General features: G+C 43.6%; 1 protein-coding gene across 1 annotated transcript; it reads right to left on the bottom strand.

Moving 5' to 3' along the window:
- Positions 1 to 38199: 38199 nt before the first annotated feature.
- On the bottom strand, positions 38200 to 132977 carry LOC126199115 (myrosinase 1-like). Its single transcript, XM_049935870.1, has 6 exons — positions 132834 to 132977; positions 117396 to 117543; positions 104221 to 104336; positions 88110 to 88262; positions 87907 to 88013; positions 38200 to 38353 (listed from the first exon to the last, which is right to left on the bottom strand). Exons 1-6 carry the CDS (start codon positions 132975 to 132977, stop codon positions 38227 to 38229), a joined length of 795 nt encoding a protein of 264 aa, XP_049791827.1. The 3' UTR covers positions 38200 to 38226.
- Positions 132978 to 144179: the final 11202 nt, after the last annotated feature.

The following is a 144179-nucleotide window of genomic DNA, read 5'->3' as shown; positions in this document are numbered from 1 at the left end:
CTTGCTGTTGTATACTTGTTCCCATGTACAAGAATTGGTCTACACGAATCAGAAGACATGCAAGTACAATTTTGTCAAAAACTGACATTTTGAGCACCTGGCTGTGTACAAAATACAGGTTTACTCTTACACTCAAGATTACAGCAATCAGCCATTTTTTACAATGCTGTTTATTTATTTAAACAGCATGGTTTGTTTCGTAAATGCCTGTACTATATATTATCACACGTCAAACACCAACAGATACTGTCCTCAGCTGTATGCTTACAAGTAATACAGTTTTTAAACTCCTCTCTGCCCAACACGAGCATCTCGTCCTGCCTTTTTCTTGCCAGCTTGTAGGTAATGGGTTTCCTGCCGTATAACAACTGTTGTGTGGTATCGTCAGTTTTTGAGCTGTATTGCGATTTCAGGTCATCCTTGTGTAGTGCTACACATATAGTTGTATACTTTGAGCTGATCTTTGTGATTCATTATGTAAATGGGACCTATCTTTACTTCATTTTCCCAACCACAATAAATAAAGTACAGTAAACTAAGCTTCCTATTCTGCATCTGGACATTTCCATGTGTTTGGAGGTTTCTCTTGAGTGTTCCTTCCTGTAGAATGAGGGTTCGAAGGAAAGGGCACCGCCATTTTTAATTTCCCATCAATTGCAAGTGCCTCTGGAGGTATAACTGTGTTACAGGGGTGAACTTGCACTTACCATCCAGGAGGATCAGGGTTTGAGTCCCAAGTCGAAAATGCCAGCTTTAACTTCCCGCCAATTTCTGGTTGGGTGGTGGGGTTGGACGTCAGCACATACCTGGGACGAAGAAATGCCCACCAGAATTCGAAATTTCCGCCAATAGGTTAGGTTGTGGGGGGGGGGGGGTCTGGGGCCCACGTGAAGGCTGCTAAAAACACATGACGTCATCCAGGGGTGATGGTGGGTGAGATCGGATGAGTGCGTGGTCGGGGGTGAAAAAAATTAACACAAATTCAGTAAGATCAAAGCAGAGAATGTTGGAAGGTATATAGAAAAATTTAAAACTCAAAGGGCCACTCAATAAATAACGCAACACATTTTTCTTCTAAAAGCAAGTAGGTTATGTTCAAGATTCCAATGCATAATATTATTCCCCACCGTTCTGTTAACGAAACCCTACGTTTCAGTACAATATCCGTTCACTGGATCGGCATTTCGCCACATTACTTGGAGGACCTATATGCCCACTCAATACCACTCATCTACATCTACATGGATACTCTGCCAATTACATTTAAGGGCCTGGCAGAGGGTTCATCGAACCACCTTCACAATAATTCTCTATTATTATAATCTCGTATAGCGCGCGGAGAAAACGAACACCTATATCCCCGTGCGAGCTCTGATTTCTCGTATTTTATTATGATGATCGTTTCTCCGTGCGAAATATTTTCTCATTCTAAGGATAAAACTGGTGCTCCCCTTCTTTGAACTTTCTCTATGTACTCCGTCAATCCTATCTGGTAAGTGTTGCACTATTCTAAAAGAGGACGAACGACCATAAAGAAGGTAGTCTCTTTAGTAGATCTGTTACATTATCTGACTGTCCTGCCAATAAAACCCAGTCTTCGGTTAGCCTTCCCCATGACATTCTCTGTGTGTTCCTTCCAATTTAAGTTCTTCGTAAGTGTAATTCCTAGGTATTTAGTTTAATTTTCGGCCTTCAGATTTGACTGATTTATCGTGTAACCAAAGTTTAACGGATTCCTTGCAGCACTCGTCTGCATGATCTCACACTTTGTTATGTTATGTTAATAGCGGGCGAGTTTTTCGCTTCCGCTAATTTTTCATAAGTTAATATCGCCACGTAGTGGCGTCGTTGGCTGCATCGGCCGCTGCGATTGTTGAACTGTAAATTACTTGAATGCAGGTTAATTCAAGGAAGGCGGGCATGAAATCGGGATCACCTCTTACAAATTAATAGGGCACAATAATATTAAATCAATATATTATCTGCTTAATTCGTACAAATATGCTTACATTTGCCAGTACTCGCAAGATGTCCGTCTACACAGAACCAAGACAAGAGAAGAAGTGAAGACGACTAAAAAATTAACAAAAGAGCGTATCTTGTCGTCTCTTTAGATCATTTTGTTATATTTCTTTGCCCTCGAAACTTACATAGAGAAATTATTATAATATAGAGAAAAAAGTATGTTCGCCTGAGCGGCTAGTGTCCACTTATTATTCAAATTTTAAATGTCTCTCCTTTATAAACGCCGCTTTCTAAGTCTTTTCGTAATATAGCACTGGGGGCGCTATAGCTCTTAGAGCAAAATTAACGTCCATTTTGTAAGACGATGGCGAACATACTTGATGGTGGTACCGCCTCTAATATTGTTTAAATAAAGACTTATGTCCGGAGCTGAATGAGTGCATGTAATACACCGACAACCGATATATCAGCGTCTTGTTGCGGTAACACGACACTAATGCTGTAGGTAGGTAATAAATTTAAACAAATTTAAAGAAAATTTAAGCAATTTAAAGATTTTTGTAAAAAATATATTCGAATCGAATCAGCAGTCTCTAGTGGGGGCGACACCATACTAACTCGCCTCAGCTGCAGGTGTAAGCCCCTAGAGCAAAATTAATGTCTATTTTTTGCAAGAGGATGGCGGACGCACTTGATGGTGGTACTGCCAGAAATTCTTTAAATAAAGACTTATGTCCAGTTCCTATGGTCACCCGTGGTCTGGCGGTAGCATCTTTGATTCATAATCGAAACGTCTTTGGTCCCGGGTTCGATCTTTGATAAATAATCAGCATTGGCGGCCGAAGACTTACGGCTTAAGAAGTCAGCCTCATTCTACCAACGATCTTGTCAAAGAGGGCGGAGGAGCGGATAGAGGTTCAGGGCACTCTCTTGTCCTAGGGGTGGGAAATTGCCCCTAAAGGCGGAAGAATCAGTAATGATTAACGACTTGAGGATGCAGAAGGCAATGGAAACCACTGCATTAAAGACACGTAACGTGTATCCACAGGACATGTGGCCTGTATTTGAAGAAGTGTCATGATGATCTCTCCATTGGCAAAAGATTCCGGAATAGTCCCCCATTCGGATCTCCGGGAGGGGTCTGCCAAAGGGGAGGTTACCATGAGAAAAAGATTGAATAATCAACGAGAGGATAACGTTCTACGAGTCGGGGCGTGGAATGTCAGAAGCTTGAACGTGGTAGGGAAACTAGAAAATCTGAAAAGGGAAATGCAAAGGCTCAATGTAGATATAGTAGGGGTCAGTAAAGTGAAGTGGAAGGAAGACAAGGATTTCTGGTCAGATGAGTATCGGGTAATATCAACAGCAGCAGAAAATGGTATAACAGGTGTAGGATTCGTTATGAATAGGAAGGTAGGGCAGAGGGTGTGTTACTGTGAACAGTTCAGTGAACGGGTTGTTCTAATCAGAATCGACAGCAGACCAACACCGACAACGATATTTTAGGTATACATGCCGACGTCGCAAGCTGAAGATAAACAGATAGAGAAAGTGTATGAGGATATTGAAAGGGTAATGCAGTATATAAAGGGGGACGAAAATCTAATAGTCATAGGCGACTGGAATGCAGTTGTAGGGGAAGGAGTAGAAGAAAAGGTTACAGGAGAATATGGCCTTGGGACAGGGAATGAAAGAGGAGAAAGACTAATTCAGTTCTGTAACAAGTTTCAGCTAGTACTAGCGAATACCCTGTTCAAGAATCACAAGAGGAGGAGGTATACTTGGAAAAGGCCGGGAGATACGGGAAGATTTCATCATGGTCAGACAGAGATTCCGAAATCAGATACTGGATTGTAAGGCGTACCCAGGAGCAGATATAGACTCAGATCACAATATAGTAGTGTTGAAGAGTAGGCTGAAGTTCAAGACATTATTCAGGAAGAATCAATACGCAAAGAAGTGGGATACGGAAGTACTAAGGAATGACGAGATACGTTTGAAGTTCTCTAACGCTATAGATACAGCAATAAGGAATAGCGCAGTAGGCAGTACAGTTGAAGAGGAATGGACATCTCTAAAAAGGGCCATCACAGAAGTTGGGAAGGAAAACATAGGTACAAAGAACGTAGCTGCGAAGAAACCATGGGTAACAGAAGAAATACTTCAGTTGATTGATGAAAGGAGGAAGTACAAACATGTTCCGGGAAAATCAGGAATACAGAAATACAAGTCGCTGAGGAATGAAATAAATAGGAAGTGCAGGGAAGCTTAGACGAAATGGCTGCAGGAAAAATGTGAAGACATCGAAAAAGATATGATTGTCGGAAGGACAGACTCAGCATACAGGAAAGTAGAAACAACCTTTGGTGACATTAAAAGCAACGGTGGTAACATTAAGAGTGCAACGGGAATTCCACAGTTAAATTCAGAGGAGAGAGCAGATAGGTGGAAAGAATACATTGAAAGCCTCTATGAGGGTGAAGATTTGTCTGATGTGATAGAAGAAGAAACAGGAGTCGATTTAGAAGAGATAGGGGATCCAGTATTAGAATCGGAATTTAAAAGAGCTTTGGAGGACTTACGGTCAAATAAGGCAGAAGGGATAGATAACATTCCATCAGAATTTCTAAAATCATTGGGGGAAGTGACAACGAAACGACTATTCACGTTGGTGTGTAGAATACATGAGTCTGGCGATATACCATCTGACTTTCGGAAAAGCATCATCCACACAATTCCGAAGACGGCAAGAGCTGACAAGTGCGAGAATTATCGCACAATCAGCTTAATAGCTCATGCATCGAACCAGATTACAAGAATAATGTACAGAAGAATGGAAAAGAAAATTGAGAATGCGCTAGGTGACGATCAGTTTGGCTTTAGGAAAAGTAAAGGGACGAGAGAGGCAATTCTGACGTTACGGCTAATAATGGAAGCGAGGCTAAAGAAAAATCAAGACACTTTCATAGGATTTGTCGACCTAGAAAAAGCGTTCGACAATATAAAATGGTGCAAGCTGTTCGAGATTCTGAAAAAAGTAGGGGTAAGCTATAGGGAGAGACGGGTCATATACAATATGTACAAAAACCAAGAGGGAATAATAAGAGTGGACGATCAAGAACGAAGTGCTCGTATTAAGAGTGTAAGACAAGGCTGTAGCCTTTCGCCCCTACTCTTCAATCTGTACATCGAAGAAGCAATGATGGAAATAAAAGAAAGGTTCAGGAGTGGAATCAAAATACAAGGTGAAAGGATATCAATGATGCGATTCGCTGATGACATTGCTTTCCTGAGTGAAAGTGAAGAAGAATTAAATGATCTGCTGAACGGAATGAACAGTCTAATGTGTACACAGTATGGTTTGAGAGTAAATCGGAGAAAGACGAAGGTAATGAGAAGTAGTAGAAATGAGAACAGCGAGAAACTTAACATCAGGATTGATGGTCACGAAGTCAATGCTACCTAGGCATTCTGTTAGCAAAAAGGTGAATGGCCTTTCAGATCATGATGCACAAATTTTAAGTCTAAAAGATTTTTGTGCTGCAACACATGCTAAATATAGTTACCAACTTTTTAGGAAAGCTGATCCAGTTGCTGTACAGACTTTTTTAAACCTTATCAAGGAACAAGAGTGGCAAGATGTTTATAGTGCTGATACAGTAGACGATAAATATAATGCTTTCCTCAAGACTTTTCTCGTGCTCTTTGAAAGTTGCTTTCCGTTAGAACGTTCAAAACAGGGTACTAGCACAAACAGGCAGCTTGGGTGGCTGACTAGAGGGATAAGAATATCTTGTAGAACAAAGTGGCAATTATATCAAAACGTTAGAAACAGTCACAATCTAAATGCAGCAGCACATTACAAACAGTATTGTAAGGTGCTTAAAAAAGTTATTAGGAAGGCAAAAAGTATGTGGTATGCAGATAGAATAGCTAAGTCTCAGGATAAAATTAAAACCATATGGTCAGTCGTAAAGGAAGTGGCTGGTCTGCAGAGACAGGTCGAGAATATAGAATCAGTGCGTGGTGGGGATGACCGTGTTACTGATAAGTCGCATATATGTACAGTACTTAATTATCACTTTCTGAATATAGCAGGTGAACTAAATAGAAACCTAGCCCCAACAGGGAATCATATAGCACTCTTAGAAAAAAGTGTTCCGAGACTGTTACCTGAAATGCTCCTCCATGATACTGACAAGAGGGAGATTGAGTTAATAATTAAATCACTAAAGAACAAGAACTCTCATGGATATGACGGGGTATCTAGCAGAATACTGAAGTATTGCTCCACGTATGTTAGCTCAGTACTTAGCCATATCTGTAACTTTTCCTTTAGGAGTGGTCGGTTTCCTGACCGATTAAAGTACTCGGTAGTGAAGCCACTTTATAAAAAGGGAGACAGGGATAATGTTGACAATTATAGACCTATTTCTATGCCATCGGTGTTTGCTAAAGTTATCGAGAAGGTTGTATATACAAGGTTACTGCAGCATTTAAATTCACATAATTTGCTGTCAAATGTACAGTTTGGTTTTAGAAATGGCTTAACAACTGAAAATGCTATAGTCTCTTTTCTCTGTGAGGTTTTGGACGGATTTAATAAAAGGTTGCGAACGTTAGGTGTTTTATTTGATTTAACGAAGGCTTTTGACTGTGTTGACCACAAAATATTACTGCAGAAGTTGGAACATTATGGAGTAAGGGGATTAGCTTACAATTGGTTCGCCTCCTACTTTAAGAACAGAAAGCAGAAGGTAATCCTCCGCAATATTGAGAGTGGTAATGATGTTCAGTCCCAATGGGGCACTGTTAAATGGGGCGTTCCCCAAGGGTCGGTGCTGGGGCCACTGCTGTTTCTTATTTATATAAATGATATGCCTTCTAGTATTACAGGTGATTCAAAAATATTTCTGTTTGCTGATGACACCACCTTGGTAGTGAAGGATCTTGTGTGTAATATTGAAACATTATCAAATAATGTAGTTCATGATATAAGTTCGTGGCTTGTGGAAAATAATTTGATGCTAAATCACAGTAAGACTCAGTTTTTACAGTTTCTAACTCACAATTCAACAAGAACTGACATTTTAATCAGACAGAATGGGCATGTTATAAGCGAGACGGAACAGTTCAAGTTCCTAGGCGTATGGATAGATAGTAAGCTGTTGTGGAAAGCCCATGTTCAGGATCTTGTTCAGAAACTAAATGCCGCTTTATTTACCATTAGAACAGTATCTGAAATGACATTTCAACACGAAAAGTAGTCTACTTCGCATATTTTCATACGCTAATGTCATATGGTATTATTTTTTGGGGTAATTCTTCTGATTCAAAAAGGGTATTTTTGGCTCAAAAACGGGCTGTTCGAGCTATGTGTGGTGTAAGTTCGAAAACCTCTTGTCGACCCCTATTCAATAGTCTGGGAATTTTGACATTGCCCTCACAGTATGTATTTTCTTTAATGTCGTTTGTTGTTAGCAATATTAGCTTATTCCCAAGAGTTAGCAGCTTTCACTCAGTTAATACTAGGCAGAAATCAAATCTGCATGTGGAATGCACTTCCTTGACTCTTGTGCAGAAAGGAGTGCAGTATTCTGCTGCATCCATTTTCAATAAGCTACCACAAGAACTCAAAAACCTTAGCAGTAGCCCTAACACTTTTAAGTCTAAACTGAAGAGTTTCCTCATGGCTCACTCCTTCTATTCTGTCGAGGAGCTCCTGGAAGAGCTAAAAAATTAAGCAAATTCCAGTGCGCAGTTGAGCTATCTTCCCTCCAAAATTCAAACGTGCCACCAGGGGGGGGGGGGGGGGGCGGCGTGGCACTTTCTTAGTTTAGCAGAGGTAGCGCAATTGAACTATCTTCCCTCCAAAAGCCGCCATCAGCTGACGTCAATCGTATCATTAGTCGACGTCACGTGACGTCACGTACTTGCGTCACGGCCGCCATCTCGGATAATGGTACTTGGGGTGACCTACTTTGAAGTGAGGGCTGCCCTTGGGGTGACTGGCGCCATCTTGGATAATGGTGGCTCTGAGCACTATGGGACTTAACTTCTAAAGTCACCAGTCCCCTAGAACTTAGAACTACTTAAACCTAACTAACCTAAGGACATCACACATACCCATGCCCGAGGCAGGATTCGAACCTGCGACCGTAGCAGCAGCGCGATCCCAGACTGTAGCGCGTAGAACCGCTCAGCCACCACGGCCGGCTTGGATAATGGTACTTGGGGTGACGCTCTCCTTGTGCTACTACTCACGCACCGGTGCATCCGAAGGTGCTTTGCACATTCTAGACGCATATGGCAGTGGCAGTAGTGTAAATGAGGATTCTGATCCTTTTGACAGTGATGGTGGTGAGTCTTGGTGCCCATCAAGCAACAGTACTAGCTCAGAAGACGTTTCGGTAAGTATACAACATTATTTTTTGCTGGTGATCATTGTTCAGTGGCTAGTGACTTTGTCTCCCGTAACATGGCTCTCATAGTTGATTGTCGCCTTTTGTGTTAATGAGACACCTTTAGAGCTTAATTTTAATGACCACTGATTGTAATAATAGTATAGTTTTCACGGCTATAAACTTGTAAGAATATTTTTATTATCAGTGCCTCTTCAGCGGCATCTATGGATTTGTGTGGCTTGTGACTATATCTCACGGAAGTTCTGTGACTATTTTTCTATTCATATTGCAGCTTGAAATAAGTAGAGCAAATGAAGTATCAGTCCAGAAACCAAGCTCTTCAAGAAGAAGAAAGCGTACTATAGATCAGTGGAAAAAAATTAAGGTCAAACGTCGACATAAAGCGGGTCAGCAGTATGTGTCTTCTAAAACCAACAAGACTGTTGAGGCAGCATCTTTGGGAAGTCCCTGTAGTTGTTCAAATAAGTGCTATAGGAAACTAATCGGAGAAGAAAAAAATATTTTCCACTCGTTTTGGGACATAGGAAACCTTAACGCCCAGAATACTTACCCAATGTGTTCTATGAAAATGGTACCAAAAATGCGAAGGTTCGTTTCACTTTTTTTAAACACGAATGGACCAACTGTCACAAATTCAATTTACTTCGTTCGGCTTCACATTTCTTTCTTTCACAGCTATCCAAAAAAGGCTGCAAAACAAATTTCATCTAGAGCTGTGACATTTTCATACAATGTGAAAGTAAATGGAACGAATGTCATGATATGCAAGCAAGCTTTCCTCAGGGTTCATGCTTTACAAAACCACACAATATGAGTGAGGAATTTTTAACAACAAATGAAGCTTGGTCGCGCAATTCCAAAAGATGATGCAAGAGGATTTTATATTACATTTATTACAAGGTAACCATTATAACCAAAGAAATTAATGTTGAAGTATAATAATAACACGAAGTAATGTATCAACTCTTGCGCTCTTTTCAAGACGAAGCCGTGCAAGGTGTCAGAGACTTCCTCAATGCTATACCAAAATATAACAGCCACTATAGAGGGCAGCAGAATCCCAAAAAAGTATATTTTGGATGCGATCTCACAATTGCATCTTTATTTAGGGACAAATACTCCGAATACTGCGAGGAAAAGGGTGTCCCTACTGTCTCATAAAGCAAATTCAGGGCTTTTTTGTTTCAAAATTTAACATAGGCTTCAAATTGCCGAAAAGCGACACATGTTCAACATGTGGTGCCTTTCTAACAGCAATGAGTACTCCAGAACTTTGTACAGAAGAATTACACAAAGGAAAAAACAACATGAGTTGCATCTCAGAAAGTCTGATAGGGGGCAAAATATGATCGTGTCTTTAACTTCTCTGGCTAAAGAGAATGTGAAAGAGAAACACGTAATAGCAGTGGACATGCAACAAACGTTTCCCACGCCAAAACTAGCAGCTGGCCCAGCATTCCACAAGAGAAAAATATGGAAGTATAACTACGGTATCCACGATTGTGGGTCAAATAGTCAAATAAGAGATACATGTTTCTGTGGAGTGAGAAGGACGGAGGAAGGGGTTCAGATGAAGTTGGGAGCAGTTTATTAAAATACTTGGAGATAACTAACAATCAAGCCAAAAATCTCCACATAATCAGAGATAACTGTAAGGGCCAGGCAAAGAATTGGTCTCTTATTGCCCTGGAAAGGACTCTCGTTGCCACCAAACGATTTGAATCTGTGCAGCATTATTTTCCTGCGGTAGGTCATACTAGACTTCCTTGCGATCGTGATTTTGGTCGCATTGAAATTTATGCGAGAAACAGACGTCCAATAATGTAAACGCCAGATGAATGGGCAGAAGTAGTAAAATCTACTAGTCCAAAAAATTTTATTGTGACGAAAATGCACAGCCGAGACTTCAGAAGCTTGGGCGATCTGAAGTCATCAATCTCGATACCAGCTCTATTCAGATCTGTAGATCCCATTCGTTTTAGTGAAGCGACTCAATTTAAGTTTGAGTATAAAGATCTCTTCACGCTAAGTGTGAAAGCACTGCTACTCAGATATAGGAACTGTTGTGACTGTCAAGTCGCAAATTTTCACTAACACGGCTTTTATTGATGTAAGTTCACAAGGTTGATGACTGAACATACAAACGAAAGGTAACAATAACGAAAAAAAGTCTCCTAATAGATGCAAACAAAAGTTCACTTCTAATTTTCCACAAAGGTTCGTGGTAACACTCTCACACACTAGTAACAGTCCAATTCCGAGATGAAGACGTAGTCTTCAACGGTCGCAGTACACGAGGTCGGCATCCGGCGTGAAATGAACTTCAGGCCTGGTTCTAGCCCCTAAATAGCTGTCTCCAGCGAATCAGGTTTTGGCATAGCCTGCAGGCCGTGGCTCGAGCTCCCTGCATGAAGTAGTGCTCGGAATGTCTGTTTCCATTACCTTTTATGTAAATAGCCAGTGTTTATCATGGTGCTTTATCGTCTGTGGTGTTATTTGGGTTTCCAGCCCTCATGGGCTACCTTGGCTCTGGTATAACACCTCTCCCCGCTTGGAAAAGCTAGTGTGGCACAGGTGACAGCGGGGGAGAGAGTACCAATGTAGCCCGATGCCGTAGGCTGATCTGCAGCTAAGTCCTCCTGAAGGAGGCCGTGGAACCCGGCCATTGGAGAGTAGGGTGCCGCTTTCTGCATGAGGCGGCTGGAACGCCGCGCAGTGGCGGTTGCGAGGCGTCGTCGGGCTGGGCAAGTGGCATGGGGACGTCCGTGTCGTCCAACCGAGGCAGCGCCAAAGAGGGGCGGGGAAGTGGGTTCAGGGGAAGGTCCTGGAACTGTCCCGGGTCCGGAGTATGCAGTGGCATCTGGTGGCTATCTCCAGAAAGATCATCTACCAGCTGAGATGAGGGCATCAGATAGGCCCCAAGGAAGGGACCAGCGATGGGAGAGAGAGAGGAGCCGACGTTTGGGGCTGTGGCTGCTCGAGGAAATGAGGACGCAGTCGGTTTTGGATGACGCAAAAACACTCTGTCGTCCAGGCATACGTCGAACAGTTGTCGACCACGGGGCCGGATAACGACCCCTGGATGCGAGCCCACACCTTGGAGCAGGAGGAGGTGGCATAGGGTCCGAGGCTGGCAACCATGGAGCAGTTCGGCTGGACTCTTGTGACCCAATGGCGTGGCCCTGTAGGTACTGAGAAGAAACGTAAGAGCTTCTTCCGGGGTACAGTCCTCTGTTTACCTCTTCATCTGAGTTTTAAAAGTGCGAACAAGGTGCTCCGCCTCTCCATTGGATTGGGGATGGAAAGGAGGGGTAAAGACATGGTGGATACCATTATCGTGACAGAATTTGGCGAACTCTTGACTGCGAAATTGCGGGCCATTGTCTGATACCAAGGTGACGGGAAGGCCTTCAATGGAAAACATTTTTCCCAGGGCCATGATGGTATTCTCTGTGGTGATAAAGGAGCTTCAGGTAATAAAGGGAAGTGGGAGTAGGCATCCGTGACGAGTAACCAGTGAGCGCCAAGGAAGGGTCCCGCAAAATCCACATGGATGCGTTCCCATGGGAGGGGCTGGCCATGATTGGAAGGACGGGCACGGTGTGGGAAGGGCCTGGGTACACTGCTGACAACCCCAAACCATGTGCTCCACATCCGCTGTCATGCCTACCCAGAAGACATGGCGACTTGCGAGGATTTTCGTGGTCCCGGCGGAGGTTCGAGTCCACCCTCAGGCATGGGTGTTTGTCCTTAGGATAATTTAGGTTAAGTAGTGTGTAAGCTTAGGGACTGATGACTTTAGCAGTTAAGTCCCATAAGATTTCACACACATTTGAACATTTTTTTTTTGAGGATTTCGTCTGGGCAATACTCCAGTGACCTTGATATGTGGAGAACCTGGGACTAGAGGGAGTGGTGTCATTTTCCGCCACTGGAACCTCCTAATTTTTCAGATCAGTGATGACATACATGATGCGTTAGCTGCATTCCCAGTCACAGCGACGACCATCGATCCGCTCCTCCAACTGGTACGCCGCTATGGTCTCTGCCGCTGGCCAACGCTTCCTCCACGTCACGCCCAGGCTGACCTCCAATTCTTCTTCTCCATCCGCCATCAACTGCTGGCTGTCAATGGGGTGCCCCTCCGTGCGGAAAATGACGCCACTCCTGTAGTCATATACCATGCACATGTGGAAAAGTTTATGTCGGAATGACTGGACGATCCATCAACACCAGGATCAAAGAGCATAAGCGACATTGCAGGTTGGGGCAGGTGGAGAAATCGGCCGTGGCAGAGCACGCACTGAATGAGACCGACCACGTAATAAAATTCGCCGACACGGAAGTTCTGGCTGTAGAGAAGCACTATCACACGCGCTTGTTCAGAGAAGCTGTAGAAATACAAAAACACGCGAACAGTTTGAACAAGAAAGAGGAAAGCCTTAAGGTAAACGGATCCTGGCTTCCCGTACTGCAGCGAACGACCGTCGCAGGTAGCAAAAGGAGAACCGCACCGGAAATGACCGCGGAGAAGCCCTCAGACACTGGCGCGCCAGGTACATATAGTCTGCGCCCGCGAGCTCGGCTCCAGTTCACCACCGGCAATGGAGGGTGAAGCTTTGATAATGCCAGCCACTCGTGCTGGCGAAACGTCAGAAAAATCATCAGATGAATGTCGGCCGAAGAACCCGAGACAGAAGCCAATAGGCAGTTTGTCAATAAGTGGCCACGAAAGCCTTAACAATTTTTAATTACAAGCGTTAGTACATTGGGCATGATAGGAAGGGGTTGAAGAGAGGGGGAAACAGGAAAGTGAAACTCACAATTAAGAAATGTCAGCGAAAACAAAGTGGCGTGACCCATTGCAAAGCTAAAAGAGGAATAAACATAACTAAGAGGAACATAGGCTTTATTGTTTGACAGAGAGGCAAGTGGCCACTTACGTTAATTTTTGAGGAATCCCAATGAGGGTGAGAGAAGGAAGTGCATCAACTTCTCCTTAAAAGAAACACGGCATTAACTTGTGCGCTGAATACAGGATAGCTCCATCCAGAGGATGAAAGCAGCAACAGCGGAGGAATGTGCGAGTGTTTTTGTTATATGAACGGGCACAGTAGGACTTGTGTTTCAGTTATGATGCGACACAGCTCTTCAATCTCTTGCGTGAGGTGCGGGGCTAGGGTGTTTTTGCTCTGAGGAGCAGATGAAGTACACATAGCGAGTGGGAGCCACATAACTTGCCTGACCACAAGCACCGAAAGTCGGCGTATGAAGTACTGCCGTGTTCATACAGAGTGTAAGTAGGCTGTTTAGGATTTTTATATTGGTAACGCCACGTAGCGCTCTGTATGAAAATCACTGGCTGTGCTGTGTGCAGTCAGTGGCTGGTTGGCATTGTTGTAATACTCGCCATTGTAGTCTTGGGCAGCTGGATGTTAACAGCGCGTAGCGTTGCGCAGTTGGAGGTGAGCCGCCAGCAGTGGTGGATGTGGGGAGAGAGATGGCGGAGTTTTGAAATTTGTAAGACTGGATGTCATGAACTGCTATATACATTATGACTTTTGAACACTATTGAGGTAAATACATTGTTTGTTCTCTATCAAAATCTTTCATTTGCTAACTATGCCTATTAGTAGTTAGTGCCTTCAGTAGTTTGAATCTTTTATTTAGCTGGCAGTAGTGGCGGTCGCTGTATTGCTGTAGCTAGAGTAACGAAGATTTTTGTGAGGTAAGTGATTTGTGAAAGGGATAGGTTAATATTAGTCAGGGCCATTCTTTTGTAGGGATTTTTGAAAGTCAGATTGCGTTGCGCTAAAAATATTGTGTGTCAGTTTAAGCACAGTCTTATTTATTTTTTCTAAGGGGACGTTTCATATGTCGACCCTTAGCCGAGGATACCTCACTGGAATCTTCTGATTTCTTCTTGTAGTTTGTGTAATTAGTGTAGATTTTGTTTATTGCTAGCGCGTAATTGTAGAGAGTATCTCCTTTGTAGTTGCAGTCTTTCATTGTTGTACAGTCAAACAGGTGTGGCACACATGTAAATTTGCACCAATTATTTCGCAGCTGCGCTTGCAATTAACTAGATATTATTTTCAATGCTACGTTAATGTGTTTTCTTATTTTGCTCTTCAAATTGTGCTTTTCTGTGTTATCGTTTGAAATATTGTGACAATAATGGCGTGTGAAAAACGTAATACTAGGCTCCAAAGTAAACTGAGAAACGACAGTGAAGACGAAAGCAGTGTGTTAGCGCCACCGAGTAATGAATTAACTAATGTTCAAAGTAGTAATTTGGTAATCGTACATAAGGAAATGGAGCGGGCTGCAAACAATGGTGTAGACAGTGAAACAATTAGTGAACAGGGAAGCATTATCGATCGATCGGTCGGCAACAGCTTGCCTCAGGAATCCGAAATGACAGGACACAATCTTGCAAATACTGTAGATTCAGGTTTTGCGTCCTCACCGTTTTCTCAAATAAGTCAAGACACATTTTCTGCTTTTCAAACTGCGAATATTGCCGGTTCAAATGCATTGCCGAATAGCACTGAGTAACATGTTTCAGACACCAGTGCATTGTTATTGCAATTAATGCAACAAATGGGACAAAAGCTTCAAAAGTTGGACACAATGGAACAAAATCTTCAAAAGTTAGACACAATGGAACAAAATCAGAGACAAACACAGCAAAAGCTTCAAAAGTTAGACACCACACTTGAACAAACACGTGAAGATTTAACTACTGAGTTACATAACATTGAATCGAAATGTCAAAAAGTCTGTAATGACGTAAAAACACAGATTTGTGAGCATTTTCAACCTATTTTTTCGCAGCATGAAAATGCATTACAGAATCACGAAGCAGCCATAAAAGAACTGCAAACTATTGTTCATCAAAATCATGAGACCTTGCAAGCTAAAATTTACTGAGTTGCATCTACCGATTCGGTTACGCAAATTGCAAAAACTCAAGAAAACTTAAAGGACATAGTAGATACTCTGAAAATTGGTTCAGAAAGACACAAGGAGGAAATTAGTTCATTATCAGAGAAAGTAGTTGAACTTTCGGATCAGCTAAATAATTTATCTACGAAGGTAGATGATAATCTGAATGACACAAAACCGGTAGTCTTTAATGACACAGAAGAGTGCGAACAAATTAGGAAATTCAAACAAAATCAGAATCAAATTAATACGCAACACCAAAGAGAAATCCGGGAAGTACAAGATCAGCTGACACAGGTAATACAAGAATTACGTATTTCAGAGGACACTCGCGCTCCAATTCGGGAAGAGGGACATAGAAATACGGAACAGCCACAAAATAATAACACAGGGCACTTGGGAAATTATGAAAGAAATTGGCAAGGTACACCGAATTTTGAGATGGAATCGCCGAAACGACGTAATCATGACCGACATCCGACTCGCCAACATGATGATTTTGACTATAAGCTGTTCATTACTACACGTAAATTCAAAACATTTAAGAATTCTGGCAACGACATTCATCCACAAGCGTGGCTTCATCAATTCTCTCATTGTTTTCCTCCCTACTGGTCATTAGAACACAGATTAGAATTTATGTGTGGCTACTTAGAGAATGAACCAGCTGTATGAATGCGATCGGTCATTCACGATTGTCACAGTGAAGGAGAATTTTATCATGCCTTCCTCTCAGCATATTGGTCTCAAGCTACACAAGACCGAATAAAACATAGCATCATGATGATGAAACACTTTGAACAATCTGAATTTTCCAGTCTTGTCAAATATTTTGAAGACATGTTGCACAAGAATCAGTATCTTTCAAACCCATACAGCCCCTCAGAACTCATCCGTATTTGCTTAATCAAATTGCCTGAACACTTACGACATATTATTTTAGCAGGACGTTGCAAAGACGACATTGAAGCTTTTCAGGGACTGTTACAAGAACTGGAAATTGACACTGACAATCGCGGAACGCGAAAACAGGAACACAACAATTACAGGTCACATCCGTCGCAATTCCGCGATGACAGAAATAATACACGACAAGGCTATTCTTACAACGTAAATCGTGACCAAAACAGGCACTACCCGTATGACAACCTTTGGCAGAGTAGTAATAATTATAGGGAAAGATCACCTCTCCGCGGTAGTAACTATCACAGAGACAATCAGAGAAACAGACAATTTGGGAACCAAAATAATTATCAAGGGAGACAGAATAACTTCAGCTGCAACAGTTCAGAGCGCAGTTACGATTCAGGGAGACATTCTAGACCATGTGACCAACAAGAAGGAAATTACGGAATCTATCGTTATGACGACAGACGATATAATCGTAACAACAGACCAGAATTTAATCAGAACTGGCGGGTTTCAAACAGGGCAGGGCCCTCTCGACAAGGTGAATACGTAGAAGTTAGACCTCCAAATCCCAGTAACGACGCGCGGTAACAAAGAGACAGACAATGACTCGCACCGCAGGCAGACACGTGCGCCGGCTGGCTCCGAGAAAAATAACGTAGACGCTAACCTTGAGAAAAATTTTAGCATTCCTTACCGACGTATACCACATGATAACTGTGTTGAAGTTGAAACTCTGTGTACTAGGAAGAGTAAAGGTTTACACCACATTTCACATGTAAATCCGTTTATTGAGAGATAATCTGCTTTTTAACTTAGTCTTTGGTATAAAATTTTTCACTTCACGTTACTAGTACTCTTTTTCAATCTTAGAAACTGTTAACATGCAACGATGTTTTAAAGTTAACTATCCAGTCAAGAACCAAGAGAACTTATTTAAACAGAAATTACGACTGCATTGTTATTGTGAACAGACGACACAGTGTTAGTGTGTGTGTACATTTTCGCTTGTTAGTTGCACGATTACGTAACGACTATAAGGCTCACATACTTAGAACATGTACCGGTGCTGCTGTTGAGATTTTAATGCAACATTTTGGTTTACTTGAAAATACATTCTGGATTTAAAGTACTTTCAGTGAGATACCAGATGACATAGTGGTTAGTTTATGTGACAACTGCACGATTTTATCACGACGCTACTAATGAGTGACAATTTACAATGTTGCTTTTGCGGTGTATTTGTTTTATTTCTGCTCAGTTTTTCTGAATTCTTCTGGAAAGTAAAACATGTTTTAGTACTAACTTTTGTGGTATAGCTACAAGGAGACAGCCTATTCTGTAGCACAACAATACGTTACAGCACAGTACTTTCTTCATCACGGCAATAAGCGTAATAACTAAGATATCTATACGCAAAGCATTTCACTTTTGTTTATCATGAGGTAAGTACATTGACTTCTGCAGAACTTAGCTTTTGGAGGACGATAACTACGACACTTCCACAGAGATTATGTTCAACAAGACGCACAGTTTAGCGCTACAGTACACGTATTTGAGTGATTAATTTTATACTTAAAACATTTATTTTTAAAGGTTTTTGAATTACAAAGAAAGTTTTCCGTGATTCATTTCATTCCATTGCAATAATCTGTAACTCCTGAGGGTATAATTACATTAATCCTCAGGGGGGTACACGCTTACTTTGTGTATCATGTGTTTGGCAAGCACAAGGAGCCCTAGCTAATATGGTATTTGCTGATACAACTTTACACATCGGTACCATATTTCTCCAACACAGAATTACACAGCTACCTGATTATTTAACGGAGAAACAAACTTTTTTTTTACTACATCAGTGACACATGTTTACGCAATTACACAGTTGGGTAACTTCACACTTACGAAATTGTATTTTGTCTGTACTTTGTTGTACTTTGTTGAATTGTTCATATTTTTTCGGACCCATTGTGATATTATGAGAGCTTTGAATGATATATTTGGTATGGGATCACGATTTTTAAAGTACGTTTGAGGCAGCTGACACTTTTGACATGAGCAGAGAATTTTTTTTAGGTTTTGAAATTATTGGAGGAAGTTACGACGATTTTGAGAGTTGACTGAGGTGTTATGATGTTATTATTATGATGACTATGTGTATTATGCTGTTGCGGTATGTTTATGATCAATAAGCTGATGCTATATGAGTTCTTTGAGTATGCTACGTATCTGTTATGATGAAATATTGAAGAAGTGTCGACGAATAAGGTAAGGAATAATGAGTAGTGGTTAGGGACTCTGGTTTGTGAAAAAGGTCGTTGGAAACCAAGAATCGTACTTTAAGAGTTATGAAATGTATGTAAATGCGTGAATGTATTACAATGCCGACGAAAATTTTTTGGACTCTGTTATATCAATAGGATTTTGTTTCTACAGATTTGTAACGCAAATTCTTGACCTGAGAAATATTTTTATATGAGACTGTCACTGTAGCGGAAACTGCTGTCGTAAATTTTTCGGTAAGAAAGGTAAGTGACCATGACGTAATGCGTTGTGAGCGGCCAGGTGTGCCAGCCTCCTTGAGAAAAAGCCATTAGGTGGAGAAGAAAGAGGCCATTATCCTCGCCATTGACATTCCTTTGTAGAAAGCATCGCTAATACGACACGCTCAAACTTGAAAACATATGATTATACTGTGGAGCTCTTAATTTATGATATTTACTAAAATGCCTAATGAAACGATGAGAAACATTTCACGGCTATTGTCTTGCTAGTTGAGAGAAATGCCATATGGCTTGCTTTATGTATTTATTAACTCATTTTGTTTAATATCTAGTTTCTAGCTGCACTTCAGCGTTGGTTAAAATAAAATTTTATAGATGTACTAATATAAATATTTTCTGTCTACAGATCGAGTAAATAATAATTTTTTCCAAAAAAATGAGGGAGCACAAAAAGACATTTACCTTCACAGGAACTGCATTCATAATTTTCTTTTCAAGAACTTGGTAATTTATTTTGTAGAATAAGTTGTGGTGCACCACTTTAATGACATAGATATTAAGATGTGAATATACATTTCCCTTATCTGCATTGTTGTCTTTAGTGTACTATTTTTTCTGCTTGAGCTTTGTCATGCTTAGGTATAAGTTATAGCATTTACTGCTGCTGTTTGCCAGGCATAGTGCTACTAAATTTCACTTTGTATTACTCTGTTAAGCCAGTTTTACTATGGATTTATTTTTCTTGTTTGCTGCGCATTGCCTTATATTAGGTGTAATATTGCATTTTCTTTGCTAATTTATGCTGCTTCCTTTGCCTTTTGTATTTTTTATCATTGCTGTTTGTGTTAATTGTTTTGTGCTGCTGTATTGCCTCGTTCCTTAGTATATATATCTGAGCTCAGTAGATTTAAGTTAGCTTAAAATGGGGTAGGCTATATAAGAGAACGAGTTGTGATGAATTGGAAGAAATGCATTGAGAAGCTATAAGAATATGGTTTGGCCAAAAAAAAAATTTTGAAAGAGGATATGAACAAAAAAAAGTAGGGTTTAGAGACGACAAGTTAAGGTAGGATTTTCTTGGAAATAAATGATGTAAGATAATGGAAAATAAATAGTGAGGTAAGAAATATGTGAACATATAAATACAGAAAGCATGCTTGGATAGGATGTTTTGGTGAAAACAAATGTTGAAATAAGACGAAAGATCTATGGAACGAAGTTTTGGGTTGGACTGCAGTACCAAATGTTACACTGAAAACGAACCATGTCCTTTCCATTGTGTTATCCCCATATGTGTTTGTGTACTCTTGTATATTTGCGTTTTCCTGTCTTTATGTGTTTAGCTAATAAGATTTATGTTGTAAAATTTTTCTAATAATATGTTATTTACTTTGTAAAGATGTTTAGACATTATTTATCTGTTCTGTTTTGTTGCTCATGTGTGAAGTTGATGTTTCAAAAGTTATTCTGATCTTTTATGTATTTACTTATGTCATTATTTTTGGAACACTGATGTATATGTTTATTTCTGTTCTTTTGTAAAGCCCCTATTACTACAAATGTTATCTGTATTATTATGTTTTTAATGATGTATTTTGTACCGTTGTTATTGTATTCTTATGTTATAAAATTGTAATTGATACCAGTTCATAATATTATTAACTTGTAAGTTACATTTCACTGCACACATTTCTGTTGGTCATAGTATATGGACAATATGTGAGAAGTAGGGACTGTTAGTGTTTGCACGTGTGTTAATAATTCAGCAAAGGACTGGATAACAGCATTGCTGGTTCTAAGGACAATTCCAAAAACTTTGTGAGTGCACAAGTGGTGGTTATGGACTTGCTATATTATCCGCAAGCCTCTTCAATGGTGATTGTGCACCTGCACAGTCACAACAGATGGCTGCTGGTCATCTCTACAAGGACTACAGTGGGTCTGCATCTCTGATGACCCACCAATACCATTATTTCTACAAGGACTAAAGTGGGTCTACACCTTTGCTGACTCACCAGTACCATTATTTCTACAAGGACTGCAGTGGATCTTGTAACACTCCCTTATTATTTGGTGTATCCGCTCGTTCGCGGATCTGAATAGCAGCCCAATTAAGTATTAATTAATATGACCGTGTACCTAATGGGGCTGGCAATCGGATTGGACTGGTTGGGAGTTGTTACATTCCATTCTGTCCTTCTCAAATGCTGCAATAATGAAATGTCTGGTGGCAAGAAGAATAACAAACGCAGCTTCACTAATCAGACCTATATTCTTATCAAAAACACAAAGATAAGGAGACAGCCACTGCCTTCGTCATACACTGTTAATAACGGCTAATCTCAGCACAGGTTTCTTCGTTATTCATGATCGTCACACGCAAAATACAATCACTGTAATCCAACACTGCAATCCAAATAATGCCGGCGCGGTAGACGCGGACTCTCAATAACGGCACACAAATATCACTGATTACACTTGTAATTAAACTTCTTCACTTTCCCGTATAATACTAACACAAAGGGGTTAAACCGCGGCGATGGCCACTCCCTTTGTCGGTAATTTCTATCAATTTCTGGCTTCTGCACAGCTCTCTGCCCGCCTCGCGGGAACCTCCAACACACACACTACTCACTACTCTACTCTCGCTCTCGCGACCCGACACACTAATCGATAGTTGCCCTGTCGACCTGTGTGAGTGCAAACTTAGTAATAAGGGCCTGCGGACCCCTTACATCCCCGCCCTCGAAAACTTCTTTAGAGCCGCAGGCGAAAAAGAATCGGCAAGGGAATTAAACATTGCTACATTTGAACAAAACACACAGTGTAAATAATGAAAGAAATTACAATTCATCAAAACAGTCCCTCGACTCCGGTAGTGGGCTGCCTCCACAATAATTTTTACAAAAGGTTATTACATCACATAAATATGGTATTGTCCAAATTACAATTTTTTATCAAGCAGCAATAGTCCTCTCTAGTCCAAGATTGAATGAAACACACAACATACACTCAAAAAATTATTACCTAAACACATGACATGTGAATTACTATACTACAATTAGTTATTACAGGTTTTATACCTATTCTCAGATAATCTTCGATATGAAATATGCAATTCTAATTGTAATATATCACAAAACACAATGTAACTAAACATCTCCCCTTTTTAAATGTCCATTTTATAACTAAATGTCCTAAACATGTCCTACCCCACTACATCAAGGAGCTTGAACACTCTCAGTTCAGACATTGGCCCTAATCGAGTTCCTCTCCCTCATCTGGGTTATTTCTGCTCTCGTGTAAGTAGTACCTTTTTATGTTTTCCACATGCTCCTTACCATGCACTCTCTTTGTCCGCGCATATTCCAACTCTACAGTGTTAGGATGACCAATTTTTATAATCCTGTACGGTCCCTTATAACCGTGGTTAAACTTATGTATTTCAGAGTTTATTTTCTTGGATCTAGCATGAACCTTTACTAATACTAGGTCTCCCACTCGGTAAGTTATCGGTTTCACTAGCTTGTCGTGTCTTTCCTGTCTTTTTCTAGCCTTCTCCTTCATACTTAATTCCACCAGCTCCAATTTCCTTTCCCAGGTCAACGAACTTGGTAGACTACCAACTCACGAAAAATACTATCGGGTTCTTGATTGAGCAATACCTCACATGGTGCAAACCCGGTAGAATCATGTGGGAGGTGATTCCTAACCCGCTCAAATTCTTCAAGATATTCTTTCCATGAACCATGCTTCCTATGACAGTAGGTTCGGCATAAACGGTTCAATTCCTTCATTGTTCGTTCCGCTGGGTTAGAAGCTGGCCTATACCTGGAAATGGCAATTTGCTCTATTCCGTGCTCATTTAGCATCCCTGTCCATTCCTTTGACCTGAACTGTGACCCATTATCACTCAAAATTCGCTTAGGAATACACACCTTTTGAAAATAGTCTTTCTCAAAATGGTTAATGATGGCTCTACTAGTAGCTTTCTTCAATGGGTAAAATTTTATGTACTTGGACACCAGTTCTTCCACTACTAAGATTTGTGTGTAATTCCCTCGTGAGGCAGGAAGTGGCCGAAAGAGATCCACTGCAACTATGTCCTTAATTGCTGTTGGTACAACTGGATGCATATATCCTTTGTGCTGTACTGTAGTCGTTTTAGATTTCTGACAGGTGTCACATGTACTCAGTATTTTACGTATACGCCTTCCCATGTTGTTGAACGCACAATCTAACTTCAACTTTTCCAGACACTTCTTTGGTCCATAATGCGCATTACTATAGTGCGTATACCAAATTAATTTTTCTACCACATGCTCAGGCACACAGAGTTTCCAGTTCTCCTCACTCTCCCTGTTCCTTTTATAAAGTATCCCATTGTGAATATAATAAAATGTGCGAATTCTTTCCTCTCCTGCACACCTGTATTTATTTTTAATTGACTTTAATTTCTCGTCCTCGTTCTGTTCCCTACGCACATTCTTTAGGAACTTCCTTATGAATTCTTCATACTGTACTCCCCTCATCAGGTTAATTCTAACTCCTTCTCCTTCCGGCCTGTCCACCAACATTCCTCTTGAGTCAGCTGGTAATCTTGACAGAGCATCAGGTATTATATGTGTTGCTCCTGGTTCATAAAGTATCTCGAAGTCATAATCTTGAAATGCTAGGGCCCATCGCGTTAGTCTGCTATGCCTCAATTTGCTTGTAGTCAGAAATGTAAGGGCCTTATGGTCAGTCACGACTTTCACATGCCTCCCAGCCAAATAATATCGGAAACGCTTAAACCCCCACACAATTGCCAATGCTTCCCTTTCAGTAATCGAATATTTTCTCTCCCAAGCATTTAAACTTCTGCTACCGAACGCTATTGTTCTTACACTCTCACCATTTCCGCTCCTCTCTGTTTGGTACAAATGTATTCCTAGTCCATAGTCAGAGCTGTCTGCTCCTAAATAAAAATCCTTGGAAAAATCCGGGTGGTACAATATATCCGCACTATATAGTGCTTCCTTGATATTCTCAACCTCGGTTTGGCACTCTGCACTCCAATGCCACGGCATCCTCGACTTAGTCAATTCCCTCATACTCGGGGCGTTAAGTACAGATCCTTTGTCAAGTTTTCTATAAAACTCACAAACCCCAAAGAATGCTCGCAACTGCTTCTTACTATGGGGAGTCGGAAAATTCCTAATAGCCTCCATTTTACTAGGATCAGGATAGATACCCTCCTCGGATATTATATGGCCCAGAAATTTTATCTTTGATTTGCCAAATTCCGACTTGTCCAGGTTTACAGTTACCCCTGCGGTTTCAAAGGCTGCCAAGATTGCATCCAGTCTATTCAAATGTTCTTCCCATGATTCGCTTGCTATCAAGAGGTCATCCACGTAGACGGTGACCTTCTTAAGTAACTCCTCGCCTAGTATCTTATCCATCGCCCTTATAAATTCAGACACTGACACATTAAGCCCAAATGGCAACACTCTAAATTGATAGCACCTTCCTCCATAAGTAAATGCTGTATACTGGCGAGACTCTGTGGCCAATGGTATCTGCCAGTAACCAGCAGTCAAGTCGATACTACTAAGCACATTTGCTCCTTGGAATTTTTGAATCAGTTCTTCTTAGTCTCTGGTTTGTCCCTCTCCGGTTCGATGATTTTGTTCACTGTTCGTGCATCCAAAACTATCCTCACCTTTCCATCCTTCTTATTAACGACAAATAGGGGGTTGTTGTATTGACTATTGGCCCTTTCTATAACACCAAGGTCCATCATCCTCTGTATTTCTTCATCTACTGCTCTTCGTTTCGCCTGGGGAATGGAATACTGTTTTATATTGAACGGTTTATGGTTCTTTATCTTTAGCTTACACTCCACCCCTTTCATGATACCTGGCCGTTGAGAAAATACTTTACAACGCCTGTATAATACTGTGGCTAATTTCTTCTTAGTCCTCTCATCTAGGTGTGTCATCTCCCCCAACTTTTTTCTGATCTTATCCTCTTTATGTCTATCCTCTCGTGCTAGTCCCTCAAGGTATATCAACACTTCTTCTCCTAGTTCCTCTTCCCCGTATCCCGTGGTGGGTTCCTCTTCATGACACAAATTTATTCTTCTGAATTCTTCCTCTTCTTCGATTGCACTCCCCTCAGCAAACTTTAACCTCTTCTCCCTTTCTTCCTTTGACCTTGATAGTACCTTCATCAAAACTCACTACTGCATCAACTTCATTCAACCAATCTATCCCTAAAATAATTGATGTCTTCAATCCGGCCACCACCAAAAATGTTGCTTCGTATTCTTCTCCCTCTATCTCGAAGGTAATCAACACTTGTTCTTTAATAGGTTTACTCCTTGCACCCAACACGTTCACAATTCTCACTCCACTCACTGGGAAACTAGGCAAGCTAACATTCGCTTTTAGTATCTGTTCATATAAGCTTTTGGATATTGCACACGCTTCACTTCCTGTATCGACTAATGCCTCGATATTCAGTCCACATAACTTGATCCCTATCATGGGTTGCATGGGTTCTTTGGGAATCCCACTTCTTTCCTCCAGTAGATCTTCTCTTAGGTCTCCACCATTGTCGTGTCTTAGTAGGTTTACCCTGGTCCTCGTAGCCCTCACTCCCGATCGGACCTCATCTGGAGTGTCATTCAGTTTTCCGGTCTCTCCACCTCTTCTATATGCACCGTGTCATTCATTCGCCTATCCCATCTTCTCTCATGATCTCTTGGTTCTTCACTCCTTCTCCAATAATTTCTCCATTGACGTTCACCACCATGGTTCCCGTATCTATGACTGCCACCTCTTCCTCTATAATTAGACGAATTACCAAAATGATTCCTTGCATCATTACCTCCCCCTCGGTTTTGATCATTAGGTTGATTGTGTCCCTGTGATCGAACAGATTCCAACTGTTCCAGTATTTTCATCAAGGCCTCCCTATCTTCAATTAGGCTCCCGGATACAGTTTCTTGCATTCTCTGGCTCATTCTTCTTTTTATCGCTGATATCATTACGTCATCACTCAGGGGTTGTTCCAAGGTCTCGTTCAATTCCCACAAATGTTCGGCAAACTCTCTCAACGTTCCTCTCCATGTACTAAGTGACTTGTGGTGTAGTAGGTCCTCAATTGCTGCACATTGATGGCTTTTGGACCAGTATTTCTTCAAGAATTCCTCTTCAAACTGGTCATAACTAGTAGTCCCTTCCTTCTTCCTGACTCCCCAAGTGAAGGCCTCACCTTCCATTCTATCTATTGCAAATTGAATCTTGTCTGAGTCCTTAAGATGTGCTGGGAAAACTCCTTTTAGCCATTTCATAAATATCATTGGGTGCAACCCTCCTTTCGGTCTAAATTTCTGCCCTGTATTATTTTGGACGTACCGATTATCACTGCTCATCAAGGTAATGACCTTACCTTCCCCAACGGTTAAGGTGGCATTGCTAATTCGTTTATCGATTTCTTCTGTCTTGCTCTCCAATTGCTGCACTCTCTTGTTATCCTCTTCTCGTTGCATGGCTATAGCATTTCTCAGATTGACAGCCAGTTGGTTTTGCCTATCTCCTATCCCCTTAACAGCATCGTTGCATTGTTTCAGCATCTGCGTCACCTCGGCGATTCGATGATTGCAATTCGTTTCCACTTCGTTGATTCTTTCTCCCAATTCGGCTTTCGTTTCTTCAATATTGTCTTCTATCTTTCTTGTTAACTTTCCTTCCACCTTCTCCACGTCTCCCTGGACTTGGTCTATGCTCTTCTGTAGCTTCCTCTCTCTTTCGTCGATGTCCATCTTCAGTCGTTCTTGTAACTCCTGCATTTCCTTCTTCAAATTACATTCCATCTTCATCTGCGATGTTTTGATCTCTTGTGCTATAGTTTCTTGTAAATCTTCCTTTAACGATGCGTTATTTTCTTGTAAATCTCCCTTTAATGATTCTCTGAGCCTTTTCTCTAATGATGCGTTATTTTCTTGTATACTTTTTTCTACTGATTCTCTCGTTTCTTGTGAACTCTTCTTTATCAAGTCTACCAACATCGACCACCTATCGGCATCCTCTGAAACTGGCCTAGCTCTCGTCGTTTGTCCCGGTGTCTCGGGATAATTAGTTGAATGTGCTGATGGGCTTCCTAATGACAATCCACAATCACTGATTCCTGAATCATCTCTGTCTTCCTGTCCTATCCCTTTCCTTTCAACTACTGCCTCACAGACCTGCTTATCTTCAGTAGACATGTTTGGTTTATTTTTAATACACAGCCAAGTAATACAAAATAACCTCTAGTCACCCAAAACACTCCTAATTACCATGAAACTAATCAAACAGTATCTGCAGTCTTTTCAGTTAATCCCAAAATTGATACAACATGTATGAGTACCGAACATCACAACTCTCAAAAACCTATTAATTTCCAATAACAATTTCCACATACACAGTGTATGTAAAAATGTTCCAAACAAGATAAATCACATCACTCACAAAATCTATAAATGTAAAATCCCCAAAAACAATGAGCATATCTGTATAATTACTATTTAGACAGTGCAGTGTGCATAAATAAGTATGCTATATTTCAGAGTATATTTCGCAAACTTTTCGGAAATTACCGCAATTTGGCACTCTTCCTAATGTAAATATCAGTTAAAAACTGTTTATTTATCGCGAATACTGCACACCGCAATTTAATGTTATGTCAACCAGTCGTCTTCACTCACCAACTGACGTTACCGCGAGTCGCGATGTTTTGACGTTTGAGGTGGGCGTGGCGCTGTACTGCCGCTGGAGCTGCGTGAAGTTGCGCTGGCGAGTCGTCGTAGTTCTCCGTCGGCCGCTCCGTGGCGCTGCAGGCGGGCGTAGTTTGTAGTTCGGCTGCTAGATGCCGGTACTGCGCCCCGTGTCTCGAAGTCGCGTCGCTCAGCCGGCCGCTCCGTGGTAGGGTGTCGTGTGAAATCACCTCGTGGATCGAAGCTCTTTGGTGCAACTGCTACACAGGTCTGCGTGACGTCACTCAATAATTGCGTCGCCACAATACATTGTCGTCCGCATAACAGTTTATGGGTCCACACGAAGCTGTCCGAGTTTCACTGTTCAAAAAGCAATTTCAGTCAAAATATTACCGCTAAACACCTTTTTAACAACTTTCGTGACGAAATCTTAGCTCGTTTTGCTATTTTACTGTTCACACGTGTCTTTCTTTAGTGTTCACTTTTCACAGTTTTTTCGCGCGAATTTACGCATTTGCCCTTTACAACACAGTTTATTGACACTATTGTTCTATTTAATATGGCAGGAAAAACAGTTTAGTCACAATCGTAAGATATTATCGTATTGTTCAAAAATGCACTGTTCCTTGTCGCGATTTTAACGTTCATGCACTGTCCCGATTCCACATTGAAAAATATTTTCTTGCGTTATACAAGGTAAATTATCTATTGTTCTTTACTATTCGTCCGAAAATTGTACTTGTCCTTTCACGGTAAGCCAAGGGTGTAACACTTGCTTATTATTTGGTGTATCCACTCGTTCGCGGATCTGAATAGCAGCCCAAATAAGTATTAATTAATATGACCGTGTACCTAATGGGGCTGGCAATCGGATTGGACTGGTTGGGAGTTGTTACATTCCATTCTGTCCTTCTCAAATGCTGCAATAATGAAATGTCTGGTGGCAAGAAGAATAACAAACGCAGCTTCACTAATCAGACCTATATTCTTATCAAAAACACAAAGATAAGGAGACAGCCACTGCCTTCGTCATACACTGTTAATAACGGCTAATCTCAGCACAGGTTTCTTCGTTATTCATGATCGTCACACGCAAAATACAATCACTGTAATCCAACACTGCAATCCAAATAATGCCGGCGCGGTAGACGCGGACTCTCAATAACGGCACACAAATATCACTGATTACACTTGTAATTAAACTTCTTCACTTTCCCGTATAATACTAACACAAAGGGGTTAAACCGCGGCGATGGCCACTCCCTTTGTCGGTAATTTCTATCAATTTCTGGCTTCTGCACAGCTCTCTGCCCGCCTCGCGGGAACCTCCAACACACACACTACTCACTACTCTACTCTCGCTCTCGCGACCCGACACACTAATCGATAGTTGCCCTGTCGACCTGTGTGAGTGCAAACTTAGTAATAAGGGCCTGCGGACCCCTTACAATCTGCACCTCTGGTGGCCCACCAATACCGTAATCTCTACCAGGACTACAGTGGGTCTGCGCTGTGATGACCTACCTACCAATACTCTTCAAAATTTCGACTGACTCTGCTGTGGGTTTGCTCTGTTGTGGACCAATACCTGTCTGCATGTCAAGAGTCAGCACTGTCTTTCCGTTGGAAGGACAACACTACTTCTTCAAGATTTCATGGAAATCCACTACTTCCGCGTGCATTTTCATTTACTGCTCAGACTTTGAGAAAAAAACACTGCAATTTTACTGTGATGGATGATCAGAACTGTCTTTATGGACAGTGAGAAAATTTTAGCTTTTGACCAACATTGTATCAATAAGTGTGTGCATTTGATTTCTTCGTTATTGTAAATGTGAAAAAATTTTAAGAAATAGGTAGTGGCCAGTGCCCAAAACAATTTGTAAAATTTTTTTGTGGGGAGCATGGGGGCTATGTAAGTAGGCTGTTTAGGATTTTTATATTGGTAACGCCACGTAGCGCTCTGTATGAAAATCACTGGCTGTGCTGTGTGCAGTCAGTGGCTGGTTGGCATTGTTCTAATACTCATCATTGTAGTCTTGGGCAGCTGGTGTTAACAGCGCTTAGCGTTCCGCAGTTAGAGGTAAGCCGCCAGCAGTGGTGGATGTGGGGAGACAGATGACGAAGTTTTGAAATTTGTAAGACTGGATGTCATGAACTGCTATATTCATTATGACTTTTGAACACTATTGAGGTAAATACATTGTTTGTTCTCTATCAAAATCTTTCATTTGCTAACTATGCATATCAGTAGTTAGTGCCTTCGGTAGTTTGCATCTTTTATTTAGCTGGCAGTAGTGACGCTCGCTGTATTGCTGTAGCTAGAGTAACGAAGATTTTTGTGAGGTAAGTGATTTGTGAAAGGGATGGGTTAATATTAGTCAGGGCTATTCTTTTGTAGGGATTTTTGAAAGTCAGACTGCGTTGCGCTAAAAATATTGTGTGTCAGTTTAAGCACAGTCTTAATTAATTTTTCTAAGGGGACGTATCAAGAGGAATGTTGGAGGTGTGACACAGATGAAGCATTCACAGTTAATTCCAACCGTCTAGCGTTTCCGCTACTGATGCCACGACGAATTACATCTGACAAGCACTTGTCGAAGTCATAGGACATAGAATCGCTACTGTATTGAGTGTTTTTGTGTGTGTGTGTGTTTGTAGAACTACATGCAGCGTGAAAATATAACTACATGATGAAGTCTACGTACTTACTTAACAGACACATCTGCTGTACCAAAAATCCCAATTTTAAAGAGAGGCTTCAAGGAGGTAAAATACATTCGGACTTTATTTTATACACTGATCAGCCATAATAGTATGACCGCCAACCTACTGTCGATATAAACACGTCCAGGCGATAGCAGCGTCGTCTGGCGAGGAATGACTGCTAGTCAGACATACGCACTTTGCATGTAGTATCAGCGAGCGTGCTGTCCGTGTGTAGAATAGGGAAGGGGGGCGATCGATCTCAGTATGGCCGAGAGCAGTTTGGTGGCCTGGAGGTTAGGCACGAGCGTTTCGGAAACTGCGCGACATGTTGGGTGTTCGAGGAGTGCCTGTGGTTCAAATTCAAATTACTCCGAGCACTTTGCGACTTAACTTCTGAGGTCATCAGTCGCCTAGAACTAATTAAACCTAACTAACCTAAGGATATCACACACATCCATACCTGAGGCACGATTCGAACCTGTCACCGTAGCGGTCGCTCGGCTCGCCAGAACCGCACGGTCACTCCGGCCTGTGGTGAGTGCCTTCAACACGTAATGAAATAAAAGTGAAACCACATCCAAACGCTGTCGAACTGGGCGTTCACCCCTTGGACGTCGTAGGCTAGGCTACGTAATTGGCCGAGAGGCCCCTTGCGGGGCAGGTTCGGCCACCTTTGTGCAGGTCTTATTACATTGGACGCCACATGGGGCGACCTGCGCGCCGGATGGGGATGAAATGATGATGAAGACACCACAACACCCAGTCCCTGACTGGAGAAAATCCGCGACCCAGCCGGGAATCGAACCCTGGCCCGTAGGACGGCAATCCGTCATGCTCACCACTCAGCTATAGGGGCGGACTGGCAGACTGGTGAAATAGTACAGGTGGCAAACAGTGGCGGAACTAACATCAGACTTTAATGTCGGAAAGACTGAAGATGAGTGAACACACACGCCGGCCGGAGTGGCCGAGCGGTTCTAGGCGCTACAGTCTGGAGCCGCGCGACCGCTACGGTCGCAGGTTCGAATCACATGAGAGGAAGCTGAAAGGCACGCATTAAGCTCACGCAGGCTGGCGTGAGGTCTGGAACAGGACACGGAAATGAGACTAGTAAAAAAGGTACGTAGCTTCTGGAATACTTAACTTTAATACATAATTGGTGAACATCGGTCTGACGGTACATGCATCACAAGATAAATAGCAAATGATAATGGCGCCTTGCTAGGTCGTAGCAAATGACGTAGCTGAAGGTTACACTAACTATCGTCTCAGCAATTGAGAGCGTAATTTGTCAGTGACCCATCGCTAGCAAAATCGGCTGTACAATTGGGGCGAGTGCTAGGAAGTCTCTTTAGACCTGCCGTGTGGCGGCGCTCGGTCTGCAATCACTGATAGTGGCGACACGCGGGTCCGACGTATACTAACGGACCACGGCCGATTTAAAGGCTACTACCTAGCAAGTGTGGTGTCTGGCGGTGACACCACATACAACTCATTTTGCTTCTGATTTTTCTAATATTTACGTTGTTGGAATATCTATTTTGAAATAAAAGAGAGCAAAATTATGCATTTGGAAGCACTATATTTAGCCTGAAAAAAGACATCTGTAGATTGTAAACTTACATAAACGAAATCAATGTGTTCTTGATTCTCTTTATGAAGCTTTTTGCTGCATATTAACTTATACCTTTTTAATTAATTGCAAAAAATCTACGTTTTTGATCTGACGCAGATATACAGTACCGTCTGTGATGCACACGTGGAAAGGTTGAAGGTGAATCAGATCCTGAATCAGATCGTCCCACTACACTCTTTGGTTATGCAACGAAGTCGACAGTGAGAAAAATCCATTTGGACAAGAAACGCAAAGAAAGAGAACATACACGAGTAGTTTTCATAAATTACGCGCTCTGGCCAATCCACAACAGTTGACGACGAGGATTTTGCGTTCTTATCGATATTGCCCTGATTTACTTGTGTCATGGCTTCGCCACAATCTCCAGATGTACTGTCCGAATTTTATCGCTTGCAGAATCAGCAGACGCAGGCCTTATTGGATGCCCTTGGACAGCTCGTCCAGGTTCAACGTGCAATGCAAAACGATGCGGCAGCCGCCGCTCCACCTCTACCGCAGCCACAACACGCAGTTGCACCACCTTTTCGTCCTTTTGATGCTGCACTGGAAAGCTGGACGGAGTGGTCACGCCAATTTGGATTCCATCTCGCCGCCTACAGAATTCAAGGTAATGAACGGCAGCCTTTTCTCCTTTCTTGCGTCGGAGTGGCCACGTACCATGTGGTATAAAATTATTTCCCCGACGCGACGTAGCAACTCTGTCCTACGACGAAAACTTGTCGGCATTAGATGCATATTTTAAAGAATCAGTCAATGTAGTTGCAAAACCGTATACCTTCTTTCGTACAAAACGTACGGCAGGTCAGACTAATAGGGAGTGGGTTGCAACTTTGCAAGGCCTTACTAGGGATTGTGCTTTGGAGTGTCAATGTGGACTCCCTTATTCAGATACTATGGTATGTGATGCAATTGCACAGAACGTTTCTGATGTTCGTATAAGGGAACAGATTTTGAAACTAGTCAATCCCTCCCTTCAACAAGTGATAGACATATTGAATTGGCAGGACACACTTGACTTTGCTCAGGAATCATTTGCAACTTCGCCACCCGTGTGTCAGGTTAACCGGCCCGCCGGGCGAGCTGCACGGAACAGTAAACAGTCCACGCGCCCGGCCGCGCCAAAGCCGCCTGGCTCTCAACCACGTGTACCGCGCCAGCAGGCAAATGCAGTGCTAAAATCATGCCCGTGGTGTGCTACTAGACATTCGCGTGAGAATTGCCCGTCACGCCAGGCTATTTGCTTTTTCTGTAATAAAAAAGGCCATGTTCAAAGTGTTTGCCAGAAAAAGCTCAGAACAGCCACTCACAACCATTCCAGGCCCTTTTCTTCACGCCGGAATCGGAATCGAACCAAGAATACTCAGGCTCGTGAACCTTTGCCCATGGAAATTCATACAGTTCATTCCACTCCGCCCAGTGCCACTCTCTCTAACAGTGACTGTGTTCGTCCCACAAATAGTGTGCGTCGACATCGCCGGAAATCCCGTCAAGTCGCAAGTGATTCTGTACCAGTGTTACTTCATGGTGCACGAGACAGTCGCTCTCGTCGTCAGCAGGACAATAAACTTTTTGTCGACTTGGACATTCACGGCAAACTGATACCATTCCAGCTCGATACCGAAGCTGCAGTTTCACTGATCAATCACGACACGTACAAACAGCTGGGCACACCTCCGTTGCGTGCCGCAAATGTTAAGTTAAGTAGTTATTCAGGACAAGCGATCCCTGTGTTTGGACAGTGCAGCCTTCTTGCAACATACAAGGGACAAACAAAACTTGTATCATTGTACGTCCTTCGTTCATCTTCTGCAGTGAACTTGTTTGGTTTCGATTTATTTCAGTTGTTTAACTTGTCTATAGTCAATCAGGACCTATCAGTGGACCAGACTGTGCCTTCAGACAGTGTTTCTCGTCTATGTGAAGAATTTGCAGACATTTTTGTACCGGGCCTTGATTGCGCTAAGAACTATGAAGCACATTTGGAACCGAAAGTCAACGCGCAACCGAAATTTTTCAGAGCGCGCAATGTTCCCCATGCATTGCGTGATGAGGTCGCAAGAACATTACACGATTTGGAATCACAAGGTGTAACTGAACGTGTGCAGGCTTCTCTCTGGGCAACACCCTTAGTAATTTTGCCAAAACCTTCCGGAAAATTGAGACTTTGTGTGGACTTCAAGGCAACGGTGAATCCACAACTAGTGATAGCCACTTTTCCTTTACCCCGCCCAGAAGATCTTTTTGACAAACTGTGCCCGGGTAAATATTTTTCGAAGTTGGACCTAGCAGATGCGTACTTGCAAATACCGGTGGACGAAGAATCCCAGCGCGTTTCGGTGGTTAACACGCATCTTGGTTTGTATCAATTCAAACGACTGCCATTCAGGTGTGCATCCGCCACTGCATTGTTTCAGCAATATCTGCAAACTGTTTGTGCCTCGGTCCCTACTGCAGCAAACTATCTGGATGATATTGTGGTCTCCGGAAAGACGGAAGAAGAACATTTAGCCAATCTCAGAACATTATTTCAGGTCTTGCGACACAATGGTCTTCGCTTGCGGAAGGACAAATGTGTGTTTTTTTCTCGTGACTTACCCTACCTGGGACATGTACTCAATGCCCAAGGCATACATCCTAGTCCCGAGCACCTCCATGCCATACAAGACGCCTTCGCCGCAAAATTTGAAGCAGCTACAGAGTGTGCTGGGAAAAATTAATTATTATCATCGCTATGTGCGCCACGCCTCTTCCATTTCAGCTCCGCTTCATCGCTTACGCCGTAAAGGTGTTCCGTTCGTCTGGACGACGGAATGCGAACGCGCCTTTCGCCAGTTGAAATCGGCGTTGCTTTCCAATACTTGCCTTACGCCATTCGATCCACAGAAACCCCTTTTGTTGATGGTAGATGCATCGGATTTCGGGATCGGTGCTGTGCTTGCGCACAAAGATGGATCGCACGATCTCCCTATTGCCTTTGCGTCCAAATTGCTCTCGTCTGCGCAAAGAAATTGTTCACAGATTGAGAAAGAAGCATTGGCTCTCGTATTTGGTGTTACAAAGTTTCATGATTTCTTGTATGGTCGTCACTTTACTATCATCACAGACCACAAACCTTTGACATCGCTTTTTCATCCGAACAAGCCTGTGCCTCCACGTACAGCGCAGAAATTCATTCGCTGGTCTATTTTCCTCTCGCAGTACCGCTACGATATCTTGTATCGGTCCACTGCTAAGCACGGAAACGCCGATGCGTTGTCCCGTTTGCCTATTGCTGAGGATAGAGCATTCGATTCTTCCGAACTTGCTTGCATGTTCATTGATTCGGAAACCGATGACGTGGTAGAATCGTTTCCGATTGATTTTCGTCGTGTAGCTACAGCCACAGCTGCTGACCCTGTCCTTGCTACCGTTTTGCGTTTTGTTGCTACGCAACGGGGATCCGTTGGTTCACCGATTTTTTGCTCACAAGGAGAGACTTTTTGTACGACGTGGTGTTTTGCTGTTGCGTTCTGATAATGATCAGTCCAGGGTCGTGGTCCCACGTTCGTTACAGTCCTCTGTCTTACGGCTTCTCCACCAAGGACATTGGGGTATAGTGCGAAGGAAACAACTTGCTCGTCAGCACTGTACTTGGTTCGGAATCGATGCTGCGATTACGAATATGTGCTCTTCTTGCATGGCGTGTGCCGAACAACAATCTGCACCACTGCGGAACTTCTTTGCATGGCCAAAAGCCACTTCCCCTTGGCAACGCTTACACATCGATTTTGCTGGTCCATTCTGGAATGCTCGATGGTTGGTTGTGGTAGATTCATTCAGTAATTTTCCTTTTGTTGTCCGGATGACTTCCACGACGTCATCTGCCACCATCCAAGCGTTATCTGCTATCTTTTGCATTGAAGGTCTTCCACAGACTATTGTTTCCGACAATGGCCCACAATTCATGTCTGCAGAATTTCAGTCATTCTGCACGGCCAATGGTATTCAACATCTGATGTCCGCGCCTTTTTCGCCACAGTCAAATGGTGCCGCTGAACGATTGGTCAAGACTTTCAAGTCCCAGATGTTGAAGTTGGAAGAGTCGCATTCTCGAGAGGACGCGTTATTGTTCTTTTTGTCCTCGTATCGCTCTTAGCCCCGAGATGGTCGCTCGCTGGCTGAGTTGCTCCATGGTCGTCCTCATCGAACCTTGATGTCTTTGCTCCATCCGCCGCATCAGGTTCCTGTGCAGCGGCAGACGCCTGCTTTTGCTCCAGGCGACGTTGTCTACTATCGTCACTATCGAGGTTAACGGCGTTGGCTCGAAGGGCGCATTCTTCGCTGCCTCGGCCGCGCTATGTATCTAGTTTTGGGGGCCTCTGGTGAGGTGCGTCGGCATCTCAATCAGCTGCGCCTCTGTCGTCGCACGGGTTCTGCCGCTCCCCGTCTGCTTTCAGCGACGGTGCCGTCCGGTCAGCGCCCTGGGGACCCATCTACTGGCTTGCCTCAGCCCCAGGTGTTACCGACGCTGCCTTCCATTTTGCCCCATGGCGACGCGCCGCCGCCGCCGCCTGTTCTCCCGCCGGCGACGCCCGAAGTGGACGCGTCGCTGCAACCGCCAAGCGCCTCCCTGGGTCACGCGCCGCCGATCGCTTCCCGTGACCAGCTGTCCTCCGCCATGGACCTCTTGCCCGCTCCGGACCACATGGTGCCCCGACCCGATGGAGGTCGACCCTTCGGCCCCTCCTGTCTCTCTACGGGCGCATACACCGCATGTTGGCGTGCACCCTGGGGTAGATTTTCAGGCGTTTCCTAGCTCCCCTCGGACCGAATGGCAGGGTGCGGGTGGAACAGCCTCGCCTGTTGTTAGGCTCCCCACCTCGTCGCATACGTCAACATGGGGTCCTCCCCACGGCGGGCGGAAGCCTTATACCACAATCGTACGCCGATTTGCGGGGGAGGAATGTGGTGTCACCGCCAGACACCACACTTGCTTGGTGGTAGCCTTTAAATCGGCCGTGGTCCGTTAGTATACGTCGGACCCGCGTGTCGCCACTATCAGTGATTGCAGACCGAGCGTCGCCACACGGCAGGTCTAGAGAGACTTCCTAGCACTCGCCCCAGTTGTACAGCCGACTTTGCTAGCGATGGTTCACTGACAAATTACGCTCTCAATTGCCGAGACGATAGTTAGCATAGCCTTCAGGTACGTCATTTGCTACGACCTATCAAGGCGCCATTATCATTTGCTATTTATCTTGTGATGCATGTACCGTCAGGCCGATGTTCACCAATTATGGATTAAAGTTAAGTATTCCAGAAACTACGGACCTTTTCTACTAGCCTCATTTCCGTGTCCTGTTCCAGACCTCACGCCAGCCTGCGTGAGCTTAAAGCGTGCCTTTCGGCTTCCTCTCATTGTGGGTTGCCGCTCTGGCCAATCGACAACATTGTATTCACAAGAACAGGCAAAATGTCAGTTACGTCATATCATTAAAGAATAAGTACTGTTACTCTTCAACATCTCATCGTAATGAGACTTCCTGAAGAACTGTAAGTGAGATACTCTCTAGAACGTACCACTTCTTGTTGAAGGTGTTGCTCAGGTAACTGATGTAATAAAAGAAAAAAAGCACAGTGTGGTAGCAGCATAACGACTTTGCCGCAGTGGTGTCACCAGTTCCCGTCAGATCACCGAAGTGAAGCGCTATTGGACTGGGCTAGCACTTGGATGGGTGACAATCCGGTCTGCCGAGCGCTGTTGCGGGGTGCACTCAGTCCTTTTTAAGCAAACTGAAGACCTACTTGATTGAGAATTAGCGGCTCCGGGGAGCGGTGTGCTGACTTCGTGCCCCTCCATATCCGCATCCAGTGACGCCTGGGGGGCTGAGGATGACACGGCGGCCGGTCGGTCCCGTTGGACCTCCGTGGCCTGTTCGGCCGGAGATTAGTTTGTTTTTGTGTTTCAGGACTGCACTGTATTTCTGCTTCAGATCAAAAACATGTTATTGTTTTCCATTCATTAAATAGGTGTAAGTTAATAAGCAGAAACACTTCATAAAGAAAATCATGGACACATTAATTTCGTTTATCTAATTTTAGAATTTGCAGATGTCTTTAATCAAAACACATAGCAGGTACAGCCTAGAAGCAGATGTATTAAAAACAGCGCATAAAAATGATGTCATAAGAACAAATTGCGAATTTATCGGTAGCTATTGATTGTGACACACATATAAGAAATGCATTAACTGATTTGTGGAGTACGTCGTAATAATAACATCAATAATGAATACCAAAAGATGCGTGACGGGTAATAAACTAGGACGTGTTACACATTAAAAGAAAAGTTTAGGTACTAGTGTTTTATTTTACTGAAGTACATGGAGTGATACTGTCTCAGCATCTCTAGCGAAAGTACTCTTCTGGAACTCGTCTGGTCCCATAGATTGTGGACATGAAATGTGCAGACTCCTTTGGTGTTCTCGTTCGATCTGGACTATCGAAATCCACTTGGTACAAGCCATATTTCATCCTGCAAATTATAAAATGTAGGTACGTAAATTATACTTGTATATTGCTTCTACATAAGTGAACATTAAAAGTTTATGATTGTCAGTAATGGGATAGCAATGAAATAATGTCGTCGTACGAAATACACTCCTGGAAATGGAAAAAAGAACACATTGACACCGGTGTGTCAGACCCACCATACTTGCTCCGGACACTGCGAGAGGGCTGTACAAGCAACGATCACACGCACGGCACAGCGGACACACCAGGAACCGCGGTGTTGGCCGTCGAATGGCGCTAGCTGCGCAGCATTTGTGCACCGCCGCCGTCAGTGTCAGCCAGTTTGCCGTGGCATACGGAGCTCCATCGCAGTCTTTAACACTGGTAGCATGCCGCGACAGCGTGGACGTGAACCGTATGTGCAGTTGACGGACTTTGAGCGAGAGCGTATAGTGGGCATGCGGGAGGCCGGGTGGACGTACCGCCGAATTGCTCAACACGTGGGGCGTGAGGTCTCCACAGTACATCGATGTTGTCGCCAGTGGTCGGCGGAAGGTGCACGTGCCCGTCGACCTGGGACCGGACCGTAGCGACGCACGGATGCACGCCAAGACCGTAGGATCCTACGCAGTGCCGTAGGGGACCGCACCGCCACTTCCCAGCAAATTAGGGACACTGTTGCTCCTGGGGTATCGGCGAGGACCATTCGCAACCGTCTCCATGAAGCTGGGCTACGGTCCCGCACACAATTAGGCCGTCTTCCGCTCACGCCCCAACATCGTGCAGCCCGCCTCCAGTGGTGTCGCGACAGGCGTGAATGGAGGGACGAATGGAGACGTGTCGTCTTCAGCGATGAGAGTCGCTTCTGCCTTGGTGCCAATGATGGTCGTATGCGTGTTTGGCGCCGTGCAGGTGAGCGCCACAATCAGGACTGCATACGACCGAGGCACACAGGGCCAACACCCGGCATCATGGTGTGGGGAGCGATCTCCTACACTGGCCGTACACCACTGGTGATCGTCGAGGGGACACTGAATAGTGCACGGTACATCCAAACCGTCATCGAACCCATCGTTCTACCATTCCTAGACCGGCAAGGGAACTTGCTGTTCCAACAGGACAATTCACGTCCGCATGTATCCCGTGCCACCCAACGTGCTCTAGAAGGTGTAAGTCAACTACCCTGGCCAGCAGGATCTCCGGATCTGTCCCCCATTGAGCATGTTTCGGACTGGATGAAGCGTCGTCTCACGCGGTCTGCACGTCCAGCACGAACGCTGGTCCAACTGAGGCGCCAGGTGGAAATGGCATGGCAAGCCGTTCCACAGGACTACATCCAGCATCTCTACGATCGTCTCCATGGGAGAATAGCAGCCTGCATTGCTGCGAAAGGTGGATATACACTGTACTAGTGCCGACATTGTGCATGCTCTGTTGCCTGTGTCTATGTGCCTGTGGTTCTGTCAGTGTGATCATGTGATGTATCTGACCCCAGGAATGTGTCAATAAAGTTTGCCCTTCCTGGGACAATGAATTCACGGTGTTCTTATTTCAATTTCCAGGAGTGTAGAAAGCAAATAATGACTAATACAGACTGTAGCTATCAAAACACTTATTAAGCATAATCTAAAAGATTTGATAAATTCACATATGTTTGTAAGCCGTATCTGAGTATCCTGGATTTAGCTTGTGGCAGTGTTATGAACTTTCAGTTTGCTCTGTCACATTACTTTGTAAGAAGAATCAGACTCTTCTCTTTGTTTGGCGTCAATAACACTTTATCAGTCCGCAACTCTAGGCGACTGATGACCATAGATGTTAAGTCCCATAGTGCTCAGAGGCATTTGAACCATATTTGAACCAATTCGTTAACTCTGTGCACATTGTCTGGAGTGTGTGCAGTACGAGGCCTGCCGCTGCGAGGACAATCCTTAATATTGCCGTGCCCGCTTTCGTCACGTAACCTGCCTGCCCACCGACTAACTGTACTGCGATCGACAGCAGTAGCTCCATACACCTTTTTCCACCTCTTGTGGATGTTTCCCACTGACTCGTTTTCACAGCACAGGAATTCTATGACTGCACGTTGCTTCTGACGAACGTCAAGTGTAGCAGCCATCTTGAAGACATGCTGTGACGGTCCCACCCACGGGAACAGGTTGAACTAAGTTTGAAAACAAGCGGGAAGGATGTATCTACACACTGTAAAACTTTCACACATGCACAATGAAAACGGTATTTTTACAAAAATAGTGTGCATTTCTTTTGGAGTGATCCTCGTATTTAGAATAGGAACCCATGTCGGACACGTTATCCAACTACGCTACGGAGCGTCAAATTTATAAGCACCGGCGCCTGTAAACGTATGTATATAAAGGGTGATTCCGTGATGATGTTAAAACTTTCAAGGATGATGTAGACATGAATGAATCAATTTGAGTTATGGATCCCTGTAACGAAAACGAATGAGTCGACAATTATAAGCGAAAACCGTACTGATACCTCTCACAGTGTAATATATGTACCGGTGTTGTTGTTAGTAAGACTGTAGGGTAGGCAACTTCCAGAGGTGGTAGTATGGACCAAAACCGATAACAAGGGCTCTAAGATGCACAGCTAAGATGCCATGAGCACTTGTTCATCTTCGCTAGAGCGTAACACACATCTCCTCTATAGAACAAATGCTTATAGCTTTCAACGAATGCATTTCAGAGCCCATGTTTACTGCACATTTTTTCTTGTTTTGGTCCATACTGCCACCTCTGGAAGTTGCCTACCCTACAATCTTAGCAACAACAACATCGGTACATATATTCCACTGTCAGGGGTATCAGTACGGTTTTCGCTTATAGTTGTCGACTCATTCGTTTTCGATATAGGGACTCATAACTCAAAGTGATACATTTATTCTCCTCCTTCATACTACAAAGTTTGTAATATCATCACGGAATTACCCCTTGTACATATACATACATTTCAGGCGCCGGCGCGCAAAACACAGACGCTCTGTAGCGTCGCTGGATGACGTTTCCGGTCAATGGTTCCTATCAAAAATACTATGTACTCACTTCCTTCCAAACGTTTGTGAGGGAAATTTCCGCACACCGTGAACACAGAAGCCCTAGAAACACAGGGCATAACGGAATACGTGTAGATATTTTTATATGTGCTACCTTAATATGTACACACATTATTTTGCTGGTTATTTTTTCTCTGCACCGGACAGTCTTCCCACAAACACGTCACAAACTCTACGACCTGATCTTTTCTGCACTGTCGAAATCGCATCACTAAATGGACGACACCTGTGCATCCACGCGTCCGGACGTCAATATCTCTCCTGCTGCCAGGGGAAAATATGCATTGTCGAATTGTGTGTCAAATCTTATGGGACTTAACTGCTAAGGTCATCAGTCCCTAAGCTTACCCACTACTTAACCTAAATTAGCCTAAAGACAAACACACACACCCATGCCCGCGGGAGGACTCGAACCTCCCCCGAGAGCAGTCAAAATATGCATTAATGGCTTCCTCTTGCCACATATACTTGGAGGTACAAACCAACCTAAAACATACTACTCCTAATAGCTATAATTATTAGTCTGGGAATAAAGTAAATACTGATGTAAGGTTTTTCAAAATAGTGTGCTCAGTGAGGAATAAAAAATCTGCACTTACATCCATTACACCCTGTATATAAACATGGCGACAACTCAGATTTCACAGAAAAGAAGAAGCCATGAAACTTAGTGATGTATGGACAGCGGATCTCCAGTATCTATTGATAAGTTTTATCTTTGTCAGTCCAAAGTTCGATAATTAAGTTTTATGTTCGACTAGGATTATCTTCACCTATCATGTGTAAATCTTTACCACAGCTCCTTCGCGTGATATTCGTATAGCTCTCCATCGTCCGACCGGCCAGTGGCCAAGACTCTAGAGAACCAGGAGTACCTATGATGATGTTCACGTAGCTCTGTACAAAAAGTGTGGAGCGAAAAAGTTTCATGGACGAGATCAACAACCCATAAGACAGCACCACCAACAAAGACAACCGCTCTTGAAAGCTTTCATTGTACGGTGTTGATAAATCCAACAGGTTTCACACCGAGCGGTTCACTAGTAGAGGCTGATGACCGTGGTGAAATGGAGCGGCTGTTATTAATATATGGAAACGTTTAGAGTGTGAGTCAAATGGCCGGTGATGATGATGGTGTGGGGGTGCTTGTAGTGAGGCTATGAGCACTACGTACACGAGCTCTTGTCTGATGTCACACCTGTGGAAAAATTTGAAGCATCCAGTGGCCTTTCCGATAAAGCCAGACGAAGAAAGTGTAGGCAGTGTAAAGCTTTAGTTCTGGAGGGGGACAGATATCACCCTCATTGGATAACAGAGATGGAGAAGCAACGAGACATCCCTTCATGTAAATTCCGAATGGTTCCCTGATGAACGTTACAGCATTCTTATTAGAATCACGGGCCAAAATCATCAAGTAGGTCTATACACACTGAAGCGCCAAAGAAACTGGTATAGGCATGAGTATTCAAATACAGAGATATGTAAACAGCCAGAATACGGCACTGCGGTCAGCAACGTCTATATAAGACGATAAGTGTCTGCCGCAATTGTTAGATCGGTTACTGCTGCTACAATGGCAGAATATCAGCATTTAAGTGAGTTTGAACATGGTGTTATAGTCGGCGCTCGAGCGATGGGACACAAGATCTCCGAGGTAGCGATGAAGTGGGGATTTTCCCATACGACCATTTTGCGAGTGAACCGTATCAGCAATGCGCGAAAACGTCAAATCCCCGACATCACTGCGACTGGAAAAAGATCCAGCCAGAACGGGACCAACGACGCCTGAAGAGAGTCGTTCAACGTGACAGGAGTACAACCCACAAATTGCTGCAGATTTCAGTGCTGCGCCATCAACAAGTGTCAGCGTGCCAACCATTCAACGAAACATCATCCATATTGGCTTTCGGAACCGAAGAACCCTTCTTGCTCCTTTGATGACTGCACGACACACAACTTTACGCCTCGCTTGGGCCTGTCAACACAGCCATTGGACTGTTAATGACTGGAATCATGTTGCCTGGTCTGACGAGTCTCGTTACAAATTTGATAGAGCGGATGGACGTGTGTGGGTATAGAGCCAACCTCATGAATCCATGTGCCCTGAATGTCGGACTATTCAAGCGGGTGGTTAGCAGAATTTCTATAATTACAGAGTGCACATGTAGCTTGTTCTGCCCTCAAGTTTCATCGTTAACCCTCGTCACCGTATTGTCACACCGAATTAGTTTGCACCTGCAAATAGGCTACCTAGTTACTAGATTCGCAAAGCGGTCTGTCCTTGTGCCTTGCCGGACGCATCGTCTCAACAGCTTACACCCACGATTTGACGCTTTCCATATCACAAACGAAATGCATACTGAGCACCTTTAGCGTGAGTTACAATCTTGGAGAAATGCTCTGTCCTCTGATGTGTGTCTCTTCTCGGAATGTCTTGTAGTTTTTGTATAGTCTTCGTCTGAAATCTTGGAGGTATTTATGAACAATGGTGTATGTCATAACCCTCTCCCCCCGTCAACCCCGCCCTTAAACCCCTTGGAAAACGAAACGGTGGGAAATGTTCTGTTCGTATTGTTACTTCTGACTAAGACATTAATTAAAATAACGATACATTAAGTTTTTTGAAAAAAATTGTAATCAAAGAGATAACACGATGATGGATGCCTAATAGTTGTGACATAATTTGAAGTGGAAAAACAGTGATGGGGATATCTCTAGTTTAGCCGCGCTTGGGCATATTATCTGGTTGATTACTTTTAACGTTCCTCTGTGGATACCTGTTTCATTAAAAGGACGTATGGTGTCACGGGAATGAGGAAGAGAAATTTCACACTGCGCATTCTGTGATGTTTTCTACATTCGAATAACTGGTTTGCAAACACGGTTGCTTGTGGTGTCCTATTCTTGAAAAACATTTTTCAGATAAATTATGTTAAATGTGCCTTCATTTTCTCGTGTTCCAGTACTATCCTTCGGGATTCCGCGACTTACTGAACTGGCTCGTTAAAGAATACCCTGGTTATCCAATATTTGTGACAGAAAACGGCTGGTCAAATACTGGTGGTCTTAATGACACCGACAGAATCGAGTACTTTACGGTGAGTTACGATTATTACCTTCGGAAACAGCAAACATTAGTAGTTTACCTCCTTAAAATGAACTCCTTAATGGTTTTAAATATTCATTACAGTCGTACCTGGCGGCTCTTCTACAAGCTATCCACGTTGACGGTGTTCCTGTGATTGGCTACACCTGCTGGAGTCTCATGGACGACCTCGAGTGGGTCGACGGATTCACGTAAGTCCTTGTGCACGTTCAAGTTTCTTTTCGTTTCCTCTTGATCAAGACTGAAAAATCGAAAAGCCATTAATTGATCTTGACAATGTGTTCTGAAGCTGTAAGTATTGATGACACGGACATACAAATTATTAAAACCGTCGTCGAAATTATTATGCCATTTCTTAAAGAGAACTTCAGTTTCGTTTTCGTTAGCCATAATAATTCGTTCTGACTGGAAGCAAAACCTAATTCAACGTAAGCAGAATAATAATAACCGGAAATTATTATCCTAATTACTGGTAGTTTTGGATCATATTGCTCATTTACCTCAACTGGAATATCTGAAGATTTATCACATCCACGACAAATGTCAATCAGGCTTTTAGAAAGCTATTAGGATAGCAGATAAATTGATCAAAGTGACTCATGAGGTCAGACATCCCGCAGATTGACGGGAGAGAGCAATTTCTCTCCTTGATTTCAGTGAGGTATCTGGCACCGATGATTTTATTATCCTAATCTTGAAAACGACATAAATGAGTTTCTCAAACACTGACTTCGGAGGTACAACCAGAAGAGCAGAAAGAAACATAAAAAAATCGTTTGAGGATTGTCAAAGTAGGAATGTGGTCTAAGGGGTGTCTTTGGGTACATTCCTCGCCTCGTTTATTTTCTCTCTTTATGCAAAAGCTATGTGGTCTTTGTTATTACCACTTGCTTCCCGTCTTCGTTGGACAGTCCGCTCTCAGGAGTACCCTAGAGTTCAGGATTTTCTCCGTTTATTTTGTCTTTGTGAATCAATGATCTTACATGTTCTAATATGACTCTCCTCCAGCTGATATCCAGTATTATCGAACTACCAATAATAAATCACCTAATAAGTCACGTTTGACTTATCGCGCATGAATGGTACACTGTGTTCACCATCAATACACCTACAACGCATGGGTCTCAAATTAAACCAGCTCCGTGTAACAGTGAATGCTTACCACAAACATGTAATTTCCAGTCACTTTAGTCCATCTTATGAATAATTATCGTGGATGCAATCGGAAAAGTGACGTGAATTTTCACAAGCACTCTTTATTTTTTTCATTCAAGCTTCGTAGTCACTGGACTCTCCCTCACTTGTAGTCGCGTATCAAATACCTACAATCATTACGTAATTCCAGCATAAGAACTGGTACTTCCAGCATCTGCCTTGAACGTAGGTATAGTTCCAAATCTTTCTCCATTTCCCTCTCACATTACCAAAAGAATATATCTCTACCACAAAAATGGAAATAACTCTGATATGTAGTTTCATTACACCGCCTATCATTAACTAGGAATAACACGCGTGTCTTTCCTTACAGATGCGCTTGTTCTGGTTAGTGGACAACTCGTGGCAGCTGTTTGCAGGGATCCACACCCCACATCATCCCATTTTCTTCTTTTCAGTGAAAATGGCCTATACACTTTATCGGTTTTCTTGCCCGCGCTGTTTTCTCGTCGAAACTGGCTGCATATGACTAGCAAATAACGCTAATCCTTCTGACACAGAGCGTTCACAAGACTGCTGTCTGTATGCTAAACTACAGTACAGTGGCATGCACTTGGCCATAAGCTCTCTGCAGACTGCACGTGTGCTTTAATCTGACGTCATCAATATTGATACAGTGACGTCTGGGGTTCATGGGAGATGGACCACTGACTCAGTACATTGATAAAGGTGTATGTTTAATTTACTAAACAGCCGTTACAATACATCAGCTGGAAAGCACACAATATTGATATTGTAAATAACGCTTTTCAGTTCAGAAGGAGCAATGATGAACATAATTACAATATTAGAAGGAAATACTACATTCATTATTCCACATTAAGCCCAAAAAAGGGTGCACAACGCAAAATTCTTCACTGATTTAAAATGTCTGACAGACTGCAAAGTTAAATTCGAGAACAAAGTGAAACAGTTTCTCCTTGGAAACTCTGTTTCGTAGAAGACTTTCTATTTACATAATATGTAAGGTGTCACTGAGTAGAAACTACTAATTTCCATCTTTATTGAAACAGAACAAAGTGTAAATGGTCAGCATGTAGCCACTATTACATGTGAATGTATAATGTGAATGTAAAGTGACACATCATTACTTTTAACCATACAAATGTTGTATGGAACATGAAAGTAACTAATCGAGTCCTAGACCTTAACAACATTATGCAATACCTTCAGGTTTACCCGCTCGTGCGTCACATACATACAAACAGCGTGATAATGTAAACAATCAGCCTCGATTCGCTGCTTGTGTAGCCTTGTCAGTTGAACCATGGGTACCGTTTTTATGGAAACAAGTCAAGATCCAAATCTCTAAGCTATGCTCTTCGCGAGCAGCACCCAGCCACGGAAATCAGAAAGTTTTCATCCACAACGACCTTAAAACTTGTTCGCATGTGATGCTAAGGATAGATGTAGTGCGCCCACCGTTACGACCGCCATAATTTAGACCTTTCTTAAATGCGATGAACATATTGTGCAAATAATGTGCAACGACAAACTACTAACGGTATCGCTGGAAGCCAACACCAGACGGGAAACCTGGGACTCCACATCAACGATTTCAAACCAACCCTCCAGTTGGGCTGGTCACGCAGAAATACTCGTACAGTGTGGTCAAGAGGGGGGGGGGGGAGGAGGAGGGGGGGCTAGGGCTACATGGGAAACATCGACTTTGGATAATAAAGTGCCGCGACGTTACATTTTCTCTTTGTACTTTTTGACAGTTCTTTGTTTACTTACGTTACGAGCGTATTACTGAGTTATTACCGCATGTTTTACACAGGAATCTTATAAGATCTTGTATTTCTTCTACTAGTGCATATACAGGTGCGTGATGCTCAGTACATCAGTTCTTATGTCAAGGTGATCCGTATCATACTTCTTTACGAACTTTTTCAAACTATTTGGGTTGTGTAAGTTTTTCGTTAAAATGGTTACGCTCATACGTACTACCGTTTGGAACAAGATTTCATTTCTTCATTCCAGTGGAACCTCTTAAAATTGGTCAATTGTATCTGTTATTAATACCACAGACGTGCTAATAGCATTGAAATGAGGGTTCCTCATCATCCGGCTACTACCAACTTATTCTGTTTTTCTTTTTTTTTCGTTGTGTTGATTGCTTGGTGGTTCTTGACCAACTGCGTCTGCGTTGTGTGCACAAGCGCCTACACTTTACCATTCGTTCTTTCCCTTTGGCGCGTCTGCGCCTCTCTAACACAGAGCGACTTTCTCTCTGCTATCCTCGATTTATTGGTACATCATTTTCAGTATACAGGAAACCTAAGCATGGACCCGTCATTTTCTATTCGTAATACAACCCTATCCACGTAACTCCCAGCACTTATTAAAAAATCGCATTTACACTGTCATTTAGAAATTTCAGTATACACAAAAGCATCGAGAAAATTATCTTATGTAAAAGTAATCTGTCACCATAAGTAGTGCGAGAATCAGTACACTTGTCTGTCAAAGCCTTACCAGTTTTAAACGTTTGCAGCAAGAAATTTGGGCTGTACGAGGTGGATTTCGACAGCCCGAACAGAACCAGGACGCCAAGGGCCTCTGCAGCTTTCATGTCGGAGATCTTCGAGACTAAGGAGCTGCCTCAGGAATACTTCCGCTACAGTCTCCCCTGAACTACAACTTATCTTGGTCTGCTCTTTATATGACTTTATGTACTGCAAAATAAAGAACTTTGGCTAAGTCTTAATCATTGACGTTCTTTCCTTGTGTGGTAGCGAATGCAATCCGCAGAATCACAGCAGTTCGTTATTGAGACCTTCACCTGGCTTTGGCATTTCTGTTTTAAGACAATCTGAGTTCTGATCCCATGTTGCTTATCTGCACATAGTTCTTAAAATTTCACTACATGAAGTGCTTTAAGATAACGCAATTAGACTCCATGGGAAACGGACAGCATTGGATTACGCCTGTCAAGAAATTAAAATCGAAAGTACTAAATTTTCCGTACGTTTACATTAAAAAAATTCCTTAGTAAGCATGAAAAGAAGGTAACACATGTAGTAGTAACTGTAAGAAGCTGAACTCCCACATTAATCGTATATACCGTTCTATGCAATGACCTGATACAGGGACAGATGAAGCCTGACATATTATTCCACTAAGGAATAAAACGTAAAACATATTAAACACGAATGGTACGCCACAGATTTAACCAAGAAAGTACGCTGAGAGCGTAAGATAAACTTTTACATTACATTCGTTGTACAAAAATGTTCAGATGTGTGAATTTCTAAGGGACCAAACTGCTGAGGTCATCGGTCCCTAGACTTACACATTACTTAAACTAACTTATGCGAAGAACAACACACACACCCATGCCCGAGGGAGGACTCGAACCTCCGGCGGGAGGGGCCGCGCAGTCCGTGACATGGCGCCTCTAACCGCGTTCATTGTACACTGATTGCACATGCATTTCAATATAATTCCATTTGCAGAGTTTGTAAAATCCACGTAAACATAAGAAACTACACTGAATTGCAAGATTTCACTAAACTTAGCACTTCGGGGTAATATTCGGAACAACGCTAATGTTCAACAAACGGACAGTGCAGATAAAGACAAGTGAAGCACGAGGATAGAAAAAAGCTTGACTAAGCGAGAAACACATGAAAAGTCGTCACTCAGTATCTAGAAATCAGCTGCAGCTTTAAACCCGGCGTCATAGCTTTGAAGTAACATATTATGAAAAACGGTGCGTAACGAAAGTAATACAGCAATCACATGTGCAATGAAGTGGCGTGAGTAGAAGTCGCACATATGTCTCGTCTGCAATGGAAATTCCTTCCAAACAGATTTTACAGCCGACAAAACATTACATTACAAGTAAATAATGTGGAAGAGAGGAAGAAAAAAAAAGGAAGCTACTTAGCAAGTTGAAACTACATCAGTAGTTTAGTAATCAGGTGCTCATGGAAGGTGAGACCACTTTGAACGTCACAGTCTACAAATCTCACCGGGTGTGTTCTGTAGGCACCAGCAGTTCAGAGTAGCTTTCAAGGAACGGTGAAGTTAGAATACTTCACGCACAAAGCACGATAACAGCGATAGTCGTGTCATGTGCTAGAAAGTAAGTCTTAGGAGCAACTGGGTACTAAACACAGAACCATTTGTATCTACCACTGACCCACACTCGCACCGAACTACTCGGCCTGAAATAAGTAGCAGAGGATCTCAGATAAAGTATAACGGCTGCAGAAGAATCACAAGGTCAGAGCAGGTAGAAGGCAGCAGCAAATCCTTTTGGAGCTGAAGCCATTATCGACATAATATCAGTGATGAGCAAGCGAAAGTGTGTGATTTACCCTAAAATTCCCGGTATAACGTATCTTGTACCAAGAATCACTGTCGCCGGATAAATTAACCCAAGCGAGCTCTTCGAAATGAACAGGAATAGCTCAAAAACTTTAAATTCTTGTTCACACCTAATTCCGTTAAACGCCATTTTTCTCATTCTTACTGGTTAGTGTGTGTTGATTGCCTTCACAGATAAATGTAAGCAAATTAAATCAACCACACAAGAAATACTGCAGTTTCATTACTAAAGGTAATAAACTTCGCTGCCTCCCCCCCTCCCCCCCCCCCCGAACTATTGACCTTAACGAATTGGGAAGCCTTTCGTGCTTCAACGATACAGACAGTCGTACCGTAAGTGAAACCACAACAGATGGGTGTCTGTGGGGAGGTTAGACTAACCCATCGTTTCTGAAGATGAGTAGCAGTCTTTTCAATAGTTGCAGGGGACATACTCAGGATGATTGACTGATCTGGCCTTGAACATCTGCCATCTGGCCTTGCTGTGTTGGTACTACGAATGACTGGAAGCAAGGCAAACTACAGCATTTCTTTTTTTACTGAAGGCATGTAGCTCTACCGTATGGCTTAATGATGATGTCTTCCTTTAGGGTTAAATATTTCGAAGGGAAAATAACGCCTCATTTGCATCTCTGGACGGGAACTACTCACGAGAATGTCATCGCGTTAAAACAAAACCGATATTCTACAGGTCGGAGCGTGTGATGTTAGAGCCCCCAACTCAATAGGTACGTTAAAAAATTTAAAAGGGGAGGAGGATAGGTTAGACCTAGTGGGAACTAGTGAAGTGCTGTGGCATGGAGAACAAAACTTCTGGTCCGGTCAGTACAGAGTTGTCCAAAGAAAATTGGTGGTATTGCAGGAGTACCCGTAATAATGCGTAAGAGAATAGGAATTCGGGAAAGCTACCATGCATAGCATAGTGAACGCAATATCGTAACCAAGATAGATAATAAGCCAAGAAGCCAAGAAGGAATATCGGTTAATGACAGAACTAGTTCCACAAATGATAAAGAGACTGAAAGAACATATGATTAGATGAAGCAAATTATTAAATAGTTAAGGGAGACGAAAATTTAATCGTGATGGGGGACTGGAAAACGGTAGCAGGAAAAGGAAGAGAAGGAAACATAGAGGGATAATGTGGACTGTATAAAAGGAATGACAGGGGAACCTGCCAACTAGAATTTTACACAGAGTATAACTTAATTATCGCTTACACTTGGTTTAGGAGTCATGAAAAAAGGTTGTACGCGTGGAAGAGACCTGAAGACACCGGAAGGTTTCTGACGTATTGTATAATGCTAAAATACATTTTGAAACCAGATTTTAAACTGGAAGTTCCAGGGGCAGATGTGGACTCTGACGATAAGTCACTGATTACGAACGGCAGATTAAAAGCAAAGAAATTGCATAAAGAGACAGTAGCTTTAAGAGGAATTAGGAAGGCAACAGAAGACCACACGTTAAATAAGCACTGTGTACTGGAAATCCCTGTGTAATACAGGAAATATTGAATTTAACTGACGAAAGGAGGAAATACAAAAATGCAGCAAATGAAACAGGCAAAAGGGGAATACAGACGTCTAAAAATAAAACTGGTAAATGGCGCAAAATGGCTAAGCAAGAATGTCTGGAGATAAATACAAGGTTGTAGAAGTATGTATAAGTAGGGGAAAGGTAGATGCCACCAACATGAGAATAAAAAAGACCTTTGAAGGATGGAGAAACGACAGCTGTACGAATACGAAAAGTTCAGGTAGCAAGCTAGTAGTAAGCAAAGAAAGGAAAGCGAAAAGTTGGATGCAGCGTATATAGGGCCTATATAAGGAAAAAAAAACTGGAGGACAATGTTATAGATGGAGAAGAGGAAGTAGCTGAATGTGAGATGGGTGATATGACACTGCGAGGACAATTTGACAGAGCACTGAAAGACCTAATTATAAGCAGGGACCAAGTAATAGACAATCCTTCAGAATTAGTAAGATCCATGTGAGAGAAAGTTGTGACAACATTATTCAATCCTGTGTGCAAGATATACGAGATCTGGGGAATACCCTCAGACTCCAGGAAGAATGTTATAATTTCAGTTTCAAAGAAGGCACGTTCTCGCAAGTGTGAATACCACCGAACCATCCGTTTAACAAGTCATGGCTGCAAACTATTAACATCAATTATTTACAGAAGAATGGAAAACTGAAAGAAGCCGGCCTCAGGGAAGATCAATTTCAGTTCCAGATAAATAGTATCTCAAGACGAAAAATAAAACGGACCAGTCATCGCCAATCTAGCCCGGCGCCATAGACCGTGTGTGTAGTGTACCGAGTGTATTGTGTACGTGAAGAGCCAGCCAGCCGGGAAGCTGTGGTTCACGACAGCCTTCTTAAGGCTGTACTTCCGGCCGCCCCTACTGCTGACCATAGCACATTGCAGTGAGACTCGTTACAACTGTAGCTCCACCCCTGACATAGACTCCTCAGTTTAAAAAATCCTGACTGGGGATGTTCTTCTGACAATACACCTTGAAACAATCAAAGGTATAATACAGGAGACAGCTGAAACTGTACTGGATAGAAAGAAGCAATTGAGAACCCAGGTCTGGGTTGATGAAGATTGTAGGAGGAAGACAGAAGAAAGTAATGAGGCAAGAAAAAAAATGCTGCAGAGGAGAACAAGAATAACTGCAGGAGAATGCCAGGAGAAGAGAAAGGAAGCTGATAAGGAAAGTAAGAGGATAAAGAGAGAATTTGAAAAATGGTGGATTGATGCATTTAGAGAAGAGACAGACTGCTCAGGAAACAAGGAAATTATATTTGTGGGCGAAACATACGAAGAAAGGATGCCAATCCAGAGCAGTTTTCTGTAAAGATTCTAGGAAAAGATCACATTTAAACAGATGTGTGGAGTATTTTAGTGAACTATTGAATACAGAAACGGAGAAGAAGGTGAAGTGGATGCTATTATGGTAGAAGAAGTAGAGCAGGAAGTAAACAGAGAACAAGAGAATCAGGAAAGCCTCGAGAAACCTTCACTGGAGGAAGTTAAAGCAAGTATCAAGACTCTTAAAAACAATAAAGTTCCTGCCACACCCCCCTGGCAGGAAGTTCAAATCCCATCAGGAAAATGCAACCTCTACTAACCTAAGAAAATGGTGGGAAGATAGGTCATTGGGGCTACCTCCACTAACCTAAGTCACCCTCCTCTTCCTAGGGATTGGCAGGGAAGGACTCAACCTGTGCTGGACATAAGTCGTTATTTTGCATGCACCAGTCTTTATCTAGCGTTTTCACCATGAGGTCTGGACTTCAACTGACCTAGTACACAGTACTGCCACCAGAGGGCACTGTCGTCCTTTCTGTGATGTAATCCTAGATGGCAGGGAAAATGGTGGGAAACGGTGTGATTACCATTGGCTCTGGAGTCCAACTGACCTAGTACACAGTGGAGCCACCAGAGAGTGCTGTCGTCTCTTCCATGACGTAATCCAAGGTGGCGGTCTCGAGGTGGAGAGGAAAGGTCTCAACAGGAAATTCAAGGGTACATTGTTTATTTATAAAAAAATCAGTTTGTGGGGGTTGGATTTCTCTTGAACATTCTCTGCTGTCTGGCAACATGTAGGTCTTGTAAGAAGGAATTACATGGAGCAAACATGTTGCATAACCTACCGTTCAGCGCTGTACTCTGGGTGTCTTAACCTAATGTTCTGTTAAGTGGTTTTCCATATCACCCCCATTTCCTTAAACTATTGTACAGCCTTTCATACCAAATTAAGTAATTAGTTATGTCCTCCCACCATTTTCTGGTACACTTTTCGAATTTCACATGCTTTTGAACGCCATTTCTGTCGCATTCTTCTTTGTCACCCACCCCCTTATACTGTTGTACTGCATTTACACAAAAATTATGCAAATTAACCTATTGTTCTGCACTTAACCTGCTATTCTGCTCATATTGGTTGGTGAAATCGATGGAATACAGTTTAAAAAAAGACGCTAGTAAAAAACACATCCCGCCACTCGACGCCCGACGTCGCGCTCCCCCCCCCCCCCCCCCCCCACCGCCGCAGCCGCGGCCTCCACAACAGCCTCGCTCTGGCGTCTATTGACCGCCCTCCCTCAAGCTAGCCGGTTAGGGCTGCAGCAACCAGGCTGCTCGCAGTGACCCGATTCTGCAGCATCTCCTCCTCTGCCGTCATGTCCTCGCCAAACACGTGAGGTGCAGCACACATCCCTGTCCACCTTGACACAGAACTCCAAGGCACGCTCACACCGATCCCATACGCGAAACGCCTCCAGGCAGTTCGTGTGTTTACCGTTGCTGACGCTATACCTATGGATACTGACGTCAGAGACGGCGCTATAGAAACCTGTTCCAGGATAGCACAGGCTGCTTTCTACCTAGCAATCCTAACGGAACATACTGACACCTCGCTGCGAAACGTTCGCGTGATGTCTCACCATCTAAATGGTGCTGAATGTTATTCTGACGTCACATGGCTATGTAAAAAATAACAACCGAGTCGACCTCCCGAAAATTGTAAAGTGTCCCAGAAATAATTAACGCTCGCTTTCTTGATGTCTCGGCTTGTATGCACGGAAATTCTTGCCCCAACACAACCTGTTTACGAAAATAGCGCGGAATAACGCCGAATGCACTCTTCCTCGCGGTCCTAACGTGGCACCCCGTCCATCACGTTGTAACCTCCCAAGAGTTAATTTCCGTAACCTCGGAATAAAAATGGTGACTAACTTCTCAATAAAACTGTGACTCATAAAACCTTTCAATAGTTAACTGACTGTGAATCTAAACTGGTAAGTCTGGACGTCAGCAATGCTGCGTCATGGCCCTGAAAAGTCAGCCTGAATAAACTGAAAATTCTTACCTCAGTTATGTCGCCGGATGATCTGCTCCTATACGAAATTTTTCTAGCACAGCCCAGTGCAATGCTGGCCACTAGATTTTGTTATATATATATATATAAAAAAACTGATTTTTCTTTACGATAATTGACATGACTGTGGATATGAAATTAGTAAAAACTTTAAAGTCAGATGAATGACTGTCAAAAGTTATCTTTATAAGAAAGATTATTATTGAAAAATTATTGAAAAATATTTACATGTGACTTTGATATAACAATAGTACAACATGAATTGTTGCAAATTTTTGCTTTTACCTTATAGTACATTACTCAGGCACCGCCATCGTTCTTCACGACTGGCCTTGGTAATTCCATACAGGACACAAGTGCTCTCTGTGAGCTATACAACTCGACAACTGCTCTCTGACACAACCGCCCGACTGCGAGCTACTACTCCTACTGCTGCCGACACTGCTCTCTGGTCTGCGATTCTATTGTAGCTTAAATATCGCAGGCAGCGCGTGAGAAATCCACTGCAATTACATCTTTTCGAGTGCACTAGCAATAAATTCCTTAGTCATGGGCCTCTTACAACGTGTTACCCTTCCTGCTTTCAACATACGCTAACGTTCTCACTGCTAAAAGCCAGTGCACACTCTCTAAAACACCATTACTCATAAAAGCATTCTTGTTGTTTGGACAGAGAGCACTTTCTAAGCACAGACGAGGGCGATTCAGAACAATTAAGCAAACAGAATTCGAAACCCTGTCATACAGAATAGAAAAAAAATGGCCGGAATTTTCGGTATCCTGCAGCTGCAGGTCTGCAGATGTCTTAATGCCACAGTGGCGGATGAGTGACGGCATCCCTGCCAAAGATGGATGGTCTGCTTCATCCTGTCTTTGAACACTTGCTTTCTCAGAACTTTCCATACGTACTTTGCCCCCCCCCTCCCCGCATCTTGTTCGAATCAGTATGTACATGCCCCTACATCCCGATACAAAGGATGTCTTGTGAATGAATAGAGCATTATGATTGTATTTTGTACAGATCACCATATTGCACATGCTATTAAACCCTGAAATGTGCCCCACATATAGTCAAATACGGAAAGACTCTCACTCAATTACACTGCTCGCCCACTGAGGGCAGGAGCTTGAATATTAGAGTGTGAAACCAATTTTCAGACCAGCAATATATCACCACGTACCGTCTCGATGTAGTAAACATACAAAATCGCCCCTTTTACATCATTCATACATATACCACGAAGACAGACAGCATCGTGTACACTCCTCGCAGCATTAGATATCCCCCTGCGAGTTCGGTGGTCATCCATACCGGGTGGGTGACCAGAGCGCCCTCAGCGGACCGAGTCACTCTCAGAACTGTTCTACAAATTCTGGCTCGTCCCCCCCCCCCCACCCTCCCAGCACAAACGCGTTACCGCGTTACTCTTTCTGGTCCGGACATGATTCCCTGCTTGCTTGCTTTTCTACACCCATCTCGAGACTCTCGGATTACAAGAACAAATATATTTTCGTATGGTTCGCACACAGCTGTATCCTACCGATCACTCGCACAACATAATTCCAAGATATAGACTGGAAATTATTTGTGTTCAAACCTGAAACTTAAGCGAGGTGTAGCGTGCTCTAGACCACTGACTAACTAGAAACTTGTCCCTCCTGCGAAAACCTTTACGTGATAGCTCGAAACAAACAGAGGAAACTGATATTTCCACTCGCGAATACCGACGTTGGTGATATAGCAGATTCAAAATCATCCCTATTAGCAAGGTCAGCTAAGGTGTTTCTCATGTCTAGATAACCAGCCAACGTGTTTTTCACCTGCTAGATGCACACACCACAATCGATCTTCTCTCAACTAAATAAAGGCGCGAAATGTACAGAAGCAGTCAACCAAACAATCTGTATGGGAGGGAATAATGTCCTGTGTAAATGCACCTCAGTATTCAATCTTCTCAAATTTCCACGCGATAACAAAAGCCATCCAACACATACTAAGTATTAGTTCGCCATTCGGTCGTCTAGAGGACAACATGGTTAAGTCGTCTACATTCCTACACTCCAACAGCCCTCTCCAGTCTGACAGCCCCTACCGTTATTGAGAAACATGAATGAGTCACGCACAGGTCACCTACACTGCGCGCATAGGCACAATCATCATCCTAAGAAACCACTCTCATATATAATGCCTTTACTTACAACTAAATGTTAGGATTGCGGTCTCAATTGAATGACATTCGACAATGAGCGAAGTGTCGGAAATACACCCTACTGAGGGCAGTGGCTCTGGAAATGGAAATATCCGTACCATCGTTATCACTTTAGATACTCTTCCCTCTGCCATCACAGTATTACAGAGTCATCTCCTTTGCACATGTCGGAACACAAACACATACTTTATAAGCCTGATACTCAAGGTGAACCTATCACGCATCCCCTACAACTACCAAGTATAGTACTTGACCAGTAAATGATTCCAGACGATACAAAATAATACTGAGAGAAAATCAGCTATGGGTGGACATGTCTCATAAGTTTTTCTTGCGAGTGTTACCACTGTGTCTTAGAAAGAAAGGCGTAATCGGCCAGATGTTAAAAAACCCGATCGCAACAACTACTGTATGTTACTGTCACAAGCGGTCTTCGTTCTACAGGTGCACACAAGTATCCATGTTAAAAGCTATACTGGCTTTATAAATCGAGGTATGGCATTACCTCCGAATGAATTGGTTTTCCCGGACAAATACTGAGACGGTGATCGTAGGAGCGTGTATTATAACAGCAGTGTGTTTATACATAGCCCACGATGCACCCTCGTAATAAAATTATCAAATTTTGAAAGTGATTTGGCTAAGGAGCCTGGTATGGAACAGGTATTTGCAATCCCCTCACGCCGCCGTCACTAGATATTTCTCCAGTATTTGTAACGCATTCTGTCCCTATCACCTTTCTCGAACCTATCTGTTACAGTAAAATTCCAACGTGATTTTAGTCAGTCCTTACGCATCGTGCAACTGCTCCCATTCCTGCAGCTTTGCGCACGTGATCGAACTCTACATTTGAACTCATCTGTCATAGTCATGCAATAGCTGATGACTCTATGCTCCGTTTCGACTGATTCATCAAATTGCAGTCATGTACGCGATCACTGTTTCGGTGCTATCCACCCCAGAAAGTGTTGTCCATCCACCAAAACTCTTTCTCCGACTCAAACAAGCGATGCTGGTCAATCATTATGTGGTAACCAAGAGCGTGCCAGTGCACGGATCGGATGGAAAAGACACCATCGATGTACTCTAATAATAAGCATCACAGTTGATAGTGCGAACAATTTTAGCAATTTTACAGTAATTTCAACACCGGCCAATGATGGGACAGCATGTTTCCCAATTTCAGTATCATAGCTAAACCACCCCTTCTCCACTTTGAATCATTGCAAACGTGGATAGATGACTGTGCAGTACATCCATTCATTGTTAATTCTCGAACACATGCACCATCAAAGTGTATCAGGCAGCGCTCTACATATTTATAACACCTCGAGCATAGTGCTTAATTTACGATCTATCTCTCTGCGTATGGGAGTCACAGAGCATTCTCGCTGTCTTAGGGTAAAATTAGAGAGTGAAAGACCCTCCTCACACTGTCATTGACCAACCCGCCCTGCAGCACCGTTACCGATTTAATCTGCAACCGACCAGAAGTAGGCCGCTACATCCCACGTCACGTGAATGAATGGAGCTAGCCGAGTCCTCACCCATCCAAGTACACAAGATTTATCAAGATGAACCCATGTCGAGGAGGTTAGCACCCCTTATAGGTGTATAGTAACAGATTTGAAAGTGTCGTGATGTAATAGGAGACGGTTAAGAAGAACAAGAATCGGATTGTTTTTATGCGCGATGGAGCTCCAGATGGATGGAGTTCTACGCATTTTTACGTAAATCAACCAAGCTATCAACTCTAAAGTATTGTTCCAGAGTCTAGGATCAGTACCTGGGAGGCATTGGTAAGAGAGCACATAAACACACGCACTCCTAAGGGTACAACTTTCTGCACTCACAACGGGCTATAATGTTACATCGCTTGCGTTTCCAACCTATCAATCGTATGGAATGTAGCGCTGTTAATATCCAAATATAAGAAATATATTTCAAGCGGATGACATACATCCTTCTTGTAGGTTTCTCTACGATAAACTATGGTAACAAACTGTAAAACGAAAATACTACTTCCTTAAAACAGTGGCTCTGTGTGATACATGAATATAGTTTTCCAGAGATGTACAGCGTCCACTGCCCACATCCGATCACGGTTCAGAAATTACGCTATGCCCACATCGGTCCTATATAAAATGATCCTTAGTAACGGAGAATACCTCTTACAAGGAAACAGATAAACGCGTAGCAGCGGCGTCCGACATGTGAAATTACAAGTAATACCGCCACCAACTCTGTAAACAGCGTTATCTGTCAAGTAGATGTATACACAGGGGATTGCAGTGTCTCATAAACACCTATCGCTAACTTAGTTATGAAACTGAAGTCTCGAGTTTACACCCAAGATGTGACAGGGGCATGGAGAACATCGCATAAATCAAAGTTCGTTTAGAGGAATGTACCACGTTTCATCATACATGAGATGGAAGTCCTTTGATGACCAACAAGTTTGCCATTAACGATCGAAAATAGACAGTGCTTTAAATCACATACAGAACACGTGACTGTATACGAGTCGAACGCAGGCTATGTCATGTGACTGATGCTTGCTGACAGAACAGTGGAAAAATTGACCTTCAGCAACCTCCCCCTCTCTAGAATGCATCATCAGTCTACCATTAAATCGTACCTCGTTACAGCTCCATCTCACTCGATCAGCCCGTCCACTCTCTGTTATACTTTAACGCAGATTCAAGTAAGTTTAGAGGTGAATGGTTCTCTGTCTTCCTGAAAATACAGTAGTCAACTCGCGTGCCTCACTGGTACCTCAATAGACATACAATGCTGCCTCAATCGACAAAAACTGACTGCTTTCCCTCATTCCCTTCGCTTCCATGTCGACGTTTTCTCGGATTCCTCTTGCTGCAGCATACTTGCTCCCATGTACATATTGTTCTGCACCAACCAGAAGATAAGCAAGTACTTGCTCAATTTCGTTGAATTTATATTAAGTCAATTTATACCTACCCCCCACCCCCATCATTTTTTGCAATTCTACATATTTTATGGCAGTTCTATCCATGTGATCGTGTAATAACCTCTCGTTATGTTTTCTAAATATAGTACAGCCACCAACACGTAGCCCAAATGCACTGATCGGAGGGTGTGGAGGGGGGGGGGGGGGCTTAGTATAGCACAGTACTCGATTTATCCAGTCAGCCACACATTTGGAGAGCGTTTGCCCTGTTTTCTGTATGTCTGTGTATGTGCATGTGTCGTGGAAGGTCCCCAGGACCCGCAATAGAGCCGTGTTAGTGTTCGAGTGTGGACCTGCTGCGTGTTGTATCCGGATCGATGTTGGGGTGCGGATCCAGAATATGGGTTTGAAGGTGGCTCCGAGATATTTCTATTTCCAGAGCCTTCAGCAGGGTGTATTTCGGTGTAAATTGTTTGGTCGAGTCTTTTTCGCATTTGACTTCTTTATTTAGTTGAGAGGATGAGAGGAGATCGATTGTGGTGTGTGTATCTAGCCAGCAGGTGGAAGACACGATTGCCGGTTGTCTAGATTATGGTACTTGGGGTGACCTACTTTGAAGTGAGGGCTGCCCTTGGGGTGACAGCCGCCATCTTGGGTAATGGTACTTGGGGTGACGCCCTCCTTGCCCTACTACTCACGTACCGGTACATCTGAAGGTGCTTTGCACATTCTAGACGCATATGGCAGTGACAGTAGTGTAAATGAGGATTCTGATCTTTTTGACAGTGATGGTGGTGAGTCTTGGTGCCCATCAAGCAACAGTACTAGCTCAGAAGATGTTTCGGTAAGTATACAAAATTATTTTTCACTGGTGATCATTGTTCAGTGGCTTGTGACTTTGTTTCCCGTAACATTGCTCTCATAGTTGATTGTCGCCTTTTGTGCTAATGAGACACCTTTAGAGCTTAATTTAAATGACCACTGATTGTAATAATAGTATAGTTTTCAAGGCTACAAACTTGTAAGAATATTTTTATTATCATTGCCTCTTTAGCGGCATCTATGGATTTGTGTGGCTTGTGACTATATCTCACCGAAGTTCTGTGACTATTTTTCTATTCATATTGCAGCTTGAAATAAGTAGAGCAAATGAAGTATCAGCCCAGAAACCAAGCTCTTCAAGAAGAAGAAAGCGTAATATTGATCAGTGGAAAAAAAATTAAGGCCAAACGTCGACGTAGCGCGGGTCAGCAGTATGTGTCTTCTAAAACCAATGAGACTGTAGAGGCAGCATCTTTGGGAAGTCCCTGTAGTTGTTCAAATAAGTGCAATAGGAAACTAATCGAAGAAGAAAAAAATATTTTCCACTCGTTTTCGGACATAGGAAACTTTAACGCCCAGAATACTTACCTAATGTGTTCTATGAAAATGGTGCCAAAAATGCGAAGGTTCGTTTCACTTTTTTTAAACACGAATGGACCAACTGTCACAAATTCACTTTACCTTGTTCTGCTTCACATTTCTTTATTTCACAGCTATCCAAAAAAGGCTGCAAAGTAAATTTCATCTAGAGCTGTGACATTTTCATACAATGTGAAAATAAATGGAACGGATGTCATGATATGCAAGCAAGCTTTCCTCAGGGTTCATGCTTTACAGAACCACACAATAAGAGTGAGGAATTTGCACCAACAAATGAAGCTGGGTCGCGCAATTCCAAAATAAGATGCAAGAGGTTTTTATATTACATTTATTACAAGGTACCCATTATAACCAAATAAAATGATGTTGAAGTATAATAATAACATGAAGTAATGTATCAGCTCTTGCACTCTTTTCAAGACGAAGCCGTGCAAGGTGTCAGAACTTCCTCAATGCTATACCACAATATAAAAGCCACTATAGCAGGCAGCAGAATCCCAAAAAAGTATATTTTGGATGCGATCTCACAATTGCATCTTTATTTACGGACAAATACTCCGAATACTGCAAGGAAAAGGGTATCCCTACTGTCTCACAAAGCAAATTCAGGGCAATTTTTGTGTCAAAATTTAACATAGGCTTCAAATTGCCGAAAAGCGACACATGTTCAACATGTGATGCCTTTCTAACAGCAACGAGTAATCCAGCCTCGCGTACAGAAGAATTACACGAAGGAGAAAACAACCTGAGTTGCATCTAAGAAAGGCTGATAGCGGGCAAAATATGATCGTGTCTTTAACTTCTCTGACTAAAGAGAATGTGAAAGAGAAACACGTAATAGCAATGGACATGCAACAAACGTTTCCCAAGCCAAAACTAACAGCTGGCCCAGCATTCTACAAGAGAAAAATATGGACGTATAACTACGGTATCCACGATTGTGGGTCAAATAAGGGATATGTGTTTCTGTGGAGTGAGAAGGTCGGAGGAATGGGTTCAGATGAAGTTGGGAGATGTTTATTAAAATACTTGGAGATAACTAACACTGAAGCCAAAAATCTCCACATAATCAGAGATAACTGTAAGGGCCAGGCAAAGAATTGGTCTCTTATTGCCCTGGAAAGGACTCTCGTTGCCACCAAACGATTTGAATCTGTGCAGCATTATTTTCCTGTGGTAGGTCATACTAGACTTTCTTGCGATCATGATTTTGGTCGCACTGAAATTTATGCAAGAAACAGACGTCCAGTAGTATACACGCCAGATGAATGGGCAGAAGTAGTCAAATCTGCTAGTCCAAAAAATTTCACTGTGATGAAAATGCACAGACAAGACTCAGAAGCCTGGGCGACCTGAAGTCATTAATCTCGATACCAGCTCTATTCAGATCTGGAGATCCCATTCGTTTTAGTGAAGCAACTCAATTTAAGTTTGAGTATAAAGATCCCTTCACGCTAAGTGTGAAAGCACTGCTACTCAGATGTAGGAACTGTTGTGACTGATAATTCGCAAATTTTCATAAACACAACTTGTATTGATGTAAGGTCACAAGGTTGATGACTGAACATACAAACGAAAGGTAACAATAACGAAAAAAGTCTCCTAATTGAGGGAAACAAAAGTTCACTTCTAGTTTTCCACAAAGGTTCGTGGTAACACTCTCACACACTAGTAACAGTCCCATTCAGAGATGACGTAGTCTTCAGCGGTTGCAGTACACGAGTTCGGCATCCGGCGTGAACTGAACTTCAGGCCTGTTTCTAGCCCGTAAATAGCTATCTACAGCGAATCAGGTTTTGGCTTAGTGATACTTCCTGCAGGCCGTGGCTCGAGCTCCCTGCATGAAGTAGTGCTCGGAATGTCTGTTTCCATTACCTTGTATGTAAATAGCCGGTGTTTACCATGGTGCTTTGGGTACACCTTGGCCATAGACAGTCTTATCCTCTGTGGTGTTATATGGGTTTCCAGCTCTCAGGGGCTACCTTGTCTCCGGTATAACACCTCTCCCCCCTTGGGAAAGCTGGTGTGACACAGGTGACAGCGGGGGAGAGAGTACCAATATAGCCCGATGCCGTAGGCTGATCTGCAGCTACGTCCTCCTGAAGGAGGCGGTGGAACCCGGCCGCTGGGGAGTAGGGTGTCGCTTTCTGCATGAGGTGGCTGGAACGCCGCAGCAGTGGTGGTTGCGAGGCGACGTCGGGCTGGGCAAGTGGCATGGGGACGTCCGTGTCATCCAACTGAGGCAGTGCCGAAGAGGGGCCGGGAAGTGGGTTCAGGAGAAGGCCCTGGAGCTGTCCCGGGTCCGGAGTATGCGGTGGCATCTGGTGGCTATCTCCAGAAAGATCATCTACCAACTGAGAAGAGGGCATCAGATAGGCCCCAAGGAAGGGGCCAGCGATGGGAGGGAGAGAGAGGAGCCGGCGTATGGGGCTGCGGCTAGGCGAGGAAACGAGGACGCAGTCGGTTGTGGATGACGAGAAAACACTCTGTCGTCCAGGCATATGTTGAACAGTTGTCGACCACGGGGCCATGTAACGATCCCTGGAAGCCAGCTGGGCCGGGGCCCGAAACTGCGAGCCCACAGCTTGGAGCCGGATGAATAAGGAGGAGCACCTGGCAGGGCATGAGGCTTGACCTGCAGCAGGAGGAGGTGGAGTAGGGTCCGAGGCTGGCGACCATGGAGCAGTCTGCCTGTTGTCACCCAATGGCGTGGCCCTGTAGGTACTGAGAAAAAACGTAAGAGCTCCGGGGTACGGTCCTCTGTGTACTTCTTCATCTGAGTTTTAAAAGTGCGAACAAAGTGCTCTGCCTCTCCATTGGATTGGGGATGGAAAGGAGGGGGTAAAGACATGCTGGATACCATTATCGTCACAGAATTTGGCGAAACTCTTCGAAATTGCGGGCCATTGTCTGATACCAAGGTGATGGGAAGGCCTTCAATGGAAAATATTTTTGACATGGCCATGATGGTATTCTCTGTGGTGATAAAGGAGCATCAGATAATGAAAGGGAAGTGGTAGTAGGCATCCGTGACGAGTAACCGGTAAGCGCCGAGGAAGGGTCCCGCAAAATCCACATGGATGCGTTCCCATGATGCTGGTCATGATTGGAAGGATTGGCGCGATGCGGGAAGGGCCTGGGTACACTGCTGATAACCCCGAACCATGTGCTCCACATCCGCTGTCATGCCTACCCCGAAGACATGGCGACGTGCGAGGATTTTCGTCGTCCTGGCGGAGGTTCGAGTCCTCCCTCAGGCATGGGTATGTTTGTCCTTAGGACAATTTAGGTTAAGTAGTGTGTAAGCTTAGGGACTGATGACCTTAGCAGTTAAGTCCCATAAGATTTCACACACATTTGAACATTTTTTTTGAGGATTTTCGTCTGGGCAATACCCCAGTGACCATGATGTAATACGTGGAGAATCTGGGACTGCAGGGAAGTTGGTAAGATGACTAGTGGAGTGGTGTCATTTTCCGCAAGGAGGAGCACCCCATTGACAGCCACTAGTTGATGGCGGATGGAGAAGAAGAATCGGAGGTCAGCCTGGGCGCGAGGTGGAGGAAGCGTCGGCCAGCCGCAGAGAACATAGCGGCGCACCAGTTGGAGGAGCGGATCGGCGGGCGTCGCTGTGGCCACTCATCTGTGACTGGGACTGCAGCTAACGCATCATGTATGTCATCATTGACCTGAAAAATTAGGCGGTACTATGAACCGAATGCCGATTCCTGGCTCGAGGGGAGCCGCGACGAGGTATCAACGTTGGCATGCTGAGAGGTGGGCCGGAAATGGATGGTGTACCGAAAACGTGAAAGTAATAGGGACCATCGCTGCAGGTGGTGGGAAGTCTTCATGGGTAACTGGGCTGATGGAGAAAATAAGACCACGAGGCGCTTACGGTCAGTGACTAAGCGAAAAGACCTATCATAAAAGTACGAGAGGAATTTGGTACAGGCAAACATGATGGCTAGGGCCTCCTTCTCAGTTTGAGAATATTTGCATTGGGCTTCAGTAAGGGATTTAGATATGTACACCACTGGGCATTCTGATCCATCAGTTAGACGGTGAAAAAGGACAGCTCCAACACTGTAGTCTGAGGCGGCCGTAGCAAAGAGGAGAGGAAGAGAGGGGTTGTACGGCATGAGACACTCCGCAGAGTGCAACCTCCACTTTAAAGTTTGGATAGCTGATTCACAACCTGGGGACCAATGAAAAGGCACGTTCTTTCGGCATAGGTGATGGAGGAGCGCCGCAATGTGAGCGGCAGAGGGAATCAACTTTCGATTATAAGCAATTTTACCCAGGAAAGACTGCAATTGGTGGACGTCGGGCGGACGAGGAAGGGCCATTATAGCGGCGATGTGGGAGGAGGTAGGTCATATGCCATCGTGGGAAATGATGCGACCCAGGTAGTAGATAGCAGGTTGAAAAAAAGGAGCATTTAGCAAGGTTGCATTTTAGGCCCGCAGTCTGCAGGCACAGGAGCAATTGTCGCAGGTGACTGAGATGTTCATCCATGATTTTATTTATTTATTTATTTATTTATTGCCAAATTATAGACCTGTTACCTGATGTTTAAAACAGGTCGTACATCTTACAATTTTCGTTTTTCATCTTTTTACAGTTTTCTTTCCTTTTGTTTTATCTACAACATTTAGAAAGAATGATTCAAATGGTTCAAATGGCTCTGAGCACTATGGGACTCAACTGCTGTGGTCATAAGTCCCCTAGAACTTAGAACTACTTAAACCTAACTAACCTAAGGACAGCACATAACACCCAGCCATCACGAGGCAGAGAAAATCCCTGACCCCGCCGGGAATCGAACCCGGGAACCCGGGCGTGGGAAGCGAGAACGCTACCGCACGACCACGAGATGCGGGCAAAGAATGATTCAAAATAACAATAATTTGAGGTTGAAATATAAATAAAATTTTGTTGTTTTTAAGATGGTGGTTAGTGTTTAACGTCCCGTCGACAACGAGGTCATTAGAGAGGGAGCGCAAGCTCGGGTTGGGGAAGGATTGGGAAGGAAATCGGCCGTGCCCTTTCAAAGGAACCATCTCGGCATTCGCCTGAAACGATTTAGGGAAATCACGGAAAACCTAAATCAGGATGGCCGGAGACGGGATTGAACCGTCGTCCTCCCGAATGCGAGTCCAGTGTGCTAACCACTGCGCCACCTCGCTCGGTGTTTTTAAGAAGAATATAAAAAGAAGATAGGATAGATGAGAGATATGTTAGTACCATCACCGAGTGTGATTGACGGTGAATACCTCGGAATGGTTTCATCGAGCCGTTGACCGCCAGTCACACACACACACACACAAATGGTTATTAGTAGAGAAATAATGTTTCTTATCCTATTTGTTACTAATCCTATGTATTAACTACATTAGGTGCGCATCCATGTACAGCATTTGGTGTTTTCTTGGCTAGATTGCCAGCAATTTGCTTATTTACTGTCACATCTCAGCTTCCTCCTCCTGTTCCTCCTCATTGTCACTATTTTCGCTGTCACTGTGGGTATCGCTGTCCATCCTCTGGAGATTTCTGTTACGCTGCACATAGGCATGTCTGTGATGTCGTGTCCGCATATACTCTTCATATTTTGTTTTTGAAATACTGTTTGTCAGTGCGTTTAATTGTGCCCATTGTTCTTCGTCTCTTATTGCTGTGTATATATCTATGTCTGTATCTGTGTAATCTAAGTGTAGTGTATGTCTATTGTTCGTGTATTGCCCGCAGAAAAAGACAGTGTGTTCTGGGGAACCTTCTTCCCCGCATGTGCATGTAGGTGTCTGCCTCAGACTCACGCGGTTCAAGTGCGTGGGATAAGGTCCGTGCCCGGCTAAGAAATGTACCATACCGCGGCTGGGATCGATATGCCTCATTCTCAACCGCTCCCTTATGTCAGGGAGGAAGTCGTGCAGTCTACGTCCCTTATCGCATACATCCCACTCACCTTGCCATGTATCCAAACGCCAACTTTTAAGGTGACGTATCGTCTCTATGGGCACACCGGTTATTGTGTGTACCTTATCTAGTCTCCCCACCTTTAACCAATACCTTGCAGCTCTGTATTTGATGGTGATATCTATGGGGCATATTCCGAGCACCACACACAGTGCATCCGCTGAGGTGGTACCGAAGGCTCCAGATAGCCTAAGTAGGACACTTCTCTGCCCTCGTCTGACGGATGCTTTGTTGGTGACCACGTTCAGTCTATGTGCCCACGTGCTAGCTGCAAAGCTGAGTACTGATTCGAAGAGCGCACAGTGGTATGTACGTATGACTGGCAGAGGTAGTCTGTACTGTTTTGAATTTAGCCTCACCAGTTTGTGGAGTATTTTTTCTGCTTTGTCTGTTGTCAGCCTTATGTGTTCGTGGAAATTCAATTTTTCATCTATGTGTACCCCAAGATAGCGCGTAATGCGTGCTCGTTTGATGTTTGTGTCCCCAATTTTAACCGAAGGATTCCTTTGGAGTGATCCTTTCAGTAAAGTGTATGTTGTTTTGTTTTCGGCTATCCTGAGTTTGTTGTTGTGACACCACTGAGTAATTGTTTGTAGTAATTAACTGGCTTTCTCTTCTAACTGTGCTCTGATGTTTGCAGTGACTACAACTAATAGGTCATCTGTGTAGGCGACAATTCCGTCTGACCTGTCATCCCCATCCAGAAGTTGTAGGAGGGGTTCGATTGTTATGTCCCAGAAGATGGGGCCGCAGATCGATCCTTCAGGACAGCCTTTGGTAATTCTTTTAATTACTTTCCGGCTGTCCATCTGCCATTCGACTACTCGGTCTTAACAGTAGTCCAGAAAACTGTTGTACAGTGATTGCGGTACCTCCAGATGTCTTAGCCTCTGAAACAGTGCTGGTCACCAAAGATTATCAAATGCTCCGGCAATGTCAGTCATTATTGCCCTGGCGTATTTCTGTTTTGTGGTGTTAACTATGTGCAGGGCCTGGTTGATGGCATCATCTATTGATCTGCCAGATCTGAAACCGAACTGGTGTTGGCTCATACCCCTGAGAGCTCTGTGTGTTTGCAGGCGCTTACACAGTAGCTTCTCCTGAATCTTTGCTAGGGTGTTTATTAGGCATATTGGCCTGTAAGTCTTTGGATCTGAAGGATCCCTGTCCGCTGATTTCTTAATAATGACTGCTTTGGAGGTTTTCCATACTGTAGGTACCCTGCCCAGCCCTAAGGCATCGTTCAGTAACGTTGTTAGGAACGGGGTGATCTGCGGTGTTAGTTTTTTCAGTGTTTCCGAGTGGATACCATCTGGTCCAGGTGCTTTTTTGTTTTTGAGCTCTGAGATTGCTAGCGCAACCTCTTCTTGCGCAAAAGGACAGGTGACAGTTGCAGTGTTGTATGGTGTGCGTAGGTTTTCTCTTAGTGTTGCATGATATTGTGTGTCTGTATCGATAACGTCGTCAGGGAGCAGTTTATACAACAGAAACTCCGCTGTATTCCTCCATCCCCTCGTCATCGTGCCGTCATCCTGCCTTAGCGTTCCCAGAACTAGTGGGGTTTTTATCTTCTCTGTCAGTATTTTGTATGGTTCCCCCCATATATTTTGCTCTGTTTGTGTTGTTACAAATAGCTCCCATTGTTGTCTACGCGTGTTGTATAGGGTCTGTCTGTATAAGTTTTGTGCATGCCTATATGCTTCAAGTCTTATTCGTCGGTCCCTATCGGCTATCGCCCTTTGATATAATTTTCGTTTGCGTCTTGCGTCTTGTTTGAGTCTCGTAAGTTCGTTGGTCCATGGTACTGGTGAGCAATTTGTGTTCTTTGCTGTCGGTATTGATGTGTTTTGTGCATGTTGTATCACCTGTGTTAACTTGTGTGCTCTATAATCGATACTTCCATTGATGTTTTCTAGATCGTGTCGTTGGATAATTTCCGTTAATTTGTTCCAGTCTGCTTTGTGCAACAGCAAGTGTCTGGTGTGTGATTCGGTCATTGTGTTCTGAGTGTGAGTTAGTGTGTATGTTATGACATTATGATCACTACTGGTTATGTTGTCGTGCACAGTCCAGTTTGTTACGTATGCCATTGCTGCATTATTTGCTAGCGTGAAGTCGATATTACTGTGCGTAACATCGAACCCTGCATATGTTGGTATAGGTCCTTCCGTATTTATTACATGTAATTGTTTTTATTGTATTAGATCGGTGATTATGCGTCATCTGTCATCTGTTCTGTCTGAGTTCCAGAGGGTCGATCTGGAATTAATGTCAGCACTTATCACTAATTTTTTGCCTCTGGCATACATTACTAGGTCTCTGATGTAGTCTGCATATGGCTGTATTTGATGGCTGTATCGGGCGTACATGGATGCAATAACCCATGTGACGTTCCTGTTAGTTATCTCATCCATGATACGGCCGGTGACGATGATGTCATTGAGGTAGTTTATACAACCTGGAACATCCAGCCAGAGCTGCTCCAAGTAACGGTGAAAGATGGCCAGTGCACTAGTAATGCCATAGATGAGGCAGTTCAACCGGAACACCCCAAACGGGGTGTTGGCAATGGCCAAGTAAGTAGAAGGATCATCTAAAATTATTTGGAGGTAGGCCTCGGCAAGATGAATCTTCGAAAAAAATGGTCCCCTTGCAAGCTTGGAGAACAGGTCCTTGGGATGCGGAAGGGGATAGTCTTCAACCTGTGGCTGAGGGTTAAGCATAGCCTTGAAGTCGCCACAAACTGGAAGACGCCCATCTGGTCTCTTGAGGATGACCAAGGGTGTCGCCCACGAACTGTAACGGGCTGGAGTGACGACTTCCTTCATGGTGATATGGTCCATTTCTTGTTGAAGAGGCTGATGGAGGGCGGGAGAGGGCAGACCGACGGTTTCAGCTGGAGGGACGCATGAAAATCTTGAGCACAGCCGACGCCCGGCGAGACGAGGTCCTGGAATCCCGTGTACAAGGTATTGACTGCCGGGAACAGAACCTGGGAAGACACCAGATGAACAATGTCGTCGATGGGGAAGCCAAAGGCCCAGAAGGCATCCAACCCGAACAGATCCGCCGTGGCCGCATTGTTGACAACAAGGAAGGTAGCTTCCCAGCGAACAGATTTGTACATGACGGAAGCCATGAACTAACCCAAGTGGGTGATCGCTTGCATATTATAAGTAAGGAGGCGCCGAGGTGTGGGCGTCAGGGGTGCCACTCCAATCTTTGCATAAGAGGAATAGTTGATCAGTGAGACCGCTGCTCCCGTACCCACTGGCATTTACAGGGGCCGACCGTGGACCTGAACGTCGATCATCAGCTTGGAAGATTCTGAAGACTGCATCTGGTTGATATCCGTGGGTATAGGCCCCCGACAGTCATTGGCCATATGAGGAGGGGGTAAACCGAGCTGACATGTCCGGTATGGGTACACACTGCACAATACGCCCACCTGTCCGGGCAGTCTTCCCGTGCACGGTTCTTATAGCATCCCGGCAGGACGGAAGCTGGAGGGGATGGCGGCACTGGCGAGAGCGCGGGGGCGTCCGTGCACTGACAGTCCGCGCCTGACCCGCAGAGCCATCCGAGGGCGCGGATTCCTGGACAGGGCGGCTGTGCAGAACAGGATGGCCCGCGCCGGTCATCGGAACGGATGGCGGCAACGTCTTCGACCACCGCCAGTGATGCGACGGGCTCCAAGGCGTCGTGGACTCGGAGGGCCGCCACTTCCGCCTATGATTCCAAACGCTTGTCGGCCGCCGTAGAGACTTCGTACTTGAATGCTAGATCAATGATCTGGTCCAGAGTAGGATCGTCGAGTCCGAGGGCGTCGCGCTGGAAATCCGTCTCAGGGGTGGCCTGGATGATGTCGTAGCGGACCATCTAGTCCACGTAGGATTCTTTGGAGACTCGTGTGCTGAAGTGACATTTCCGGCTGAGACCTTGCAGTTCCGCTGCCCACTGGCGATAGGAATGGCTAGCCTTCTTGCGACACCGGTAAAATTCGACACGGGCAGCCAACACGTGGAACCATCGTCGGTAGTAAGCTGCGAGAACCTCACAAATCTGGGAGAAAGTCAAAGAATCCGGAGGTCGAGGTAGGATTTTCGTCAAGAGACCATACAACTTGGACTGGTTCCAGGACAAAAAGTAGGAACGACGGGCAGCATCCTGGACAGCCTCGTGGATTTGAAAATGCTGCTGGAGCCGCTTCTCATATGTTTCCCACTCTTCAGCATCCACGTTGAAAGCGGAAAACGGCGGTGGCGGCGAAACCGGGCGGTTTTGCAGGAGTTCCGTAAATAAACGTTCCTGTGTATCCTGAGAGTTCTTGCAAGACTGTTGAAAACCTTGTAGTAAGTGATGCACACTTTGGACCAGCTGCTGAAGGACAACTTCCGCCATGAGGACGACACATGCAGGCACCAACTCGTCTCCACTTGTGTTGTGACTGACAATTCGCAATTTTTCACAAACACAACTTTTATTGATGTAAGTTCACAAGGTTGATGACAATAACGAAAAACGTCTCCTAATTGAGGCAAACAAAAGTTCACTTCTAGTTTTCCACAAAGGTTCGTGGTAACTCTCTCACACAGTAGGAAGACGTAATCTTCAACGGTCGCAGTACACGAGGTCGGCATCTGGCATGAACTGAACTTCAGGCCTCGTTCTAGCCCGTAAATAGCTGTCTCCAGCCAATCAGGTTTTGGCATAGTGATACTTCCTGCAGGCCGTGGCTCGAGCTCCCCTTGCAGGAAGTAGTGCTCGGAATGTCTGTTTGCATTACCTTGTATGTAAATAGCCGGTGTTTACCATGGTTCTTTTTGTACGCCTTGGGCATAGACAATCTCGTCCTCTGTGGTGTTATATGGGTTGCCGACCCTCAGGGGCTACCTTGGCTCCTGTATAACAGGAGAACAGTGGATCTACCCAGCAAGCGGAAAGGAAGACCTGCTGAATCAGATCCATTTGAGATGCCAATAAAACATAGAAAGCCACTTCAAATTAATCAGAAAAAGATTGATGACGTACTGCCTCCTATGGCTTACATACCTGTAGCATGTCAAAGCTTTATCCGGTCATGTGCTGGAAATAATGTGAACGATGATGAAGTAGAAGAACTTCCTTGTTTTCACATTTACAGTTTTCACATTTACAGCGTATAATAAAGTATTAGACTGACTTATCTATTACGTATATGTGTATGTGAAAGTGCAAAAATTGTTTATAATTACTGGTTGTTACATAATTTCAAAATAAAACCTTTAATACGTATTTTGTGTTCTAAATTATTTTCATGGAGACAGTCATAAGCCATTTTCGACCACATCATAATTAAAATGACTCTCAAATTAATGTTACATAACAGAAAGAAGATCATGTATTTCACACAAGGCTTGCAATGTACGACAGTATTATTAAAAGCAAGATGGAAGTGTCTGTTTTGTCTTCAACATTTTTAACTTCCATGAAACTTTAAATTCGCTATATCTCAAAACTAGTTGAATGTGGCTTATGACTATATCTCTCCGACCCCTTCAATTGCGAAATTAACGCATGCAAATTGCTTTAACTTCGAACTGTGTAAACCCTAGCGAAATAGGTAAGTTTATTTAATACGATAATGGGTTACTTATTCTGAGTAATGAAAAATAACTTACCACAGCCCGCAAAAGCATTGCTAACTAATGATGAAAGCACATTGTAAAAGTTAAATGAACTTGAATTTTCTTCCGTAATACACTTTTGACTTCAAAAGCTTACAAATAGTTCTTCTTCTGGAAAACATGTTGACTACAGAACAGCAAAGGCTTGAATGATGAAACTAACAGATGTTTGATACGTTCCATGCAGCACAATGATGGATGAACACTGCTGTTACAGTACTGCAGGAGTTACGTTGACAAAGTGAGTGTAAGGCTGTTCCGCATTTTGGGCACACATCTAAAAATGCACGGCCTTCGTTTACTGACAAAGGACAAACCTGCAGTAAGCTGTTATGTCTTTTAACGTCGCAGTACTGCAAAGGGAGCCAAAATGACGCAATACGCAACTGTAACATTAAATTTTAAAGTGAATGTATCGATATGCTACACACTATTTCCAGAACGGTTGAAGACAGGAGTTGCGCTGTGTTTGCATTCAGTTGGCTGGTTTTACAAGATGACGGTGAAGCCAATATGTCAAAATTTTGTAGATATGTCGTTATGACTATAAACCCCAGAATTGTTGGCCAATTGTCCACGAGACCAATCTCCATATTGTCTGTAGCACCCATTCTTTTCTCTCTGTGCTGATCAGTCAGTATTTTTGATACCTTCCCCGTAGATACTTTTGTGATAACCAGACTGTGCAGTGACAATCCTGTAAAGTAAATTTCCAGCGACATTTCGAAATTCATTAGCCAGACCACCAACCGTCAATCGCCGATCACTTCGCAGTTTCTGGTTCACCCGATCAACGATGTCGTCAGTACGAATACTGGGCCTGCTACTGCGCAGCTCATCGTGAACATTTGTGCTGCCATTTTCAGACTCTCGACACCATTTTCGAACTTGTTTGTCACTCTTTATTTCACGTCCATACACTAGACAAAACTTACAGTTTTTTTCAGGAGCTGAAGATTCTTTTGCCAGCAAAAATCTAATCACACCGCGCAATGCACAACTGTACCACTGTCTCGCCCACTACGATCAGCCCTCAACGACTGGAAAACGACCACTGAATGAAACCGACACAACAGTAGCTTCCTAAAGAGACGGGAGAGTGAGTCGCATATGTGACACTTCATTATGGCATGCCGTCAGTTAGATATTGGTCTCAGGACAGGACTTCATTTTTAGAATATGCCTCGTAGATGATAAATGTATATACTGTATGACACACACACACACACACACACACACACACACACACACACACACACACACACAAACACAGGCAGCGGATTGAGCCCTACGTCAGAATACTTTAAGCGCATCTACGATGCGGGATACTAATTGCAAGTACACAAAGACATTAATGGGTTATAATTATAATCTGTAGAAACTGATTTTACTAACCTTTTCGCTTAGGTATGACACATATGAAATGCCCCACTGTTGTGCTGTCTGTATTAACAAACAGATGTACCACCTGTTTGATCAATGTATTTAATCGATAGGACAATATTTTAAACAGTCAGTCTGAATGCGGTTAACTACTTCTTGATGTCATAGCAGTTAATTCGCTCGCAAGTTCCCGTTTCATTCTCTTTTCAAAACTGGTCCTTTTCTGCATCCTGTATTTATGCATCCTGTATCTATAATTATCAATAGACGTGTTGCCTGCTTCTGATCTTTACAGTATAACCACTAGAATTGCTGCAAAAACTGAATCGCATCTGATGAATAAGTTTCTCAGTTTTCTGTATGCCTCAAGAAGAAAACAAAAATATTTGCAATGTTGTTGATTTTCGATGTTTGGTTTGTAGTGGATGTTTCTAAGTATACATAGTAACTACACTCTAGACTCTAAATCTAATTACACCATGGGGAGCAAACTCACTGGATTTTACTTTTGGTGTTATGGCACAGACGTCTTTATTTATTTAGACATTTTACCTGAGAATAATGCGATCATCCAGCCGTCTCTAGCACCTAGCCAGGCATTCTTCATATTTTACATTACATAGACTGTGGTAAGCATCTTGTACCACATTTAGAAATTAAAAATTACAATAGTGCATATACGAAAACACACACACACAGTTTATATTTGTTAATGACACGTACTACAATAAATAGAAATTAAGAGAAGGTAGGTCTTAATTATAAGCGTTAGTACATTGGGCATGACAGGAAGGGGTTGAAGAGAGGGGGAAACAGGAACCTGAAACTCATAATTAAGAAATGTCAGCGAAAACAAAGTGGCGAAGCTAAAAGAGAAACAAACATTACTGGGAGGAACGTAGGCTTTATTGTTTGACAGAGAGGCAACTGGACACTTACGTTAATTTTTGAGGAATCCTAATGAGGGTGAGAGAAGGAAGTCCATCAACTTCTCCTTAAAAGAAACACGGCATTGAATTGTGCGCTGAATGCAGGGTAGCTCCATCCAGAGGATGAAAGCAGCAACAGCGGAGGAATGTGCGAATGTTTTTGTTTTATGAACGGGCACGGTAGGACTTGTGTTTCAGTTATGATGAGACACAGCTGTTCAATCTCTTGCGTGAGGTGCTGGGCTGGGGTGTTTTTGCTCTGAGCAGCAGATGAAGTGCACACAGCGAGTGGGAGCCACATAACGTGCCTGACCACAAGCACCCAAAGTCGGCGTATGAAGTACTGCCGCGTTCATACAGAGGAATGTTGGAGGTGTGACACAGATAAAGCATTCACAGTTAGTTCCAACCGTCTAGCGTTTCCGCTACTGATGCCACGACGAATTACGTCCGACAAGCACTTGTCGAAGTCATAGAACGTAGAATCGCTACTGTATTGAGTGTTTGTGAGTGTGAGTTTGTAGAACTACGTGCAGCGTGAAAATATAACTACATGATGAAGTTTACGTACTTACTTAACAGACACATCTTCTGTAACAAAAATCCCAATTTTAAAGAGAGGTAAAATACATTCGGACGTTATTTTATACACTGATCAGCCATAATAGTATGACCTCCAACCCACTGTCGATATAAACACGTCCAGGCGATAGCAGCGTCGTCTGGCGAGGAATGACTGCTTGTCAGACACATGCACTTTGCATGTAGTATCAGCGAGCGTGCTGTCCGTGTGTAGAATAGGGAAGGGGGGCGATCGCTCAGTTTGGACGAGAGCAGTTTGGTGGCCTGGAGGTTCGGCACGAGCGTTTCGGAAACTGCGCGACTTGTTGGGTGTTCGAGGAGTGCCTGTGGTTCAAATTCAAATGGTTCCGAGCACTTTGCGACTTAACTTCTGAGGTCATCAGTCGCCTAGAACTAATTAAACCTAACTAACCTAAGGATATCACACACATCCATGCTCGAGGCAGGATTCGAACCTGTCACCGTAGCGGTCTCTCGGCTCCAGACTGTATCGCCTAGAACCGCACGGCCACTCCGGCCTGTGGTGAGTGCCTTCAACACGTGACGAAATCAAAGTGAAACCACATCCAAACGCTGTGGAACTGGGCGTTCACCCCTCGGACGTCGTAGGCTAGGCTACGTAATTGGCCGAGAGGCCCCTTGCGGGGCAGGTCCGGTCACCTTTGTGCAGGTCTTATTACATTCGACGCCACATGGGGCGACCTGCGCGCCTGATGGGGATGAAATGATGATGAAGACACCACAACACCCAATCCCTCAGCGGAGAAAATCCCCGACCCTGCCGGGAATCGAACCCGGGCCCGTAGGACGGCAATCCGTCACGCTCACCACTCAGCTATAGGGGCGGACTGGCAGACTGGTGAAATAGTACAGGTGGCAAACAGTGGCGGAACTAACATCAGACTTTAATGTCGGAAAGACTGTAGATGTGTGAACACACACGCCGGCCGGAGTGGCCGAGCGGTTCTAGGCGCTACAGTCTGGAGCCGCGCGACAGCTACGGTCGCAGGTTCGAATCCTGCCTCGGGCATGGATGTGCGTGATGTCCTTAGGTTAGTTCCGTTTGTTAGTTTAAGTAGTTCTAAGTTCTAGGGGACTGATGACCTCAGCAGTTAAGTCCCATAGTGCTCAGAGCCATTTGAACCATTTTTGTGAACACATACTATTTCCAAAATTCCTAACGATGGGCCTCCGCAGCTGACGAACCATCCCTGTGTCAATGTTGACACAACGACATCGGCAACTAGGGGCGACTGAAATGGGCGTGTGACCATCGGCACTGGATGTTGGCGCAGTGGCAGAGTGTTGTATGAAAGGGGAATCATCAAGATATGACCATGCTGATGGGAGGGCGCGAATCCGTCGCCTTCCAGGGGACACCTCCTTGACACCTCTACTGCGGGAAAAAGACAAGACGGCGGCGGATCCATTATGCTCTGGGAAGCATTCACGCGGGCGTCCATACGTCCAGTGGAGCTCGTGCAAGGCACCATCACGGCCAAGGTGTATCAACACTGGTTGCTGACTACGTGCACCCCTTCGTGCGATCATGTTTCCCCAAGGCAGTGGCATTTTTCAACAAGCTAATGCGCCATGTCACAAGGCTAGGAGTGTGGTGGAACGGTTCGAGACATACAGTGGTGAATTGCAACTGATGTGCTGAGCCCCCAACTCACGAGATCTGAACTCGATCGAAAACATGTGGGATGTGACTGAATGTGGCGTCAGAGCTCATCGCCCCTCTCCCCAGAATTTGCGGGCGTTAGATGACTTACGTGTGCAGATGTGGTGCCAGCTCCCTCCAGGGAACTACCAAGGCCTCATTCCTTCTATGCTACGGCGCGTCGCCACTGCTATACGTGCCAGAAGTGGACATTCCGACTAATAGGTAGGTGGTCATAATGTTCTACCTGAGCAGTGTATTTTTTATAGGTACAATGAAGATATTTCTTGTGTAGCGTAATTTATGAAAACTACTCTATGTTCTCTTTCTTTCCGTTTCCAGTCCAAATGGATTTTTCTCACTGTCAACTTCGTTGCATAACCAAAGAGTGGAGTGGGACGATCTGATTCAGGATCTGATTCACCTTCAACCTTTCCACGTGTGCATCACAGACGGTACTGTATATCTGCGTCAAATCAAAAACGTAGATTTTTTGCAATTCATTAAACTGGTATAAGTTAATATGCAGCAAAAAGCTTGATAAAGAGAATCAAGGACACATTGATTTCATTTATGTAAGTTTACAATTTACAGATGTCTTTTTTCGGGCTAAATATAGTGCTTGCAAATGCATAGTTTTGCTCTCTTTTATTTCAAAAGAGATATTCCAACAACGTAAATATTAGAAAAATCAAAATCAAAATGAGTTTTATTCACAAGAACAGGCAAAATGTCAGTTACGTCATATCATTAAAGAATAAGTACTGTTACTCTTCAACATACTTCTCATCGTAATGAGACTTCCTGAAGAACTGTAAGTGAGATACTCTCTAGAACGTACCACTTCTTGTTGAAGGTGTTGCTCAGGTAACTGAAGTAATAAAAGAAAAAAAGCACAGTGTGGTAGCAGCATAACGGCTTTGCCGCAGTGGTGTCACCAGTTCCCGTCAGATCACCGAAGTGAAGCGCTATTGGACTGTGCTAGCACTTGGATAGGTGACCATCCGGTCTGCCGAGCGCTGTTGCGGGGTGCACTCAGTCCTTTTTTAGCAAACTGAAGAGCTATTTGATTGAGAAGTAGCGGCTCCGGGGAGCGGTGTGCTGACTTCATGCCCCTCCATATCCGCATCCAGTGACGCCTGGGGGGCTGAGGATGACGCGGCGGCCGGTCGGTCCCGTTGGACCTCCGTGGCCTGTTCGGCCGGAGATTAGTTTGTTTTTGTGTTTCAGGACTGCACTGTATTTCTACTTCAGATGAAAAACATGTAATTGTTTTCCATTCATTAAATAGGTGTAAGTTAATAAGCAAAAACACTTCATAAAGAAAATCATGGACACATTAATTTCGTTTATCTAATTTTAGAATTTTCAGATGTCTTTAATCAAAACACATAGCAGGTACAGCCTAGAAGCAGATGTATTAAAAACAGCGCATAAAAATGATGTCATAAGAACAAATTGCGAATTTATCGGTAGCTATTGATTGTGACACACATATAAGAAATGCATTAACTGATTTGTGGAGTACGTCGTAATAATAACATCAATAATGAATACCAAAAGATGCGTGACGGGTAATAAACTAGGACGTGTTACACATTAAAAGAAAAGTTTAGGTACTAGTGTTTTATTTTACTGAAGTACATGGAGTGATACTGTCTCAGCATCTCTAGCGAAAGTACTCTTCTGGAACTCGTCTGGTCCCATAGATTGTGGACATGAAATGTGCAGACTCCTTTGGTGTTCTCGTTCGATCTGGACTATCGAAATCCACTTGGTACAAGCCATATTTCATCCTGAAAATTATAAAATGTAGGTTCGTAAATTATACTTGAATATTGCTTCTACATTAAAAGTTTATGATTGTCAGTAATGGGATAGCAATGAAATAATGTCGTCGTACGAAATAGAAAGCAAATAATGACTAATACAGACTGTAGCTATCAAAACACTTATTAAGCATTAATCTAAAAGATTTGATAAATTTACATATGTTTGTAAGCTGTATCTGAGTATCCTGGATTTAGCTTGTGGCAGTGTTATGAACTTTCAGTTTGCTCTGTCACATTACTTTGTAACAAACTTACACGGATCAGACTCTTCTCTTTGTAACACTTTATCAGTCGGCAACTCGCGGTCTCGCGGTACCGTTCTTGCCTCCCGAGCACGGGGTCCCAGGTTCGATTCTCGGCGGGGTCAGGGATTTTCACCTGACCCGAGATGACTGGGTCTCGTGTCGTCTTCATCATCATTCATCCCCATTACGGTCGGAGGAAGGCAACGGCAAACCACCTCCATTAGGACCTTGCCTAGTACGGCTGTGCGGGTCTCCCGCATCGTTCCTCTATGCTCTGTCAAGAAGCATGGGACTTCATTTCCCTTACCAACACTTCATCAGATAGTATTATTTGAATCATATGGAGCCTAGGGACTGTCACTTTCTCCGTTATTGTAACTCAGAACTAAACGGACTGATAAAAAACAACACTCATGGAATTGTGGAACTGCGAAGAATTTCGCAGTAGCGCCTTGTCTGGTCTTGTCGTGATTGCTAAGATGAATTGATCCTATTTGTTATTTAATGGAATTTTGAAACTGAATTTCGACCATATTTTTAATTGAGGAGTACCAGCAAAATGGTGCCTTGCGCGGTCACGTCACGCCAAACCTCACTGTGCAAATAGCCAGGGATGCGGCAACGGCATCAGTCACGAACACGATCCAAGAGACGACCGGATTACATCTGAAATCTGAGGAAGTCTTTGGCTGAATACGGTAAAATGTCTGGTGATAGAAAGAGCAGACTGTCCACGGTCACCAGCGAATTAGAGCAGTACCACAGAGGTAGCAGGTTCTTACTCGACAGCGATGTTAATGAGCTATTGGCTACTGGTGTAGTACAAAGGAATAGCAATAATTTTGTATCCTGCTTGGTAGGCGGCACGTGGGTCTCCTTCTATAAACTGAAGGATTGGCCGAATGTAGGAAGCGAGTAGGGGCAGTAAAAGGTGAAGTACTGCGGTATTGCGTATAAGTTAAAATTCTTTTACTGGTGTATGAACGTGTACAAATTATAATATTACTTTCCCTGAGATGAGGACGTACGTGCGAAGCGTACAGGTATCAACGCTAAGAGCTACTAGCAGTGAGACAAACTATCACTGAAGTAACTGAAGTAACAAAGTCTGTAACGACTAGCCCCCTATGAAGTAAAAGCCAAGTTGCTAGGTCGTCTCCTCGGAATCAAATGGGTTGAATCTGGAGCGGCGCTCGTGGAGCTGCACAGCGCCGGCTAGAGGGCGCTGTCGTCGGTGTCGTAGTGCCAACCTAGCAGAGCGCACCTCCGTTGTGACTTCATAGCTATCGATACCACAAACAAGAGACTAACTAAATGGAATGACATATTTAGAAAGGAGAAACAATATTTGCAGAAAGTATACAAGGAAAATTCGAAGACTGAACGACAATCAGGAAACGGCGCAATATGATGAATCCACAAGTACGGAAGAGGAGGTTGGATAAGCGTTGAAAGAAACTGTTGGTATAAGAGATCCGGGGATTGATGGTTTCTAACTCGAATAATCAAAAATGGAGGAAATGAAGCAATTTAGTTAGTAACGGTATAACACCAAAACATTTCACCCACATGTATTTGGTCTACAGAATGGAAAAAGCCATTTCCATTATAATCCTAACAAAAGAGAACCAAAAATGAGTGAAAATTACAGTACAGTAAGAACAGTAGCTCTGGTACCAAATGCTTGCAAAACATAAACATGAGAATTATCGACAAGACTAATTTATGTCCTTCATATACTACAGCAAAACATTTGACTGTGTAAACCACTCAAAAATGTGGGACGCTCTATTCTTTATGGGAATACCATATCACATTACTCAACTAGTTAGAAATCTGTACTACATAAAGAAGCGAAAAGAAAGTGAAAAACTTAGCCTACGGCTAAATTTGAAAAAAAAAGTTACTACAGATGGAAAAATCATTCTGCAAGTCGATACATACGTATATATTTTTCGGATCTACGATAGCGAAAAGTAGCTCCTGTAATGAGGAAATAAGAGAAATTGTACATCTTGAAAAAGCTGCTGCAATTAAGTTGCAAAAGGAAAGGAAAGGAAACTGTTACAACTGGCCAATTAAAAATGGCTAAAACTTTAATCTTTCCAGTTGTTTTGCACGGATGTGATTTCAGGACAATGAAATATTATGATTCGCAAGAAAATCGATTTCTTTAAATGTGGGTTTGGAGAAGGATTCTGAAAACTGCATGGACTGAAAATTGAAAAAAGAAAGACAAAAAAGAAATTCTTTGGAGGCCAGAATAGTGCAGATGAAATTAAGATGCTTTGGGCATATCATTATTGCAGGCCGGCCGGTGTGGCCGAGCGGTTGTAGGCTTTTCAGTCTGGAGCCGCGCGACCGCTACGGTCGCAAGTTCGAATCCTGCCTGGGGCATGGATGTGTGTGATGTCCTTAGGTTAGTTAGGTTTAAGCAGTTCTAATTTCTACGGAACAGACGACCTCAGATGTTAAGTCCCATAGTGCTCAGAGCCATTTTGAACAAACTGAGTTTTTTTTTTTTTTTTTTTTTTTTTTTTTTTTTTTTTTTTTTTTTTGGGAAACTGTAATTCTGTAATATTGATGTGCACAACGTGAACGTATATGCGGTACAACTGGACCGTAACGTGATTTTTCTTAAAAACAAAGTTACAGAGAACTACAGTTACGTTACACATTTTTACATAATGTTTATTTACTTTGCATTTAGTACATAATGCATTACAACATGCATGTTACACGTATTCAGTTGAAAAAGACGTACTACGTCTTTTACAAACAGCTTTGACACTTATCGTACAGATGTTGTACAGTTCACAGTCCAATATCCCACCATGAACGTCAATGGACTTTTGCGCTCTAGCAATAACTTGTTGTGTTGCTTGTTCAGTTGCCTGTGGATGGTTGCTAATCAATTCAGCAGCGTCCACGATGCGACGAAGCAGTTCATCTCGTGTAAATACACCTTCACTTTGTACACCTCTGATTTCATCCAACCCCATAAACAGAAATCTAAAGGTTTAAGGTCAGGTGATCTTAGGGGCCAGTTAATAGCACCGCCATGGCCAATCCAGCGATTAGGGTAGGTACGGTTGAGATGGTCCCTCACAGGTAAGGTAACATGTGGAGGGGCACCGTCATGTTGAATGTACATTCCAGTTCGCTTGGCTAAAGGAACGTCTTCCAATAGTTCCACAAATGAATTTTCCAAAACATGCAGGTATCTCTCTCCCGTCAGTCGCTGATTGATAGCAAATTGACTCATCAAAAGATTACCGCTCATGCCGCACCAAACATTCATGGCAAAACGAACTTGGAAATTGCTAACCACTGAAGCGTATTTTCCCGTGACCATCGATAATTATTCCATATCGTGAAAACGACTTCGTCAGTGAATAGTAAGTGTGGAAGCAAATGACTATTGTTAGTTATCCAGTGACAGAATTGAAGTCGATGGGCATTGTCGCCAACGTGGAGATTTTGGACACGGTGTATGTGAAAGGGATACAGGTTTTTCGCATGTAATGTTTCCCATACACGCGTCTGTGGGAGATTCATACGCAGGGACATTCTTTGTATGCTTACACTGGGTCTTCGCTCAACACTTGCGACAATTTCTCCCCGTTCTTACAAAGTTTGTTGACGTGCAAGCTCGGACGAAAAATGTCTACTTGTGAGAGAGCCTGTTGCACGCAAAGTGATAAACACTTTGGTTATCACCCTGCGATCAGGTAATCGTCGAGTCGGAAAGCGCCTGTGGTATTATTCTCTTGCAGCGGTAGCACTACCGTCGCAGAAGCCATAAACACACCATGTCTGCGTATTCCTCATTACTGTACACGTGTGGCATTGTTAGCAGCGCTTGTACGAACACAGTTAACACCATACACTACACAGCTCACCGATCCGTTGGCGCTACACTACGCAATGCGGCTTACACGGCACAACTGCGCAAGCAACGGGTGATTGTACTACGTACGTAACATCATCATAATACGTGGTAGACTGCATTGCGTAAACATGGCATGCACCCGTGCATTGTTTGCAAGAAAATCACGTTACGGTCCGTTCTAGGCGCTTCAGTCTGGAACCGCGCGACCGCAGCGGTCGCAGGTTTGAATCCTGCCTCGGGCATGGATGTGTGTGGTGTCCTTAGGTTGGTTAGGTTTAAATAGTTCTAAGTTCTAGGGGACTGATGACCTCAGATATTAAGCCCCATAGTGGTCAGAGCTATTTGTACCATTTGAACCACGTTACGGTCCAGTTGTATTGTGTATACGTTCATGTTGTGCACATCAATTTTGCAGAATTAAAGTTCCTTTCAATACCCATACCTCCCTAAACAAGCATTTGCGGACCTACGTTCATGTAACAGTTTTTGTTCTGTATTACTTATACTATCACTGTTTAAAATATTGACCTTTCCTCCCCAAACACCCTGTATATTTTGTTTCTATCGTAAATTACGTGAGAAGTGAAGTAACAATTTTCTTACATGTTCCAGAGCTACTGAAGTTCGTTATGTTTATTCCTGACCTCAAAAGTTGATAGATACGTGTGTTTGATTGAAAAAGAGATTAAAATACAATATATCAACTCTAATGAACTCTAATGATTCGTTGAATGATCGGACCCTGAGGTGTGACACTCAGATCGTTAGAGTGAAACAGTCTCCTTAAATCACCAGTAGTGTGAACTTTTAGCTTCAGGTTTTTTACCTGTGTCTCCCATGACAATCAAATGCTCTTACTATGTGACTTGAGTGCGGGCTAGGATGACAGTACCACTGCGCCGATTTTGGGTGATTTACAGTTTACTCCGATTAAAAATTTCTGATTAGGCACATTTATTTGCAGAAGCAGGAAGTCTGCTTCTCTCATATCTTTACCATCTGAAGTACTCAACATCCTAAGGCTCAGATCAGAGCGGTCACATGCACCCACAAAGTACCCAGTATTAGCTTCGCCAACAAACCACGGCAGCGTGTTACCAGTGATTCGTACAGAGTCCGAAAAGGTGCAGTGTGAAGTTAGCAGCCAATCTTTTCTTCACTTAAGACTTTGGGACTGACACTCCGTGACTGATGTATAAAACTATTCACCGACGTTTTACCCCCATCTGTTGGAGTATCTTCAGACTCAAACTGGGAATTGTATATAAAGCTGTAGTGCATCCTGAAATCGTAAGTGCATTATGAGCCGTATACATGGAACTACTGTTTGTCACATGATGATGATTGTGTTACAATTTCTGACTGGTCACATAGTTCTTGATTAGAAGTAATCGGTCGTTATTCTCCTGGCGCAAAGCTGGCGTTCATGTTTTATTCACTTCACCTCCAAAGTTTTTTCTCTTGTAATTATAATGGTGCTTAACAATTTCCTTAGGCTGTCTATACGATCAATTGCTTTTAATTGAGAACAGTATGACTAGCCAGAAATAATCAACCCAGTAGCATCACGTGACGGATACTGGTGTCATTTATACAGCTCGTAATGCAGATAGATCCTTTAGAGCTTTCCAAGTGGCTACAATTTATCTCCGAATATCTCTCCCGCCAATGGAGAAGAAACGTCAGTTAATAGTTTCATATACTGATGTCCCACTTCACATTACGAGACTGAATAACGTCTGGTGCCATTGCAGGCGCGCGACGGGATGAGGGAAGTATGTAAGCGGTGCCGAGGTGGGTCACAACTGGGGAAACCCATTGATATCGCGTGGTCTGAATCAAGGGAAACACGTCTAGGACGCTATCGGGGTTAGCTACGCGCCCACAGACCACCGGCTCGTAATTTACGGGAATTGCGCTGCCTGTGAGCAGACATCCGGTGCTATGCACTTCCTGAAACCTACCGAGGACTTCTCGAATCCATGTCACGCAGAATCGCTGTTGTATCGTGTTCCGATTCGTCATTCATCAGGTGGTCTAATTTCGTATTTATTTGCACTGAGCAAAGGACTTTCAAGTAAAATGTCTCCCATGTACGAACATATACAGTAGATAATAGATGTACGAGTGCAGGCTGTAGACACGTGATTGACACGTGGGTTGTGCCGTGAGTTGTGCTCGGATAGTCCAACGATAAGGTAACCGCCTGGGATAACCGGCAAATACAGGTTCGAGTCTCGGTCCGGTACAGTTTCATTGTCCTTATTCCATTATATAGCTGAAGGGTTTTTCGTATTCGCAACTACGAATACATTTCGTGCATGTAACTAATTGTTACAGGAGGCACGAATATAGACCTGAAGCTACAAATCTCAATCTACTCACAATTTTTGAGGGCTGTTCCACTCTAGCGATATAAGTTTTATTACTCTGGACGCTATGCATCATTGGTCACAAAGTCACACTTAATAGATATATGGCAATGAAGAAGACAGACAAAGTCAGTAAGGTAATCTGGCACGACTCATTACAGCGTATACATTATATTTTACACAATTTTATAGCCATCCGGATGCATGTATTAACTTTAAAGGTCAGAAATACAAAGTCTGTAAACATTAGCTTTGGAATGTGTGACATAATTGCAGCTTCACTTAAGATGTGCTTTCCGATAGAAAAATAACAATATAAACCAACACACTAGTAGGTAACATGATGAATGTCACTCTGCGTCATTGTATCAGTGAACATAAAACTGATTCTTCTACAGGTATAAAGGCGAAAAAAGAGGTATAAATCGCAGAACAAAAGACAGTTGCACCATTCAAAATGCAATCAGTAAAAATGTTATACTGCCGAAGATAAATAAATGTTTCTCCACATGGGTAAAAGCGCACAACGTGTCAATACAAAAAGCGAATGGCTACTGCATGTCTTCAGAACTATCTTTACCAAATGATCGAGAGTACTGACAGCAATGAATTGCACTATTTTTACCGCCATGATAACAGGATTTTTCACTTTGTGAGAACAAGTGAGAACGCTAATTCACACAGAGCAGTTACATTAATGTGAGCACCTGTCGAGAGCCTGAATAACCACCTTTTTCAGTGTGGACGTGCAGAAAGACAGTGAGGTTCTAGAAGGTACGGACAAGGATGCGTTGCCATATCGATTCCAGCACCGTGGCCACCTATGCTAGGTTTATTAGTTGAGGATCCCTGCTGCAGACAGTGCAATTGAGGTGCTCCGATAGATTTTCGATTCGGTTTAAATTCGGGAAGATTGCTGGCCAAGGTAGTGCAGTGAACTCGTGCTGGTCCTCTTCGAGCCATCCGTGTACTCTGCGAATCGTGTGACACGATGTAGTGTCCTGCGGGTAGACGGCATCGTACCAACGAAAAAGAAACTGCATGTAGGGGTGGACACGGTCCCCAAGGATAGATGCATACTTGTGTTGATCCATTGCGCCCTCCAGAATGAGGAGATCAGTCAGGAAATGCCACGAAATCACTCCCCACACCATAACACTCCTTCCTTCGGCCTGGAGCCTTCCAACGATTGATGCAGGGCCGCACACGCCAACAGCCATGCGTCCGAAGGAGTATAAAACATAATTTAGCGGACGTCCAGTTGCGACGTTGCCGTGCAAATTCCAGCCTTTGTCACCTAAGAATAGCAGTCAGTGTGGCTGCATGAACCAGATACGTGCTGCTGAGGCCCATGTGCACCAACGTTCACTGAACCGTCGTCATTGAGATACTGCTGGTAGTCCCTTATTCATTTGGGTGGCCAGTTGCTCAACAATTGCACGTCTTTCACCCCTGTCATCTATTGATCCACGCTGCATCGAAGTTGCCTCGGCAGTAGTTTTGTATAACTTCATTTGCCATATAAGATATGCTTTAACCACGGTGGCACCCAAACAGTTTACAGCCTTAACCGTTTCGGAAATGCTTCCACCCGTGGCCCGAAGGCCGATGACCATGCCCTCTTGCACGTCAGGTGAATCGCTCCATTTCCATAACGGCGACATTGCACGCTTTTCCGCGTCACCCTTTCTCGCTTTATATACTCTCCACCGCTAGTGCTGCCACCTACCATATGTGACTGGTTTTTGCGCGTCGACGTCGAATGGCGGTGGTGGTCAGATTAATGTGACTGCACTGTGTATTAATTTATCGCAACAATCATTAAGCTAAATCATAGCTCGGATAACTCACGAGTATCCCAGTTGCCACTCCAGAGTATCCATGAGACTCCAGCACGTGTAGCCGACCACGGGAACGTTGTCTAGGTTCACAGCTTGCAAAAGGGCAGGAAGGAAAGCCTGGAAGAGACAACAATTTACGTAGGCTATTAGCGGCTCTTTAAAATAAGTGATACAATAATTGGACGCAGATCCCGTTAGCAATCGTGTACTCACCGCAAAATACTCTACTCTGTCCGTGTCGTTCAGACCGACGCTACCGTCGTTGCCTAGGCCATTTTCCGACACGAAAATGGGGTATCCAGGGTATTCGGCAGCCACCCAGTTCAATATCTTTCTGAACCCTGCGGCTGACTGATCGAGTGGAATCTGAAGCAAGAGAAATACGTGTCTGAGTCATGCATATGAGATATATTGACAAGTAAGTAGACTTTGTATATACATCCAGTGTCATTCATAGTATGCTTTTGTCAGCAATAATTACGAACATTTCTGCATCTTGTTGGGCGTATCTGTCAGAAAAGAACTGCGTAAGGAGAGCCTACTGAACCACTCACCTATTGCGCGAGACAGTGTAAGGAACGTCACATGCACTAAATAACAATGACGTGCGTTGGGAACTTAGATGAGTTGGAGAAGACGCAGTGTTAATACCAATATTCGGCGACGTTATTTCTTTATTTTTCTTAATCATTGTGGAAATCATAGCGTCGAGTGAAAAACTTTAGGGAACCCAACAGCCATTTGTAGTATGGCTGTGAACCTGCCCGTGTACTTTAGGAGTACTTTTCGAATTACCGCGAGGAGTTGATTGAGGCGAGCCATAGCGTCCAGAGGGAGAGAACTAGTGGCAGAAGTTGAGCTGTGAGGGCAGGCCATGCATGGGCGCACGTCATGTAGTGTGATGGCTTTTTCGCTGGCTGTCGTGTTGCGAGTCGCCCGTTCAAACCCTACCGCCTGCTAGTATTCACTATTTAGTCCACGTTTGGACGTCGTTGCGAGCGGAAGTGCGCTGCGGCCGTGCTAGAGCTTAGCGTTACTCCAAAGTAGGCGAGCAATCGGCAGCCTAGAATCAGTACAAGGTAAGGCGACCGCTCCAGGAGAGCCACGTGCGTCAGCACAGGACTGCGGACTGGCTGTGGGGGAGGTCCCGAAGCTGGGGAATTTGGGCGGCTGTTACCCGCATGTCCTTTGTGTAGGAGATCGTCCAGGAAATGGCGGAGTGTCAGAAAATCTTAAAGGTGGCTATGTTACAGCTCTCTGAGATTCCACAATAACTAACAGATATTAGCGCAAATCTGAATACATCTGCGATTTCCGAGAAATGAGCAACATCCAAAGACCCAATAATACCCCAATATCTTTAAAACAACGAAGTTAATCTCTAACAGAGAATAAACTTTTTCGCAACGAACCTCTGAATTAACAACTTTCAATCGCTTCATGCGATTTTAACAAACGGTTTCTTAGGTGACAGCATTGCACTCGTGGTAGCTGTCATCCCTGAGAGCTACCTCGGCCCGGGTGGCCGAGCGGTTCTAGGCGCTTCAGTCTGGAACCGCGAGGCCGTTGCCGTCGCAGGTTCGAATCCTGCCTCGGGCATGGATGTGTGTGATGTCCTTAGGTTAGTTAGGTTTAAGTAGGTCTAAGTTGTAGGAGACTGATGACCTTAGAAGTTAAGTCCCATAGTGCTCAGAGCCATTTGTACCATTTTTTGAAAGCTACCTATTTTATTTATTGAGTTATGACGCTTCTTAGATCTTTTTCATTATGCAAATGTTTGTCAGAACATCGTATTCTCCACATTTACAAAGCAAATGAAATACTTTGCTATACTTGTGTTTTTATGTAATTTGCCACTAACTTTATTTAAATGTTGATTGCAAGTGCTATTAATAATTCTGCTAATTTAAAAGCTGTCATTGTGTTAGCCGACTCCGCTACTGTAAAGAGTGCCAGAAGACATTCCTGTCAAGCTCGTATAAATTATTGTTTAAACATTACATAGCGATAATCTGCAGTTATTTAACGTGAGCGCACTTGTCCAAGAGCGTCGGCTTATTTATTTATGAACCAGTTATCACTAATAGTTATTGTATGTGACCCGAGAGTAACAGAAATTTTATGAAATTTCTTTATTTAAGTATTCTTGCACTTTATTAGTTTAGTCAGCGACGTTTTCAGCCTGAATCACATAATGTCTGTAGACCTTGAGAACGATGTACTATTGGTGGGGATGGCCTCCATCCGATGACAGTTGGACAGTGGCAAAACACTGCTCGATTGAAGTGGTGACTGTGACTGTTCGAGTGAAAGCGGAGTGATTCGAGGGCTATATCGAGTGCTGGAAGAAGGCAGACTTACCTATGGTAACGTACGTGATTCAGTCATAAAGATGATTGATTCTGGGTGGTGAACGGCCGCTACAATACTTCAAGTTTTGAAGGGACTTTAAATTTAGAGAGGTGAATGGCAGGACACTGAGCGTAACATTTGCTAAAGCTGGGTGAAAGTATGATCACAGGCAGCCCACCACCAGAAGAGAACATTGTTCTTCTGTAACTGGTTTAGTGGGTCCGTAATGAGTGGTCTTTGCAGGAGGAACTTAGAATAATGATTCACCTTACCCAAAAAACCTTACAGCTGCTGTAGGTTTTGGAAATGCGCGAGGGAGTCAACAGCTGAGACGATGCAGGTGGCAATTGAGTCCTGCATCACACAACACAGTAAAGATGGTGCAGAGGTTGCGCAGGTGCTCCTGAAACTATTAGTTATCTAGGTAACTGGTAAACCCAAGAATGGACATAGTAACTTTTCTAGGTATCTCTGGAAGACTGCCAGAGTGGAAGAGACCCCACAGGGCAAAAAAGCCAAAGGGTGTACTGATGATCGTTACGCATTGTGATTCTTCGTCCAGTGGGATCTGCGAATGAGCACAGGTCCTCCAGACGTAGCATCGGGTAGGTATCCACATGTTCCTGGCCACTGATTGTCGACACAAAATCTCCACAGAGCCGGAAGGAGCCATTTGGTTCCTTAATCATTACCAGAAGTGTGGGCCAGGCACTAGTTTAATTACCCAGCTCCGCAAGGCGATCGAGTTCCAGCATAACCACCGCCCATGGAGAAACCGGAAGCGGATGTTCCCTACAGAAACGGGGCACTGCATCTGGATGTAGAGAAGTAAGTGACTCGAAATTGGTGGTGCACCCCAGACCATGTTCGAACTGAGACGTGAAAGACGCACAAACATCGTCAATTTCTTGGAAGGGAACCGTGTCCGAGTCGATTTGAACTTCCTCCATGAAGGAAAACTCAAATGACGAGAAGGTATCCAGGCTGAAATTGTTGGCAGCTGAGTGACTATAGACAACAAATAGCGTTATCGGCCGTGTGATCAAGTTGCTTGCTGCCGCAGTTGTGAATTGACCTCTGAGAGGAATGGAGCTGTCACCATATGCAAACAGCTTGCAGGGCGGGGCCAACGCTTGGTTCAAATGGCTCTGAGCACTATGGGACTCAACTGCTGAGGTCATTAGTCCCCTAGAACTTAGAACTAGTTAAACCTAACTAACCTAAGGACATCACAAACATCCATGCCCGAGGCAGGATTCGAACCTGCGACCGTAGCAGTCTTGCGGTTCCAGACTGCAGCGCCTTTAACCGCACGGCCACTTCGGCCGGCCCAACGCTTGGTAGTCCAGACAAACATACATTGGCAGGTTCACCAGGGAAACCGTCGCTCCCGTGTCCACCTGGAAACGCACGTCCCGATGTGCAGTCGTGAGATCAATAAACATCTTGGTAGCTGGAGGACTGCACTGGAGGACAATGGCTTGGAGTTCATGCACTGTCCATTCATGCAAGTCTGGAGTCCTCAGGACGAACTGTCCTGATTCCTGATGGCACACAGTTCGGAGATGCCCGTTCTCTCCACAACGAGTGCAGTGCACCCGGCAATCTGAACAGTCTCCGAATTGGTGCGTCGTGAGACGGTTAAGCAAGATGGGAGACTCCGCCGCTTATGCTGACGTGGTGCGACTGGCTACTCAGCGGCCACTGACACATCCGAAAGCGACGAATCACGACGCTGTCGTCGGGAAAAAGACATACGATGATTTCGACGCCTTGGTGGTGAGTGAACCGTTGCTACCTGGAGACGAGCTATAAGGCGTTGATCTGCTGCCTGCGCGATCTCGAATTGTGCGGGATTTTTTAGATATCGTCCAAGGAAGTATTATCCAGTTTGAAGGGTGCAGTGCGTACATCTGGACCGTCGTCTCGAACTAAGGAATCCGCACTTGATGTTTTCCAAGACGGGTTTGCACGAGTGAAATCACAATTTCGACTCAGTCCTCGCAAAATCGTCACCCACGAGCTATATTACAGACCTAGATGCTTAGTAGTCTTGATGGAAGTGGCGCGACGCGAACTCATGGAATCGTAGCGAATAATAGTTCATCAGCAACGAACACATCTCCTCTAATGTGAGGGCAACTGGGTTGGATAGGGCAGCCAACTTGTTAAGAAAAATGTCTCCGAGAAAGCCGAAGGAAGGAAGAGCGAGCGTTGGAGAGAGCGACTACATCCTGAACGGGTTGTGAACCCCGCACCTGCAAGCATTCTGACAAAAGCTGAATTTTCTTAAAACTCAGTTTAGCTGCAAGAGCAGCTGCTGCTGTTGCTCTTGCTGTTTCACGAGCAGTACGAGTTTTTGATCAGTGAGACACCGTCAACGTTTTATCTCGTCGCGAAATATGGTAACCAGAACTGTGGCACGGCCAGGAGACGCTGACACTGACCAAGGGCATCGACTGCGAATCGCCGAAAGCCACAAAGACAGCAACAGCGATGGACGATCAACAAGACAACACGACAGAACGACAAGGCCGGACCAGAAACCAAACTGGGAACCTTAGACGTAGCACTATCAAAAACCAAACAACGCTGTGTGCACTGAACAGACGAGGGCGAAGCCGCAGCATTACAGAGGTTCCACCGAGCGAGGTGGCGCAGTGGTTAGACACTGGACTCGCATTCGGGAGGACGACGGTTCAATCCCGCGTCCGGCCACCCTGATTTAGGTTTTCCGTGATTTCCCTAAATCGCTCCAGGCAAATGCCGGGATGGTTCCTTTCAAAGGGCACGGCCGACTTCCTTCCCTAATCCGATGAGACCGATGACCTCGCTGTCTGGTCTCCTTCCCCAAACAAACCAACCAACCAACCAAACAGAGGTTCGGCCGCCCGCGCTGCTTGCTCTAAACTCTGTAGCGCGGCCGCGGGCGCCGGTAGCGCGGCGCTTCGGGCGTGGCTAGAGAACCTGAGTAGGGAGAGAGTGGCCATAGGTGAAGCTGGCCGTGATTGGTTGATTAGCTTTGGCGCCAGTTTTCTGCCAGACGTCTCTCGCGCTTCCTATGTTCGCCGTGCTTTTGAGTTGAACTTCAGAGGACTTTTGGAAACGATTAAAAGGTATTTGAATAATTGAGAGACTTGTTATGCGTTGTGCATGCATGTTCGATTTAGTTGTATATCGTTTTTAGTACGTAATTAGCGTTTGCGTGCATACTGGTAGCACCATAAGCTCATTCGACTTTATAGCGTCAAACTTTATTTCGTTCCGAATCAGAACACTAGGCATTATTTTGGTTTCAGTATTATTGCCTGACTGTTGACGCAGGCGAGTTGTAGGCACATTTTCCGCAGTTGTCGTGCTTGCTGAAACATTATTCGTAGTAAATAATTGTAGGTACTCTTGAAGACAGTTTTTAATAGGCCTACTTACTGTGGGGTAGAACGGATACGGTAGTTTTCTTGTTATATTTGGTCGTTATTACAGTAGCCTACATTACATTACCTGATTTTTGTAATCTTTTTCGTTTGTTATCTACGAGAGGTACTCCAGTTGTTTACTTGTGACACGCAAAAAATTTGAAGACGCGACAAGAAGTACTAATACGCCTCACACTTTTTGGATGTCACAAGTAAGCAACTGCTTACGACTTTCATTCATCTGGAGTAATACAGGTACGTTAAATCTTTAGCGTTATGCACTTCCGATACATAACAAACGCTATACACTATATTTTTTAATTTACGTTACATTCATTGCAATATGTCCGGTAAACGAACTTTAAAGAAGGTAAATGCGAGTAACGAATAATTTTTACAGCTACTGTATCAAATTTTCCTGTGCTGTACGTAGTAGGCTACTATGAGCATATTATAGCTGTAAAGAAAGGCATTTAAAGAATGATTTCGCCATATTGTCTTGTGCTTTTGATTCAGTGAGTTTGTACTCCACTACTCCACTACTGGCCATTCAAAAGTCCCGCCCCCAGTTTGGCAGAAAAATGGCCGCCGTATCGTCCTGTTGGCCACTCTCTCCTCCCTATACAGGCTCTCTAGGCGTGGCCCGCTGCTAGCGCTGAGGCGGCGACGGCAGCGATCGCAAACACTGGGAGCGCCGCGTGGCGGGTGTCGTCTAGGCGCACGTCTTATGGCTGGCGTTAGAACTCGTCTGGCGGCCTTTCGAATCAGAGGGTCTGCCAGCGCGGTATCAATAAAATAGGCAGGTCCTGCCTTGCGATCTCTGAGAGTCTCTAAGCTAACGTCAGAAGTGCCGATCGAAAAGACTGGAGGAATGTTTCGTTTGTACGTTGTAGTCAACCGAGTGAGAGAAAAGTGCAGTGGGAAAATTTTTGGCATCGTAAAGCTCAATGACAGACATATAGCCGAAGCAGAATTACAAAAGCATACATCCTCTTATACAGGCTGTTACAAAAAGGTACTGCCAAACTTGCAGGAAACATTCCTCACACACAAATAAAGAAAAGATGTTATGTGGACATGTTAGAGCTCATTTTAGTTTCGTCAGTATGTACTGTACTTCCTCGATTCACCGCCAGTTGGCCCAATTGAAGGAAGGTAATGTTGACTTCGGTGCTTGTGTTGACAAGCGACTCATTGCTCTACAGTACTAGCATCAAGATTTTCTGTGAACGCTTGGGCAGGCATTGTTGGTGATGTCTTGATTGGGCCCCATGTTCTTCCACCTACGCTCAATGGAGCACGTTATCATGATTTCATACGGGATACTCTACCTGTGCTGCTAGAACACGTGCCTTTACAAGTACGACACAACATGTGGTTCATGCACGATGGAGCTCCTGCACTTTTCAATCGAAGTGTTCCTACGCTTCTCAACAACAGATTCGGTTACCGATGGATTGGTAGAGGCAGACCAATTCCATGGCCTCCACGCTCTCCTGACCTCAACCCTCTTGACTTTCATTTATGGGGGCATTTGAAAGCTCTTGTCTACGCAACCCCGGTACCAAATGTAGAGATTCTTCGTGCTCGTATTGTGGACGGCTGTGATACAATACGGCATTCTCCAGGGCTGCATCAGCGCATCAGGGATTCCATGCGACGGAAGGTGGATGCATGTATCCTCGCTAACGAAGGACATCTTGAACATTTCCTGTAACAAAGTGTTTGAAGTCACGCTGGTACGTTCTGTTGCTGTGTGTTTCCATTCCATGATTAATTTTATTTGAAGAGAAGTAATAAAATGAGCTCTAACATATAAAGTAAGCGTTTCCGGACACATGTCCACATAACATATTTTCTTTCTTTGCGTGTGAGGAATGTTTCCTGAAAGTTTGGCCGTACCTTTTTGTAACACCCTGTATGTCAGCAGCGGTCATAGGGCGTATGTTGTGTCCTGACAACCATATCTGCACATGCTCCATAAGCATTTCAACTGAACCTCTGTAGGTAGATTATGACCGTAGTTGCCCTGCACAAATGCGTACTGAAAAAGTTAACCAGGAGCAATGGCACGCGTCATGCCAGAATGAACCCATTTCGGATACATCAGGGCCTGGATGTTGGAGAAATGTAAGTCGCGGAATCCGACAGGCAGCACAACCGAATGGGAAGTAATGTGACAAAGAAAGTAAATAAACCGACAAGGATGCCATCAGCGTGATCGATAACGCACGTGATGATGATCACCGTAGTGTGGCCATGTGAGGGGAAAGCGTGTGCAAACGGGAGCAAGATTTAGCGAAACTACCACCGCAGTGCAAGCGAAGGAAATGCAGAGCATGACAGCAAAGAACCAAAGTAGATCAACCGGCGATGCTAGTGTCATCATCTCTGCCAACGTGCAGGAACTTCAGAACTCGCCTATGGGAGTGGAAGAGAATGTGGAGGTGGCAGCAAGCTTCAGTGAACGCAAAGAGCTGTTCATAAACAATGGGAATAGCTATTCTGAATAAGCAGAAAACAAATGTGGCGGTGAACGTACATGACCGACGAAGGCGCCATGCTGCTACAATGTGAGGAAAGTGGGCGATATAACAAAACATCTTCTGCACTGCGACAGTCTTCAAAATCTTCATTGTGAAAGTACAAGGCAACAATAGTACCTTGTTTGTATCAGATGAGGCAGGCAGCGAAGAAACTGACAAGGGAAGTACAATGTAGTATCGAATATCGAGAAACACGAAAGGGAAAAGAAGGAATCGCGCCAATCTCTGCGTTGCATGTCAAAGAGCTTCATAATCCACAAGAAAAGGCTGCGGAGAAAAACACTGCATCGTGGGCACATGACCCACCGAATGAAGAAATAGGAAATAATGATTATCCGACACAGAATGATATAGTAAATGCAGAAATTCGTGTAGCGGAAACAATCGCTAAGATAGCTGGAACTACACGCAAAGTTTTCCTGGACTGCCTGCCGAAGGGAAAACGGAAACTATTGAAATTTCGAAACTAGTAACAAAAAGTAAACCATACATATACGCAGTCTTACAGAACCAAGAACAGAGAAATATTAGTGGTACTCCTAAAAATTCTAAGAGAAACTTATTTCAGTTAATCTCTTAAGTGTGATAGTTGCATCTAATCACGAAGGCAATTTTGATTAACAACTTAAAAACATAAATGGAGCTAACTGAGATTTATACTTCGTTATAAAACCCAGTTTTCATTTGCAGTTTCCATTCTTCAAAGATCTTAGTCAGTTGCACCAAGTTTCTAACAGAAAGTTGAGCTATGAGACTCAGCTTGTCAAGAGTGTGTTACTTTCACATTTACTTTCCTTTCGAATTTTTTCCTACTTTAGAAGATATTATTTGCGTTAATAGGAGAGAAAAATATTGTAATTTATTCGCTGTGAAGCAAAAAGTTGTAAGTCTAACAAGAAGAAGGATTGTAACTTTATCAGGCTACGTTACATTTAATTTACTTCATGAAGAAGTACCGTACTCCTTTTCTTTAATATTCCTATTTATTTAGCTCGGTGTTGCATACACTTTAATCTGCCAGAGAGTGGCAAATTGCAAATCAATTACAGTTTTGAAACCAAGGCGGTAGCAGTTTAACTATTCATACTGTGACGCGGCAGGGTTCGGTTCTCTTCGTCTTGTTATTACATTCACACAGTTCAATCCACGTACCTTCACTCTGTAGTAACAATTGCAATCTAGCAAAGCAGCTTTAAAGAAATAGCCGCCTAAAACCTTCCAGATCGAGGCTGCAAAATTATAGTTAAAAATCAGTTCCTGGAAGTTCATGATAAATACCGGGCTTCTTGTAACAAGATGTTTAAAGTTTTTTGACTATTTATTACCACTAAGACTCATGAAATGGTTATGAAGTCCATATTTACTTATGCACTAGTATTACCTCTGGAACTGAGACAATCTTACATCAGACTTCAAATCACCCACACTCACAGAAACAATCATCACTCAGATAGATGCATCATAGACTCAACACCGCACCACTCAGCACAGAAAATTACCAGTAGGAACTAGACATCATCACACAAATAGTAACAAACAATGGGTACAATATGGATCTAGTAACCAAACTAAACAAAAAAATTAAAAAACAAATGAAGTCAGTGAACACAGTACATAAACACCCACAAACAACAGTACAACAAAACACTACACAGTGTCAGAACAATAACGACACAAAGAATACAGGAAAACAAGAAAGAAGATTCAAGATGGTACACAATGACATACTAGCACAAACTCACACATAAAATAACAAACATTTTCAAAAGACAAGGGATAAACGTAGCATTCAAAACAGACAATTCAATCCAAAGGCACATTACAAAAATAACAAAAAACACAGATATCTACCAAAAATCAGGAATATACCAACTACAGTGCAACACATGTGATGGAAGGTATATAGGACAAACCAGCAAACATTGACACCTGGTACAATGAACATATCGCAGCATGGAAATATGGAACGAGCCACTCAACTTTTGCTGAACATTTGAGAGAAAATAACTACAAACCTGCTATGAGAGAAAATGATATGAAAATAATTAGAATAAATAATGAAAGACATCTCCTAACATTACAGGAAAATGATCATATATACAAAACAAAATCTGAAAAGAAACAACTACTAAACAACCAAGTAAATATAACTACCAACTCACTGTTTACACTGATTGATCATATAATAGACAGAAATCCCAACAAATGATTACACATCTGATTCCTCTCATAAGTATATACAGGAAAATATAATAATAATAATTATTATTATTTTTAAGCATAAATAAATGAATTTTTTTGTAATGAAAGTAAAATAAATAATTTTTATGTTATTAAAAAAAGAAATCTCTCTCCCTCTCCAATACACACACACGCTTTCACAAAACAGTTGAATGCAGAAAGCTGAGAATGTTGGCATCACTTAGAAAAACAAATGAATCTCTGTATTAAAAAGATGGCAGTTCCAGTGATGTGTAACGTAAACAGTGAACTGAAAGTAAACTGTAAGAGGTCCACCTGTTTGCCAGATGAGAAAAATCAGTTTGCTTAGATCCAATCAATTACAAGTTACCTGTAAGTACCTTTCCATTTCATAAAAAACGTTAAGCAACTGTTTTAAATCTATAACCTAGGTGTGAAACCATAACCGATGTGTAAAAATGGACAAATCATGTAATATTTCAGGACACCCACTGAAGATGCCTTGTAAAAAAGGCGAAACGCGTCTGGGTCATAACTAAAAATAAAAATTTCGAAGTGCAGCATGCAAAAAAGGCATTTTGTTTGAAACAACTGCAATTGCCTCTGGAAGTTTACAGTTATAAAGATCGTTGGTCTGAGTGACCAGTCAGGACATACTTTGTGGGTGAGTCTCGCGGCAAAATCCTCTCTTATCCAATCACAATTCACAAAGTACTTTTACGTAAGCAAAACTTCAATTTATTACATTAGATTTAATTATAGCTCAAATACAGTGTGAAATAATTCCAAAATTAAATGACAAGCTTATTACGTTCCTAGCTTTTATGGCTGCGTTTCACGTAAGAATGCTCACTCAGACATTTGTCACATGACTCGTGGTTTTCCCAGGAATTTTTCCCATAGTTTGAATTTCACAAAGTTCTTCATAAAGTAAAAGATTTCGAATTTTCATACGACTCTCTTTCACTCTGTGAATGACTACCACACACTCGCATAATGAACTATAACTGAACATTAAGTTTAAAAGGTTCCAATATTATGTGTAATAAAAATTACAAACGTTAAGAAGTGAAGGATTCCAGTTAACTGGTTTTTAGGAGTTGAATTTTTCATATCAGCTGCATATGAAGTTGACAGCTAATCTACTGCCGTTACTAGATCAGTTTTGAAATACAAGAATTTTTTTATGTCTTTTAGGTAAAATTTTCTATCTTCAAAACTTCATACATGTTTCAGCACTTTTGTGCTATCGTCAGTGGGTTCTATTTTTATTTTTAACTGTAAATTTGTTGTTAACATATTAACATTTGCGTGGTTTACAACATTATGTAAAAGTTGCATTTATAACTTAATTGGGGAAATCATAAGTAACATACCTTACATGCTGTTATCGTCCACTTGTTTCGGTAGCTGTTCTGCTACACAATATACAACTTGTCATCTGCAAACAGCAAAACGTAATTTATTTTCTGTTTCTTATGCATTTACGAACGGAAATAAGACTATCACGTTTTCTTTCAGTAACTTACAGTTTTGAAGTTGTGGTACGTTTTCCTGTGTTGTTGGCGAAGTAAATAGGCTTACTTCTTTGCCTGTGTTCGCGTGCAATGTAGTTTTTCGGATTACTCAAAACATAGGCGGAGTTTTCGCTGCCATTACGTGTTGTGGCTGTGTGGCGTTCATTTGTTTCGTAGCGTGTTCTGCTGGGTGAGGCGCGCGAGTTTGAATTGTATTTGGTGTTAGTGGTGTGTGGTTTGTGTGGGTTTGCGTGTGTGTGATGAGTACTGGGGCAGAGGGAGAGAGAGACTGAAAGAAAGAAAGAAAGAAACGAGAGAGAGAGAGAGAGGATTTGTGTGTGTGTGTTACCTGTATAGTTCTTCTATTGTGGCGAAGCGGGTTTTGTTGCACAGTGATATGTATTCATTGAGTACTTTCTTTCCTTGGGCTATTGATTTTTTGACGTGGTAGTTTTCTTCTATAGTTAATTTTTGGTATAGGCTGCGGCTAGTTTTTAGGGTGTGAAGGTCAGTTTCAATGTCTGTTGGGTGGTGGTTGTGTGCTACCAGGTGATCTGCAAATGTTGAGTGTGTGCTATTGCTTTTCAGTGCTCTGAGGTGTTCATTATATCTGGTTCTGAAGGTCCTACATGTTTGGTCCACATATACAGATTGACAGCAGTTGCAAGTAAATTGGTAGATGCCGGACTGGCTGTTGGTGGTATTTCTTCCGAGTCTGATCTGTATTGTGTTGTTGGTTCTGTACGCTATGTATGAGTTCAAATGGTTTAATTTGGCTCTGAGCACTATGGGACTTAACATCTATGGTCATCAGTCCCCTAGAACTTAGAACTACTTAAACCTAACTAACCTAAGGACACCACACACATCCATGCCCGAGGCATGTCGCGCGTTTCCGGACTGAGCGCCTAGAACCGCGAGACCACCGCGGCCGGCCGCTATGTATGAGTCCATGTTTCTTTAGTATATTACCCACCCTGTGTGTGACTTTGTTGTTGTAAGTCATTATGTGCCATTTGTTGCTTACTGTCTGCTGATTTGTTGTGTGGTGAGTTGTGTTTGTGTGTGTTTCATAGTTATGTGCTGTTTGTTTTTGTATTTTGTGGTTCAAAATGGTTCAAATGGCTCTGAGCACTATGGAACTTAACAGCTATGGTCATCAGTCCCCTAGGACTTAGAACTACTTAAACCTAACTAACCTAAGGACATCACACAACACCCAGCCATCACGAGGCAGAGAAAATCCCCGACCCCGCCGGGAATCGAACCGGGAACCCGGGCGTGGGAAGCGAGAACGCTACCCCACGACCACGAGATGCGGGCTTGTATTTTGTGGTTTATTTTGTCTACTCTCTTTGCGTCATATGTGCAATTTGTTTTATTGTGTTCAGTTCTTGTGTGTAGTCATGCTTGTTCATGGGTATTTTGTTCAATCTGTGAAGTAAATATCTGAAGCTGGCTTTTTTGTGAGTTATTGGGTGATTGGATTGGTTATGAATAATGGTGCTGGTGATTGTTGGTTTTCTGTAGATTGTGAATTCATGTTTGTTGTTTCTCTTGTGTATAGTGAGATCTAAGAAATTGAGTTTTTCATCTGTTTGTGTTTCTACGGTGAATTGTATTTGTGGGTGGATGCAGTTTGTGTTATCAAGAAATTCTTTTATGCGAGACAGTGGTTCATCTATTAAGCAGATTATGTCATCTACGTATCCGTACCAATATATTATGTAGTACAGTTTTGATATTACTATTTTGTCAAAGACATGTTTTTCTATCTGATTGAGGAAAATGTCAGCTAGGAGGCCACTGATTGGGGATCCCATAGGTAGTCCATCATGTTGAGAGTAAAATCTGTTGTTGAATGTGAAGTAGTTCTGTTCTGTGATGAGCCTGAGTATGGCTAATATTTCTTGTATGTTTGTTCTGGGTATGTTTCCTTGCAGTTGGAGGTTTCTTTCTATTATGTTGATGGTTTCTTCTGTTGGGATGTGTGTGTACATTGAAATTATATCAAATGAACCAATGTTGCTGTGTTTGGTAGTTTTCATTTTTTATTTTTTCTATTAAGTCACTTGAGTTGTTTAGACTTCTGTTGTCAGTGTATTTGTATATTGTCTGTAGCAGTGTGTGTGTGTGTGTGTGTGTATGTGTGTGTTTGGCTAAGTGGTGTGTTGGTGCTTTGGTGAAGTTTATTAATGGACGTATGGGTATTCTGGGCTTGTGAACTTTAGGCAATGATTTTAGGGTGGGGGCCTTGGGATTTTTCTGTATCATTTTTTTAAATCTGTGTTTCTGTGAAAATTATTTCTATGTTTCTCAGGGTTTTCTGTAACTTACTTTGGTATCGGTTTGTTGGGTCACTTGTTAGTTCTGTGATGTTGTTGCTTTGAATGAATTCTAATGTTTTGTGGATGTATTTCTGTTTGTTTATGACTACTATTGTGATGATGGCATTTTCTTGTGTTTTTTTATTCTGTAGTATTCTGTAGGTTTTTTCTTCAGGAGTCCTAGTGTTTTCTTTTATGGTGGTTTTGTTCTCTTTCATTATGTTTCTTATTCCCTCAGCAACTAGTTCTCTTGTCAGGTTTGCATTGAATTCAGGTGTGTTTAGTTTTTCTTGTTGCTTTATGATGTTTTCATTTTCTGTTTTGATATTTTCTACTGTCCTGTGTGACACCATTGTGTTAATGTTATGTTTGGGACCCTTTTCAAGTAGGCTGCTTTCTTGTTCAGATAATTCTATGTCTGTTAGATTAATCACTCTTTTGTGAAAGGTGTGTTCGTTGTATTGGTGGTGGGATTGGTCCGTGTTTCTGTGATTTAACATTTTTGTGAGTTTCTTTTGATGGGTTGTCTGTTTTCTGCCTATTATGGTATCTGTGTATGTTCTAGCCCTGTACATTAGTTCATCAAAAAATGGTGGTTATGTTATGTGATTAGCTAGTTCTAAATGCAATCTGTATAATTCAATATTCAGAGTCTGTTTCTTGGAATACAAAGACCGGATCTCTTGCTTTATCCACATGATTTCTGCCTTACGTTTTGTCTGCTGTGCTGCTGGTGACATGTTGTTTACAGTTATTGTTACATAGTTAGGTACAATTTTATGAGCCAAACATAGTTTATTGAACTTGATGTTGAGTATAGTTTTATGAAGTCTGATGGTTGTGTTCTGATATTTGTTGAAGAGCTGCAATGGAAATACCTGGCTTGGTGTAGAAATAATCATTTTGTGGTGCAGTTCTTCTTGTTGTCTCCGTGCTTGGTAAGAAAATTGGATGAGAAGTTCCGTTACAGTTAAAAATAAAAATTGAACCCACTGACGATAGCACAAAAGTGCTGAAACATGTATGGGTGAAACGAAAGGAAAAAGGTGTCTTGCATAAGGCGGAACTTCTCATCCCATAAATATTCCTACCGTCCTTCTGGCAGGCTGAGTCACTGCCAAAGGCCGCATCAGATATTGGTGCGTCAGCTGCATTCTAACTAAAGAAAAAGGAAAAAAGAATAAAACGTATCTCGTGCAGTTACTGGACCGGAGCCGCTCACGGCTCCATACTCACTGCACCTTTGCTAACACGGAATAACTCGGCACGTTAAAACACATGTTCGCCCCACTCCACCGCCAAAGATGAATCTTTAACCATTGTTAGCGGGCATGTGAATAATTTCATAATCGATTATCGATTATTGAAGTAATCGAGCGTGACATCCTGCGATAGACTCTTTGACGCCTAATCTATATTGATATTTCGTTGAAGAAAATGTTCCTGGTTTTTCAAGCCGCGTCATTTCGAATGAAACACTCAAGAAGATTTTATTTAGGCACACTGCCGCGGAACGACTCCGAGGACACACTGATATTTCCTAGGTTGTAATTTCGGATTTCTTTACGAGTCTACATTTCGAATGTTGAAGCCAGTTGGGCTCATCAGCCCATGTTTTGCTACCATGAACTGAATATCTGTAACAGCTTTCAATTGGAAACGCCAGTAAACTGCAGATGAGACTCCAAGTCGTCCACTGAACTTTTATAGAGATCACCCTACTCGACGACGGGAATGAATCATCGATGACTTAAAAACGAGAGAAGTGACGTCTGGTGTGCGTTGTATCCAAGAGATAGGATTTCATTTCGGGCCCACTCGCAGTCGAAGAAGTCTAGATCCCGTACAAATTCGAGGACATTATAGCTTTTGAATCGACACATAAATGTTTGTAACGTCGGAAGACAGCCCTTTATCCCTTCCGTCAAAATGGAGACTAGTAATGAAAATTTTTGTGACATCACCTCATCATCCTTTGTGATGACGCCGGAATCGTGTCTGCGAGACGGTGCAATGGGGAAGTCTCCAGCCGCTGTGTACTGTGAACCGTATGTGTTGAGACCGAAGAAATCAGCAGAGCCTGAAACAAAATTAGTTGTTGGAAGCTCTGAAAATACTGACCTCGAGCTAAGTGATCATAAACAAAATAACAATGAGAATCAAATGAATCGTTACTAAAAGTACCGCGTTGAGTACAAGATGAATACATAACTCCCTCTCGGATGTCACCCCCGCAATCGACAGAATCACCGCATTCGAAGGAAACTGCATCAAAAGGCTTTTCAAGAACATGCAGAACTACAATGTGAACGAACGTATAATATAGGTGCATGACCAGCATCGTTGGAATAAAAGTCAACTGGAGCCGGTGATTGTGGTACCATAGAATGAGGCCATGTTTGATTGATTTGAGGGAGGGGACCAAACACCGAGGTCGTTGGTCCCATCGGATTAGGGAAGGATGTGGTAGGAAGTCTGTCGTGCCCTTTCAAAGGAACTATCCCGCGGCATTTTCCCGAAGCGATTTAGGGAAATCACAGAAAATCTAAATCAGAATGGCCGGACGCGGATTTGAACCATCGTCTTCCTAAATGCGAGTCGAGTGTGAGAACCACCGCGCCACTTCGGTTAGTCGAAGCCATGGTACTTCTGGTTGTGTTGAAAGCTGCCTGTTCATTCGGCTCTCCCATTTCTGACCATTAGATATTTCTTCTAGCCCATCGCTACATTGCATAGGGGCCTACGTTACTCATGTCTGCTGTAATCAGTTTCGATTAATCGATATAAGTACTGTAGCAAACTCTCTGCATGTCACTGCAACAGTTTTACTTCTTTGCGGAGTCAGTTTGTTATCGGCCGATGGAAATTTTTGACGGGTTGCAGCCCATGAACTTATTGTCTGAAAGAGAGGTGATCAGAATCTGATCATTATATGACGATGTATGGTCTGCTCCAGTTTCGCTTGTATGGTTATTTGTGAAGGCGTGTTTTGGAGAGAAGACTACCTTTGTCTTGTGGAAGGCTGTGCTGTTATGGTGATTCTACCACAAATGAGGTATTGGATGGGACCATTTCAGTTCACATGTCGTGGTGAAGCTTAGTTATTGAGACGAGATTATATTGGTATCGCTTGTTGCCATCACTCCGCGAGTAGTAATATGGGAGTGAGCCTGCGCGTGGATAACGGAAGCTCATAAGTTACTTACACTTAGTTGAATGGAAGTTGATCACGGCGATATACGTTTTACACTACTGGCCATTAAAATTGCTACAGCACGAAGATGACGTGCTACAGACGCGACATTTAACCGACACGTAGAAGGTGCTGTGATATGCAAATGATTAGCTTTTCAGAGCATCCACACAAGGTTGGCACTGGTGGTGACACCCACAACGTGCTGACATGAGGAAAGTTTCCAACCGATTTCTCATACACAAACAACAGTTGACCGGCGTTGCCTAGTGAAACGTTGTTGTGATGCCTCTTGTAAGGACGAGAAATGCGTACCATCATGTTTCCGACTTTGATAAAGGCCGGATTGTAGCCTATCGCGATTTTGGTTTATGGTATCGCTACATTGCTGCTCGCGGTGGTCGAGATCCAATAACTGTTATCAGACTATGGAATCGGTGTGTTCAGGAGGGTAATACGGAACGCCGTCCTAGATCCCAACGGCCTCGTATCACTAGCAGTCGAGATGGCGGGCATCTTATCCGCATGGCTCTAACGGATCCCTGAGTCAACAGATGGGGACGTTTGCAAGACAACAACCATCTGCACGAACAGTTCGACGACGTTTGCAGCAGCACGGAGACCACGGCTGCGGTTATCCTTGAGGCTGCATCACAGACAGGAGCGCCTGCGATGGTGTACTCAACGACGAACCTGGGTGCACGAATGGCAAAACGTCATTTTTTCGGAAGAATCCAGGTTCTGTTTACAGTATCGTGATGGTCGCATCCGTGTTTGGCGACATCGCGATGAACGCACATTGGAAGCGTGTATTCGTCATCGCCATACTGGCGTATCATCCGGCGTGATGGTATAGGGTGCCATTGGTTACACGTGTCGGTCATCTATTGTTCGCATTGACGGCACTTTGAACAGTGGACGTCACATTTCAGATGTGTTACGACCGGTGGATCTACCTTTCATTCGATCCCTGCGAAACCCTACATTTCAGTCCCCCCTCGGTAGCTGGGTGGTCAGCGCGACAATCAATCCTAAGGGCCCGGGTTCGATTCCCGGCTGGGTCGGAGATTTTCTCCCCTCAGGGACTGGGTGTTGTGTTGACCTAGTCATCATCATTTCATCCCCATCGACGCGCAAGTCGCCGAAGTGGCGTCAGATCGAAAGACTTGCCCCAGGCGAGCGGTCTACCCGACGGGAGGCCCTCGTCACACGCCATTATTATTATTAGCAGGATAATGCACGACCGCATGTTGCAGGTCCTGTACGGGCCTTTCTGGATACAGGAAATGGTCGACTGCAGCCGTGGCCAGCACATTATCCAGATCTCTCACCAATTGAAAACGTCTGGTCAATGGTGGCCGAGCAACTGGCTCGTCACAATACGCCAGTCATTACTCCTTGATGAACTGTGGTATCGTGTTGAAGCTGCATGGGCAGCTGTACCTGTACACGCCATCCAAGCTCTGTTTGACTCAATGCCCAGGCGTATCAAAGCCGTTATTACGGCCAGAGGTGGTTGTTCTGGGTACTGATGTCTCAGGATCTATGCACCCAAATTGCGTGAAAATGTAATCACATGTCAGTTCTAGTATAACATATTTGTCCAATGAATACCCGTTCATCATCTACATTTCTTCTTGGTGTAGCAATTTTAATGGCCAGTAGTGTATTTTCCCTTCGTCATGATTGCAAATTCAATTATGTTACCCTTTCATGGCGTATAAAACTGCAGACATGGGCGCCATCGTGTTGAACATCGTAGCATAGCTTACGGTGCACGACCACTGAGTTGTTGTTGTTGTGGTCTTCAGTCCTGAGACTGGTTTGATGCAGCTCTCCATGTTACTCTATCCTGTGCAAACTTCTTCATCTCCCAGTACCTACTGCGGCCTACATCCTTCTGAATCTGCTTAGTGTATTCATCTCTTCGTCTCCCTCTATGATTTTTACCCTCCACGCTGCCCTCCAGTACCAAATTGGTGATCCCTTGATGCCTCAGAACATGTCCTACCAACCTATCCCGTCTTCTAGTCAAGTTGTGCCACAGGCTCCTCTTCTCCCCAATTATATTCAATACCTCCTCATTAGTTATGTGATCTATCCATCTAATCTTCAGCATTCTTCTGTAGCATCACATTTCGAAAGCTTCTATTCTCTTCTTGTCCAAACTATTTATCGTCCATGTTTCACTTCCATACATGGCTACAATCCACATAAATACTTTCAGAAACGACTTCCTGACACTTAAATCAATACTCGATGTTAACAAATTTATCTTCTTCAGAAACGCTTTCCTTGCCATTGCCAGTCTACACAGAGGGTGCGTCGGAAATTAGTTACTGCATTCCAGTCTCACAGCACATTGATAGCAAGCCAGTTTCCTTTGCAGATGATTAGATTTCACGTCCGGTCAAGGGAGGTGAACGGATCTGTTTCGGCAATTGCTGTTGGTTACATATCGCGCGGACAGATTTAGCACATTATTGGGCTATGATAAAGATGTATTCATGAATTACATTTTGAGTCACATAATTTACAGCTTCTTTAGACTCTCAGGAAACAATTACAGAACCGAGGAAACGTCCTAATTGCAGCGCTGGATGCTATAACCAGAAAGCTAACACATGCTCAATTTAATTCGTGGTCCTTTACGAATCAATACTCACTAGCTGAGTACGTGGCGTTACTTGTGTATGTATTTATTCCAGTCTTGTATTAGTCACCCTCCTCCTCACCCCTATTTCTGTTCAACTCCTGCTCCCCCCCCCCCTTTCCTTGTTCTTTTCTATCTTCATCTCTTCTCTCTCTCCATCTCCTCCTATTCCCATCCATTTCCTCCTCCTCCTCTGTTCATCACCCCCTCCCCCCTCTGTCTGTCTCTTCGGCAACCTGTCTCTGTCTACACGCTCTTTCCTCTCTCTCTCCAGCTCCTCCTCTCCCCTCTCTCTGCTCATTTCTCTTTGTCCAGCTCCTGTTTCCCCCTATCTGCGCCCATCTCCACCTTTCCCATAGGTATCTGTCCACTTACTCCTCCCCCTTCTGTCTCCACGTTATCACGTTCACCCTAATAGTGGTTGGTGGTTCCTATCCTAACAGTATGTCATTCCAGACTGTACATTTACCGCTACATGGGTATTCTGCAAATCACTCTTAAGAGACTGGCAGAGGATTCATAGAACCACCTACACAGTAATTCCCTTATTTTATTATGACTATCGTTTCTCCCTATATAGGCCGGCGTCAACAAAATATTTTCGCATTCGGAGGACAAATTTAATGTTTGAAATTCCGCGATAAAATTTCGCCGCAACGAAAAACGCCTGTTTTAATGAAGTCCATCCCAAATCCTGTATCATATCAGAGACACTCTCTCCCCTATTTCTCGATAATACAAAACGTGCTGCTCTTCTTTGTACATTCTGATGTACAACGGGAATCCTATCTGGTAAGAACTCCACACCGTGCAGCAGTACTTCAAAAGAGTGAGCACAAGCGTAGTGTAGTCAGTCTCTTTAGATCTGTTGCATCCTCTAAGTGTGCTTCCAATAAAACGCAGTCTTTGGTTCGCCTTCCCCACAACATTTTCTATTTATCCTTTCAATTTCAGTTGTTCGTAATTGAAATTCCCAAGTATTCAGTTGAATTTACGGCCTTTATATTTGACTGATTTGTCGTGTAACCGAAGTTTAACGGTTTCCTTTTAGCACTCGTGTGGATGACGTCCCACATTACGTTATTTACGGTCAAATGCCAATTTCCGCATAATACAGGTATCTTTTCTAAATCGTTTTGCAGTCTGTTGTGATCATCTGATGACTTTACTAGACGATAAACGACAGCATCATCTGCAAACAACTTAAGACTGCTGCTGAGATTGCCTCCTAAATCGTTTTTATTGATAACGAACAGCAGAGGGCCTGTAACACTACCTTCGGGAACGTCAGAGCTCACTTTTGTTTTACTCGAAGACTTTTCGTCAATTACTACGAACTGTGATCTCTTTAACAGGAAATCAGGAAGCCAGTCACGTAACTAAGACGATATTCCATAAGCACGCAATTTGACCAATAACAGCGTGCCGGAGTGGCCGAGCGGTTCTAGGAGCTACAGTCTGGAACCGCGCGACCACTACGGTCGCAAGTTCGAATCCTGCCTCGGGCATGGATGTGTGTGATGTCCTTAGGTTAGTTAGGTTTAAGTAGTTCTAAGTTCTAGTGGACTTATAACCTCAGAAGTTAAGTCCCATAGTGCTCAGAGCCATTTGAACCATTGTGACCAATAATATGTGTACCAAACATGCTAATGTAGTTGAAATCGTTCCAGTCTTTTAAGATGGACTTTTTACCGATCGCTTTGCTTGCGTAGGCACATGTGACATATATTGCACATATATTTAACATATTTCACAACTATTTGTGCACATATTTCACTTGTATCTCCAGCGAATTTCACCCTGCAGTTTCAGTTTCACGCAGCTTGATGTTTGAGATGTCATGTCTCCTGAACTGCACAATGATGTAATTTTACAGGTACAACGTGTGGTACACGTGGCTACTGTCTGTGAAATGAATTGTAAATGTAGTCACTAGTAAAGAAGCAATAAACTAAAACATCATGCAGCAATTTTTCAAGCATCTCAGTGTTTATAACGTCATACCTTCTGCACTATGTCTCATACAATGAGATACACTACTGGCCATTAAAATTGCTACACCAAGAAGAAATGCAGATGATAAACGGGTATTCATTGGACAAATATATTATACTAGAAGTGACATGCGATTACATTTTCACGCAATTTGGGTTTATAGATCCTCAGAAATCAGTTCCCACAACAACCACCTCTGGCCGTAATAACGGCCTTGATACGTCTGGGCATTGATGGCGTGTACAGGTACAGCTGCCCATGCAACTTCAGTACGATACCACAATTCATCAAGAGTAGTGACTGGCGTATTGTGACGAGCCAGTTGCTCGGCCACCACTGACCAGACGTTTTCAATTGGTGAGAGATCTGGAGAATGTGCTGGCCAGGGCAACTGTCGAACATTTTCTGTATCCAGAAAGGCCCGTACAGGACCTGCAACATGCGGTTGTGCATTATCCTACTGAAATGTAGGGTTTCGCAGGGATCGAATGAAGGGTAGAGCCACGGGTCGAAACACATCTGAAATGTAACGTCCTCTGTTCAAAGTGCCGTCAATGCAAACAAGAGGTGACCGAGACGCGTAACCAATGGCACCCCATACCATCACGCCGGATGATACGCCAGTATGGTACGCTTCTAATGTGCGTTCACGGCGATGTCGCCAAACACGGATGCGACCATCACGATGCTGTAAAGAGAACCTGGATTCATCCGAAAAAATGACGTTTTGCCATTCTGCACCCAGGTTCGTCGTTGAGTACACCATCTCAGGCGCTCCTGTCTGTGATGCAGCGTCAAGGGTAACCGCAGCCATGGTCTCCTAGCTGATAGACCATGCTGCTGCAAACGTCGCCGAACTGTTCGTGCAGATGGTTGTTGTCTTGCAAACGTCCCCATCTGGTGACTCAGGGATCGAGACTTGGCTGCATGATCCGTTACAGCCATGCGGATGAGATGCCTGTCATCTCGACTGCTAGTGATACGAGGCCGTTGGGATCCAGCACGGTGTTCCGTATTACCCTCCTGAATCCAAAGGATAGGAAAGCGGCACAGGTCATCCCCGTTTTCAAGAAGGGACGTCGAACAGATGTGCAGAACTATAGACCTATATCTCTAACGTCTGTCAGTTGTAGAATTTTGGAACACGTATTATGTTCGAGTATAATGACTATTTGGCGACTAGAAATCTACTCTGTAGGAATCAGCATGGGTTTCGAAAATGACTCTCGCGCTATTCGTCCACGAGAGTCAGAGGGCCATAGACGCGGGTGCCTAGGTAGATGCCGTGTTTCTCGACTTCCGTAAGGCGTTCGATACCGTTCCCCACAGTCGTTTAATGAACAAAGTAAGAGTGTATGGACTTTCAGACGAACTGTGTGATTGGATTGAAGAGTTCCTAGATAACAGAACGCCTCATGTCATTCTCAATGGAGAGAAGTCTTCCGAAGTAAGAGTGATTTCAGGTGTGCCGCAGAGGAGTGTTGTAGGACCGTTTCTATTCACAATATACATAAATGACCTTGTGGATAACATCGGAAGTTCACTGAGGCTTTTTGCGGATGATGCTTTAGTATATCGAGATGTTGTAACAATGGAAAAATGTACTGAAATGCAGGAGGATCTGCAACGAAATGACGCATGGTGCAGGGAATGGCAATTGAATCTCAATGTACACAAGTGTAATGTGCTGCGAATACAAAGAAAGAAAGATCCTTTATCATTTAGCTACAATATAGCAGATCAGCAACTGGGAGCAGTTAATTCCATAAATTATCTGGGAGTAGGCATTAGGAGTGATTTAAAATGGAATGATCATATAAAAATGATCGTCGGTAAAGCAGATGCCAGACTGAGATTCATTGGAAGAATGCTACGGAAATGCATTCCGAAAACAAAGGAAGTAGGTTACAGTACACATGTTCGCCCACTGCTTGAATATTGCTCACCAGTGTGGGATCCATACCAGATAGGGTTGATAGAAGAGATAGAGAAGATCCAATGGAGAGCAGCGCGCTTCGTTACAGGATCATTCAGTAATCGCGAAAGCGTTACGGAGATGACAAATAAACTCCATTGTTAAGACCCTGCGGGAGAGACGCTCAGTAGCTCGGTACGGGCATTTGTTGAAGTTTCGTGAACATACCTTCACCGAGGAGTCAAGCAGTATATTGCTCCCTCCTACGTATATCTCGCGAAGAGACCATGAGAATAAAATCAGAGGGATTAGAGCCCACTCAGAGGCATACCGACAATCTTTCTTTCCACGAACAATACGAGACTGGAATAGAAGGGAGAACCAATAGAGGTACTCAAGTACCCTCCGCCACACACCGTCAGTGTGGGAAACACATAGAGATAGTCACTCAACATAAGCGCTCACCAGGGAGACTTTACAAGACGTTCATAGCCACACGTTAAACGAAACAGCTCTTCGTGGGGTGCAACTGGCTGAAATGTTGAAAAGCAGTCAATACATAGATGAACAAATTAAGAATTACAGTTCATATTCTGCTAACAATCATTGGATCTCTACCAACGCGAGCAGCAATGTCGCGATACGATAAACCGCAATCGCGGTAGGCTACAATCCGACCTTTATCAAAGTCGGATACGTGATGGTACGCATTTCTCCTCCTTACACGAGGCATCACAACAACGTTTCACCAGGCAATGCCGGTCAACTGCTGTTTGTGTATGAGAAATCGGTTGGTAACTTTCCTCATGTCAGCACGTTGTAGGTAACGCCACCGGCGCCAACCTTATGTGAATGCTCTGGAAAGCTAATTATTTGCATATCACAGCATCTTCTTCCTGTCGGTTAAATTTCGCGTCTGTAGCACGTCATCTTCATGGTGTAGCAATCTTAAACGCCAGTAGTTCAGTTTTTTGGGCGCATTTTGTGGTGTATTTGAAAACTGTCTGCAAAAATGCGTCGTGAATACAGTTAGTCGTTCAGAAGTAAGAAATTAAAGCGTCATGCTTTTTGCGGCAGTTTTACTGCATTAACTGCGAAAATGTAGTAAGCGATAAGCTTTTTTCTTTCTTCTTTCTTTGGGGCTCGTCAGCGACAAAGCGTTTTTTCAAATTAAGTGTAAAGTGTGTTGCAAGTCATTAAGTGCTCTCATTCTCAAATACTGGTATTCAGTGGTGAACACCGGGTATTTGTGCGTTGTAGGCTAAATGAATGCAGGAGTCGTACCTTCCGAAACCAAATAGGTTCACAGATAACAGGCCCCACTCCTCTCGAAATAGACTAATGGCCTGCAGGTCACATCTCCGAGGCCTCATAGCGGTTTATGGGCTCGTGTCTCAGATCTTTTTAGAGTGGACATGAGCTCCGACGTGCTTGCAGTTACATTAAGCATGAATGGGAGGGAAAATATTACTTCCGAAAGGTAACACCTTCGGGTTTCAAAAACTGTTGAAAAGTGATAGAGCGCAATGCACATGCATCTTTAAGGGTTGCAGAAGCCTTATTGAAAATGTTTCTATTAAGAAACTGGATGTAGTGGAGATTCAAGAAGACCTCGGCCACACGGAAATTCCTTATGACGAAATTCGGAGGCAAAAAATAATTCGTATGATGAAGAGAAAAGCCGCGGAAGATTTTTGTGAGAGACCATGAAAGATAATTTAAAAGGAGAAGATAAGCAAAAAATAACAGAAATTTCGACGGCTTTCGTAAATTTATTTACCCAGGTAGGCGGAAAATTACCGACGAATGTTGAAGGGGTTCATAATGTTATCAACACGCTAAATGTGGAAACTACAAAGGGGACACATTTCTTGGTAGAAAATAATGCCAAGAAGAATGTTGTAGTATTTTGTGAATCTGAAAAAGTTAAAATACTTTCTCAGTGCGACATTTATTTATTATTTATTTATTTATTATTCCGTGGGACCAAATTAAGGAGAAGTCTCCATGGTCATGGACGAGTCAATACATGAAATTATAACACGATAATAGAAACAGATAAAATGAAATACAAGAAACGTATTCAGCCGACAATTCGTAAGTTTATATAAACAAAATCAACACTGTAACACTGGAATTTGCTTTATTTGTCAGCTCTTCCAGGAGCTCCTCGACAGTATGGAAGGAGTGAGCCATGAGGAAACTCTTCAGTTTAGACTTAAAAGCGTTTGGGCTACTGGTAAGAGTTTTGAGTTCTTGTGGTAGATTATTGAAAATGGATGCAGCAGAATAGTGCACTCCTTTCTGCACAAGAGTCAAGAAAGTGCATTCCACATGCAGATTTGATTTCTGCCTAGTATTAACTGAGTGAAAATTGCTAACTCTTCGGAATAAGCTAATATTGCTAACAACAAACGACATCAAAGAAAATATATATTGTGAGGGCAATGTCAGAATTCCCAGACTATTGAATAAGGATCGACAAGAGGTTCTCGAACTTACACCACATATAGCTTGAACAGCCCGTTTTTGAGCCCAAAATACCCTTTTGGAATCAGAAGAATTACCCCAAAAAATAATACCATATGACATAAGCGTACGAAAATACGCGAGGTAGACTACTTTTCACTTATTGCAGATACTGTTTTAATGGTGAATAAAGCAGCATTTACTTTCTGAACAAGATCCTGAACATGGGCTTTCCACAACAGCTTACTATCTATACGTTGATAGAACATTCTAGTGTTGCACAAAGTTTCTTTGTCAGCGGTTTACAGTAGTCAGGCTAGTTAACGGACATTATATTCCATTGGTCTACTCCTTTGTTGAAGGACAAAGAAAACTCAGTTTGCCTTTCAAACAGTTGTCGATAAATGTAATGATCTAGGTCTGAAATTTTCACCATCAATAATGTTTCCAGACTTAGAAGGCAGTAGAATGAAACCTGGAAGTGAAGTCTGGACTGATTTAAGAATCGTAGGATGCAAATTGCATTTCCTCACAGCTGGTCGCGAAAAGTACTTGCACATGACTCTTACACGTGAAATGAAATAAGAAGGATCAGTGCTGATTAACTAGAAGAAGGCGCAACGTATCGAATTTAGTTCTTAACAATTTTTTCTCAGCACATCCTACTCTACAACACCCTTACAAGCTTCTCAGACAGTTTCTGACCGCCCTGTAAAGGGTTATCAGTGGGTTGCGGTTATTGCAGCCGGCAGGAGAGATCAGGCATTGTTCAAAGATCAGAGTGCATGGTACAGGTTCTGTCGAAGAAGAGTCTCAATTCAAGATGTTGGAGCGGTTTAAAGGCTCACGTATTCTCGCATCCCAACCACAATTCCCCCCCTCCACTCTAGCCACCCAGGCATTCAGAACGTAGTAAACCGTAATCGGAAAATTCTGACGACTGAATAATATTGTTATGAAGCAGTTAAGATCGAATGCAGGGATAGTTGCTCACATAATTAATTATATTGATGACTTCAACGCACAGCTCCTTCATTTAAATGAAATAAGTATTACAAAGACGCTATCGGTAATATATCGACAGCTCTAAGATCTTTGTCGAAATTTCCTGTACAGATATAGCAAAACAACATATAGGGTCAAGTAATGCAGCTTCTCTACACACCTACTACACCTACTCAAAAAAATGTATCACTATGCGGTTCATATGAACAGAAACGTGGATTACGGATAATTATTACAACATTTAATTATAAGTCTTATTGTTAAGAGGGATCGCAATCGCTTTTGAAGAATATATTAAGATTTTTAGATGCAAATGGCGAATAAATGCAGACTAAATTCACTCACATGCCTTGTAAAATAATGAACGAAAACCTATTCTGCCAATTTTATGATCATGGATATACACTCCTCGAAATTGAAATAAGAACACCGTGAATTCATTGTCCCAGGAAGGGGAAACTTTATTGACACATTCCTGGGGTCAGATACATCACATGATCACACTGACAGAACCACAGGCACATAGACACAGGCAACAGAGCATGCACAATGTCGGCACTAGTACAGTGTATATCCACCTTTCGCAGCAATGCAGGCTGCTATTCTCCCATGGAGACGATCGTAGAGATGCTGGATGTAGTCCTGTGGAACGGCTTGCCATGCCATTTCCACCTGGCGCCTCAGTTGGACCAGCGTTCGTGCTGGACGTGCAGACCGCGTGAGACGACGCTTCATCCAGTCCCAAACATGCTCAATGGGGGACAGATCTGGAGATCTTGCTGGCCAGGGTAGTTGACTTACACCTTCTAGAGCACGTTGGGTGGCACGGGATACATTGTCCTGTTGGAACAGCAAGTTCCCTTGCCGGTCTAGGAATGGTAGAACGATGGGTTCGATGACGGTTTGGATGTACCGTGCACTATTCAGTGTCCCCTCGACGATCACCAGTGGTGTACGGCCAGTGCAGGAGATCGCTCCCCACACCATGATGCCGGGTGTTGGCCCTGTGTGCCTCGGTCGTATGCAGTCCTGATTGTGGCGCTCACCTGCACGGCGCCAAACACGCATACGACCATCATTGGTACCAAGGCAGAAGCGACTCTCATCGCTGAAGACGACACGTCTCCATTCGTCCCTCCATTCACGCCTGTCGCGACACCACTGGAGGCGGGCTGCACGATGTTGGGGCGTGAGCGGAAGACGGCCTAACGGTGTGCGGTACCGTAGCCCAGCTTCATGGAGACGGTTGCGAATGGTCCTCGCCGATACCCCAGAAGCAACAGTGTCCCTAATTTGCTGGGAAGTGGCGGTGCGGTCCCCTACGGCACTGCGTAGGATCCTACGGTCTTGGCGTGCATCCGTGCGTCGCTGCGGTCCGGTCCCAGGTCGACGGGCACGTGCACCTTCCGCCGACCACTGGCGACAACATCGATGTACTGTGGAGACCTCACGCCCCACGTGTTGAGCAATTCGGCGGTACGTCCACCCGGCCTCCCGCATGCCCACTATACGCCCTCGCTCAAAGTCCGTCAACTGCACATACGGTTCACGTCCACGCTGTCGCGGCATGCTACCAGTGTTAAAGACTGCGATGGAGCTCCGTATGCCACGGCAAACTGGCTGACACTGACGGCGGCGGTGCACAAATGCTGCGCAGCTAGCGCCATTCGACGGCCAAAACCGCGGTTCCTGGTGTGTCCGCTGTGCCGTGCGTGTGATCATTGCTTGTACAGCCCTCTCGCAGTGTCCGGAGCAAGTATGGTGGGTCTGACACACCTATGTCAATGTGTTCTTTTTTCCATTTCCAGGAGTGTACTTTTCTCATAATGCCCTTCATCGAAACTTCTTTCAACCGCAATGCAGCTGCTGAGAACTCCACAATACCTCGAATAGCACAGTTATCACTCACCTCTAATGTATTCTATTTCCTCCTGTGTGAATTTTGGCAGCCCTGAGCGCGCTAGTCCTTCTGCTTTGCTGTTGTTGTCCACCGTTTCCCGCACTACTGCAGGGTAGTCACCCTCCACACTGTAGATAGGGTGGGCGAAAATCCCAACCTAATAAGAGAAAAATGCTACGTTTTAATTTGTTCACACAAAAATATATCGATGTGCATACTAATTTCTACCATACATTCTAGAAATACACACATCAAAAACAGTTTTGCCTCTCCTCGGTTCAGAGATTTCCGGAACCTGTACAGAAAATTGGAACATCATTTCCGCCCTTTTTAGTGTTCATGAAAACCACACAATTCATGTTGTGCTACCATGCAGCGAGACCTTCACAGGTGCTGGTCTAGACTGCTGTACACACCGGTTGCTCTAATATCCAGTGGAACGTCATGTGCATTAATGCATGCCTGTATTCGTCGTGGCATACTATCCACAAGTTCATCAAGACACTGTTGGTCCAGATTGTTCCACTCCTCAACGGCGATTCGGTGTAGATCCCTCAGAGTGTTTGGTGGGTCACGTCGTCCATAAACAGCCGTGTTCACGCTATCCCAGGCATGTTCAATAATGTTCATGCCTGGAGAACATCCTGGCTACTCTGGTCGAGGATGTCGTTATCCTGAAGGAAGTCATTCACAAGATGTTCACGATGGGTCGCCAATTGTCGTCCATGAAGACGAATGTCTCGCCAATATGCTGCCGATATGGTTGCGCTATCAGTCGGAGGATGGCATTCATGTATCGTAGAGCCGTTACGACGGCTTCCATGACCACCAGCGGCGTAAGTCGGCCCATATAACGCCACCCCAAAACAGCAGGGAACCTCTATCTTGCTGCACTCACTGGACAGTGCGTCTAAGGCGTTCAGCCTGACCAGGTTGGCTCCAAACACGTCGCTGACGATTGTCTGGTTGAAGGCACATGCGACACTCATCGGTGAAGAGAACGTGATGCCAAATCGGAGCGGTCGATTCGGTATGTTGTTAGGCCCATCTGTACCGCGCTGCATGGTGTCGTGGTTGCAAAGATGGACCTCGCCATGGACGTCGGGAGTGAAGCATCATGCAGCCTACTGCGCATTGTTTGAGTCGGAACACGACGTCCTGTGGCTGCACGAAAATCATTATTCAACATGGTGGCGTTGCTATCGGGGTTCCTCCGAGCCATAATCCGTAGGTAGCGGTCATTCACTGTAGTAGTAACCCTTCGACGGCCTGAGCGAGGCATGTCATCGACAGTTTCTGTATCTCTGGTCTCCTCCATGTCCGAACAACATAGGTTTGATTCACTCCGAGACGCCTGGACAGTTCTCTTGTTGAGAGCCCTTCCTTGCAGAAAGTAACAATGCGGACGCGATCGAACGGCGGTATTGAGCGTCTAGGCAGGTTGAACTGCAGACAATACGAGCCGCGTACCTCCTTCCTGGTGGAATCACTGGAACTGATCGGCTGTCGGACCCACTCATGTATGGTTTTTTACATCTTTGGGCGGGTTTAGTGACATCTCTGAACTGTCAAGGACTGCGGCTGTGATACAATATCCAGTCAAAGTCTACCTTCTGGAGTTCTGGAAATCGGGGCGAAGCAAAACTTTTTTCGATGTGTATACATTGTGAACAGTCTGTAAAATATCGACCAGTTAGAACACAGGATTTCCAGATCAGTGGTCAAGTTTGACAAAGCACCGAAAGATCTGATCATAGATATTGCAACTGGATTCCATCAGAACTCTTCAGAGTTAACAAAATGAGTTGCACGTTCTTAAATATGAAAGAGTTTCACTTCATGTCCAAAATTTATATGAAAAGGAATATTCCAACAGACATTCTAAATCCATTATAATCATATCGTTGACAATAGTATTCGCAGATAGGTGGGAGGCTATGGCACATTTAAATCAAAGTCCATCAGTTTAATACTGAAGAATAAGCAGCAAAATGCAACTGAGTGTAGCGTGTAAGTAACCACATCGGAAGGACATCTGTGGAGACGACGAACTAACCTGTGGTTGCTGAAGAGAGGCAGCAGCCTTTTCATAGTTGCAGGGGCAACAGTCTGGATGATTGACTGACGTGGTCTTGTGGAAGGAAAGGTATACAACAGTCAGTCGCAATGCCATTAGTTTTTATTATGCCTGCAAATCTAGATTTCGGCTATAAATAGACATCTGCCTATACACGAGCAAGAACATATGGTGCCATGAACTGCCAAGAGTCTGTCGAATTGCAACGAAAATGCACCGAAGATGGCTATTTACAGCCGAAATCTAGATCTGAAAGCGAAATAAAAACTAATGGGATTGTGACTGACTGCTGTGTGCCTCTTCTTCCATATAATCTACTGTCGCTGTGCACAACGGTTCCTAATGGAATCAAAATTGATGTAGCCTTGTAACATTGTCCTACATAGTCTTCCTATATTGGTGCTGCGAACAGCTGAAAAGAAGGGGAAACTAGAGCTATTATGTTTTCCGAGATTATTCAGCTCTACATTAAGGTTTTGTGATAATAACATTGCTCTTGGTTAAAATATTTCGGAGATAGGAGGGGCCTTCTCAGGAGGATGTCATCTGGATAAAACAAGTCTGGTATTCTGAAGGTCGAAGTGTTGAATTTTAGATTCCTTGATCGTGAGGACTGGTTGGAGAAGTTGAAAATAGAAACTAATATGTCGGTTATGAAACTTCCTGGCAAATTAAAACTGCCAAGAGTCTGTTGAATTGTAACGAAAATGCACCAAAGATGGCTATTTACAGCCGAGCACTTGCCCGCGAAAGGCAAAGGTCCCGAGTTCGAGTCTCGGTCCGCACACAGTTTTAATCTGCCAGGAAGTTTCATATCAGCGCACCCTCCGCTGCAGAGTGAAAATCTCATTCTGGATGTCGCAGTTAGATATAATGGTATCTAATGAAGTGTGGTGGCAAGAGCAGGATTCGTGTCCAGGTGGGTGGAAGGTTATTAACAAGAGATCATAGGTGTAACGGAGTTGTAGGTCAAATAATCAAGAAAAATGTTGTAATGTCGGTGAAGTGCTGTGGAAGGAATAGCGAATGCATAGCCAAGAAAGATAAAAGCCAAGACCCATCACATTGGTACAAGTGTATGTGTCTACTAGCCCCATAGATATTAAAGAGACTAAACGAGTGTATGATGGGATTAGAGAAATAGTTGATTTCGTTAAGTGAGACGAAAATTTAATTGTGATGGGGCGCTGGAATTTGACAACGGAAAAACGGTTGAACATAAAACATGAAATTATGAGATCTTAAAAGTCGCTGGTGTGTTGAACATCCCGCCATCTCAGTTTCTTCTATAGAAGTTTCTAACAGGTGTAACGTGGCAACTAGACTATTTTCGTGACTTAATCTAACCTGGAATCTTTGTGTCCATTAGCATTCCTAATCCCAGAAAACTACGTAAATTTTAATTTGAGTTTAAGATGAGTCTTTCAATACGCCTGAATGAAATGCGATATTTTCCTTGGGGTGGTGGGGGGGGTGGGGGGTTGTCGGATATACAATAATTATGGTTAAAAATGAATCAAGTAATCTGTACATTGATTATATTCAGTACAGCATACGTCATATTCAGAGGGACGATTAGGAAACCATTTCGTTTTCGCCCCCAGAAGGTAATAGCATTCAGAGTCGCATCAGGAGAAGAGTTAAGAGGCGCAATGTAGGTGTAGTTGGTGACACTAAGTCGGAGCGTCACCGGAAAGATTCCCTGTGAGAGCACTGTGCAGGGCGCCGAGAATGTTCTAGAACGTGGGCGTGGATGGACCTGGGATTTCCTAAAAATATAAGACGCAGTATGTGCGAAGATAGCCGACAAGCGGAGAGAATGAACTCGTCCTTGTGAACTGAGTGGAAAGGGAAGAAAAACAGTGAGGTGAAAATTAATAGTTTTTACGGAGAAACAAATCTACAGTAAATCCCATGGGACAGTTACGTTTAAATTTTACATCTGGCAGTATTAGTAACGCCTAATTTTGTGTCAATCGCAGTGCGTGCAGTAACGATGGACATCACAAGGGCTGGCCTGATGTAACAGTTACGAGTGACGGTCGCCTGTGCGGATTCTCGCGTTGCTGAGGGCGCAGAGACAAAATCGGTGGATTCGGGGAGTGGGGGGGGAGGGGGGGGAGCTAGGGTGAGGGGGGTGGGGGTGGGAGAAGATTGGGGCGCAGGTGCAGCGTTAGGGTCCAGTAGTCACTGTAGAATAAACAGCCAGTTAGAATTAAGACAGTTTCGAGAAGTTTATTTTGTATGAGTGTGAACATTAAACAGTGAAACATGAATTCAGAGGCTGATTTGCTCATCCAGGACAAGACCAAGTAAATTCGCCTACGTCGTGTGCTCCAGTTGAGGACTCCTAGCCCCTCTGACGGGAATTAAGTGAGTTGTGTGTGCAGATGTGGTGGCAACTTCTTCCATAGACCTGCCAAGGCCTCATTGTTTCCATGCCACGAGGCGTCGCCGTTTTTATGCGTCCCAAAGGTGGACATACCGGCATTTAGGTAGGTGAACATAATGTACATGGCGTCCTAAGAAAACGCCAATAAACTTTAGGGACAGATTCCTTACACATAAACAATAAATGTCTGGTAAACAAGGGCTCTAAACTGCGTACCTAGAGAATTATGACAACTATGGGCACTTGTTCAGGAGTAGAGTCGGTTCATACTAACGACGAGGAGCAAGTGCTCATAGCTCGTAAAGTATGCGTTTTTGACCGATGTTTACTAGACATTTCCTGCTTTGGTCAATACGTCCTGCGCCAAAAATATGGAAAGGAAAGACCTTGACGTGGAAAAAGCTGTCGGTAATACGTCCTTTTTATATATTTTATGGTAAATGTTACAGTTTCCTCGTATTTTGATCTATTCTTTTGCATTGATCTCAAGACAGTTGTTGCTGTTAGAACGCAGACCTCATCTGTTGAAGTGGACTTTATTTGAACACATACCCTTCCCATCAATGTAATTCATAATGAAGGATATGTGAATAGCTGTTTGTACAGCATAATCATCATCATCATCATCATCATTTAAGACTGATTATGCCTTTCAGCGTTCAGTCTGGAGCATAGCCCCCTTATAAAATTCCTCCATGATCCCCTATTCAGTGCTGAACCCATGAGTCTCTTGGGTAACCTTGCTTCTCCCATGTGTGTAACATGACCCCACCATCTAAGCCTGTTCGCCCTGACTGCTACATCTATAGAGTTCATTCCCAGTTTTTCTTTGATTTCCTCATTGTGCACACCCTCCTGCCATTGTTCCCATTTACTACACCTGCAATCATCCTAGCTACTTTCATATCCGTAACCTCAACTTTGTTGATAAGGTAACCTGAATCCACCCAGCTTTCGCTCCCATACAACAAAGTTGGTCGAAAGATTGAACGGTGCACAGATAACTTAGTCTTGGTACTGACTTCCTTCTTGCAGAAGAGAGTAGATCGTAGCTGAGCGCTCACTGCATTAGCTTTGCTACACCTCGCTTCCAGTTCTTTCACTATGTTGCCATCCTGTTAGAATATGCATACTAAGTACTTGAAACCGTTCACCTGTTCTTTGTTCCTCCTATTTGGCACTCAATCCGTTTATATTTCTTTCCCACTGACATTACTTTCGTTTTGGAGATGCTAATCTTCATACCATAGTCCTTACATTTCTGATCTAACTCTGAAATATTACTTTGCAAACTTTCAATCGAATCTGCCATCACAACTAAGTCACCCGCATATGAAAAACTGTTTATTTTGTGTTCACATATCTTAATCTCACCCAGCCAGTCTATTGTTTTCATCATATGATCCATAAACAATATGAACTGCAGTGGAGACAGGTTGCAGCCTTGTCTTACCCCTCAGACTACTCTGAACCATGAACTCAATTTGCCGTCAACTCTAACTGCTGCCTGACTATCCATGTAAAGACCTTTAATAGCTTGCAAAAGTTTGCCTCCTATTCCATAATCTCGTAGAACAAACTTCCTCCTTGGAACCCGGTCATATGCCTTTTCTAGATCTATAAAGCATAGATACAGTTCCCTGTTCCACTCATAACACTTCTCCATTATTTGCCGAAAGCTAAAGATCTGGTCCTGACAACCTCTAAGAGGCCTCAACCCACATTGATTTTCATCCAGTTGGTCCTCAACTAATACTCGCACTTTCCTTTCAACAATACCTGAGAAGATTTTACCCACAACGCTGATTAAAGAGATACCTCTGTAGTTGTTACAATCTTTTCTGTTTCCATGTTTAAAGATTGGTGTGATTACTGCTTTTGTCCAGTCTGATGGAACCTGTCCCGAATCCCACGCCATTTCGATTATCCTGTGTAGCCATTTAAGACCTGACATTCCACTGTATTTGATGAGTTCCGACTTAATTTCATCCACCCCAGCTGCTTTATTGAACAGCAATCTATTGACCATTTTCTCCACTTCCTCAAATGTGATCCCATTTCCATCATCATTCCTATCCCATTCTACCTCGAAATCTGAAACGTTACTGATCGTATTTTCACCTAAATTGAGCAACTCTTCAACAATATTCCCTCCATCTGCCCAAGGCATCCACAGGATTCACCAGCAGTTTTCCTGACCTGTCCAAAATACTTGTCATTTCCTTCTTACCTCCCTTTCGAAGACCGCTAATTACACTCCAGAATGGTTTTCCAGCAGCTTGACCCATAGTCTCCAACCTGTTTCCAAAGTCTTCCCAAGATTTCTTCTTGGATGTTGCAATTATCTGTTTGGCTTTGTTTCTTTCTTCAACATAACTTTCTCTGTCTACCTGAGTTCTAGTATGTAGCCATTTTTGATACGCCTTCTTTTTCCTTTTACAGGCTGCCTTGACTGTGTCATTCCACCAAGCTGTTTGCTTCTTCCTACTTTTAACCACTACTGTTCCAAGACATTCTTTAGCCACTTCTAGTACTGTGTCCCTGTACCTTGTCCATTCCCTTTCCAATGACTGTAATTGACTACATTCAACTAACTGGTACCTTTCTGAGATCGCTGTTATGTACTTGTGCCTGATTTCCTTATCCTGAAGTTTCTCCACTCTTATCCTCCTACATATGGACCTGACCTCCTGCACTTTCGGGCTCACAATCCCAATTTCACTGCAGATTAAATAATGATCAGTGTCATCAAAGAATCCCCTGAATACACGTGTGTCCCTCGCAGCCTCCCTGAATTCCTGATCTGTTACTATATAGTCAATGACAGATCTGTTTCCCCTGCCTTCCCAAGTATACCGGTGAATGTTCTTGTGTTTAAAAAAGGAGTTTGTGATTAATAAGTCCATACTGGCACAGAAATCCAAGAGTTGTTTCCCGTTCCTGTTGGCCTCCATATCTTCTCCAAATTTACCCATAACCTTTTCATACCCCTCTGTTCGATTTCCAATCCTGGCATTAAAATCACCCATGAGCAGAACACTGTCCTTGTCCTTTACTCTAACAACTACATCACTGAGTGCCTCATAAAAACTATCCATCTTATCTTGATCTGTCCCTTCACAATGCGAATATACTGACACAATCCTAATTTTCTTGCTAGACACTGTCATATCTATCCACATCAGTCGTTCGTTTACATACCTTGTTGCAACTACGCTGGGTTCCATTTCTTTCCTGATTTAAAGCCCTACGCCCCATTGTGCTATTCCTGCTTTGACTCCTGACAGGTAGACCTTGTATTCTCCCACTTCCTCTTCGTTCTCACCCATTACCCGAATGTCACTAACAGTTGAAACGTCCAACGCCATCTTACTTGCAGCCTCTGCCAGCTCTACCTTCTTCCCAGAGTACCCCCCATTGATATTAATAGCTCCCCATCTCATTACCATTTCTTTGCCAAGTCGTATCTTAGGAGTCCCTGGTTTCTCAGTTAGAGGTGGGACTCCGTCACCTCCAAAGGTCCGAGGCATTTTGCTCTGATTGTTGCCAGCATCATATTTAAAGTACCAGGGAAGCAGGTTGCTAGCCTTACTTGCCCCGAGTCCCATTGAGTTTTACCCCTAACGGTTGAGGGACTAACCGGTGGATTTGGTAGTCTTTGCCGTATGAGCACAAAGGTGACCACGACTCAGAATATGTCCGAGATGCTCAGCCTTATTCCAAAGTAACTGGCATCCCGACTGTCGGGAACACTTACTTGGCCACTCATACGTTGCCCGTGGTTCATGAACTAGGACATGACTACAGGAACCCACACCATGAACCCACTGTTTGTACAGGTTGTACAAAAATGAAGAACAGTGTTACAAATTCAATTATGTCTGCAGTGAAATACAATACTGATAACTGAATGTATTTCGTTTAACGAGGAGCAGTCATAGGGTTTTACTTATCACCTCGAAAAAGTCAAGCTACGAGAGCGAAACTTGGTGTTACGCGTTATCTAAAAACTCACCCTTCCATGTGCGACATTTTTCCCAAGGACGGAGGCGTTGGCTGTTGAAGTTTGCATTTTGATTGTTCAAGAAAATAAAAAATCGCTTCGTTATCATTCTGGATATGCCTGCCACGCAACAGTTTCTTCATCCGAGGAAAGAGGAAGAAAGTATTCTGTGCCATTTCTTGGGAATACGGACAATGAGGAAAACTTTGCTAGCCCCCAGAATCAGCATGTGTAGAATACGCCGGGGCGTTTTTGTGGATCACAAACACCCCACCGAGTGAGGTGCAGTGGTTAGCATACTGGACTCGCATTCGCGTCCGACAATCCTGAGGTTTTCCGTGATTTCCTTAAATAGTTTCCGGCAAATGCCGGGATGGTTCCTTTGAAAGGGCACGGCCGATTTCCTTCCCCATCCTTCCCTAATCGAATGGGACCGGTGACCTGACTATTCGGTCCCCTCCCGCTAACCGTCCATCCAACCAACAAACACTCTCTTAGAGAGCTTAACAGCTTCACGTACCCTCGTCAGGAGATTTAGATAGTGCACACTTATCACTGTTTGGTATTTACAGGCAAAATCTGTTAGCAGCACTCCACGACAGTCCCGAAAGACGCTCAACATCACCTTGCCGATGATGGTCGGGCTTTCACTGCAATGGTGACTCGACTCGACATGTTTATATTGTTTGGTTCGTTCGTTGTCCTCAGGATGACAGCAATACAAGCAGGATTCATCCACGGTGATTATGTAGTTAGACAACTGCACTGTGCAGACACAACTGCTACATTTCCGGTGCTGTCTCGGGTCTTTTAGCTCTTTGGATGTCTGCATTTCCCTATTTCACGAGGGCGCGCTCATAAGTAATGGCTCCCAGTCTTTTATTCTGTTCAATGGTTCAAATGGCTCTGAGCACTATGGGACTTAACATCTATGGTCATCAGTCCCCTACAACTTAGAACTACTTAAACCTAACTAACCTAAGGACATCACACAACACCCAGTCATCACGAGGCAGAGAAAATCACTGACCCCGCCGGGAATCGAACCCGGGATTTTATTCTGTTCTCAGTACCGGCCGAGGTATTACGTCTCATGCATATTTATCGGTCCGGTCGACTTTCTCACTTCGCTGACAAAAGTTGCAACCCTCCGCCGCAAGAGGACTCCGGATTATAGCGTGTTATATGGCGCTGTGTAATGTAACTGTGTCACTGCATGAGGGACAACGTGCTGTAATCGAGCTTCTGAGAGCGGGAAACGTGCCTCCAATGGAAATCCGTAGAACAATGAAAACTGTGTACGGTGATGATTGTGTCGACACCAGTAGTGTGCGACGTTGGTTGCTTTTGTTCGTAATGAAGGGAACGATGGTGCTGACCTCAACGTGTGTGATAGTGTTCGGAGTGGACGACCGGCATACGGCAACCGACGAGACTCATCGGAATCGGGTTGATGAATACATCAGAGAAAATCGTCGGATAACGCAGACACGGCTCTCAGGTAAGTGAGAGTGTGCACCGGCCATCACTGCAGAACTGCGGTACAGGTGACTGGCTGCCCCGAATACTCGATATAAAACGTGCGTGATTCAACACGAGTCAACAAATTGTTTTTCGTTTTGAGAGTGAGGATTATGGGCACCTTTACAACATTGTGATGAAAGCTGGGTTCCTCATTTTCATACCAAAAACAAAAGAGCAGCAATGGAGTTCCCTCACAAAGGTTCACCGACGCCAAAAAACGAAAAAGAAACAAAAACAAAATCATGACGCCATCAGCAGGCAGTCATGCTCCAAGGATGTTCAAGGTGTGCCGGATTTGACATTCGTACCTACAGCATAAACTCTGCAAGGAACTACGAGACCCCCAGAATACTAAAAGCACGAAGTTCGAAGAGTTCGTCCATACACGGAGAACACTCTCCTTTAGCATGACAATGCTAGATCCCACACGAGCGGTGCGACAACTACAACAATGCAATGCTTTTGGTTCACTGTCATCGGTCGCCCTGCATACGGTCCTGATTTGGCCGCATCCTATTTTCATCTGCTTACAAAACTTAAAAGAACACCTTCGAGGACTTCACTTTGATAGTGATGAAGCGGTGTAAGCAGAGGTGAGGTTCCGGCTCCGTCAACTGTGTGAAACATTCTGCAGTGACGGCATTAATAAACTGGTCCCTCGTTGGGAGTAATGTGTTCCTCGCCAGGATGACTCTGCTGAGAAATAAATATGCAGACGTGAAGAATAAAGACTTAGAACGTTAATAACATTTGTTTTGTAAAATGGCAAGAACTATGCCCCTTACATGAAGTCATTAAAGATCACCTAACTCACGTTGAGCAAACAGTAGGGCTGAACAAAATGACTGACAAGGCACAATGCATCTTGTAGAGGGTATAGTATGGACGTATTAATGCCAGGTGATGAAGTAATTCACACGACATGAAAGCTTTGTGGAAACGAGTCGATTTACTGGACGCTAGTTTACCCCAGGGACGGATTTAGAGTTGACAATGGCCGGCTGGGGGAGCGGCTAAGGGAAGCGACAATAGGCAGCTTAGGGTGGCTCAAGCTCTGAGAAAGCGGTAACGGTGCGCGGCCTCCAGCCGCCTTAAGATGAGTAACAGTGAGTGGGTGGTTGACCCCGACTCCATGCTGGTGTACCGAGAAACAGACGGAGAACTTGTACGCCTGTTGATAAATGTCCGTCGTCCCGTTTTCTGTGAAATATGCGACAAAGCCGTGCAAAGCTACAGTGGAGCGTTCAACAGATGTCAAAATATGCGTGTTCGTGACTATAGCAACTTCACGCTGAATTCACGGTCCGCAGAACCTGAAGTAAATCAGGTGAAGAGCGACAGCATCAAATACGCCGGCCTCCGATGGTAACATAGGACCAAGGAATTTTGAAGTACTCTCCTGGGAATCAGCATTCCGGAAAACTTGGTGTTTGTGCAGACGCTAACCTTGATGGGTGGCCTGGGGGGAGCTAAATAGAAGGAGGAAGGGAAATTTTGGGGGAATTTGTTGCCAGAGCAGGCATTGGTCGGCGCTGGGAAGCGACACATAATTAACGCGACTTGCGCTGCAATTGGCGTAAGTAATTTTGCTGGAGGGGAAACCGAGGCGAAGAGCGGACTGGCAGAAGTGTCAGTAGAGGTCTTCCGTCCCCAGCTTGCCTAGAGTGCGGACGTGGCGGTCTTTACTCAGTTTGCCTGAGAAAGAGTGAGCATCTCTGCAGTTTAGGACGTAACAAATGGAACGATTGAGCTTGGAGATAGAAAGTTTTGGTTCAGCTATGTACTGAGCAAGATGGCTAGGAGTGAATAGACGAGCGCAGCCTTGCAGCACCACGAGGTCGGCCGACGTCCACACAACGACGCCGCTCTGCCACGCTGTATTCGGTGATATTGCGCCCGCTCCAGCCACTGATTAATTTGTTGGATGACTTTGGCAAAGTTTCCACGAGGGTTTCATGGGACGTATATTTTGTGGTGGCGTTCGTAGCGACAAACAATTCGCTGTAGAAACGGCTTACGAAGTCACCGCCACACTTTTAATAGCGGGCCGACCGGTCCGCTGGAACAGTGAACAGAAAGATGAAAACCCAAACACTCTGATTAAATAAAAGTCGGTACTTATCTTTATTAACGAAGATACAGGAACACAGTAGTGAACTCCGTGTCTACAGAAATCTGTCAAGTTCGAGTCGGAGCGGCTAGGTCAGCGTCGGCTGACGACAAACAACTCTGCTGCGATGAACACACAACTGACTAGCAAGTACACAATTCGGTGGTGAGTATACAACTGAGCGGCGAATCCAGAACTGTCCTAGCGCTCGCGACTCCAGCGCTTAAGAAGCCAGAAGCCAGCGGTGGCGCGCGCAGACTTGCGGCGATTTCCTGTCTCGCTGGCGCTGCTTATGCGGACGGCGTCCGGACTTTGATGCTGCCAACCTTTTGGCAGCGGGCTCGGGTGGCATTACTGGCTAGGATATAACAGTATACTGTAGAATTCTTCTCGCACTTCGTATTGCGCCTGGGTCAGTCGATAGGAATTACTTTTGAGTTATCGAGCTTTACTCCACGCAAATGCAATTTATTTCCACTTCCTGGTAGGAGAGTCATGTAATGTGATGATTGAAGGTCGTGAGTTAAAATAAATTTGTGATAATCGACTGCATCTGTTTTCAATCAAGTAGTTGAAATCCCAAGTCACTTTCTTAATTAATTTTATGTTCAACATTTCCATCTGGTGTTCAATAGCTGCATATAACTTCAATGTGCACCTCTTTTTAATTAAAAGTGATCAATTCTGAATCAATTAATGTCAACACTGCCACCGCAGTTCAATCAGGAATCACAGGGCCTTATTACTTTCGTTGCATTATCCGATATTGCGGAAGTTTTGCACTCTCTGTTGATCTGTTAGTCAATTAGCTGGGGTGAACGCACGCCAAAACCAGATAAGTGACGGGTGGGGTGTTACAGTTTTACAAACAACCGTGTTGGAGGAACATCTGCAACTGAGTATTATACCAGATGTTCAAAATACCGCTACAGTTGTGAAGTTCTTTTATTATCACACGACCGGTTTCGGGCTCTTATATGCCCATCTTCAGCCACAATACGCTGTACTCGTAGATAGCATACCGTGCCTCGTACACGTCCACCGCGGCGCTCAGGGGTCCCAGCACCAAGTTACGACACCTGAAGATGGGCTTATAAGAACCCGAAACCGGTCGTGTGATAATAAAAGACTTTACAACTGTAGCGGTATTTTCAACAACTGGTAACGTTTGTTTTATTGAACAAGCTTAAAGGGTTTTCGCATGAAATATTAGGAGTCATTGCTTTTCAGCATGTCCTCGCAGCAGACAGCGACCTATTTAATGAACAAAATGTCGGGGAAGATAATTAAAACTGATCCATAACTATTTTACACTTTTCCCACATTCACTTAGACTATGATGTACCAGTCTTCGAGCAACAGTGTGTCTTGCGATTTTCGGTTTTCCACGTAGACATTATTTGTCCCTCCGGCATCGTCATCCATATTTGTTTGACCACAGTCGAAACATCAGCGCCAACTTAACAATTCCAGAATGAGATTTTCACTCTGCAGCGAAGTGTGCACTGACATGAAACTCCCTGGCAGATTGAAACGGTGTAGATGTTTCCAGAATGAAATTTTCACTTCGCAGTGCAGTGTGCGCTGATGTGAAACTCCGTGGCACATTAAAACTTGGTGCTGGACCTATGCTAGCAATTCGGGACCTATGTCTCTCGCGGGCAAGTGCCCTACCAACTGAACTACCTAATCACGACTCACGAACCGTACTGACAGCTTCACTTCTTCCAGTACCTCGTACCCTACCTTCTAATCTTCACTTGTCCCCGAAAGGCAAATGGTTCCGAGTTCGAGTCTCGGTCCGGCACTTAGTGTTATTGTACCAAAAAGGTACAACTTAACACTTGTCTGATACGATGATACACCACGTCAGCACGAATTGTTACAGCGGCGTTCCTCCTTTTCAAATGCAGAAAGTGCGTTAACTATTGCAGAATGCTGCACTGCGTCAATAGGTTGCACAACTTCGCTTTGGCTCGTCTACCGACGTGATGCGGTTCCGAGGCAAGGGGTTTCACTGTGTACCACGACTGCAGACGTCTAACTGACTGCAAACACACAAACGCATTAATCCTAGATCTTTATTTACCGTGGTGATAAGTACAATTTTATGAGTACTCCTCCTAGCGCCATTCAGTTTTACAAATAGAAATAAAAATGATAATTCGTGCACAATTTCCAAACGGGTTAAACTATTGGACAAGCATACTAAAAGTTGTTGCTCTTAGTGACGTACAACACACAGTAGGATTCGGGGCTATTCTGACGACTCTTATTATGTCTGCCATCGAAGAATATTGTGCAGACGAATGTTGTGCGCATCAACATCACATAATGCTTTCGAATACTTCACGGCTTATGGAGGACCGATATCAGTTCCTAAAGCGTACTGGATGAAAATTGCCTTACTTGGTGTACATACCGGGTGATCAAAAAGTCAGTATAAATATGAAAACTGAATAAATCACGGAATAATGTAGATAGAGAGGTACAAATTGACACACATGCATGGAATGACATGGGGTTTTATTAGAACCCAAAAAATACAAAAGTTCAACAAAGTGCAACAGATGGCGCTTCATCTAATCAGAGTAGCAATAATTAGCATAACAAAGTAAGACAAAGCAAAGATGATATTCTTTACAGGAAATGCTCAATATGTCCACCATCATTCCTCAAAAATGCAAAGCATGTCCAGAGTTATGGGGAGGCATTGGCGTCGGATGTTGTCTTTCAGCTTCGCTAAAGATGTCGGTCGATCACGATACACTTGCGACTTCAGGTAACCCCAAAGCCAATAATAGCACGGACTAGGTCTGGGGACCTGGGAGGCCAAGTATGACAAAAGTGGTGGCTGAGCACACGATCATCACCAAACGACGCGCGAAAGAGATCTTTCACGCGTCTAGCAATATGGGGTGGAGCGCCATTCTGCATAAACATCGTACGTTCCAGCAGGTGTTTATCAGCCAGGCTGGGGATGATGCGATTCTGTAACATATCGGCGTACCTCTCCCCCGTCACGGTAGCAGTTTTGCTGTCCAGCGCCATCTGTCGGACATTTGTGAACTTTGTTTTTTTTTTTTTGTTCTAATAAAACCCCATGTCATTCCAAGCATGTGTGTCAATTTTTACCTCTCTATCTACGTTATTCCGTGGTTTATTAAGTTTTCAAATTTATACTGACTTTTTGATCACCCGGTACTTGGTTGTATCTATTAAAATATTCGACGAGGGCAGAACGTACAGTGAAATAATAATTAGCAATGCTGTGGTACATTTCGGAACTTGACAGTCATTCAGGAGTGATACATTATGAGAAAAAAGTGGCTGTTCCTTACCACAGGTTGAATTCCGTTGGCCAGCAGCTCGTTGATGAGGTTGTTGTAGTAATCAATGCCTGCCTGGTTGATGACGCTGAGGTCGCCCTTGGGTAGGACGCGTGGCCACGAGATGGAGAACCGGTACGCCGTAGCCTGGGGCATGAGATATGAAAAAAAGAAAAAGAGAAATTTTAACAAACAAATAAAGTACGTCGCCTGCCTCTTTCGACGTGTTTTGCCCCAGGAGCCGGAGAGACGTCATATACTTTCTGAATACTCTGCCGTGATATAGAACAGTTAGAAAATAGTTTATTTATTTCTTCTATTTTTTATTTAAGTTAACGAGAGTAGCGCCTTCACACCCCTTTTACATCGTACCAGGGACTTACTCACACAGCAGTCATTACATTAGAGTTACTAAGAAAAGTAAAATTATTTTAATATCATAAATGGTAATAAGCTGGTAGTAATAGTACTAAAAGGGTATATATAAAATATATATATGTATCTAAGGATAAGATGAAAACAGTATTAAGAGCTGACAGCTTTAATTCAAGCGCTAATGGTACTGCTGCTGCTAGTAGTAATAGTAATAGTAACAATAGTAGAGGTAGTAGCAGGTACACAGCACACTTATGGTTGTACAACACTGATATTTCTCTGATAGGGAGAATTCAAAGGGGTAGAAATTTAGACGGAGCAAAAAAATGGTTCAAATGGCTCTGAGCACTATGGGACTTAACATCTATGGTCATCAGTCCCCTAGAACTTACAAGGGAACATCCCCATCGCACCCCCCTCAGATTTAGTTATAAGTTGGCACAGTGGATAGGCCTTGAAAAACTGAACACAGATCGATCGAGAAAACAGGAAGAAGTTGTGTGGAACTATGAAAAAATAAGCAAAATATACAAACTGGGTCGTCCAATCGTAAGATAGGCAACATTAAGGGCAATGTGAGGCGAGGAGCGCCGTGGTCACGTGGTTAGCGGCCGGCACGGTAGCTCAGCGTGTTTGGTGAGAGGGTTACGCGCCCTCTGTAATAAAAAAACTGAGTTAATCGATCATCAACGAACTTAAACGGATGTCTTACGACGTCCGCCCCGAGCAGACACAACGAACGGAAACGAACAAAATGAGATTTAAAAAAAAAAAAAAAAAAAAAAAAGCGTGAACAGCTGCAGAACGAGAGGTCTTCAGTTCAAATCTTCCCTCGACCGAAAATTTTAACTTTTTATTTTCAGTTTATGTGAAAAACTCTTATGTTTTCATCACTTTTTTTGGAGTGATTATTACATCCACAAGAAAACCTAAATCGGGCAAGGTAGAAGAATCTTTTCACCCATTCGCCAAGTATACTAGTTAGGTGGGTCGACAACATATTCCTGTCATGTGACGCACATGCTGTCACCAGTGTCGTATACAAAATATCAGACGTGTTTTCCTGTGGAGGAATCGGTTGACCTATGACCTTGCGATCAAATGTTTTCGGTTCCCATTGGAGAGGCACGCCCTTCCGTCAACTAATCACACGGTTTTGCGGTGCGGTCGCAAAACACAGACACTAAACTTATTACAGTGAACAGAGACGTCAATGAACGAGCGGACAGATCATAACTTTGCGAAAATAAAGAAAGCAAAATTTTCAGTCGAGGGCAGATTTGAACCAAGGACCTCTCATTCCGCAGCTGTTTACACTAACTACTACGGCGCTCCTCGCCTCACATTGCCCTTAATGTTGCCTATCTTACGCATGGACGACCCAGTTTGTATATTTTGCTTATTTTTACGTAGTTCCACACAACTTCTTCCTGTTTTCTCGAACGATCTGTGTTCAGTTTTTCAAGGCCTGTCCACTGTGCCAACTTATAACTAAATCTGAGGGGGGTGCGATGGGGATGTTCCCTTGTTAGAACTACTTAACACGTTCGCTGCGGTCGCCAGTGCGAGCCGCTAACGCGCGAAGCGGACGCTTGTAAGCGCACGTGCGCTGAGAGCTGAAATCATAGCCCTGCGAAACCTGTAAGTTTGTGGCGAATAAACTAGATGCCGCCAGCTGATTCGTTTGGAGTTCGTACGCTGGCTACCAGAGGCGCAGCGTTCCACTCAGTCAAAACAGTTCGGGGCTAGCTGCCAGGAGCGCTGCAATCACTTCTCTTTGCAGCCGCACGGCCTTCTATGATTTTTATTTCGAGGAAATAACTTTACATAGTTACCGACTTAGCTCGCCACTGTATCTTTTCATAATTCTTATGGATGAATAAAACTTTCTTCTGCAAGGGAAGTCAGCAGTTTCAAGTTATAATAAGATACTGCTGGAATTTATATTTCGTAATCCATACCTGGCTGAATACAAATTATGAACACGCCTAAATTTTGATCGCAAGACTAATGTCTAGTTTTGCGACAAATTCATGTTGTGCACGAACGTAATATTGGCAACGAATATAACGTCTGCGGAAGAGGTGCTAGATATAGAAATACAAGTACACTTTAGCTGCATGCCGATCATGTGATAAATGCTGCCTGCTGTCTGTCGCTTATAAGCGTTACATGCATTTATTGCAAACAATTCTAACAAAGCCCCTTATTTATTTATTGTATTGCTAACTGGACAGAAAATGCAATTCACACAAGTGACAAATCCACTCCATTGAAAAAGAATTAGTCGGAAAACACCAAAAGATTTATAAAACGAAGAAAAAGAAACAGGACTCGTCTGCAATGTGGTGCTATGGAAACCCAATCACAAATATATACATATTATAAAAATGACTGTATGTGTATGTATGTATGTTCCACATCTCCTCCCACTGGACCGATTTCAACGAAACTTGGTACACATATTCCTATTATCGGAAAACTATCACTGTAGGGGTAAGAACCACATACGACACATACGTCAGGAGATATGACGTCATGAACAATGTAATTCGTCAAAAACGGCCGCATCATGTGACGATATTCCACATCTGCTCCTAAACTAGTACACCGATTTCAATCAAATTTGGTACAAATCTTCTCTAAGGTAATGAATCATTTGCTATGGTAGCAAAAACTACTTACGATATATAGTTCAGGAGATATGACGTCATAAACAATTCTGTTCTTGAATAACCGCAACATCAGGTTTGTGATTTCTATTTATTATGTCATTACTACTAAAGCTATTCGCGACGAATTTTGCAGAGGATATGCATATATACCACTAAATGTAGCTTTGAAATTATATCATAGTATGACACGTAGTACAGGAGATATGACGTCAAAGCTATGAAACGCACGAAAATCCGTCCCACTATGCATGTGGTTGTAATGTATTACGTCTGTAATACCAACTCCATTCGCAACTCATTTTGCAGTTTCCTAATATTCTTCCCGGGGAACATGGAAAATTATATTCTTGTGGGACACATAGTACAGGAAATATTATGTCATGAAGATTGACCTGTGTGAAAACGGAACTGAGATGAATGGAAAATAGATAGCGATAGAACAGGAGGCGATGGACAGAGAGAGAAGCAGATGGACTAAAATAAGACAGGAATGAATACACACCCGGGCAACGCCGGGCACTGCAGCTAGTAACAAATACGTTTTCAAGGTGTAGAGGTGATGTTTTTATAGCAAACCACAAATAAGTCCACATACGGTACTGTACAGAAACATCATATTCTGAGCAACCAATGTAACTATATTTACATGGCTATCAAATAAAACAAACACTTTACAAATCAAACACAAACAGATCTTCCTCTGTAGATACGACGTCCCATTACATTATGGATGTGTAATTGTGCAGCAGTTCAAACAGAATCCAGGTTGGTTTGGACACGTTATACACACGTATGGTGTATCCGTACGCTTGCCCCGTGCCGCGCACGTTTTACATCGCTTCCGCATAACTTGCTTCGTCCCTTCCGTTGCGTCCCGCTTTTGCACAACATGTGTGTCTTTACATTTGTTACGCACACCTTTTGTAACGTCCATTGGTGGAAGTAGTCCCTTTATTATTTGTATTCTATAATCATACAAAGTCATTTATGCCCTGAGTATTTATTATATAGGTAATGTGCATTGAACATTAGCATGTCAACTACATGGAAGAATAGTTTCTTTGGCCAGCGGATTGTCTTTCGTTCACATAAATAATAAGACAACATCTGGTCCTGCCTATCGGTCCCAGACATACAACTATTATATCTGATAATTGGCAGTGGTTTCGCGACTATTTGCTGGCGTGCATTCTGCACACGTTCCATTGTATTGGGGTATTCTGTGGAAATATAGGAGACCTCTCGTCTATCCTTCCATTTGCCGATCATTACCCCGTCCGAATATCGTGCTATGGTGTCCCCTTTCCCCAGCTTGGCGCATACCACGTCTTTAGGGGTATTTTTCCTATTTACCCTTAGTGTCCCGGTGCAATGTGTTTTTGCATTCAACAGGGTTTTAGCTAAGGCAAAGCTGTTGTAAAAATTGTCCATGTAAATGTGATGGCCAACATTCACCTTCTCTTCTAACAAATGCAATACTATCTTTTCAGCATGCCCTTTTCCCCCCATATCACCACGCATCCCCGTGTACACAGCGCATTTATTGATGAAGCCGTCTGGGTTATTTAGCATGTACAATTTGATGCCATACTTCTTTCTTTTGTTTTTTATGTATTGTCTAAATGACAATCGTCCCCTCCAAAGAATCATTGATTCATCTAAAGAGAGATCCCTACCTGGATAATACACATTACACATTTTGTTGTTGAAATAATTCAATATAGGGCGTATCTTATACAGTCGATCATTTGGTTTCGGTTCTCCTGACTCTGGATTTTTTGCAAAATGCAATGCGCGTAAGATCAGCAAATATCTGTCTCTGCTCATACTCATCGTTATTCCTTTATTTTCGAACAGCGGATCCCTCTTCCAGTAGTCTTGTAGTCGGGCACATTTGACATTACCCATATGTAATGAAATCCCCAGGAAGACAAGTATTTCTTCTATACTTACGGGTTTCCAATTACTAATTCTAGAGCCCTCTTGTGTATTTGCGCTCGCAAATATATTCCGTGCGTTATCATTTGTTTCGTCAACTATGAGCTGCAGTATGTCATCTGTAACCAGTAGCCTAAAGAAATCCATTGGCGTATTGCCAGCAGGCTTCATCAGCAAACATTCTGCTTTCGTAAACGGGTGATACTGCATCCCATGTGGTTCTTCATGCCACGTAACACCTGGTTTGCTTACCTCTGCGAGCGCTGGTTCTTTATCGTCGGCGATTTCCTCATCATCGTCGCCCGTATCGTCCGATTCCGAACTGTCACGAAACATACTGGACAGTTCTGCTTCCACACTGTCATCACTGTGGTCTGTTTCTGCAGTCTCCAAATGCCAGTCACCCTCATCTGGTTCGTCCTCTCTGAACTCTACATCACTATCTTCTAACACACGTAGTAACTCATGGTCAGTATATTGGTCACTCTTCCTACACTTTTTCGCGTTCGAAGGCCCCGGTGTCGGTTCAGTCGCCGCCATTGCAAACAATGCACAACACAGACGACAAAAAACGAAAACACACAACTGCAGACAGGAACACGTTACGTGATATGTCGTTGGTTACTTGAACTAACACGAGTGCACAGCCGAACAAACTAAACTGAGAACTCTGCTAGTGAACGCGCCGCTTATATGCGTCAGCCGCAGCGAACATGTTGACGGCGTAGCGTAATGGTCAAGCGCATTGCTCACGAAACAGTCGACCTGGAATCAATCCCAGGTGCTTCCTAATTTTTTTCAATTGTTTTCATTCTTATTTTCCTTGGTTTCGTCAGATTTTTCAACTATTTACCGTAGAATTTAAATACATTCAAGTAGTATATTTATATAACTAGGCGAAAGTTTTAATGAAAATAAAGATTTTAAAGATTCTTGTGATTACGTGCGCTACTTTTTATTCATTACGACAGTAGAAGTTTTGCCATTTTTATGGTGACATATCATAGAAACATGTGAAACATATATGTTTCACTCTAGGCACATTTTATGAAGGCATTGTTTGAGCAGTTACATTTCTCTGCAACATGCTTCATTGGAAAGCACACTTAATTCAAGTTTTAAAACTAAGGTGTTTCCTCTAATAGTTTGGATGCAAACCAAGCGTACTAGATCATAGGGGTGTCCACAAGAGCACTGAATTGATGCAGCACGGTCGAATGTATTTTAATTGCATCTTCTCTTGATGATACCTCTCGCTGTTGTTGGAGTTATTCAGGGGCACTTTGTAATCTTTTAATTAGATTTTTGACTTGACGATAGAAATATACATCTACCGTAAATAACCGAACACTCTGAAGATACGAAGTAAAATAAAAATGAGAAAAAAAAATCAGGACGGACCTGGGATTGATCCCAAGTCGCCTGTTTCGTGAGCAATGCGCTTGACCATTACTCTACGCCAATAACGACGAACAGAGCGCTAAATAGGGTATAGCCTCCTATAGTGCTATCGGAACAACTTTCGAGAGCATGTTCTCCTTTCCTATGGCCAACTCAGGCGAAATATTTCGGGCACGTTATGTGGAGTCCCACCTCTTTCTAGAAACAATTCGGACGAAATCGGCGTGTCCCAGTTGGCGACCTCCCCTAGTGAGAACTCAGCTAGCGAGCGCACCGCTTATAAGTGTTACCCGCACTGGCTTGCTGATCGCGGCAACGCTTATGAGCGTCAGCCGCTCTGGCGTGTTGATCGCGGAAACGCTTATGAGCGTCAGCCGCTCTGGCGTGTTGATCGCGGAAACGCTTATAAGCGTCAGCCGCAGCGAACGTGTTAAACCTAACTAACCTAAGGACATCACACAACACCCAGTCATCACGAGGCAGAGAAAATCCCTGACCCCGCCGGGAATCGAACCCGGGAACCCGTGCGTGGGAAGCGAAAACGCTACCGCACGACCACGAGCTGCGGACTAGACGGAGCACTCAAGGGCTCTGGGAAATGGTAAATATTTTTTTGGGAAAGAAAGGTACTCCGTGCTGTGGGGTAAGAGGGGCGTACAGGGCGAAGCCAGACATTATTGCTGATTCTATACGTATGTTATTAATCGTCTGTTGAAGCAGATGTCATACAGTTTTCCAATATAGAGAGGGAGATAGTTCAAGTGTCGTGTTTCTGTTATTGAGAGGGAATTGTTGTAAAAGCCGGCTGAATGAAGGAGTCAGGTGGAAGGGATATTGGTTTGATGTGAACAATTGTTCCTGTTGTTTTGTTCAGGCAACAGATTCAAGGCTGAGAAAGGATTTGAGGTTTTTTTTTTTACGTTGGCAAAACGCTAGAGCAGACGGAGCCAGGATAGCTGTGTATGATGTGCCGAACGGCGCTTGCCGCGGATCTCTCGCCTTTGGGCTCGGAGCGTCCAGAGGCTTAGGTTGAGAGGCCCTCTGGTTCGATCTGCCGCACGCTGGGTGAGCAGGCAACGTGCGTAGGCCAGGGGAAGCGGAGCTCTGGGGGCGGCAGCGAGGAGGAATGTTTGTGAGCGAGTGCTCTGCGGCGGGCCGTGCCGGTTAACTGCCGGATGGTTGTTGGAACATGTGGAACGTGCTGCAATGCGTCTTCCACAGCGAATCGCACATGTCCTCGAAGGGATTTAACTCGGGCGAATGAGTAGGCCAGTACATTCGTCATGTCATTCTCAATGGAGAGAAGTCTTCCGAAGTAAGAGTGCTTTCAGGTGTGCCGCAGGGGAGTGTCGTAGGACCGTTTCTATTCACAATATACATAAATGACCTTGTGGATAACATCGGAAGTTCACTGAGGCTTTTTGCGGATGATGCTGTGGTATATCGAGAGGTTGTAACAATGGAAAATTGTACTTATATGCAGGAGGATCTGCAGCGAATTAACGCATGGTGCAGGGAATGGCAATTAAATCTCAATGTAGACAAGTGTAATGTGCTGTGAATATATAGAAAGAAAGATGCCTTATCATTTAGCTACAATTTAGCAGGTCAGCAACTGGATCCAGTTAATTCCATAAATTATCTGGGAGTAGGCATTAGGAGTGATTTAAAATGGAATGATCATATAAAGTTGATTGTCGGTAAAGCAGATGCCAGACTGAGATTCATTGGAAGAATCCTAAGGAAATGCAATCCTAAAACAAAGGAAGTAGGTTACAGTACACTTGTTCGCCCACTGTTTGAATACTGCTTGCCAGTGTGGGATCCGTGCCAGATAGGGTTCATAGAGGAGATAGAGAAGATCCAACGGAGAGCAGCGCGCTTCGTTACAGGATCATTTAGTAATCGCGAAAGCGTTACGGAGATGACAGATAAACTCCAGTGGAAGACTCTGCAAGAGAGATGCTCAGTAGCTCGGTACGGGCTTTTGTTTCGAGAACATACCTTCACTGAGGAGACAAGCAGTATATTGCTCCCTCCTACGTATATCTCGCGAAGAGACCATGAGGATAAAATCAGAGAGATTAGAGCCCACATGTCTCCAAAATTATTTCTCCTATTCTTCCAGAGAAGCGCAGATGACGTATGTTCAACACTTCCCTAAAACCTGTAAATGAGGAGGTGGAAAATAGGAATTGAATAATTAAATAATAAGTTCTGTTTACAAAAAAAGTATTTATTGTTTGACATGTAAGTAATACTGCCCGTATCGCTAAAAAGATTGTCCATGTTCTCCAGTAACAACCACAAAGCAAAGTGTTCGTCGGTTGGTCTGTTCTTCCTCCCTAATAGCTAAGGGAAGTTTAACTGATTGGAGGAAGACATGTTAAAACTTTCCGCTACCACAGAAACCTCCTTTTACACTCCAGAGATCAAATGCGGCAGTACTTCTGATCACGTCCTCTTCCGCAAGGTCCCACTAAACTTGCTTGTATTTGCAGTGAAATTGTAAACTCCTAGCTCAGTTGCACTAGCGTGTGTGTGCTTGTGTCTGGTTCTGGTAGGGCTGTCAGGCGTAGGGCGTCATGCATCATGCGTCAGGCGTTAGGCGTCAGACATCACACGTCATGCGGTGAACGTCATGCGTTCGACGCCACGGGTCAGGTGTCAAGCATCAGGCAAGCATCACACCCGTTCAAACCTATGTTCTGTTTAAGGAAGACAGTAAGGCAGAACCTCATCCTGGCATGCTAGTCCAACGCATTATAACCAATGGTGCGGCAACAAAGGCGAAAGCGGGTAGAGCAGGAAGTATTCTCATACAGTGTATTCTTTGGACTTTACAACATGGTAAACTCCGCAGTTCACATATTAGTATGTACCTGTTGCAGATCACAAGAAATGTCTTTCTTTTGTCACCAAGTTCACGTACGCAGTACATAATCCTATTCAAGAACGCAATGATATACCCATGGAGAATCTCTTAAAACTTGCATCGCAGATATTGCGTAAATGGAAAGTACTACTGATGTACGGTTTTCACAGAACGGACTGGTAATCAGGGGCTCATGTTGTTACCAAATAAAAAGCGTATAATAACAGAAAGTGTACTGTTTGTGCAGACATACGCCTTTTTAACAATTTTAATAAACATTTTTGGAACAGCGATCAAAAAATTAAATTTTTTTTTCTTTTTAAAATTCAGTCTTGATCGCACAAGAACATAGGTGACCGTTTTCGGTCATATCACATGACCATCATCAGACCTGTAATTTAATTTAGAAAGTAACAGAAACCTTACTAGATTGACAAGCCTTATTGTATTTTGTCCTTATAAGCATTTTGTCATATTTTATTGTCAATCTAGTAAGATTTCTATTACTTTCTAAATTAAATTACAGGTCTAATGATGGTCATGTGATATGACCGAAACCGGTCACCTATGTTCTTGTGGCATACGTGGTCCGATCAAGACTGAATTTTAAAAAGAAAAAAAAATTTACAAAAAGAAAAAATACACGTTTTAAATGGAACAATGCCTATTGACATTAACAAACGAAAAGTAGAGTAAATTATAATCTCAGTGGTGTTCGTTGCAGAATTCTAATGTGAGGCGTTTACAAGATATCGTATTTTGAAAAGTTCGCACCCCGACACTTGTAGAATACCTGTAGTAGCACACACTAAAGAACAACACAACTGCACGCACTGCTTATGTGGATTCTGACGAGTAACAAGACAACTGACCATCACAGGTAGTGTTCGAAATGACCACCTGCAGCGCCAATACACGCTTCGAATCTGCTATGCAACCCGTCTGCTAGCATTTCAGTTGGGATGTCCGAGCAGGCTGCAGTAATACGTCGTTGCATATCATCGGGTGTAGTTGAATGTCCTTGTAGACAGGGTCTTTCAGCTTTCCACCCTGAAAACGGTGGTGACGAGTGGTGGCGGGGGGGGGGGGGGGGGGGACAAGTTACAGGTTCTCTGCGCCCAGTTCCACGATCTGGAAACAAATCGTGAAGACACGATGCTGCAGTATTTCGTGCGCTATGGGATGGACAGCCATCTTGTTGGTGCCAAAGGAGAAGACCGTTTTCTAGCATCTGTGGAAGGTGGTCTGTTAGAAGGCTGTGATACTCGTTTGCTTTCGGTGTTCCCTCTATGGAATACGGCCTATGAGTCGATGGTTCACCATCGCATACCACACGTTTACACTCCTTGGATGCTGTCGTTCCACCTGACGAAGCCAACGAGGATTACCAACAGATCGATAATGCATGATTGGCGGTTTACCTGGCCAAGAGTGATAAATGTGGCTTCCTCAATAAACAAGACACATGATACATCTGAAGTAACCTGTCTTAATGTTCATGTACAGAAGCTAACACGATTCTCATAATCGTTTCCATGCACCTTTTGATAGAGACTGATATGATAGGGATGAAAGCTATGACCATGGAGTACGCGTGGGACTCACGCCACTTGTGCACAAACTTCCTCTTGCGATTGCGTGGGAGCTAACGTGCAAATCAACTGCAACAGCAGCAAGAACATTAGTGTCCCTCTCTTCTGTTGTCACTTGTTGCCTTCTGTTACGTTGTCTGAGTGTTAAAATACAACTTTCACGTAAGTGGCTGAAGAGTTTGATGGTTTGCTGCGTACCCCATACAAGAACCAACTGAATTCTTCCTACGCTCTCCATAAACCATGAGCATATCAGCTTTTTTTGCATTGCTGAATCAAATCGTCCACTCACGAACTACTGCTAGGACTGTCGCACACTAACTGACTAGCAACTTGCAGTGCACTCAAGCGACACACAAGCGAACTGTAAGCGAAAATAACAACTTAGTATTTAGGAAATACCCAGGTTGAATGACACAAACAATAGCCGGCGTGGAAACTTTTCAAAATACGATATCTCTTAACCGACTCGTACTGGAATCCTTCAAAGACACCACTGCCA

Source organism: Schistocerca nitens, chromosome 8, assembly GCF_023898315.1.
Source record: "Schistocerca nitens isolate TAMUIC-IGC-003100 chromosome 8, iqSchNite1.1, whole genome shotgun sequence".
NCBI classification, from domain to species: Eukaryota; Metazoa; Arthropoda; class Insecta; order Orthoptera; family Acrididae; genus Schistocerca; species Schistocerca nitens.
This window is presented reverse-complemented; position numbering and strand designations above follow the sequence as displayed.

What these genes read in the sequence shown, in the direction of transcription:
- LOC126199115 (XM_049935870.1), bottom strand. Translation starts at nt 132,977, where the DNA reads ATGCCCCAGGCTACGGCGTACCGGTTCTCCATCTCGTGGCCACGCGTC. An exon ending in CCAACGGAATTCAACCTGTG is followed by an intron (nt 117,544 to 132,833) that starts GTAAGGAACAGC and finishes TTCTCTTATTAG; the next exon opens with GTTGGGATTTTCGCCCACCC. An exon ending in ACAGAGTAGAGTATTTTGCG is followed by an intron (nt 88,014 to 88,109) that starts GTGAGTACACGA and finishes TGTCTCTTCCAG; the next exon opens with GCTTTCCTTCCTGCCCTTTT.